The sequence below is a fragment of the Solanum dulcamara genome, chromosome 5 (assembly GCF_947179165.1).
Source record: "Solanum dulcamara chromosome 5, daSolDulc1.2, whole genome shotgun sequence".
NCBI classification, from domain to species: Eukaryota; Viridiplantae; Streptophyta; class Magnoliopsida; order Solanales; family Solanaceae; genus Solanum; species Solanum dulcamara.
Genome location: NC_077241.1, coordinates 70,309,025 through 70,453,203, shown reverse-complemented (window position 1 = coordinate 70,453,203; position 144,179 = coordinate 70,309,025). Strand labels below are relative to the sequence as shown.

At 33.3% G+C, this 144,179-nt stretch overlaps 9 protein-coding genes across 9 annotated transcripts in view; 3 read left to right on the top strand and 6 right to left on the bottom strand.

The window, feature by feature from the left end:
• LOC129890725 (uncharacterized) overlaps positions 1-634 on the bottom strand; it is a 642-nt gene extending 8 nt beyond the window's left edge. Inside the window, exon 1 of the mRNA XM_055966217.1 lies at positions 1-634. This exon is cut by the window's left edge and continues 8 nt beyond it. Within this exon, the coding sequence (XP_055822192.1) occupies positions 1-634 (634 nt within the window).
• An 8,317-nt stretch (positions 635-8,951) lies between these two features.
• LOC129890724 (uncharacterized) lies at positions 8,952-13,787 on the top strand. The gene is made up of 4 exons (XM_055966216.1): positions 8,952-9,270; positions 9,436-9,636; positions 9,741-9,865; positions 13,611-13,787. Exons 1-4 carry the CDS (start codon positions 8,952-8,954, stop codon positions 13,785-13,787), a joined length of 822 nt encoding a protein of 273 aa, XP_055822191.1.
• A 46,357-nt stretch (positions 13,788-60,144) lies between these two features.
• On the top strand, positions 60,145-63,490 carry LOC129888448 (abscisic acid 8'-hydroxylase CYP707A2-like). Its single transcript, XM_055963421.1, has 7 exons — positions 60,145-60,353; positions 60,466-60,784; positions 60,894-61,280; positions 61,392-61,548; positions 61,830-61,936; positions 62,046-62,164; positions 62,917-63,490. The coding sequence occupies exons 1-7, from the start codon at positions 60,154-60,156 to the stop codon at positions 63,014-63,016; spliced, it is 1,389 nt and encodes a 462-aa protein (XP_055819396.1). The 5' UTR covers positions 60,145-60,153; the 3' UTR covers positions 63,017-63,490.
• Positions 63,491-74,369: 10,879 nt separating this feature from the next.
• LOC129889549 (AP-4 complex subunit epsilon) lies at positions 74,370-99,760 on the bottom strand. Its single transcript, XM_055964905.1, has 11 exons — positions 98,895-99,760; positions 97,849-98,034; positions 87,838-88,053; positions 87,632-87,742; positions 86,358-86,555; positions 86,144-86,275; positions 82,096-82,152; positions 81,820-81,936; positions 80,404-80,481; positions 78,162-78,305; positions 74,370-76,039 (listed from the first exon to the last, which is right to left on the bottom strand). The coding sequence occupies exons 1-11, from the start codon at positions 99,459-99,461 to the stop codon at positions 74,939-74,941; spliced, it is 2,907 nt and encodes a 968-aa protein (XP_055820880.1). The 5' UTR covers positions 99,462-99,760; the 3' UTR covers positions 74,370-74,938.
• An 11,576-nt stretch (positions 99,761-111,336) lies between these two features.
• LOC129889547 (protein decapping 5-like) lies at positions 111,337-123,068 on the top strand. The gene is made up of 7 exons (XM_055964904.1): positions 111,337-111,655; positions 116,120-116,220; positions 119,496-119,567; positions 119,729-120,538; positions 121,830-122,027; positions 122,181-122,291; positions 122,398-123,068. The coding sequence occupies exons 1-7, from the start codon at positions 111,472-111,474 to the stop codon at positions 122,587-122,589; spliced, it is 1,668 nt and encodes a 555-aa protein (XP_055820879.1). The 5' UTR covers positions 111,337-111,471; the 3' UTR covers positions 122,590-123,068.
• A 916-nt stretch (positions 123,069-123,984) lies between these two features.
• Positions 123,985-126,660, bottom strand: LOC129888447 (protein MODIFYING WALL LIGNIN-2-like). The gene is made up of 3 exons (XM_055963420.1): positions 126,222-126,660; positions 125,862-126,070; positions 123,985-124,395 (listed from the first exon to the last, which is right to left on the bottom strand). Exons 1-3 carry the CDS (start codon positions 126,327-126,329, stop codon positions 124,161-124,163), a joined length of 552 nt encoding a protein of 183 aa, XP_055819395.1. The 5' UTR covers positions 126,330-126,660; the 3' UTR covers positions 123,985-124,160.
• Positions 126,661-129,158: 2,498 nt separating this feature from the next.
• LOC129890723 (uncharacterized) lies at positions 129,159-136,645 on the bottom strand. The gene is made up of 6 exons (XM_055966215.1): positions 136,622-136,645; positions 132,875-133,255; positions 132,716-132,793; positions 130,768-130,849; positions 130,390-130,532; positions 129,159-129,605 (listed from the first exon to the last, which is right to left on the bottom strand). Exons 1-6 carry the CDS (start codon positions 136,643-136,645, stop codon positions 129,396-129,398), a joined length of 918 nt encoding a protein of 305 aa, XP_055822190.1. The 3' UTR covers positions 129,159-129,395.
• Positions 136,646-137,126: 481 nt separating this feature from the next.
• Positions 137,127-140,011, bottom strand: LOC129890722 (long-chain-alcohol oxidase FAO4A-like). Its single transcript, XM_055966213.1, has 3 exons — positions 139,814-140,011; positions 139,121-139,390; positions 137,127-138,887 (listed from the first exon to the last, which is right to left on the bottom strand). The coding sequence occupies exons 1-3, from the start codon at positions 140,009-140,011 to the stop codon at positions 137,127-137,129; spliced, it is 2,229 nt and encodes a 742-aa protein (XP_055822188.1).
• Positions 140,012-141,921: 1,910 nt separating this feature from the next.
• Positions 141,922-144,179, bottom strand: part of LOC129888446 (long-chain-alcohol oxidase FAO4A-like) — a 4,802-nt gene continuing 2,544 nt past the window's right edge. The window contains exon 3 of the mRNA XM_055963418.1: positions 141,922-143,864. Within this exon, the coding sequence (XP_055819393.1) occupies positions 142,056-143,864 (1,809 nt within the window). The 3' untranslated portion in view covers positions 141,922-142,055. The remainder of the gene's footprint in view (positions 143,865-144,179) is intronic.

The window sequence follows — 144,179 nt, the reverse complement described above, 5'->3', positions numbered from 1 at the left end:
AGAGTAGTACATGTTTGTCGAACAATTGAGGATACTTGTCTCGCATGTCTTTATCTGTCTCCCAAGTAGTTTCATCTACCGAATGATGTTTCCATTGCACTTTAACCATGTTGATCTCCTTAGTCCTCAATTTCCGAACATCACGATCAAGAATGACAACTAGCTCTTCTTCATACTGAAGTTCCTTGCTTAATAACACTGAGTCCCATTTAATGATGTAGTCATCATCCCCATGGTACTTTTTCAGCATAGACACATGGAACACCGAGTGCACCCCAGACAAGTTAGGTGGTAAAGCCAATCTATACGCTATTGGCCTTACACAATCAAGAATTTTAAATTGTCCAATGCAACGAGGACTGAGTTTTCCCTTCTTGCCAAATCTCATCACCCCTTTAATGGGTGATACTTTTAGAAGTGCTTGCTCATCGGCCTCGAATGTCATATCCCTCACCTTGCGATCAACATACTCTTTCTGACGACTTTGGGCCGCTAGAAGCTTAGCTTTGATTCTTCTTACTTTATCTTGAGCATCTCTCACTAAGTCAACCCCCAATGGCTTCACTTTTCCAACTTCAAACCATTCTATGGGAGACCTACATCCCCTCCCATACAGGGCTTCGAATGGTGCCATATCAATAGTAGTGTGGTAGCTATTGTTGTAGGAGAACTCACACAAGGGCAAGAACTTGTCCCAATGTCCCCCAAAGTCTATCACACATGCCCTCAACATATCTTCCAGCACTTGGATAGTCCTTTTTGACTGCCCTTCTGTCTGTGGATAGAAAACTGTATTGAAAGTGAGTTGAGTTCCTAACTCTTCATGCAACTTACCCCAAAATTTAGAAGTGAATTGTGTACCACGGTCTGAAATGATAGAAAGGGGCACCCCATGTAGCCTTACTATCTTCTTCACATAAATTCTGGCCAACTGTTGTGCATTGTAATCCACTCTAACCGGAATAAAGTAAGCTGAATTCTTTAACCTGTCAATCACCACCCAAATAGAGTCATGTTTTCCCAAGGTCTTAGGAAGTCCCACCACGAAATCCATGGCTATTCTCCCACTTCCATTCAGGAATGGGCATTCTTTCCAACAAATCTGTAGGTCTTTGGTGCTCATACTTCACATGTTGGCAGTTCTGACACTTGACTACAGATTCAGCTATGTCTTTCTTCATACCTGGCCACCAATATAGCCATTTCAAGTCTCTATACATCTTAGTCACTCTAGGGTGAATAGAGTATCGTGAACCATGAGATTCAATTAGTACCTACACTCGAGGAACACAAATCCTTCCCCTAAAATGAAGCACCCCACCTGCATCTAGTATTGAGTATGGATCCTTGCCCATCAACACCTTCCCTCTAATTTCATTTAAGTATACATCCTCAAATTGCTTGGTCTTGATCTTTTCTATAAAAATAGACCTTAGATCAACTCCGGCCATTATTCCACCTTTCTCTGAAATGCTTAGCCTCATGAACCTGGCCTCCAAGGCTTGAATTTCTCTAGCTAGGGGCAGCTTAAGGGCCCCTAAACAAGCTAAAATATCGTTGCTCACCGGCTTCCAACTCAATGCATCTGCTACCACATTAGCCTTGTATGGATGGTATTAGATAGTGACATTATAGTCCTTAAGAAATTCCATCCACCTTTGTTATCTCAAATTTAAGTCCTTCTAGGTGAACACATGTTGTAAGCTGCGGTGATTAGTAAAAACCTCACACTTGACATCGTACAAATAATGACTCCAGATTTTTAGTGCAAACACTATCGCTACCAACTCCAAGTCATAAGTCGGATAGTTCCTCTCATGCTCCTTCAATTATCGCGAAGCATATGCCATAACATCCTTATCATGAATCTACACGTCACCCTAACCAGAATGTTAAGTATCACAATAAATAATGAAATCTTTACCTTCGACCGATAGGGTCAAAATTGGTTCTGTGGTCAGGAGATTTTTGAGCTTTTGGAAGCTCTTTTCACACTTTTCAGTTCATTCGAATAGTACTTTCTTTTTAGTCAACCTGGTCAAGTGAGTAGCAATAAAAGCAAAGTTTTTCACGAACCGACGATAATAACTGGCCAGCCCCATAAAACTTCTAACCTCTGTATAGAGCTGGACCTAGCCCAATTCTTAACTACCTCAATCTTTTGTGGGTCCATCATTACCCCTTCTTTTGAAATAACATGGCCCAAAAAAGCAACTGAAGAAAGCCAAAATTCATACTTGGACAATTTCGCACACAGTTTTTATCTTCTTAAAACACCCAATACAATTCGAATGTGATCTGTATGTTCTTGTTCACTCCTTGAATACACCAATATATCATTTATAAATACTATCATAAATAAATCCAGGAACGGTTTGAATACTCCATTCATCAAACTCGTGAATGCTGCAAATGCATTGGTCAACCCAAAGGACATTACTAAAAATTCATAATGCCCAAACCTGGTTCAAACAGCTGTTTTGGGCACATCCTCAAGTCTAATTTTTAACTGATGATACCTATACCTGAGATCAATTTTTGAAAAAATTGAAGCACCTTGTAACTGGTTAAACAGGTCATTAATACGAGGCAAAGGGTATTTATTTCTGATGGTGACCTTATTCAACTATTGGTAGTGAATGCCCATTCTCATAGTACTATTTTTTTTCTTAACAAATAATACCGGAGCACCTCAAGAGGAGGTAGTAGGATGAATGAACCCCTTTTAAAAAGCTCCTGAATCTGAGCCTTAAACTCTCTCAACCCTGTCGGAGCCATACGATAGGGAGGAATGGAAATTGGATGAGTAATTGGCTCTAAATTAATGCAGAAGTCTATGTCTCATTCAGGAGGCATACTAGGCAAGTTTGAAGGGTAAACTTTTGAAAATTAATACACTACTGTTATAAAGTCAATAGAAGGATACTCTACCTCCACATTCCGGATATGGTCCAAATAGGCCAAACAAGCCTACCCCAAGAGAAAGGATATGACCTTAGCTGGCTTAGGCTTGTACACCCCTTCCCACTCTAATCTTTCCCTCCCTGGGATCTCTAGAGCCACAGTCTATAAATTGCAATTAAGTACAACAAAGTAGGGAGACAACCAAGTCATGCCTAAGATCATATCAAAATCTGTCATGTCTAGGATCACTAAGTCACCCCAAGTATGGTATCCCATAAACACAATAGAACAACAACGATACACATGGGTGACTATGACTGACTCTCCAATAGGGGTAGAAACATGAATAGGGGCATCCAACATATCACACAATGTATCAAAACCCAAGGCATATCTTACGGACACATAAGAATAAGTGAAACCCAGATCAAATAAAACAGTAACCATCCTATCACAGACAGGAATAGTACCTATGATAACTGCCTCAGATGCCTCTACCTTGATCTTGCCTAGGAATGTATAAAACTGAGCCTGGTCATCCTGACGGTCTACCTCTCTGCCTGGCTGGACCGATCCCTGATCTGTATTACTACTGCCCAGCCCCCACGGCCTCTCAGATTTCCTCCTCGCCCACTTTGTGGACGTTCTTTGCCATCTTTCCCTCCAGCTGCTGGGATCACTGCTCGGTTCTGCTTGGGTGCTAAAATTGTCCCGTGGGGTAAAAGCACTTCCTTCGTAAATGTCCCAGCTCTTCATAGTTAAAATAATTGCGATTAAAAAATGGGCGACTACTTGGAAATGATGCTCATTGGCCCTTATAGTTCTGATATTGCTACGGAGTACCTAAAAATGGGCTGACTGAATTGGCCGGGCAACAATTACCGGTCTGCCTAACCCTATAAAATAGGATCTTAGAAGTTACCTGCACTTTTGAGCTTTTTAGCCAAACCATTGGCATGCTCATCGTTCCTCACACCTTCAACTTTCTTAGCAAAGTCTGTGACTTCGTTGAAACTCCTGTCAGACGAAGTCATATGAATAGAAAGTACCTACAACTAGGGGTTCAACCCTTTCACGAACAACCTGATCCTTTCATCCTTAATTGTGCATGAAATTTGGCCTCATAAGCAGCCACTAATAACCCTCTCTACTCAAGGGCCATAAGCTTATTCTTCTTCATATCTCTCAAGGTGCGGGGCACATATTTCTCTAAAAATAGAGCATAGAACTGAGCTCAAATGAGTGAGGGCAATACAGGTGAACGACACTCCACATAGTCCATCCACCACTGCTTGGCCTCTCCATGCAGCTGGAAAATCACAAACTCTACTCCATGCTGATACACTATGCCCAGCTTATGTAGCCTCACATAGTAATCACGAATAAACTCGTAGGCATCCTCATTTTCAATACCATGGAAAAATAAAGGTTTGAGCTTGAGGAATTTGGTGTGCATGTCATGCTCAGTACCCATCATCACAGGACCCATTAGTGGCCTGAAGAATACATCTGTATCTACCACTTCATCTGTTGGCAGAACTGCAGCAGCAAATAGATGGTCAACAAGAGCTGGTGCTACTGGCATGGTGGGGATGACGTCTATGCTAGCTAGCCCACTCAGGAATGCCATGATCTGCTGGGACAAGATTGGATCCATAGGGGAATTACCAACAGCCTCAATTTGGGTACACTCCTCTTGTTCTGCCTTCTCCTGTTCCTTTTAAGCTTCTACCTCCCACTCAAACTAATTCTAGGAGTTTGATGGTCCCCACCTGCAGCACCTCTTCCATAGGGACCTCTACTCTGGTAGGTGTTTCCCTCCCTCTGCTTCTACCTCGCCTATCTCTCTTGTCTCTCCCTCTGCTACACACTCGAATGGCTGGCTCTTCTTCGAGCTCAACTGGAGCTACTGGACTGACACCATTATAACGTATGTTAACCATCTGCGAAAAAAAGAGTGAAAGCGATTAGATACCAATTTGGATAACCAGATATCAATTGGAATCAGTTATATTACAAATGAGGGAAGATAGTGAAACTTTTCCTAAAATTTTGTAGCCTCTCAAAGAAAAGTACATACGTCTCTGTACCATTTTGCGAGACTCTACTAGACTCATTTTGGTACAATGAGATTAACGAACCTAGGCTCTAATACCAACTTTGTCATGACTCCAACCCACCATGACTGACACCTACAATACTTATTCCAGTTTGGAGAACCAATTCTATAGTCTAGCTTATCAACTTAAGAAATAAATATTAAAAACCTTGTAGAAGCAGGAATATAACCAGAAAATAATACTGAATTCCCATAAACTCAGCCAACAGTGTTAATAACAATGAAATACGAAAGTAAACACACCCTAGAAACTGAAAATCATCTGTACCTAAACTCTAGCCAGTGTCATTATAAGAAAAGGGGATCACTCCTTAAATAAAAGTCATTATACTCTTTTAGACTTGATTGTGAGATTAGATGTCTTTGATGTGATAATATTTAGGTTTTGGGAATGATATATAATAGACCCTAGTGGATTGTTGTTTCTTACTTCCATAAGTTGGGTTTCCACATTATTATCATATTTTATAAGTTGAATAGCTAATATAAGTTGGGGTTGTATAATTGGTTCTTTCATCTAGGATGTTAAGTATGGATACCACTCATAGCCTATTTTGGGTCGTGACAAACTTTGTATCAGAGCTTTAGGTTCGGTGATCCCATCACACAAGGACAGGTCTAGTAGAGTCTTGCGGAACGATATAGGGACGCCTTTACTTTTCTTCAAGATGCTATAGGATTTTAGAAAAACTCTATTCCTTCTTTTTCTTTCGTGCTATTAAATAAATCCAATTAGTATCTAGGTGATACAAATTGGTATCTGACTTTCTTCACTCTATTTCGCGGATGGTTAGAACTAGAAAAACAACAACAACTGAGCTATTTATTAGATGTGGTACTAAAATGAAGTACTGTAAGGAGTACGTAGGATTTGCTAAATTAAGTATGTGTATGATTGTAATGGGGACTAGGCTGGTTGATTGTGGGTAATTAAAATTCGAAGAGATGGAGTTAGATGAATGGAAATGTTTGATATGAGCACTATGAAAGGAATATATTATGTTATTCGACCTTGGTTTCGTATATTCTTATGTGACCACATACTTTATTTCAAATATGGCTTAGAGTATGACTTGCTATATATGCCCGTGCGTGTTTCCATATCTATATATGATTCCTTAGTGGTGTATCAGGTGTACCGATCTTGTGATACTCATCTTGGTAGGGTGACATCCTTGGGCAGACTTGGGCATTTGAGTTATGACATATTTAGTGTTGTTTGGGATAGTTGAAGTATACCAATGGTTCTACAAGCACCACTTTACTTATGAGAATATATAGAAGAGCTACTATGAATACTTATAGTTGTCCGACAGTCTTAAGATTCATCTAGTCGTCGGTGTCACATCTTGGTTATGTGTGATTGAATGTAGGGACTATTGAGTCTAGCTCTATAGCTCTCAGGGTTATTTACAATCATAGCTACTAATCTAGCATTTTTGATAGTGTTGTTAGAGATTCTGTATGACTTGAGCAATGTCATCTTATTTCTTCATAGAGAAGAATATCCCTCTAACCTTGAGGGACAAGAGGGGAGATGAATTCCTGAATATAGAGTAAGGAAAGATGTTTGTAACAGCATATGAGGTCAGATTTTATGCCTTATCCAAATATGCTATACAACTTTGCTTCAGTCCAGAAGAGCGAATTTCGCCACTTTATAAAAGGATTATAGTCAGAATCTCTACTGCAGTTTTATAGATTTAGTGTATATCAAAAAAGGTCATGATACGATTACTATAACGATATCGATGCTTACTTGGCTGGAGTTATAGATTGTGTTACTTCTTTTAGTGACCTAATCTACAAAAGAATGCATATCGCTTGGTCTAGAGATAGAACGGATCAGGTTTGGTAATATTTTACAACTATTTAATAGGAAGAAATGTGCGGGCCATTTAGGTATGATCTTCTCAATAGGTATAATATGTTCTAGTGGTGGATCTAATGGATTTTCATGATGTGGTACTAGTAGTATGTGGATATGGATACGTCAATTGTTAAATGCAAATACTAACGACTTAAGAAGTTATTAGTTGTATCACATGCTCGTATAATGAGATTCGATGTTGTATTCACAATTGAGAAACCAATTAGTTTGTTACTATGAACGCTTGGTTAAGCATTATTTCTAAGGAAAATTTTAATGGTGGATCTTTGAAATGATTAATGTGTTTAGGTTGTCGATTGTATTCTGTGGATTTTAAATAAGGACCAATGATTTCATCATAAGCTTTAAGGGAGTGGATCGATATAAGAACGACAAGATTAGGGGTAAAGGAAGTCCCAACGAGTAAACTTGGGTAAGGAAATTGAATATTTTAGTACGAAAGTGCATATAAAATTGGGTTAGTCCTTCAGATTTAGTTGGTATAGCTGAGTTTGAGGTTGTCGATGACAAGGTTGACTTCTGGTGATGGAAAGGGCTACTGAGCATGATGGTAACAAGAGTTCGTGATAGATTGTGATTGTTATGCAACTATATGATAAGAATTTTTGGTTAAATAGAGATTCAGTATGGTAAAAACGACTTGCGAGTATCTAAGATTATGGTTTACTACTTTTTGGTGAGTAGCATGGTCGTATGGAAAGTTATAGGATGTGTTGAAATACCATTCGAATTGGATTGAAAGGAGCTAGAGTCATAAATAAAAAGAATTAGTGGGATGTAGTTTAACCTTCGGAAGGAGACGGGAACAAGGAGAGTTACTCTGATTGCAAGGCTAAAGATGTATCTTCAGAGTGAGTGGAGAATTGGATTCAGAGACACTTGGTTCCATCTGCTTTGCTTTTGTTATGGTGATAGTGTTACATGTCATTTATATGGGTTAAAAACTGTTGGATATGATTTGATAAAGAAGTCTGCAGCCATTCGACTCAAGTGTGGTGATAAGTTCCTTTGTCTTTTCATGTTTGGAAACTTGTACAGCTGGATTTTTAATAAAAGATATAGTAAAATCGATGGAGAGCGATCAATGATAAGCTAATATACGTGAATTCATAAAAATCTTCAAGGTATGAGCTAATGTTAATAGATAAAGGAATTAGGTGACATAGTTGGAACCAAAATTCAAGTTTTTCATTGTGAGTCTATGTTCGTGGTAGTATGTTTTTTCAAGATATGGATGGATAAGGTAAGAAATGATCAATTGCATCAGGTATTGAGCATTTAGAAGGACTTGTGCATGGCTTGGATCATAAAATTGGTTACTTTGGATTTTTAAAGGACCTAAGGGAGGGTTTCACTTAAAATTTTAGGTTTAGAGGATGATGTAAAATATCATGGGTTGTTGGTCAAATGATGAAATTGGTAAACGAGTTAGCCAAAAGAACAGGAGTTTGGTATATTATAGATTTTATGGTATTTGGAATTTGCACCATGGGAAGAATCTAAGAAAGTGAAGATTTAAGACATCTCGTATAGACCATTCATTCAAAGTTGAAGGTTGTATAAATTTTTGTCTTTGAATTCGTAAATGACCATGCAATGTGAACTAGTTTGGCAAAAACTTACTAGGGGTTTATCAGTGACTTTTATGAAGTTTGGATTTTAATTTGAGTGACAAACAGTTTGATGATGAGAAGCTGATCAAAATTCGTGATATTGACTTGCAAGGAAAGGCAAAAGAGGTTGTGATTGATGAGGAAGACATTCCGAGGATTAAGGGGTGGGTATGTGTGCCCCGTGATGATAACTTGATTCAGAGTATTCTTACAAAGGCTCATAGTTCGAGGTACTCTATACATCCTAGTACAATCAAGATTATTGTGACCTGAGACAACATTATTGATGGAGTAGAATGAAACGTGACATTTATAATTTTGTTGCCCAGTGTACGAATTGTCAACAGGTAAAGTACGGGCACCAAAGGCCTAGAGGGACACTTCAGAGAATGTCATTTCTGAATGGAAGTGGTAAAGGATTGCAATGGATTTTGTGGTTGTTCTTCCAAAGATATTGGATAAGTTTGATTCGCTTTTGGTGATTATTGACACGTTAACAATGTCTGCACACTTCATTCCAGTTAAGGTGACTTATAATGAAGTAAAGTTATTCAAACTCTATAATTGCGAGATTGTTCGATTGCGTAGAGTTTCAATTTCCACCATATCAGATAGAGCTACAGAATTTATTTCTAACTTTTGGAGGACAATGCAGGTTGAGTTAGGTACTAGATTGGATCTTAGTACCGCATTTCATCCTCAGATCGATAGGCAGTTCGAACGGATAATTCAAGTGCTAAAGGGTATGCTTTATGCGTGCATGATAGATTTTGATGGTCATTGGGATCAGTTCTTATCCTTGGCAGAGTCTTCATACAATAATAACTATCACTCGAGTATTGATATGGCTCCGTTTGAGGCATTTTATGGGAGGAGATGTAGGTCCCCCATTGGTTGGTTTGATACAGTTGAGGTGAGACCTTGGGGTACTAATTTTTTGAAGGAGTTGTTAGAGAAGGTGAAATTTATTCAGGAGAAGTTTTTAGAAGCTTGGAGCAGGCAAAAAGAGTATGCAGATAGAAAGGTTAGGGATATTGAGTTTATAGGGGGAGAGCAAGTGTTGTTGAAGGTTTCACCAATAAAGGGTGTGGTGATATTTGGTAAGCGAGGTAAGCTCAATCCAAGGTATATTGGGTCATTTAAAGTTCTTAAGCATTTGGAGAGGTGGCCTATGAATTGGCTTTACCTCAAGATTTTTCTAGAGTGTATCCAGTGCTTCATGTGTCTATGCTGAAGAAAAGTCATGGTGATGAAAATTACATTTTTAGCTGGGATTTGGTCTTGCTTGATGAGAATTTGTCTTATGAGAAAGAGACTGTACCTATTCTTGATAGGGAGGTCTGTAAGTTGATGTCAAGAGAGATTGCGTCTAAGAAGGTCCAGTGGAGAAATTGTCTTGTTGAGGAACCCACTTGAGAGATTAAGGTTGATATGCGTGGACGATATCCACTTTTGTTCATCTAGTCAGATACCCTTTTCTAACCTCTTTCTTCTTTTGACCGTTCGGGAATGAACGGTGGGTAAATTGATATCTGTTGTAATGATCCATTAGGTCGTTTTGAGTACGAGAGGTTTTTTTATTTATAAAAGACTCTTTCCATAAATTTTGAATGAATTTTGGACTATTAAATAAATATGGTTATTTAGCTAATGGATAAATTTAGACACTAATTTAACTAGTGGACTAAGTTGATAGTTTGTTTAATACTATATACCACTTATCAAAATAAAAAGATAGAGTTTATTAATTTTAGTACATAATTATTTTATAAAATAAAAAAAGAGAACGGGAGAATACAGAAAACTTACCTGCGATGCCGATGAAGAGCACCCGAAACTGCTTTAGATAATGGCTAAACTTCAGTCTTGTTCTACATATTAATTGATATGATAGGCAATATATATATTAGTGTATCACTTGGTCAAATTTGGTGTTGGTTGAAAGGAGCCGTGAATTGAAAAAAGGCTTGGACATGGTATACATTTAATGGCTTGGACTTGGCTACAAGATAGTTATGATTATGTATATATCTGTAATCATTGCAAAATAACTATGTCTAATCATTCAGTAGTCATGATGGCATGATTAGGTGTAGATTATACATTATTTTGCATTAGTTTTAAGCTTCTACATAGTTAGGTTAAATACTGTTTCGTACAATTTGAAAATTATTTTCAGTTATTATCATATTATAATTCAAGTTTTGATATATTGAGATAGGTAATTAAATAATAAGTGTATTGTATTATGTGAATACCATTAGAGTTATGATATTGGAGGAATTGATGCTTAACCCTAGGCTTGAGTTTTAGAAAATTGATTATAGAGTTGGGTGAGTTGTTGGGTCTAGGTTAAATATATATATAATATTGATGTGTACGGATTTGTTTTCTTACGAATATTGTATATTTGATAGATTGGAAGCGTGAGGCTTTGGAAGAAAGGAAAAGCATTGGTGAATTAGCTTGTTTGACTTCAGTTCTTCGGTTGAGGTAGGTTATGGTTATTTTATATCATAGATAGACTCTTAATAGCAATTGATAGTCATTGAGTAATGTGTGAAGTTTACTATGAATTTAATAGTTGTGGTTTAAATGGTTGATACGTTGTTGTGATTGGTCTGCAATTTCAAGACCATGAAATTCATAATCTTGAACTTGCCCTATTAAAATTGATCCCTTGAATAAAGAAGACTTGATGAAATATTGTTAATAAAGTTGAAAGTGATAAGAAAGAATGATAAATTAATTATATTTGGATCGGTTGTCACGTTACAACATGATATTATTGGATCGGGTGGCACATTTCGACATAGTATATTTGGATCGGGTGTCACGAGTCGATATGATATTATTGGATCGGGTGTCACGTTCCAGCACGGTAATATTAAAGAAAAATATATTAAAATGACTTAATTTACTCAATCCCAAAATAACTCATTTCTCAAAAGAGCGTGGAGTGGAAGTCTGAGGCCTCATATATACTTTGGATATTGTTGACTGGTTACGTCACTATTTTATTATGTTGTCACTTGATCTTGATCTTGATCTTGTTGTTTGCCGCATGTTAAAGAGTTGTAGTTGATTTCCTGTTATTACCTTATGCATATTGATTTCTATTTTGAGTCGGCCGATGATACCTACTCAGTACATGTTTCTATATACTGACCCCTACTTTTATTTTTTTATTTTATTTTGTAGAGTGCAGCGTGTATACCATCGACTTCGACTCGACCTCAGCTCTAGTCAGTCTCCGATATATCAGATTCCAGGGAGAGCTATCCTCTTAGTTCGTGTTGGATTCTCTTAGTAATGACATGATATCCTTAGTTTTTGGACATAAACTAATTTATTTATCTATTTTGGTGTTTGATACTAATAGACGTGATATTTTGAGATTAGATGTCCTTGATGTGACGACTTTCAGGTTTTGGAATGATATGTAATAGACTCTAGTGGATTGTTGTTTCTTACTTTCGTAAGTTGGGCTTCCACATTATTATCGTATTTCATAAGCTGAACAACTAATATAAGTTGGGGTTGTATTGTTGGTTCTTCTACCTAGGAGATTAAGTGTGGGTACCACTCATGGCCCATTTTGGTCGTGACAATATAACGTTATGCTAACGTCGGCATCACTGATATGAAATAATTTTTTGTGATACTCCATCAATAAATTGATACCATACTGGTATCTTATAGGATTGAGCTTAATTTTCTGTGATACTTTATCGGTATATTGATACCATATTGGTATTATATAGGATTGAGCTTAATTTTCTATGATACTCTGTCGGTATATTGATACCCTGTCGATATCATATAGGATTGAACTATTTTTTTTAAGAAATAAAAATAAAAAAAATTAAAGAAAACTATTAAAATTACAATTTTATTTATTAAACTCTAAATTAGTAGAAAATATATTTTTTGTGATACTCCATCGGTATATTGATACCATATCAGTATCATATATGACTGAGTTTAATTCTTTGTGATACTCCATCAGTATATTAATATTCTATCTGTATCATATAGGGTGGGCGATAACTTCAGCCTGATGTCAGCGCACGAATTTTAAAATAATTTTAAGTCATTTTAAAATAAAAAGGGGGTATGAAAGTAATGGGCATTCAAGGGTGAATACTTTCCCCTTTTGGGGTAGAAGTGTTATTTTCTCTAAAATCGTATTGGTTTGATTATTGGTTTCGCATATTTAAAAATCGAAAATCGATGATACATAAGACCAAATCCAAACCGACTGATGCACATCCCAGCATTAATGCGACCACTAGTCAACATATTTTAATAAATATCCCAATTTTATCTTTTTAAATTAAATATAGCATAATATTATAAATCTTTCTTTTCTAATTGCATTTAGTTATCGCTAGCTCTAACTTCTCAAAGTCTACTTCCGCCACAAAAATGAGTCTCTAATCAACTTTATAATGAGTCAAGTTTGGACAAGTAATATCATTATCAATTAATTAATGTTTAGTTATATGAGATCAAAGAATTTGCTATGAGGGGGCTATTTTTTTTTCATTTATAAGGAATTTGTCGTTCTAAAAAAACTCAAAATATTTTGACCAATTAAATACAGAAAAATTGAAAAATTCCATACCAAACACACTCTTAAAATATGGGTTTTGTGAAATATTATACATAAATAAATTATATTGCCCTTACAGATTTTTATTCAAAATCTATTAACAAAATTCCTAAAAGAAAATAATTAGTTACATCCTTTTTTCAACCTCATATTTATTACATTATATTAGATTGTTGGGTAACAAATCCATCCCACATCGGATAAATAAGAAAAAATGTACCAATATATATGTGCTCACCCAATTCCATTAGTACGAGGCCTTTTGGGACGTGCCTAAAAATAAATCCGTGAGGGCTTGGCCCAAAGCAGACAATATCATGCTAATGTAGAGTTAGGATGACGGTACGCACGGTCCCAACAAGTGGTATCAGAGACAAGGTTCGGATGTGTCGGAGTAGTGGACTGCGGTTTATGAGAAATTTCCGGTGTGACAACAGGACCAGAGATTTGCAGGGGTGCCTTGTGTAGAAAGTCTTCCTGTCAAGTGGTGGTCCAGGCGGCGTGTCCTATTGGAAGATAACGGCGGTGCAAGATGATCGGCAGATCAGATGGTGTGACCTAGTGATTGGAGATATGCAGTTGATGCCTTGTGTTGAAAGTCTTCTTGACAAACGTGGTGGTCAAGCAGCGTGTCCCACTGGTTGATAGCGGCGGTGCAAGATGGTTAGCAGATCAAATGTATTATCGCTGAAGGAGAGGTTACGAATTGTGTGGTCTTGATTTGAGGGGAGGATTGTTAGATAACAAACCCATTCCACATCGGATGGAGAAGAAGAAATGTACCAATATATATGTGCTCACCCAACTCCATTAGCTCGAGGCCTTTTGGGACGTGCCCAAAAACAAATCCGTGAGGGCTTGGCCCAAAGTGGACAATATTATACTAATATCGGTACGCGCGGTCCCAACATAAATTACTTTAATAATATTCATATATTCCAATATAAAAGCACTCCTCCTATAAAGTGAGGGAAATCTTTTTTTTTTTTGATGAAGTTAAATTCCTCAACATGACTTCAACAACACCAAAATCATACTCTTTGTTTTACTTTTTTCCATCCTAATACAATGACAAATTCATTTACTTTAAATCCCAAATACTTTCTTCGTTTCCTTGATAACCTCCCCGCAAATTCTCCACCATCGCAAGTTTACTATCAATCTAGAAATGACGATCTTGAAATTCAAACCCTTAAATTTGGTGAAGTATTTCATTTCTCATTCCATGCTACAGCAAGTACTCTATTTTATTGCGATTTTCACTGATGTTTAAAAAATTGTACTTTTGATGTATTCAGCAATAAAAGTGATCTTTGTAATATTGATGATTTTAAGAATGAATACTGCAATTATGTAATGATGGGTGATGGTTTTTATTTTGCTACGGGGTCTAATCCTCAGTCTTCTGACTTTAAATATATAGGTCCATGGTATTGAGTCTATTGGGAAAATAAATAAATGTATTGGGTTTTCTCTTTTAATCTTATTAATATTACTATTATAAGAGTTCAATCTTATTAGAGTTTTTGGTCCAAAATATCCCAACATATAACTCTAACTTAGATTACATCCTTAAAATATTTATTTGACTGATTTACACAAATATCCCCTTTTAAAATCATTTTATAAACTTTGTTTTTATTTTTAAAAGTTTTGCAAATATAGTCCTTGACACTGATTAATTATTAGACCGTCACCCAATGAATACAAAATGTAGATCATGGTCTAAAATTTTCTAATCAAATTTTCAATTTGATGAAAAATGATTCATAAATTGTGATCTAAAAAGTCCATAAATTATACACAAAAAAGGACATGTATTTAACAATTATCACAAAAAGGGACAACCATCGAACATTTATGCATTTAGTTGAACATAAAATAGCCATAATGTTTTTAAAAAATGATCAAGTTTCATCTTCAAGTTACTTACTATTATAAAACTAGCGGGAATTTTACGAAATTACACTCAATTTTGTCCTTGCTGCTCATTTAATTAAAAATTTGTGGGTTAAAATATCTTTAATTATGACTTAATTTTGATCGACATAAGTTAAAAAAAAACTTTTACTTCGTCCGGCAAGTTCTGTAAGAATTAAATTATCCGACATAAATTGTATAGTATCTAATTAGTTCGACATAAGTTTAGAGAACTTTTACCTTGCTTGGCAAAAGTTCACTAGCTTGACATAAGTTTAGCGAACTTTTGCCTCGCTCCGCACAAGTTAATTATGCCTTTCACGACTTAACTTGTGAGTTCTGGAATTGAACTTTTGTCTGGCCCTTCATAAGTTTTATAGGAACAAAGTTATGCCTTTTTCAATATAACTTGTAGGTTTTGAACTAATTAAGCTTTTGTCTTGATCAGCACAAGTTATTAGAGGATTAAGCGACATAACTTGTTATGCTTTTTAATGCATAACCTGTGTTATATTATGGTACAAAAATATAAACTTATCGGTGTCAGAGGTATTTTCGACCCATTATTTTTACTTTATAATTGAATAAAAAAAATTAAGTGTAATTTGCATATATCCTATAGTGTAAAGAGCTAATTACATTATTTTCCTACTCTTTTTATAATAACAAAAATCTCTTAAAGTTTATGAATTTCGTTTACATCACCGGACTTTCGGATACATCAACAGACATCCAAATATATAGAGGAGGAATGTATCAGAGAGGGGATAGAGATATATCAGAAAGGAGATAGGACATCCGGATACATAGAAAAGAGATATATCTGAGAGGGGAGTGATGTATCAGAGAGGAGATGAATGTATCCAAGAGGGGGATATAGATGTATCAGTAAGAGGGGAGTGATGTATCCGAGAAGGAATTTTTGAATTTTTTTTAAATGATAGAAAATTTTAGAGATTATGATAAAATAAGATGTGGATTTAGGTAATTTTTCCAAAATTTAAAAACCATCAAATTTGAGAACAAAACTTAAAAACCATCCCAAAATAGAGTCATTTGTGTGAATGTTCTTTGAGTTCTAAGCTATTTTACATAAATGGGCTGACGGATGACCCAAATTTGGTGCTTTTGAGTCCTAAATCTCATTGATAGATAAGGTCCATAACTAAATGTGTCTTTGTAAAGGTGAAATTACTATAGAACTTACAGGAAAAATTACTAAAGAAAAATACTTTTTAATAAATAATTACTGATTTTAGCGATATTTTTTATTTGTTATCATTTATAGTAATATTATGATATATCTACTATGTATTAAAAGTGAATTATGCATGCAATATAAATGTATTATAAGTGTTTTAAAATATATTATACTTGTTTGGTAAGAAATTGACACAATGTATTATAAGTGTATTAAAGTATATGATAAATAAATTATCCATGAATAAAACTTGTATTATATGAGTTTTATAAATTATTTTCGCTAATATGTATTAAAATTGTATTATAATTGTTCAGTAAAAAAAATATATTATAATTATAAATGGTAAATATTTTCTTAATGTAGTACATTTATGTAAATTTCCCGAACTTACAACTATTGAAGCATACATTTGTATGTTTCTAGTATTTTATATGTGCAGAAAAACACACTTAAAGCATATGAAGCTATGATAATTATTTCATATATACATTTTTAATTGCCAAGATTTAATTTGATGTAAAATTGTAAATGTTTATATGCTGTGGTAGAGAGGTAGTTGAGACAATACAAACTTATAAGTTTTAAATCTCCACTTCATTGTTTTTTTTAAAAAAAGTAAAAATCAATTCAATCAAACAATCACTTATAATCATCACCGCTACTAGCTTTCGGAGTGTGTTTCACCAAACAAATTGTTTTTATATATAACAACGTGTATATTAAGATTTTCCTTAATTAATATAATATTTTATTGATTAATTGTTATTTATTTAAATTTTATACTTATCATCTTCAACAAAGATAAATTCATACATTCTCAAATGTTGAGAAAATAAACAATTTTAGTTATATATCTTGTGCTCACATTTAGAATTAACGACCAGAAAGAATTTTTGTCACATAGTAATTTCTTCTTTTCCTTCTTATCTCTCAGAGAAAATAAATGAATAAATTTAACAAAAAAAAACAGATTTTGATATAGCTACAATAATTATATATACAACCTTTTATTCTAGCTAATTAAATGTAAAAATACCTTTATATTCTTTTTCTAAGGTATAATCAAACGTCTCTTTAAAACATCAAATAGCAGTGAATTAATTAATCGAAGTCAACTGCTAAGTCATGCTAATTAGACCCACAAATTAATTATGAGCTAATTAAACGTAGAACTTTTCAACATTTTCAAATGACTTGGTAACATATATTTAGTTAGTAAGCAATGACATTAATGATATCATGAGTCAATAATTCCTTAATATACGATCAAATTTTTCTATAACTCCATAATAACATTTTATAATAACGATCAAGTTTTTTTTAAAATAACTTTTCATATTATGTTATTCTATATATATTTTCTGTTATTATATGTACAAACAACGTTGTTAATCGTTATAAAAAAAAAGTTTGTCATATCCTTGTTTACATATAGCAAAATATTATAATTTTTTCCTTATTAATTGCATTTACTTAACGCTAGCTCTAACCTTAAAGTCTACTCTAGCCACATAAAATTTTAAATTAACTTTATTATGATGAGTCAAATTTTGACAGCTAATAGTATTGTCAATTAATTAATCTTTAGTTATATGAATCAAAGATCTAGAATAGTAACAAAATAAATAAATTAAGTGTTGCTTATTGACTTGTTTAAAATGGTTTAGCGATGCATTTAAGCCAACTGGCATTTGTTTGGATTTGACTTCTCTATTTTATCTATTTAATTTGATTTTGATATGTTTATTTATTATTATTATTATTATTATTATTATTATTATTTATGTTAGTATTATTAGTAAATTGCTCCCCTAAATCATCCTGAATTAAGTTGTAGATAAATGGTTAAATAGTCTCTCACTTGAGTATGTTGTATATATTTTGATTGCGTGTATAGATATTTATTTTGTATATTTTGGTTTACAGGTTCACGTGTATCCAATAATTTGTCTAATCCGTGTATAAATATTAAAAAATTTACTAAATATTTTAATTGTGAATTCAAATATTAATATTGTTGTATTTCAACTTTTGAATTCGCCTATTCACGAATCAATACATAAAATAGTCCTTTAATTGATAGTGCTAAAGCCTAAAGAGTTGACAAACATTGCAAGATATTTAATTTAAAGTCGTTATTATTCAAATTTATGATTAAAAAAACTAGAAATATGTACAAACATTGAGCATGGCTATTAATTAATTAGTTCTTGCTATTATTTTTAGAAAAATTGAGTCAATATAGCCAACTGGCTTGTTGATTTTGACTCATCTGAAGTAAGGTGTTTCCTCGAATATTCAGTATATATGGTAGTGATATAGTATGATATTATTTTTTAATGCTCATTTTATGATAAATTTATTAATTAAAAGGATGCATAATTAGTTTTGATATTAATTGCTCAATAATCTATACATGTACGTAATACGTACATGCATGAGTACTAGACAAAAAGAACGTGTCCACGGCTGCATGATTAGTCGTCTTAATTAAACTAAATCTATCTCCTTTAATCAAAATTAAATAATTAATGATGGAGTACTAGTGTTAGAGGACAAACTTTATAAATTTTATATTTGATTTCAGTCATTGATTTATCATTTTAACTCTTATAAAATTAATTTACATAGTACTTGAAAAATATACTGTAAAACTATTACTTGTATAAAGTTACATATATTGAAAAAAATATGTTGAGAAAATTGTCGTACAAGGAGAATATAATTACACCAATAATAGTAATAATCATGTCATATAAAACATAAATTATGGTGCAGAGATATACTATAACTTACAGGTCCAGTCAAATCCAGTAGCTTTGATCCAAATTCTGTATTTAGAAACAAGAAATCCAAACTAATTAAAATTTCAAATTTCGACTCTGCATTTGAACATAATTATTGTTTATTCTGACATGAAAACCTTCGCATAATCAATGAAAGTCTAATTAAAGAGCCAAACTTTTAATTAACATTCATCCTAACTAACTATTATTTTACACAAAATAAAGTAAAATTAGGAATAGTGGGAGTGCTATATGACACACTACGAAACAGCCATACTAAACCTTATCTGTAAAGTATAAGAATGACTTGTAATGAAAGTGATATATAGCTAGCATAAAAATAACCCCGTATAAGATGTTAAAAAAAATACTCTTAATGATGTGACAATTTTTGCAAAAGATGCATCATCTATGAACAATATCACATCATACCCCTCCTAAATACACATATTATATATCTATTTTATGCTTTCACTACAAATAAAAAATAAAAAAACAAGAATTAGTGATAGAATATGTAGATGAATATATAGTGAAGTCCATGTGTGATCTTATTTAGCGATGAATTAGCGAGGGTAATTAATCAAAAAAAATATTAACTACGAATAATTTAGAGATGAATTGATAACAAAATCCATAGAATTTCATTTTTTTTAGCGTTTGAGAGTCAAAGTTGATTGAAATGAACTCTTGCTTGTCACCTACGGACAAGTATACCCCAACTAACTAAATGATGAAAGAACTTAGGCTAGTTTGGTAGGAGAGATAAAGAGATGACTAATTTCGGAATTGATTATTGAAAGAAATTATTTTATATTTGATTTGGAATAAAATTGCGGGATAAGTTATTTTGAAATTGAACTATTATTTTTATCTAATATTAAAAGTAAAATAATAATTCTGAAATAACTAGTTAATTTCCAGATAAATTTGTTCAATTAAATGAGCCCTTCAAGAAAGAAAATAAATAAATGAACACTGTTTCAGTGGATTTGATAACATCATCCTATAAAAAGGTGGTTTTGGAGTGATTTCCACTCCCACAAGTTGTAAAAAATAATAAAAAGAAAAAAAATACAATAAGAAAAGTATAAAAATAACAATTTGTGGGGCCAAATTAAGAAAGAAGAAAATGCAGTTTGATTTGCTTATTTATTTTTTTTCATTTACTTTCTCTATACAAATTGTGCATGCATGAAATTTTCAAATGCCATCCCATCTTTCATTGTCTTGTTCCCAATTATAAACGAAATAAATCTAGAGAGACCATATGAGTTTCTTTTATTATATAGTATTGTATTAATATTGTTTTAGGGGAGGTTGAATGATTGTTATAATAATGTTCAGTCCAAAAATGCAGATGGATAGTTCAGGGGCAAAATTGATTATTTTTCATGCAACTTTTTGCAATTGTTAGTAAGGAGGATATTTTTAAACCACTTAACTAACAACGAAGAAATTTTGTCCAAAGAATGAAATGAAGGATGGAACAGTCTTATTTCGAATAGTTCAACAAAAATTAGTCAATGGACATATTTGTCTTTTTGCTATCGAAAATAAGTTATATTTATTATTTATTATATTTTTTCTAACAAAATATATTCCTACTCCCTATAGATATACTTCAAGAATATTTTACCCCACATTCGTTAAAACTAGCTATGTTTATCCCTTACCAGTTAAAACTTCATTTCCAGCTTTAATTGAACGAAAAAACAGCCCCTAATTTATATTTAAAATCCTAGACACAATAGCATATAAGATAAGAATAAATAACGAAGTAACTAAAATCATAACTATTTGATCAATTTGCAAATAATCAATATAAAGATTATTTTTTTTCTAGAAAACTTGGTATATAAGTCAGAACTCTGGTTTTGTCAGGCACATAGGAAATTATTTTTTCTTTGTTTTGTATTTTTTGTTTGGGAGTATAATAGTCCACTATTCTTAAATCTTACATGCATGCACAACAGAAATTAAAATCGTGACATGACTTCAACATAAGAATTATATAGCTGTATATTCATGCTTGCCTGTAGAGTTGTATAGTGAAGTGTTTCTGATCAATTATTATCACCATACCATAATGATTGATTTTCTCAAGGGAAAAATGCATGATTTATCCTTAATTTTGCGATTTAAAGCTCATGTATTTTTCGTTATAAAAGTGACTCGCATATACCTCTATTGTTACTCAAATAGTTCAAATATATCATTTTGGTCTAACATGAGTGAAAAATTAATTTTAATTTTTTTAATTATTATTAATTTTTTTAAAAATAATTATATTTGACTTTATTATTTTAATGATCAAATTTATTTTTCACTCATTTTCTAGTAAATTTTATCGTAGTTGGCCTAATTTTTTTTTTTTTAACAGATACAAATAAACTACAATATAGCCGCAAAAAAATTAGTTAAAAAAAATTTCTGCTTACTTTTTTCTCTTTTTCCATTCACACTTATTACTTTTTATTTCTCATATTTTTACACTAAAAATGAAAGAAAAAAAGTTAAATAAGAATAAGAAACTCAAATAATGATAAACAAATAGATCTGTAAAGGAGATATTTAAAAACTCAAATTAATCGTTGAATCAAGAAGTTAAAAAAAAAACGTGTGTGAGAAAAATCAAATATATTCTAAAATTTGCTAGAAAGGTCATACATACCCTTACATGGCTTCTTTTTTTTTTTAAATTAAAAAAATATATATTTTCACTTACATTGGATGAAAGAGTATATAACCACTTTTATAATGAGTAGTATATTAACTCTAAATTGCAAAAATTGAGGAGTATATCAGGTCTTTTTCATTTTCCCAAAAATGATATATATATATTCTTTATGTATAGGAATACCCCTTTTGAATTTTCTTTTAAATTTTATAGCCCAAATCCAGTTCCCTCATATTGTTATGTTGAACCTAATACCTATTATTATCAAGTATATATAAATATACCAAGAATATATATCTATATATATGTGTCTTCTTTATTGTTGCTTTTTCTTTCTTTTATGGAATTGATGATTCACTAGAACGAAATTCAAATTCTTGTATGAACATATAACAATACAACATAAAATATAAGATATTTCATCGGATTATTTTTAATCGAATTTCTCGTACTTGCGGGGTGTGTACCTTTCTACCAAAAGTTGCAAGATGAGGACAATAGATTTATTTTGTTGAGACATAAAAAGTGTGTAAATGTCAATTCTACCAAAAAAAGAAAGGGCATATCACAAAACATTTGTCTCTTTCTTTAGGCAAATATTACATAAAATCACAATTATTTCCAATTGGAAAACCAGAATATCTTTGCCTGATCACTATCCTTTTCCCTAATTAGTTGAAAAGATTACATAATATTATGCCAAAAAAGTAATGTGTCCTTATGCAAAAACACGTCAGATAATAGCTGTAACCAAGTATTTACTTCTTCAAAAATAATAATGGTGCCACTTGTATGTACATATATAACTATAAATTAAAACAAATTTATTGAATTTTACTCCATTAATCCCCACTTAACACTTACTATATTGGCCTCTTATTTTTGTATATAATAAAATCTTTATTGTGGATATATGCTATAGCAACTAAACCAACTTCTTATTGCACAACATATTAATTAATTTCAACTCACCACCAAACTATTTGCTTCATATTGTTTTTTTCTTAATTAAAGATCTCGATTAGCGATATTTAAAATGGTCTTTTGTATTTGAATTATCGAACTCCAACGTAAATATAGAAGATCGATTAGGTAATAAAATACTATTAATTTTAACTTTGCTAATATATCAACTTAGCAACATGCTGAGTAAAATCTATTATATATTATGTAAAATATGTTTTACAAGTTGAACTAGATTTTTTGATTTCATAGGCCATATTATTATTATTATTATAAAGGGGCTGAGTGTGTTCTTTGACGGCTAGTAATTGCATGAAAAAGGAAAAAAATAATTAATTTAAATATCATCTGAATCTATAAGGATATTTGGGAAAGATCAAAATCTAAATAAATCCATATTGAGTGTACAGCTAGTCCATCAAATCTTAAAAGACAGATTCAACATAATTAGCTAGCCTTGTATCATTATTTAAAACAACCAAATCTTGTTCTAAAAAGAATAAAATAATAATTTTATCACTTAATTGTGTTAATTGAAAATGATTTTGTGTTGATTGGGTTATGGATGAACCCATTCAAAAGAGCTGCATGTACGGGAGGCCGCGTAGCAAATGTAAAATTTTCTTCTATATTTAGGGCACTCATTCATCTTTATATATAGACTAGATACAAAATTCCGTGCAAGTATGGATTCAATATATATTATTTTATTTATTTTATTTTGTGTGGATACGAATAGAATTGAGAGAGTTAATCAAATTTTATTTATGTGGACACGAATAGAATCTAATCAACTATACTTATAACGTAATTTTTAAATAATATATGTTACTCACTTTGTCGCAATTTATGTGGCACAAATGAAAAATTGAGAGTCAACCAAATTTTTATATGTTTTTTAAATATTTTAAATTGTTAATTATTTTTATTTATAAACTCTTAATGAACTTAATTTTCAAATAATATATATTCCCCTCTCTCTCGCACACGTGTCACATGTGAAAATTTGAGAGTTAATCAAATATAATATGTTTTTTGTAAAATATTTTTAAGTTGTTAATTAATTATTTTGATTTATAATACTCTTAACGTAATTTTTAAATAATATATGTTATTTCCATGTCCCAATTTATGTGGCTCAGTTGAAATTTCGAAAGTTAATCAAAACGTAATTTTCAAAGAATATATGTTACTATCTCTATCCCAATTTATGTGGCACATATGAAATTTGAGAGTTAATCAAATTTTAAATATGTTTTTCAAATATTTTAAGTTGTTAGTTATTGTGATATATATTACTCTTAACGTAATTATGTAATTTTTAAATAACATATTAAAGTACTATTTTTTCATAATTTTTAAATACATAACATAATATAAAGAAAATTAAGATAAATAAATTAAAATAAAAGAAAATTATATTTATATAAATAGAAGGAATTAAAGGAGAAGGGAAAATCAGTCAAATAACTGACTGACCCTAAGCTCCTCAAATTTGAAATTTTGAAAGTTAATCAAAACATAATTTTCAAATAATATTTGTTACTCCATTTGTTTCAATTTATATGGCACATGTGAAATTTGAGAGTTAATCAAATTTTTAATATGTTTTTCAAATATTCTAAGTTGTTGGTTATTGTGATATATAATACTATTAACGTAATTACGTAATTTTAAATAACATATTATAGTACCATTTTTTGTAATTTTTAAATACACAACATAATATAAAGAAAAGTAAGATAAATAAATTAAAATAACAAAATATATAGTATATAACAAATCGGTCAAATGACCGACTGACCCTAAGCTCCTCAACATTCGTTTCTATATTATAGTTAAAAATGAAGTCAAGATTAGAAACTTATCAAAATCTAATTCTTTTTATTCACATGATCGATTAATTGTGTAAATTTTGTTCCCTTGAACGCGTGATTTAATGCAGCATTTGAAATTTTCAATTGAAGATTGTTCCTTTGATCACGTGATTATTGCTTAATGACATTTCTAAGACACTTGATTAAATAAAATTGAAACAATAAGATGTACAATGACATCTTCAAAACATTGTCTTAAAAAAACATATAAAAAAAACTCACAAAATAAAATAACACATGTCAATTTTTTAAAATTATATTATAAACCCAAATATGAAATAATATATGTAAACATTGAAAGTTATAAACTAATTTAAGAAATACCTACGAAGCATATTATAATTACGTATAAAAGAATTAAAATTATATATGAGATGGGTGTATCTCACACTTGGATAAACCTTGAAATTGAGTCATACTCAAAACACACAATTGCTGAGAATTTTGACTGCAAATTTGTCTTAAGAAATGAAGCTTGGAGCATTGCAAGCTCATCAACAACATTTCTAATCTCACACAAATATTGTCTTGTTGCAATATTTTTTTTAATTGTAGTCAAAAAGTGTAAGAGACTAAAGACCTTTATAATTGAGTAACTCTTATTTTATTGTAGTCAAAGAAATACAGGTATAGAGTAGCCTTTGAGTCTTTTTTTAACTAATTAATACCCCCATTAGAGTAGCCTTTGAGTCTTTTTTTAACTAATTAATACCCCCATTAGAGTAGCCTTTGAGTCATTTTTGCGAAAAAAGACATTTCTAATCATCAATTAAATTCAAATTCCCACTTCTCCCGTTATGTAAAATATACAGTTTAAGCAAAATCGAATTGAAAAATTAACAAAAAATTGCAAGGTTTACCATATGCCTTTGTCTGAATTTACATTGTTAATACGCAAAAGTTAATCTTATTTGATAAATTTTAGATGCATTCGAAAGGGAATAAGATTAAATTAAAAAAATAAAAATTCTTTAATAGTGGAATTTGATTGATGATGATATGCTAAATGAAAAATAAAATAAGGATAACGTTATAAATATTTTTCAACTTTTCTTATAACTACAGTTGCATATATATATATATATACATCCTTGACATGTGTATTTATGACTACCCTAATTAAATTCTGCTAACAGTTATCTTTCTTATCTAACTTTATATCCATTTTATTTCTTTATTCTTTTCTTCCACTCCTTTAGTCCCAAAAAGAAATTTATCTCAAAATCAATATTCTTTTAGAAATTCAAGACAACAATGCTTCTCAATTTTTTGAGACACATTTGAAATTTTGAAAATCAAATCAATTTTTTTATCAGAAACTTTTTATCTTTAAAAATATTTTAACTTATTAATTATTGTGATTTATAATATTTTATATATAATTTTCAGATATATAAATTCTATTTTAAAAACATAAAAATTAAAATTTATATACAAATTCACAATTAAATCTCAAAAGTTTGAATCTCAAAATTTCTGTTGTGTTGCATAATTGAGACAAAGGAGATATGTTCAATTTTTTTCAATTATATATGTATACTTCATATCTTTAATACTGATCAATTTTCAAAAGACATTTATTAAATAAAATAAAATAGTTTAATAAACAATAAATGATATTTATTAATTTTTTAATAAATGTGACTTTTATCGGAATGATACTTATTTTAGGACGGAGGGGCAATATTTTCCGACCACCACGTGGGGGACCTTTGGGGGTGGTGGATCTCTGTACGGCATAAATCCTCATTGAACACTTGTAACATATATATAAGTAGTGACTTTCCTATAAAGTTTCCTTATGAAAATACAGTATTTTTGTTTTTATAATATAATAATTTATAGCACTTTATTTCTTCGATTTTTAACTATTCAAACTGGCACTGTTAGGCAGAAGGCCAAATCAAAATTGATATTCACATCTTATTCCATACACTTTTTTTCAATATAGTATTAAGACTTTTATTTTCTCTGTTGTTTTATTATTGGTAGGTCGGTATTAATTATTTTAAAAAAAGAAAATTTAATTATTTTTGTGGCGCAATTGCTAATGGAAGTCGAAAAGTTAAAACTTTTAACTAGTTTTTCAACCTTTTTTGGAACAAAATGACACGGGTATTATGTGTTTAATTGTATTTAATGGAAAAAAGCACTCAAGGTGAAAATCATTGGACATTGGGATTTTGAAAGCCAGGTATAACAACATATATGAAAATAAATTATTAAAGAATTAACTTTTAGGTTGGTTAGATACTTGGTTTCATATTTTATACTACTATATACATTCCTAAAACTATAGATATATTCTCCTTTTTTTATTTTGGGTGAAATGCAATTATAGTTGAAAAAATAGAAAATAGAAGTAATCATTTCTTCATGTTGAAGTGCGATGCTTTTTCTTTTAAAGGAGATTTAAGTCGATCGCAATATAATTTTCATCGTTTCAATAATAATTTTCTTGATTTATCTTCTTTAGAATATAATAATTCAACAATATCGTGTAATTCGAATAAATTCTGAACAATTTATTTGAGTCCAAATTAAATATAGTAATTCTTCATTAGAATAAATTTGGATAATAAGTTGTAAGTGAATGATGCTTAATAGTTAACAGTCATGACAAAAAATACAATTAATATTATTATTTTAATATTAAAATGTGTAATATTCTCCAACAGTAAAAGTTTGTTTGGTACAAAGAAAATGTTTTTCAATTTTCTCATGTTTGATTGACTTAAATATTTTTGATTTTTTTTTTCAAATAATTTATTTTCCTCAAATTTAAGGAAAATGACTTCCTTCCAAAAACTAAGAAAAACATTTTCCAAAACTTTTCTCCAAACTCAAATTACAATGTTTTCTTCTTACTCCACCCTTACCACGAACCCCCCTCCTCCTAAAAAAAATTAAAAGTTTTTTTATGAAAAATATTTCACATTTTGAAATTTTCATTTTTTACGCCATTTCTATTCCGACTACCCTACCCCCCAAAAAAACTAGAAATTTTCTTTTTTTTTGAAAAATATTTCAAAATTTAAAATTTTCATTTTTTTTACCCCTCCCCCCACTCCTCCCCCCCACCCCACCCACCCCAGACAAAAAAGATTAAAATTTAATTTTTGAAAATTTCATTTTTTTAGCTCACCCCCACCAACATCCCACCAGCCCCCCCCCCCCCTCCACACACACGCACAAAAATATTATTTTTGAAAAATATTTCAAGTTTTTTGAAAATTTCATTGTTTAACCCCAAAAAATTAAAAAATTCTTTTTTTAAAAAATCAAATTAGTTGAAAGTTAGGTCCGGAGTCGAATGTGGTCGGATTTCGCTTCGAAAGTCGTGACCAAGTCAAAATTTGGAAGTCGAATCTTGAGTTGAAAGTTGAGTTGGGTCCCACATCAGGTGTCGAGATCGGATCCCAAGTCAATTTCTAGGGTTGATTTTCATGTCAGAAACTATTTTCCAAAAAAATATTTTTCTACTCTCTAGCCAAAAATAAAATATATTTTCTAAAAAATATTTTCATTCACTAACCAAACAATAATAAATATTTTTCACGCACCAACCCAAACATGAAAAAATAAATTAAAAATCAATTTATTTTCCAAGAAAATATTTTCCATAAAAACATTTTTCTTCCTACCAAACACACCCTAAATTTACATTGTCGAGTTATTGGGAGGACTAAGGTATAATTGCAATAAATCTTATCCTATCTATATAACGATTTTAAATGTTGTCACAATGCATATATAGGAGGTTAGGCATATTGAAGGGTTATGATGAGGTTAACAAATTTGTTGGCTCCTTCCCATTAATTATTGGCCCACAACAAAACCAAGAAGAATATTGATCATATATTATACACATGCAATAATATATTATATAGATTTTCCGTGAATATTTCATCCACTCCTCTCTCCCTCCCGCCCACAATAACCTTATCCTGTCCATGAAGGGGTTGGGGTGAGAGGTTATGTAATACATCATAATAAAATAAGTTTAAAAAATGTTCAGTGGCTATTTTCACATATACTTTGAATTGAATCTGTAGAAAAAGAAAAATTAGTAATATTTTCATATGAAATTTATTTTTCATCATGCAGTTTTCCAATGAGTTGGTTCAATGGATAATGAGTGGAAAAATAATTATCTATTCCACAAATTTATCATTAATTTGCGGTGGAAAAAACAATTGTTTCTAATAATGTACAAGGTCGCAACGGGCCAAATGATCATGCGATCTAGAATTAGGCATTAGATTACAATAAAATGCCGAAATGTTTTCAAGCAAATTATGTAATAATTCATTTCACATGAATGTATAATTTCTTCACGACTATATATATATATAATACATAAAACATGCTTCATATGAATACACACACAAACAAATGTGACAAATTCCTCATATTTCTTTCAAAGATATATAAAAGGAGGTAGATTTGATGATATCTTTATGAGTTTATGTAGTCAATTATTTCAACAACCAAGATAGAGAAAGTAATATCCATACATATATCAAGTCCCAAAATTAAAGGGGTTGGTCATGATACCTTTAAAATGTCCGAAAAGTTGGAGCTCAAAAGCTACTATACTTCAACATACAATGCAACTCAAACAAACAAACATAAATATCAATCCTCTTATAACGTATGGAGATTTAATTTGAAGTTCAAGATAATATATATATGTAGAAGCTAGAAAAATATTACATGAAGTCAAATGCAAATGCACTTAGCTAGCTAGATATTGAAGTCCAAAAAAATTAGAGGTGTGGCAAAATCAAATCGATCGATAAAAGTGTTATTGGTTTATTGCTATTGGGTTATTAAATTAACAGTTATTTAAAAAAAATTATTAGGTTATCGGTTCGGTATTGATTTTTTAATATTGGGTTATTGGGTAAACCGATAACCCATTAAGACTATAATAATTTTCTATTTAAATTTTTACACACACATAAATATCAAAGTATCAAACAAAATATATTAATATAATTACTATATCAGATTATCAGTATCCTACACAATTCACACTACTTCACTGTTCACACTGTATTTACCCTTTAGGCGTTTGTATTACTTTAGGTTCAGTATGTCAAAATCTAAAGAACTAAAAACGGTGACGGCTACGGTTTGCAATGACAATGACAAATGTTAGGTGATATCTAGGGTTGTGAATTGTGAGTATTCATAACAAGAACGTTTAATTTACTTGTTTCGTTGTATGCCTGTATCGCGTCAAGTTGTTGGAGAAGTCGTATATTTATTTTGAAAGCATTTTCTTATTGGTTAAACCGAAAATCAAATCGTTAAAGACCAATAACCGATAAACCGAAAATCAAAAACCGATAACAAATATCTTATTCGTTTGGTTATCGGTTTAGCGTATTTAAAAATCAAAAACCGATAAATCGAATCAATAATATTTAAAACCGAACCGAACCGACCAATACACAACCTACGAAAAGTATATTTGAAAGTCAAAATTACGCTTTGAATATGCTTACATATATTTGAGAGGAAAATAAAAGTCTGAGGTCCGTGAGACGTGAAACTCATTATTTCACTTGAACTAATGTTCAAATTCAAATTCTTTATTTCTAGTTGAAATAATGGATAAAATTTATAACAAATATCGATTTGCAAATGGAGAGACATTATTGAGCAAGTTTTGATAATATGATAAAAACCTATTTTTGATTTTAAAAAAGAAGAAATATATTTATGGTAATAAGTCTATAAAAGGTGGTGTACAAATCAAACAAGAAAACAATGTTCAACTAAGAAAGAACAAACAAGGAATCAACGTCCACCTAGAAAAGAATGAAGAAGAAATCGATGTTCAACTAGGAGAAGAACAAAATATTACATCTATAAAAGCATGAAGGTGTGGGAAAATTGAACTCACATGTTGCATGCGTAAAGAAACAATTCTTAAGCAATAGGAGAGCTCAAGCAAGTTGATCATGAAGGCTTTAGGTCTAGGCTGTTTTCAATATAGTTTTCTGTTTTTGTTTGAGTTAGAGTGTGAAAATTGTGAGGCTTGTAACAATAAGTGAGATTGTCTTGTTGAGAGAGTTTAGAATTTGAAACAATTCGGGTGGATTATTTGGGTTAGGTACTAGAGTTAGTTCATTTGATTATTGAGTTGTAATCATAAAACTTGAAGAATTTAGTGGATTTAAGATCTAATTTTTACGGAAGAGGGTTTTCCACGTTAAAGATTATGTGTTGCTTACTTATTTGAATTAGACTTATTTAAGAACCTGATTCCTAAAATAAGTTGAATGCATCAACTTTCTCCACCAAATAATACTTCACTATCTACAAATAACATCGATTTATATCCGAACGCCTACTAAATCAATTCTTTCCTACTCAAATTAATATGTATTCACATACATATTATAAGATTACACTTATTCGAAACTCACCTACACCTTGTCCAATCGTATTAATTAGTTTGGCTATTTTCAGCCGTTAATAAGTAAAGCATTTTCCCCATGCATACATAGAGCAACCAATTTTTATTTTTTTTGTGATTTCTTAGTTGTCATATTTATCACCTAATTTTATAGTCTTTTCATATAGAAAATTTGAATGTGGTGTTTGTGCGTTAAAACGTGACATCGTTGTGTCACTAATTTCATCCACGAAATAAGATATTTTTTTAAAAATCATTGAAGGGGTGACTAATCTTATCTATCTATATTATATTAAAAACATGATCACCTTTAAAATGTTGATTAAAATTGTTTACCCTGCATTAAAAGACTCCCTTTAAGACAAAATCTTCTTTTCACTATTCATCTTTTCTTTTAATGATATTAACTATTAATTAATAATAATCAAATTCTAAAATAATGCATATATACAATAATAAATATGTGCCTATACAATAATTTAAAAAATATGAATCCTAATCCATATTCGTTAATCCATATATGTGCCTATAAAATAATAAAAAAATATGAATTCTAATCCAATAATAATCAAAATCCTAAAATAATCCATATAAAGTAATAAATATGTGCCCTTTTCACTATTGCCTTTGAAGAGGGAGGATTTAATAATAATTAAAAAAAAATGAATCCTTATCCATATTTGTCTCTAATCGCGCCAAACGTATCCTAAAATAATTATATTATGCCTATAAAAAAAAAACAAAAATAATATATATATATATATATATATATATATATATATATACTATATTAAAAATATAAAGGTCCTTAATAATGTTGTTTGAATTTTTTTCCCTTCATTAAAAGACTGCGCTTTAGACAAAATCGTCTTTTCACTATTTTTCTTAATCATTATACTATTATTTTATTGATATTAAATCTTTATTATAAATAACATAATAAAAATTAAATGGAGAAGATTTTCTTATTATAGTAAAAATTTTACAGGAGAATCTTTTTTCAACTAAAATATACTAGGTTTAAAAAAAAATCCCCAAAATTAGGCAAAAAAATAGTCAAAAAGGGTAATAAAAAAACCGTCCAAAAATTATAGCTAAAAAAGTCCCAAAAATAGCTAATTTTTTTTTTACAAAATTAGTTTTCTTTTACTAGACTTTAAAAATATATGGAAAGAAAAATTAAGCAATTTTCGTTTATTAAATTCCTAAAATATATGAAAATTAAGTAGTTTTCTACTAGGCTCCTAAAATTACCAATTTATATATTACTAAATGTGAAAATTATTGCATATTGAGCTAAAAGTTCTATAGAATTTATTTTTTCTCTCACGTGCCCTTTTTGGGTAAAATTTCTTCACAATTAAATTGATTTATAATTTCTTTAGGTTTAATTATTTCATAATATTTAATACTTCTATTGCCACTAGGATTTATCTCATGTACAAATCCTGTATACAAATTAATAGGATTTAAAATCGTGTGTAGGTAAAGAAAAAAAAATTATACCAGTTTTCTTTTTATCTTTTCATGTGTCCTTTTTGAATAAAACAAATTCTCTTTAAATTTTCTTTCCAACTTTTTAAGGTTTGGTAATCATAATATTTAACACTTTCAAATCAATTAGAATTTTAACTTATATAAAGAGGAATTCTTATAATTCTATTTAAGTAATATTTTGGATCAAAATTTACAATAAACATATGCTTCTTCTATTTCTATTTTTTTTCTTCTTATCTTGTAATGACCTGTTCCCATCGTTAGGGATAGGCCAATGGGGAAGGATTTCGGGCCAGAAAACTTCGGGTAGTAACTTCAAAAAATTTGAGTCTAAGCCAGACTTTGACGAATTCTGAGTCAGGTGAACTCTAGCGTGATCACGTGAATGATGGGAGGTCAAATCTGTAATTTGATTGGACAAGCTGATAGCCAAGACGATACGGAGCATTTATGGCTTCGCGAAATCGTATTCGGGGGAGTAAAACTTTCAGAATTGAATTTGGCGTAAAAGTCATAATTTTAATATATCTTTGGAAGGGATGTGTTGAGAAATAGGGGCTTGGAGCACAAACTTCGAGCTCATTGTCTCCGCCTATTCCGCCAGAGCGGGACACTCGCGACTTAAATCGTGAAAAAGTTTAGAAATGGTCTTTTCTACAATAATTAGTTTCTAAAACCCCAAGAGGCGACCTAGGGCAATTTCCATTGATTTTCCACGAATTTCCACACTTAAGGTAAGGTTTTTAATCCCTAGATTCATACTTTGATTCTTAGAAACTAGAAGTATGGGTGGTAATCATTGGGAGAGGGTTTGAACTGAAAATCTATGGTGAGAAATAGCCCTAGGGTAAGGTTAGGATTATGGGTTTGGCCTAGAGAGTGAAATTGTGTTATATTTCTTGATAGTTAGGCCATTGTATTGATCCTTGATATGTATTTAATTTGTTCTAGACCAAGAACAAGAAGAACGAACCCGGAAAGGGAAGACTCTTGCATTATAATGTTGTGAAAGCTTGAATTTGAGGTAGGTGATGATCTAGTTTTTCGTATGTATTTCATATACTTGTTAAATTGCTTCATTATATACATGTATGTATATGAATAGGGAAACATGCTAAATTATGTGTGAAATGATCACTTGCTGGCCTATTATTGTGATGAACCTGTTCTTGGTGGTATAAATGTTGTAAACATTGGATGTTCTTGTGATTGCGATATCTTGGGATCGGGTGTCACATTCCGACATGTAATTTAGATTGGATGTCACATTCCGACACGTATTTGGATCGGATGTCATGTTCCGACACAAAGTTGACTGTTTGTAGGTCCCTTAAGAGGACCCTTGTGTGAAATTATAGAATGTTTAAGACATTGAGTTGTGATATTGAGAGTGGTCGACTTATTCTGTATATATATGTATATGTCTATTGTGTTGAATTTACTTATCTATGATCCGCTTACCGGCTAACCGCGTGATCCTACTAGTACACTATCGTCTTTGTGTACTGATATTATACTTGCTCTGCCTTTTTATTGAGTACAAGGTTTATTCAGCCGATTGCGGAGAGATCTCTTCTAGAGGAGTGATCGTGTCTTCGAGTTCAAGGGTGAGCTAAACCTTTCGCCTTTCGTGGACTCTATCGTTATTCTAGTCCTTTTTCTTTCCAGGACTTAGGTGTCCAGACAATGTTTATATTTATTACTGATCTCTATTTGAAGTTGTACTCCTGTTCTAGACTTGTTAATTTAGAGTTTTTGTACAATGACTTTCAGTGTTTAGGGGTGTTTAATTCCGCACAATGAAGGTTATAACTAGTTAGTTTTCTGAGTTTATGGGAACTCAACACTTTTTTTTGATTTAAACCTGCTTTCGCATCTTTAAGCTTGGGTACATATTGCGATTATTGTTGTTGAGCGGTTAGAATAGTTCTCCCACTAGAGAGTTAGAGTGGGTGCCAGTCACGGCTGGTTGGGGTCGTGACAAAGTTGGAATTAAAGCCTAGATTTGTTGATCTCGTCGTACCAAAACGAGTCTAGTAGAGTCTCACGAAATGGTACGGAGATGTCTTTACTTTTCTTTGAGAAGGTACAGAATTTTAGGAAAAGTTTCACTGTCTTCCTTCCTTTATGCTATAACTTGAATCCAAATTTGGTATCTGGTGATCCAAATTGGTATCTAATCATTTTCATTCTCTTATCCATCGATGGTTAACACACGCTACAATAATGTCAGGCCAGTAGCTCCAGTTAAGATCGAAGAATAGCCAGCCGTTCGAGGGTGTGGTAGAGGAAGAGGCAGGAGAGGTAGGCGAGGCAAGGGTAGATGAATGGCAGCACCTACCAGAGTAGAGGTCCTTATTGAGGAGGTTTTGGCAGGTGAGACCCCTCCGGCTCCCCAAAATGAGTATGAGTGGGAGGTAAAAGGAGGAAAGAATCAGGCTGTTCGTTAAGGGGTTGGACTCCGAGTTGTAGGTACTTTCTATTCATATGACTTTGTCCAGCGTAGGCGAGGAGAAAATATGAGAGGCCATGGGGGCTGAGGCAGTAGTAGTAAGGAGCAATCCAGCTAGGCAGGTGTCACGACCCAACCCCGTAGGCTATGACTGGTGATCGAGCTGGACACTCATATATACACATATTAGCTATATGATCAATATACAACTAAACATAATATAGAACCTATAAAGACCCAAAACCTAGTCTCAGAACTGTCGCATAAATAAATAAATATATATATATATATATATATATATATATATCAGTTAACCTGTCTCTTGAGGAGTCACAACTATCAACGGGTAACACAGTACATAAGCTGAGGAGGTTGTCATAGTATCTGGGAATGTCTAACTACATATATATACGCAAGCCGATAAAGATGCCACTACACACCACATCCCAAAATATATTTGCATATACACAAGCCGACAAAGCTGCCACTACGAATGGGAACGTCCCAAAACATAAGTCATACTAGCACAGCTGGACAATATCTATATATAACCCACACATATGTCTACAGACCTCTAATAGTATTAACAGTAGCATATGAAGGGACAGGGCCCCGCCGTACCCCTGGATAAACAAATATATACATCAAAAGGATCTGTACCAAAAGTCTAGGCTCTGGGACAATGGAGCACTCCAAAACAGCTAAATAAGAATCCTAAACTGGCAGATCCCCGAAACGAGTATCTGTACCTGCAGGCATAAAACGCAGCCTCCCTCCCCCAAAGGAAGAGGGTCCGTAAGAGAAATGTACTGAGTATATAAAATATGAAATACAGTAAGAAAGATCATAACTGAAGTAGAGAGTCCAGGAGACAATTATGATCGTATCATCATCTACTCATACCATACTCTGCCTCTAGTAAGGAACTCGGTGAATAAAACTGTGTACACGTATACCGTACCCAGCCCATTATGGGACTTGGTGAATGATGTAGTAAAACTGTGCATGAAAGCATACCCGGCCCGTGACTCCGTAAAAGATATAATAACAATATGCACGAGCAGAGTAGTGAGTAACCATATGCATTTAGATCATCATTTGAGACTCAATAGATAAGTAGGATAATTAATACTTGAGTATCAAGGCGATAGTCATGTTCAGTAGTACTATTTGAATGTCATTATGAACTATATTAAATACAGCCTCAGGGATTATAGACACGTATCAAGATAATGCGAACAACTTATGAAAGTTATGGATATTAATCATTATAGAGTCTTTAAGAATAAGGACTTTGACATACCAACTATTGTCCAATGTATAGAAGACTCAAGGGCAGTAGCTCAACTACTTAAAGAGATTTAACATCCCAAAGTGAATAAGAATCATGAATTATACTTGGAACCTATGAATGGAATTACCCCAAAGCTTATATTATATATCACTTATAAGTAAGACATGCCAAAAGAAAGAAGGGATAACTTTACATACCTTTGGCGTTTATTCGCAACACAATACGTATACGCTGCCCAAAGTATCAACCTATATTAAGACGTCAAGAACTATGGTTAAGCTACGGGGAGATTCAAAATGTATTCCAACTTTAGCAACTCTTTTTAGATAATTTAGACGACATTTCCCTTATATTTAAACCAACCATATAACAACCGAGCCAGCATCAATAATGATACATTCAAGTACTAATCCGAGACTATTCAAGACAAGACTCGAGAACACTCTGAACAGCCACGCACAACATATTAAACAACCCCTAACTAACAACTTAAAAGATGCTCGAAAATCTTGTGAATACCTATGAACACACCAAGTAAACCACATATGATTCTTACACATTATTTCATACAGTCTTTTCATCTAATTTTAGTGAAACATAACAGCAGCCACACGATAACTATATCACCTATTCATATGTAAGAAACTACATTATTATCACTATAATTAAATACCTTCATTCTCACCATAAAATTCATAACAACAACAATCAAAATACTAATAAAATTAGTTCACCATTTGCACATAAAACAGCCTCCTACGGCTTGAACACCTTTCCAACATCAACATACATAATTTAATACATCCAATTCACATTTATATACTCTCAACACGTTCAAACTCACCCTAAAACCTATAGAAAATGACCAACTCTTACCTTAATAAACTTAGCTCCTTAACTTGCTGAGATTGATAGCTTCAATTAATGAACACTTTTGCTGCCGTCAAGGATCAATTCACGTTACCATAGACTCTTCAAATGGTTGAACTACCTTAGAAAAATTAACTTTGGATCACAACTAAAAGCTTCAAGTTCATCCAGCCATGGTCGAACTCCCTTTCTCTCTCTGTGATTCAATTTTGAAGGAGAGTCTCTCTCTCTTTACCTCTATGCTATGTTGAAGAAGAATGTATGAATGACTAACTAATTAGTCATCAACTAAGCTCTTATACCTGCAGCTTTTGGAGTTACACGTGCCCCACTCATAGCATGGGCTAATCAAATTTGGCCATGCTATAATGGGGTCCACTTGGCCCACTCATGCTTTAATTAGTATTCGTTTAATCACTAATTCTACTTAAAAATTTAACTATGGTTAATTAATCCCTAATTCCCACTAATATTCTATATCAATTAAAATTTATAAGCAATTCATATACTTAATTAAAATCAGGGATTAAAAGTCTCTATCTCATATCTTAAAATGATCTTGTCCTTAAACTTATCTCGATTAGCATAAAATATTCCAACATTCAAAGGTGGCTCATCAAGATGATCGGGCACAGTTTTATGCATTTTCGGGAAAAACTGAGGCTGAGGCATCTGACGCAGTTATCACAGGTAGTATTCTTGCCTGTGATCGGATGGCTACTATTTTATTTAATTCATGTTCCACTTATTCCAATTTGTCTGTAAGATATGCCTTGGATTTTGATGCATTATGTGATATGTTGGATTCCCCTGTTCATGTTTCTACCCTTGTTGGAGAGTCAGTCATAGTCACCCATGTGTATCATTTTTGTTTTGTTGTGTTTTTGAGAACCCAGACTTGGGGTTGACTTAGTAATCCTAGACATGACATATTTTGATATGATCTTAGGCAGGACTTGGTTGTCCTCCTACTTTGCTGCTCTTAATTGCAATGCAAAGACTGTAGCTCTAGAAATCCCAAAGAGAGAAAAATTAGAGTGGGAATGGGTGTACAAGCCTAAGCCAACTAAGGTCATATCCTTTCTCTAGGCTAGAAAAATGGTAGGACAAGGTTGTTTGGCCTAATTTGCCCACATCCGGAATGTGAAGTAGAATCTCCTTCTATTGAGTCTATTTTAGTAGTGTGTAAATTTCCAGAAGTTTTCCCTTCAGACTTGCCTGGTATGCCTCCTGACCGAGACATAGACTTCTGCATTGATTTAGAGATGGGTACTCGTCCAATTTTCATTCCTCCCTACCGTATAGCTCCGGCAGAGTTGAGAGAGATTAAGGCTCAGATTCAGGAACTTCTTGATGTCACGACCTAACCCCGTGACTAGTGTCCTAATTGGACCCTCATATACACACCTATTATCTATAGTCAATCGGCAATTAAACATGATACAAGATTTATATGGGTAGCACGTCGTCTCAAACTGTTAGTTATATATATACCAAAATCACCTATTTCTTGGAGAGTCTTAATTGTCAAAAATAAGATAACATAATATGTAAGCCGACAAGGCTTCCATTCTGAATGTAAACGTCCAAAAACATAAGTCATACTAGTACACCGGACAACATCTATATACAACCCACTCATATGTCTACAGACCTCTAAGAGGATTAACAATAGCATATGACGGGACAGGGCCCCGTCGTACCCCTAAATACACAAATATATATATTATAAGGATTAGTACCCAAAGTTTGGGCTCCGAGACAATGGAGCACTTCAATCTCGTTGAGTAGAATCCTAAGCTGGCGGCTCTCCAAAATGCGTATCTGTACCTGCGGGCATGAAATGCAGCCCCCCGAAGAAAGGGGGTCAGTACGAACTATGTACCGAGTATATAAAGCATAAAATACCGTAAAGAAGATCACATCTGCAATAAAGATTCAGGAGCTAATCACTGTACCTGTGTCTTATGAAATGAATACATGCATATCATCATCATATATCATACCCGGCCCGTTAGGGAACTCGGTGTCACAATTATATCAATATATCGTTACATGTATATATATACCATACCCAGCCCTCTATCAAGGGACTCGGTGAATAGAGTAGTGTACACTGATACCGTACCCGGCCCATTATGGGACTCGGTGCCATAATCATATCGTCATATCATCATAATATCATATTATCATATCACGTACCCGGCCCTCTAGTAAGGGACTCGGTGAATAATGTAGTGGAATCCATACATGATAACATACCCGGCCTATCGTAGGACTCGGTGAATAATACCATAACAATATGCACGAATAAGGTATCATTAGCAACCTTGTGAAATTTGATCATTATCTGAGACTTAATAGAATAAGCAAAACAGTCCATCATTTGAAAACCAAGACAATAGTCATTATGAATCACACCAATTATGGATTATACTAAAATATGAATTATACCACAACATGAGTTATACCAACTAGGATGGCTGGAATCATACACATGAGTCAAGACATAACAATATAAATTTTGAAAATCAAGAACGGTAGCCATCCGAGTATATCTACGAATAAGAGTTTCTTTGGAATTTAAGCATACGTCATTCGTTCGTTTCATATGGATCATGCCAAAAGAAGAAAATGTTAACTTTACATACCTTTAGCGTTTATACGTATATGTTGTCCAATATTGTATCAACCTATATTAAAACGTTAAGCACTATGGTTAAGCTATGGACAAGAATAAAACGTAGTCTATCGTTAGTAGGTTATTTCTAAAAAAAATTGGACAGCACCTCCCCTATACCGCTCACTTTTCCCACTTTCAAACCAGCCATATAATCATCAATCAACATCAACAATCCAAAATATTGACACAAAATAAGATTTATTATTGACAATAAGCCTAGAATATTTCCACCCGACTCGTGTTACCAAAGCAGTAAATTCGGAAAGTCAAGTACCTCACGTTGTATCTAAATTTTGAAAATAAAATCGGCAACACTGGACTTTATGACCTTCATGAAACATTTAGATCTCTATCTTAAGTTTCCAATGCAAAAGAAATCAACTCAAAAATCATTTTCTACAAAGAGATATCATCAAAATACGAACAGCTATACATGAAGGATTTTTCAATCCAGAATCTGGACAGAATTTGTCTTATGATTCATGCTCAGTTTTCGACCTAATAACAGCAGATATAGACTAATACATAAACATAAGAGTTGTAGGTACGTTTATTAGCTTTCCAAAACATGTTTAATATCTAAAATCGAAGGTCTACACAATGAGATATTCCAGAATTACTACCAGCTACTCAATTCCAAAAACGGGTTTGAACATTCACAATCTTCATATACCTTTTTCCTCCAAATTCAAGAACAACAACTCATCAACAATATCAAAACAATATCAACCATTATTATACATCATCACTAAGATAATTCCATCTATTTAATCTACCTAAAACAACCCCTTAACCCATAACTCTCAACAAATCACCAAACTAGTTTATAATACTATTTTCTCCGTTCTAATCCGCTAAAACTCTAACTAAACGTGTTAACAATGAAAAGGAGACTTTACTATTACCTTAAATTTGCAGCACCACATAAAATCTTCTCCTTATTGGCTGATTTCTAGCTCAAATTGAAGCCAACGCGACGTACAACAATTTTCTCTTCATGAGCTTCGGATTTTGGGACTCGAATTTTGGTCGGATTTGGTTTTTCTCTCAAGAACTTCCCCTCTCTCTCTCTTTAGAAATTTTTCTGGATATTTTCTTAGTCTAAACTATGAAGGAAGACATAGAATTTAGATTAATTTCGTGGATATTGGGCCTGACCCGAATTAGAATTGGGTTGGGCCGAATTCACTATTTAGTTTGGCCTGTCAGACTTAAAACGTCTATATCTTATTACTCCGATATCACATTTCATCCCACGACCTATGGTTGGAAAGATATTTCAATTATCTACAACTTTTATGTTGAGAGTTTTCCCAAATTCTCAAATTATAAAGAGGTTATGGCCTCCCAAAGTCAGCTTACCCGAAACGTAACTTTAAGAAAAACATATTTGATGGCTTCTATTTTGATTTGGCTTAAGGGTCCTTCTTGAGATGTATTTTACTACACATAAATTATTCATATAACTTGACATCTACAACAAATCATGTCCTTTTAAAATTCAAAATTAAAAGTACTTGAATTTATAATCGTTAGCTTATGAATAATCCAAAATGCAAAAATACGGAATGTAACACTTGATAAGGGGTTCATTCATCCTAGCGCCCCTCCTTGGGGTGCGCTGGTATTGTTTGTCAAGAAAAAGAATGATAGTATGAGAATGTATATTGACTACCGCTAGTTAAATAAGGTCACCATCAGAAATAAATACTATTTGCCTTATATTGATGACCTGTTTGACCAGTTACAAGGTGATTCAGTCTTCTCAAAAATTGATCTCAGGTCTAGCTATCATCAGTTGAAAATTAGACCTAAGGATGTGCCCAAAACAGCGTTTAGGACCAGGTATGGACACTATCTGATCTCACTGTCACCGCCTATCCCTCCAGAGCAGGATTTTCTCCGCCAGAGCGGGATCTACCCCGCTAGAGTCCGACAATCGCGCTTTAAATCTTGAAAAAGACCAGAAACGGTCTTTTCTGCAACAATTAGTTTCTAAAACCCCAAGAGGCGACCTAGGGCAATTTCCATTGATTTTCCACGAATTTCCACACTTAAGGTAAGGTTTTTAATCCCTAGATTCATACTTTGATTCTTAGAAACTAGAAGTATGGGTGGTAATCATTGGGAGAGGGTTTGAACTGAAAATCTATGGTGAGAAATAGCCCTAGGGTAAGGTTAGGATTATGGGTTTGGCCTAGAGAGTGAAATTGTGTTATATTTCTTGATAGTTAGGCCATTGTATTGATCCTTGATATGTATTTAATTTTTTCTAGACCAAGAACAAGAAGAACGAACCCGGAAAGGGAAGACTCTTGCATTATAATGTTGTGAAAGCTTGAATTTGAGGTAGGTGATGGTCTAGTTTTCCGTATGTATTTCATATACTTGTTAAATTGCTTCATTATATACATGTATGTATATGAATAGGGAAACATGCTAAATTATGTGTGAAATGATCACTTGCTGGCCTATAAGTGAAACATAAGTGAAAAGTAAAGTAATGAGTAAATTGCTAAAAAAAACCAAAAAAAAAAAAAACCATTTTCATGTAGCATATAAGTGATGAGTCCCAAAATTTGAATTCAAACTTGTACATTACGCACAATGATAATGTATAATTAATTGTTAATTAAAGAATAAAACCTAAAGTGATATTAAACCTAAATCTAATAAAGAATATATACAGTAACAAAAACTAATTAAAAATTTAAAATTGAGTCCACACTAAATAAAAATAATCATTTATTTTTATTAAATATTAAAAATAAATATTTGCTTTTCCCCCTAAAATACAGAAAGTTTAAAAAAAATTCTTTCTACATATATTCAAATGCAAAAACTTGATATTATGTTTGTTTTTTTGAGAATTCTCGACTCAATCATTAGAAGATATTGATATATTTGAGAAAGAAGATTGAGGAAATAACCAAGAATTATATATATATTTTTTACCTACAAGCAATTTAGCAATGGATTGATGGTGAAGTATATATGTATCTAAGTCCAATTTTTTTTCTATAATATTTGTTGTCAATGGAGGTACGCAAAATTAATCACGCGTCATTTACTATTTTCAACAAATTATGATATAATTATTATGTATAAATCATAATATATTTAGGACATTAAAATTAACTAAGACTTTAACTTTTAAATAGAAATAACTACAAACCTACTTAAGTTAGAAAACATATCTATAAAAGAACCTATTAACATGAATTTGCATTAACTTCTAATACTAATTCCCTATTGCTTGAATGTTTCAATGTTTTGGCTAATTGAAATATTGTGTCCACTTATGTTCAAATTACAAAGTCATACTAATCTCACATGAAAAAGAACACTTTCAATCGTTGTCTCTAATATAAAGGGATACTTATGCTGTGTACACAATTTTGTACTCAATAATATTTTGTACACACAAAAACTTTTTATGTATGCATTTATTATTAATTAACACGATACACACATGTAAAACACGTACACTAAACTAGTACACTTAATAATGACAAGTCTTTTCTATATATACAACTGAAGTTATATGCATGATCAACCAATCTGTACGAGTCCTCTTAGTCTAAACTATTTCTACATCCATTTCTGCTCAATGAAACTGATGAAATTCATGACAATCTGAATTTCGAAATCAGCGAAAATAAAAAAATATTACTTTTTTCGTTCACTTTTACATATTCAATGACAAATAAAGAAATTAGCAATAATAATATAATTACAGTTATATTATATTTAGCAATAATAAGAAATATGAATAATTATAATCATCACTCTATAGAAATATCGCTAAAATCTTTAACGACTCTAGATGCATTAACATTAAGTTAATTACTGCTAAATATTTATGCGGTAATTAATATTATCTATAATAAAAAAATCTAGTGTCACTTGATGTCTATTTTGTTACAGTGTTATACTATTCCCTCCGTTCATTCTTACTTGTTCATTTTGGATTTTGCATGTCTCTTATAAAGAAACAATGATTGATATGAAGATTTAACCATAATGCCCAGATTAATTGATGATTAGTATTAGGTCTTGAAAAATAATTTGGGAATTAATAATTAATAATAAGTGTAAAATATGAAACAAAAACAATTTTTTCTTCATATTAAAATTGACAAGTAAAAGTAAAAATCTATTATTGGAATAAGTGGACAAGTAAAAATAAATGGAAAGAGCACTAAAAATATATTTTTATTTTTATTTGTCACTTTTATCATATCAAGAGGAAAAAATAATTTTTTTTACTGTCAATATTATTTATTTATTCCTCAAATCATTTTCTAAAGCCTAAAATTAAATATTACTATAAATATTATGATAAAATAATCTTGTCTATTATTATTTTTTAAGAAGCATATTAAGTTCAAACTGAAAGAGTACGAGCAACGAAGGGAAGTAGCTTATTTCTCTCCAATAGTTTATTGATGGACAATGTTATTCGGTATATATGATAGTAGAAGTAACAAGTACTCAATAGGAGGAACTAGAGGGATGAAAGGGAATTCATTCGATCGTCTTCGTTAGAAAATCACACTATATATATAAGATTAATTTATTTTTATCTATTATGCAAATATTGAACTTTTTTGTGAAAATTTTGTCTTCGATAATCAATACATAAGCTAGCCTCGCAAGAGTGTTATTCCTAAAAAAAAAATTAAAAAAAACTTAAAAGAAATTGAAACAGGGTTTTCTAACATTAATTTGGCATAAATTAAGCGACTGTGAAAAGAAAAAAAGAAGACGTACTCTATAGGAAGGAAAAAAACTTAAAGTAAATCAAAAAATAATTTTGAGAGAAAGTAAAATTCATTACAAATTTAAAAATTATCACAAACTTTTAATTTTTTTTAAAAACAAATAATTTATTAATTCCAACTAATATTTATCTATCAATTTACTTTATTAACGTGACCAACCAACACCATTAAATAATATCTCTATCTACTTCCTCCGAAAAAGAATAGTTTGAGTGATAAGATTGAAGAAAAAAAAACTATTTGTTTTTAATGTGATTGCAAATATTGTTATTTTGTTGTTATTGATTGTTATCAATTATGTTGGAAGTTTTTTTTTACGGAACATGTTCATTATAAAATGACAATACAAACTTATCAGTGTTTTTAATAATTTTTAGAACTTACGGGTATAAAATAATACTTTTAAAATCTTCAAATATTCTTGAGAAAATTTGTGGTCTAACGCATTGAGAAACTTCACCAGAACTTTATTCAAAAATAATTTGCCAAGAATATTTGGGAATTTGAGATGGTAACTAAAAATTGGTGATTCTTTTTTAAAATCGAATGGATTTGTCCTCTCCCCTTCCTCCCCAAAAAATAGAATTTATTGGATCTTTACAAAAGCAATTGGTCAAAAGAGAAAGTATAATACTCCTTAATTCAAGAAAGTGCTTAATTATAAAAGTAATTAACTAGTAATTTTGTGAGACGTGTTATAGCAATATCCGTTGAAATTGTTATATAGTATATACCTATTAGAATTCAACATAGAATCATATTCTAAAATCTAAAGCTATAATGATATTAGACTCTTTTTTTTTAACATTAGAAAATGATGAAATATAGGACAAACTATATACTATATTTATGAATCAGATCCTTTCTCAAACTCCGCGCATAGCGAGAGCATCGGACTGCCCTTTTTTATATACTATCTTTATGGTTGACCATTCCAACAAATAACAAATAAGGAAAAAAGTCTGAAATCGTTTTAAATTTGCCACAAAAGGATATATTCTTCTCTTGTATGAGAATTTTGACAAAGCAAACTAAATACTCCCTCCGTTTCAATATATTTGACATTTTTTTCTTAATCTATGTCAAAAAAAAAAAGCATATCACTTTTTCATATTTAGATAGCTTTGAATTTTATTTTATTTTTAAATTTATACCAAATCAAATGACTACATAAATTAAACAGGGAGAATATATACCATAGAATCTTGAATAAGAAAGCCAATGAAGCTAAAATCCCGGCATTGACAAAAAATATCGATACTTGTGCATATGAAATTAAGCAGACCTGATAGATTAGTAGCAAATTAATTCGAATATCATAATTATAATAATAATAAAATATTACTATAGTTCTTCCCATGCACCACAAAATGCTTTTTGAAAAAAGATTATATAGCCTCAAATTTCAATCAATACTTATATGTATTTATAATAATTATTAGTTGATTAACCATATGAAAAACAACTTTAAATAATAATAATAGCAGCTATAAAAAGTTCATTTGACGAACAATACTCACAGGGGTAGTTTGGTCCACTCCTGCTAGTTATGTCGAAAATGAAAAACAAACCAAACACACACACACATATATATAGCACTATAAATAAGTACCAAATTATATATGTATTTGATTTATTTTTCCTAATCCACCAACCAAATTATAATTAATAACCCAATTATGTTCAAGTACAAAATACTAAAAATATTTTTTTTAAAAAAAATTTGCAAAAATACTCAAAATAAATGAAAAAAATAATATTCCAAATGAAAGATGCATGGATTCTTGTTAGGGAAGTAGTTCATGCTTGTAAGACTGAAAGTTAAAATTTTATGAGAGAAAAGGTGAACTAACACAATAAAGAAGTTGTTTGGTGGTTGGTTAAGAAGTAAGTTATTCATACGTTAAAATTAATATAATTAATGTAATATTTAGTAGCATTTTAGCTATTACGTATAAAATTCAGCACATCAAGCATGATGTCTGATTAACAACTTATAATTTCACATAACTAATACTACAAGAGTTTATATTTTTTTATGCAAAATATAGAAGATGAAATAACTAATACAAAAATAATTTAATCTTACATAACTAAATCATGAATAACTCTAACCAAAACTTCTTTCGTTGTAGTTAAATGATATCACATGTAGATTTATTACATATAAATTTTCGAACAAATAATAATTATATGTAAATTAAATTATGCATAGTTAATATATATATATATATATATATATATATATATATATATATATATATAATGAAATAATTTTATGTGTTATTTTATATGAAATAAAAAAAAATCAATAATATCGACATAATTCTAGGCAGTCACCAAATGCCCCAAATGATTGAAATTTGAGGAAGTAATATTTTTCTATTTGAATTCTAATTTGGGGTCTGAAGACCTTTAGCAGTAAAACCTTTCTTTTTGTAAATAAAATATGCTGAACCTTGAATATTCAAAGTAAAAAATAATAATTAAATATTAAAAAAGTCCATGAATATTTTTGTAATATAATTTTTTATTTATTTTTTGGCGGTAGGCTTTGCGGGAAGTTATGGGAATTGGGATCAAATGCCACGTCCGTTCTTGAATTAATGACTTTCAACCCTTAAAACTCTTTTTTTTCAAAAAATGTTCTGCTGGAAATATTATTTTTCTTTATGATCACAATAATTAATCAGCTATTACTTAACAGTAATTAGTGTAATTCTTCTAATGTAAAAGATTCTAACCATGATTTGATAGTCATTTTTACTTTTTTTTTAGAGCTACTGTTAAAATATAACCAGCATCAAAGTATTTAAATATAATTAATTATAACTTTAAAAGAATGGAGAGACCACTTTTAAATTCAATTCTGACAACAATTCCAACTTCAAGACCACAATTTTGTGATAAATTACGAAAAGTAATGTAATAGTAAGTTATTTTTGTTGATCACAAAGAGACTTGTTTTAATAGCAAGTTATAATCGATTTGAACACAAATCTCGATAGATCATCATAAATATTTTAATATTTTGATCAAATTTTGGCAATTCACTTAGATTTATGGCCAAAATTAACTCTAACGATGAGTGTAATTTGTTGTGTAAAAATTTTAATTACATATTTTTGCTCCAAGGTTGATCCAAAATATTTCAAATGACTCCAAATTTTAATATCCAACCTTATAATGTAAGTTTCAATAATTTTAAATAGTTAGTAAATTCATTTGAAATCTTTAAAAATCAATAAATTCACTTTATCTTTTTTACATACAGACTCAATAGAAACAATAATGTTCTTAGAAAATATCCCGCAAATTCCTGTAGTTATGCCATCAAAAGTCTTCCAATCTATGTAATAATTAAATAAAATAATCAAATTAAGGAAGATATTTCAGCAAAAATGTTGATTACATGATACATCAAATTGGGTCAAGTTATAAATCAACATTTTCAAATTTGTTCTCGAATCCCTATATGTCAACTGGCCACTTGGCAATACCTAAGCAAAAAACAATTTATATAATAATATAATAAGAAGCCTCACATCGTAATATATAGATTACATACGATTCTCAATGCGTGTACTCTCTGTATATATATACCTTTGCAGGTCGTTTGGTACAGGATAAGGGATAATTAATAATTTTAAAATATGATATTAAATTATTTTATTTTACATTTGATTATAGATATTAATTAATTTTAAAACTATTAATTTTATTATTTATACTAATATAATGAAATAAACTATTTCATATAAATTGTAGAATAGCTAATTTCGTGAGATATTATAATTTACGAGATAATTTTGGCTATCTCATTTTGCATAACAAACAACCCTTTAAAGTTTAAAATAATAAGTGTCTATTGAGAAACATTTAATGTATAAGGGAAGACTTTGCCAAAAATATATATTATATATACAACAACAACAACAACAACTCAGTGAAATCCCACAACGTGGGGTCTGGGGAGGGTAGAGTGTACGCAGACCTTACTCCTACCAAGGCAGGACGGCTGTTTCCGAGAGACCCTCGGCTCAAAAAATATATATTATATATATAAAAACTAAAAAGTAAAGGGTATACGACTCTCTGAAAGATCTAATGATTATAACTTATTAAAAATTCTAAAATTGAATTATTTACAAATTAATTGCTTCTTTATTTTTAAAAATTATGTTTAAAAGACAAAGAAGATTATGAGATAATTATTATTATGTTCTTTTCTTCGCCTCAAATTATTTGTTGTGCCTCAGTTTTATATGCATTTTAAAAAATATTAATTAACAAATATATTTTTATACTATTTCAATCTCATTTATATTTTAAGTTATAATTTCCTTCACTAAATATATACACTATTGAAGTGTTTATAGTGTTCAAGAATAATACTATTAAAATAAAATGAAAAATAAATTAACTTTATCATGAATTTATTAAAACAATAAGTAATTTTGAATAATTATTTTAAAAAATTATTACAGATAATTTGAATTGAATAGAGTAGTTAAAATGATATCCAGAAGTAGAAATGACTAAGTAGTATGAAGTTTGCCTTTTATGGAAATAAATGAAAAGGATTTAAATTAAATAAGGACAGAGACAAACAAAATGGTTTACTTCTTTACTTACAGTCCGTCTCTTATTTTGATAAATTTTAATTTTAATATTTGTGATATGACAAGCACATTAATACATAAATAAATATTTAAATTCAATTTCAGTTGTCAAGTAAGTATATTATTCTGAGAGTATATATTTAGACATCATAATTTAGTCTCAATTGATAACTAAATACATTAACTCATTTTTATTGTGTCTCGTTGTAACGACCCATTAGGTCGTTTTGAGTATTAGAAATTTTTAATTCATAAAAGACTCATCCCGTAAATTTTTAATTGGGTATTTTGGACTTTTCGATAATTACGGTTATTTAGTTGAGGGGAAAACTTCGATAATTTATTTAATTAGTGGGTTAAAGTGTTAATTTAATTAATGCTCTATACCAATTATTAAAATAATAGGGTTTATGAATTGTAGTACATAAAAATTAGAAAAGAAAAGAAAAAAAAAAGGAAAACGGAACTCTGCGGCGTGGCCAGAGAACATTTTTGTGTGCTTCAGGTAAGAATTCGTGTAATTCTTTTTATATATATATGGTCTGATTGTTAGTATAGCATGGTGAGAAGGGTGGGGAAAAATTAGTGACAATATATAATGTCATCTTGACATTGAACAGAAAGAAGCAAAAAGAACTTTAATGTGTCCATTTTTGTTTTTAATAGACAATTATATATGATAAATTTTATGAGTAGGTAATGAATAGAATTGATATAAGGATATAGGGAGTAGGATTTTGAGGTTATTGGATTGTGGTTTTTGTGAGAGGTTCGTAATTTAGCTTATATTCTTATTATTGTCACATTATGATTTAAGTTTTGGTATATTGAGATAGATAATTAAGTAATAGGTGTGGGTCTAGGCTAAACATATATATAGTATGGGTGTCTACGAACTCATTTGATTACAATATTGTATAATTGATAGATTGAAAACATAAGGCTTGAAGAAATGAAAGACATTGGTGAATTAGCTTGCTTTACTTCGGTTCTTCGGTTGAGGTAGGTTATGATTTTTATTCTATATCATAGATAGACTCTTAATAGTGATTGATATTCATTGAGTAATGTGTGAAGTTTACTATGCATTTAATTGTCGTGGTTTGGATGATTGATATGTTGTTGTGATTGGTCTGAAATCCCGAGACCGTGAAATTCATAATCTTGAACTTGCCCTATCAAAAATGGTGCCTTGAATAAAGAAGGCTTGATCAAATATTGTTAATGAAGTGGAATGTAATCATGAAGAATGATAAATTAATTATATTTGGATAGGGTGTCACGTTCCGACACGATATATTTAGATCGGGTGTCACGTTCCGACACGATATATTTGGATCGGGTGTCACGTTCCGATACGGTATATTTGGATCGGATGTCACGTTCCGACACGGTAATATTAAAGGAAAACAAATTAAAACGACTTAATACTACCCAATCTCCAATAACTCATTATCCAAAAGAATGTGATGTGAAGGCTTGAGTCCTCAGGTGTGATCTTGATATTGTTGATTGGTTATGAAATTGTTCATTGTGTTGTCACTTGATCTTGTTGGTTGCCACCTGTTAAGTGCTATGGTTGATTTCTCGCTATTATTTATTGCATATTGATTCCTATTTTGAGTCGGCCGATGATACCTACTCAGTACATGTTGCCCTGTACTGACCCCTACGTGTATCTTTCTTGTTTTATTTTGTGGGGTGCAGCGAGTGTTCCATCGACTTCGACTCGACCTCAGCTCTAGTCAGTCTCCAGTTCATAAGATTTCAGGGTGAGCAATCCTTCTAGCTGGAGATGGAATCTCTTTTCATGACATGGTGTCCTTAGTTTTCGGATGTGTTATTGTTATATTTATTATTTGGGGTTTGTATTATTGGTTCTTCCACCTAGAAGGTTAAGTGTGGGTGTCACTCATGACCCATTTTGGATCGTGACAAAACTTGGTATCAGACCCTTAGGTTCAGTGATCTCATCACACAAGGACAGGTCTAGTAGAGTCTTGTGGAACGGTACGGGGACGCATTTACTTTTCTTCGAGAGGCTACGGGACTTTAGGAAAACTCCATTCATTCTTTCTTTCGTGCTATTACTTGAATACAATTGGTATCTAGGTGATACAAATTGGTATCTGACCTCCTTCACTTTACTTTCGTAGATGGTTAGAACTAGAGCAATAAGAGCACCTGAGCAAGTCGTTGGGGCTGTAGGCAGAAGAAGAGTAGCAACGAGAGGCCGCAGTAGAGGTCGTGGGAGAAATCCCACCAGGGGCAGGGTCCAGACCGCTGGGCCAGCTAGGGAGAGAGAAGAGATCCCTCCACCGGCTGATGAGGTAGTTGGAGATGATGTTGAGGTGGAGGAGGAGAAGGTTCCTGAGAGAGAAGAACCACCCCAGCCTACTCCAGAGATGATCCACCAAGTTCTCACCTATCTCAGTGAGTTATCCGATCAGGGATAAGCTCCCCCAGCACCTCATACTCCAGGAGTATAATATGCAGCTATTGTGTCTCCTCGCATGACGGCGCCCTCAGGAACAAGCATGTTTCCTCGATTGACTACAGGTTCGGTAATGACGAGTGACCAGCATGATCTCTTTGTTAAGTTTTTGAAGTTGAAACCCCCAGTCTTTAGGGGTACCGAATCTGAGGATGCTTATGATTTCCTTGTTGATTGTCATGAGCTGCTTCATAAAATGGATATAGTAGAGCGATTTGGTGTTGAGTTTGTGACATACCAGTTTCAAGGAGATGCCAAAATATGGTGGCGGTCTCATATTGAGTGTCAACTAGCAGAGGCACTAGCTATGACCTGGGCAACCTTTTCTGACTGTTTCATGGAGAAGTATATACCCCGGATCTTGAGGGACAAGAGGAGAGACGAGTTCCTGAATATAGAGCAGGGGAGGATGTATGTTGCCACTTATGAGGCCAAGTTTTGTGCCTTATCCAGATATGCTACTCAGCTTTGCTTCAGTCCAGAAGAGAGGATTCGCCACTTTGTGAAGGGATTGAGGTCAGATTTACGGATTCCAGCTTTACAGGTTGCTGCTTCAGCAAAATCTTTTCAGGAAGTGGTTGATTTTGTGATAGAGGTGGAGGGGGTAAAGCCAGATAACTTCGATAAAGAGACAACATTCAAGAAGTTTCGTAAAGGAGGTGAGTTTAGCGATTTTTACTCTAGAGGACAGAGTTCTGGAGATTATTCGACCCGTCTTATTCAGTCTTCATTGCAGGTTTCAGATGGAGGTCCGTTAAAGACTAGTCAGCCCTTTTCTAATTTTGAAGGTTATCTTCAGTCTTCTTCATCTTTACAAAGGCCCACTATTGACCCTAAGACTTGTTACGGATGTGATGAGCCTGGACATATCAGAAAATATTGTCCAAGGCAGAGTCAGGCTTGGTATGATCAGGGTTATAGAGCCCAATGGCTAGAGGTGGAGGCAACGACTATATTAGGGGCCGTCATTCTAGAGGACGTGGTGGCCAAGGTCGTGGTGGTCGCCAGTCCGGCCTGAGTGGCAGGCAGGTTGAAACTACTGGAGTACAGCCCGGCAAGGAAAATGGTCAGACAGGCAATAGAGCCCATTGTTATGCTTTTCTTGGGAGGTTAGAGGCAGAGGCATCCGATGCTGTTATCACAGGTACTTGTTTGATCCTGGATCCTCATTTTCTTATGTATCTTCCGCATTTGCTAATGGACTTGATTTATATTGTGACTTACTTGACATGTCTATTCGTGTTTCTACTCTTGTTGGTGAGTCTGTACTAGTTAAGAAAGTGTATAGATCTTGCCTTGTGACTTTTGTGGGGAGAAGAACTTATGTAGATTTAATTATTCTGGAGATGGTTGACTTTGATGTAATCTTGGGTATGACTTGGCTCTCTCCAAATTTTGCTATCTTAGATTGCAATGCTAAGACTGTGACATTAGCCAAACCTGGGATGGATTAGTTGGTGTGGGAGGGTGACTATCTTCCCACCCCAGTTCGGATTATCTCTTTTCTTCGTGTTAAGAGGTTAGTGAGTAAGGGTTGTTTAGCCTTCCTAGCACATCTTAGGGATGATAATTCTGAAGTGCTATCGATTGAGTCTATCTCGATAGTCCGTGAGTTTATGGATGTTTTTCCTGCAGACTTACCTGGTATGCCACCTGATAGGGATATATATTTTTGTATCGACCTAGAGCCCAACACTCGCCCTATTTCCATTCCATCATATAGAATGGCCCCGACTGAGTTGAGGGAGTTGAAGGCCCAACTTCAGGAGTTGTTGGGTAAAGGTTTTATTAGACCGAGTGCCTCTCCTTGGGGTGCTCCAATTTTATTCGTGAAGAAGAAGGATGGTAGCCTTCGTATGTGCATAGACTACAGGCAGCTGAACAAAGTGACTATTAAAAATAGGTATCCCGTTCCTCGCATTGATGACCTATTTGATCAGTTGGAGGGTGTTTGTGTTTTCTCGAAAATTGATTTGAGGTCCGATTACCATCAACTGAAAATACGGGCAACAGATGTACCAAAGACTGCTTTTCGAACCAGGTATGGGTACTAAGAATTCTTGGTAATGTCTTTTGGGCTTACAAATGCGCCTGCTGCTTTCATGAGTCTGATGAATGGAATATTTAAGCCATATTTGAATCTCTTTGTTATTGTCTTTATTGATGATATATTGATATACTCAAAGAGTAGAAAATAACATGAAGAACATCTGAGAATTGTTCTAGGATTGTTAAGGGAGAGAAGGTTATATGCCAAAGTCTCCAAGTGTGAGTTCTGGCTTGTTTCAGTGTCCTTCTTAGGGCACGTGGTTTCTAAGGATGGAGTGATGGTGGATCCCTGAAGATTAAAGCAGTGAAGAGTTGGGCAAGGCCCACTAATGTCTCACAGCTAAGGAGCTTTGTTGGTTTGGCTAGCTATTACCGCCGGTTCGTCAAGGGATTTGCTTCCATTGCTTCCCAACTTACCAACCTGACCAAGCAGAATATTCCATTTATGTGGTCGGACAGGTGTGAAGAGAGCTTTCTAAAACTCAAGATGTTATTAACTACTTCATCGATTCTTGCCCTGCCAGTAAAAGGTAAGAATTTCATTATTTATTATGATCATATTCTGGTTTAGGTGCAGTGCTAATGCAGGAGAAGAATGTAATTGCCTATGCTTCAAGGCAATTGAAGGTGCATGAACGTAATTACCTCACTCACGATTTAGAGTTGGCTGCGATTGTATTTGCATTAAAGCAGTGGAGACATTATCTATATGGGGTAAAGTGTGAAGTGTATACAGATCATCGCAGCTTACAATATGTGTTCACTCAAAAAGACTTGAATTTGAGGCAGAGGAGGTGGATGGAATTGCTAAAGGACTATGATATCACTATTCTTTATCACCCAGAAAAAGCTAATGTAGTGGCTGATGCCTTGAGCAGAAAAGCAGGGAGCATAAGAAGTTTAGCTCATTTGCAGGTTTCCAGACGTCCATTGGCTAGAGAGGTTCAAACTCTGGCCAATAGCTTTATGAGGCTGGAAGTAATTGAGAAAGGAGGATTCTTGGCCTGTGTGGAGGCAAGATCTTCTTTCCTTGACAAGATTAAAGGAAAGACGTTTGATGATGAAAAGCTGAGCCGAATTCGTGATATGGTCTTACAGGGAGAGGCCAAAAAGGCTGTGATCGATGAGGAATGCGTCTTAAGGATTAAGGGACGGGTATGTATGCCCTGTATTGATAATTTGATTTAGACTATTCTTACAAAGGCTCACAGTTTGAGGTACTCTATACATCCTGGTGCAACTAAGATGTATCGCGATCTGAGACAATATTACTGGTGGAGCAGAATGAAGCGTGACATTATTGATTTTGTTACCCATTGTCCAAATTGTCAACAGGTAAAATATGAGCATCGAAGGCCTAGAGGGACACTTCAAAAAAATGTCCATTCCTGAATGGAAGTGGAAAATGATTGCAATGGATTTTGTGGTCGGCCTTCCAAAGGCCTTTGGTAAGTTTGATTCGATATGGATGATTATTGATAGGTTAACTAAGTCTTCTCACTTCATTCCAGTCAAGGTGACTTATGATGCTGAGAAATTAGCCAAACTCTATATTTGCGAGGTTGTTCGATTACATAGAGTTTCGATTTCTATCATATCAGATAGAGGAACACAATTTACTTCTAAATTTTGAAGGACCTTGCATGCTGAGTTAGGTACTAGATTGGATCTTAGTACTGCATTTCACTCTCAAACCGATAGGCAGTCTGAGAGGACGATTCAAGTGCTGGAGGATATGCCTCGTGCGTGCGTGATAGATTTTGGCGGTCATTGGAATCAGTTCCTACCCTTGGCAGAGTTTTTGTATAATAATAACTATCACTCGAGTATTGATATGGCTCCATTTGAGGCATTGTATGGAAGGAGATGTAGGTCTCCTATTGGTTGGTTTGATGCATTTGAGGCGAGACCTTGGGGAACTAATCTTTTGAGGGAATCATTAGAGAAGGTGAAATTCATTCAGGAGAAACTTCTAGCAGCTCAGAGCAGATAGAAAAAGTATACAGACCGAAAGGTCAGGGACATGGAGTTTATGGAGGGAGAGCAAGTGTTGTTGAAAGTTTCACCCGCGAAGGGTGTGTTGAGATTTGGTAAGCGAGGTAAGCTCAGTCCGAGGTATATTGGGTCGTTTGAAGTTCTTAAGCGTGTTGAAGAGGTGGCCTACGAATTGACTTTACCTTCAGGATTGTCTGGAGTGCACCCAGTGTTTCATGTATGCTAAAGAAATATCATGATGATGGAAACTTTATTATTCGTTGGAATTCGGTCTTGCTTGATGAGAATTTGTCTTACGAGGAGGAACCTGTAGCTATTCTTGATAGGGAGGTCCGCAAGTTGAGGTCAATGTAGATTGCGTCTGTGAAGGTCCAGTGGAGGAATCGCCCTGTTGAGGAGTCCACTTGGGAGATTGAGACTGATATGCGTGAAAGATATCCACATCTTTTCGTCGAGTCAGGTACCCTTTTCAACCCTCGCTCTTCTTTTGACCGTTCGGGAACGAACGGTGGGTAAATTGGTATCTGTTGTAACGACCCATTAGGTCGTTTTGAGTATTAAGAATTTTTAATTCATAAAAGACTCATCCCGTAAATTTTTAATTGGGTATTTTGGACTTTTCGATAATTACGGTTATTTAGTTGAGGGGAAAACTTAGATAATTTATTTAATTAGTGGGTTAAAGTGTTAATTTAATTAATGCTCTATACCAATTATTAAAATAATAGGGTTTATGAATTGTAGTACATAAAAATTAGAAAAGAAAAGAAAAAAAAAGGAAAACGGAACTCTGCGGCGTGGCCAGAGAACATTTTTGTGTGCTTCAGGTAAGAATTCGTGTAATTCTTTTTATATATATATGGTCTGATTGTTAGTATAGCATGGTGAGAAGGGTGGGGAAAAATTAGTGACAATATATAATGTCATCTTGACATTGAACAGAAAGAAGCAAAAAGAACTTTAATGTGTCCATTTTTGTTTTTAATAGACAATTATATATGATAAATTTTATGAGTAGGTAATGAATAGAATTGATATAAGGATATAGGGAGTAGGATTTTGAGGTTATTGGATTGTGGTTTTTGTGAGAGGTTCGTAATTTAGCTTATATTCTTATTATTGTCACATTATGATTTAAGTTTTGGTATATTGAGATAGATAATTAAATAATAGGTGTGGGTTTAGGCTAAACATATATATAGTATGGGTGTCTACGAACTCATTTGATTACAATATTGTATAATTGATAGATTGAAAACATAAGGCTTGAAGAAATGAAAGACATTGGTGAATTAGCTTGCTTTACTTCGGTTCTTCGGTTGAGGTAGGTTATGATTTTTATTCTATATCATAGATAGACTCTTAATAGTGATTGATATTAATTGAGTAATGTGTGAAGTTTACTATGCATTTAATTGTCGTGGTTTGGATGATTGATATGTTGTTGTGATTGGTCTGAAATCCCGAGACCGTGAAATTCATAATCTTGAACTTGCCCTATCAAAAATGGTGCCTTGAATAAAGAAGGCTTGATCAAATATTGTTAATGAAGTGGAATGTAATCATGAAGAATGATAAATTAATTATATTTGGATAGGGTGTCACGTTCCGATACGGTATATTTGGATCGGATGTCACGTTCCGACACGGTAATATTAAAGGAAAACAAATTAAAACGACTTAATACTACCCAATCTCCAATAACTCATTATCCAAAAGAGTGTGATGTGAAGGCTTGAGTCCTCAGGTGTGATCTTGATATTGTTGATTGGTTATGAAATTGTTCATTGTGTTGTCACTTGATCTTGTTGGTTGCCACCTGTTAAGTGCTATGGTTGATTTCCCGCTATTATTTATTGCATATTGATTCCTATTTTGAATCGGCTGATGATACCTACTCAGTACATGTTGCCCTGTACTGACCCCTACGTGTATCTTTCTTATTTTATTTTGTGGGGTGCAGCGAGTGTTCCATCGACTTCGACTCGACCTCAGCTCTAGTCAGTCTCCAGTTCATAAGATTTCAGGGTGAGCAATCCTTCTAGCTGGCGATGGAATCTCTTGTCATGACATGGTGTCCTTAGTTTTCGGATGCGTTATTGTTATATTTATTAGTTGGGGTTTGTAGCATTGGTTCTCCCACCTAGAAGGTTAAGTGTGGGTGTCACTCATGACCCATTTTGGGTCGTGACACTCATGAATCAGATTGATGTGTCACATAAAATTTTAAAATGTCATGATGATTATTCTGCAAATTAGAGTGTTTAATTGATACGATGAAAACTAGTTGAGGTATCTGAATGTACATACTCATTGGTAAAATGATTGCTTATCAACTGGGGTCAAATTTGAGTGTTTTTTATGTATTATACTTATGAAAAATCACAACTTTTTAAAAATATTAACTATTCTAGATTATACTCGAGAGTCATATGTTATCATGAGGTTTCGTGTTTAAATTCCATCAAAATAAAATACTAAGCGATTTTTTTTAATTTGTTCTAGTTTTGATGAACATAATTATCTAGTATCTGTTAGGGAAACTTACATAAATATACAATATTAAGAAAATATTTACCATCTATATCAATAAAAAAACAATTCACTGAACACTTATAATACAGTTTTAATACATATTGCAGAGAACTATTTATAAAACATATATAATACAAGTTTTATAGATAGATAATACATTTATCACATACTTTAATAGATATATAATACATTATGTCAATTTCTTATTACACAAATATAATATATATTTTAAAACACTTATAATACATTTATATTGTATGCATAATTCACTTTTAATACAAGTGTAGATTTATCATAATATTATTATGTATTGCTATAAATTGTAATAAATAAAAAATATCGCTAAAATCAGTAATTAATTTTTAAAAAGCACTCAATTAAGTAATTTTTCCTATCTGTTATTGGTAGGAGATGAGAAATACTCATAAAATTAGTTAAGATGCGGACAATTTAATTCACTTATCACAATTATAATAATATTTTTTTACATAAAGGAATCATTAACATATATTTTAATATAAAAATTAAATATATTGAGTCAAAATTAAAATTTACTTATAACTTAGAGATCAAATCAAAATTAAAATTTACTTATAACTTAGAGATCAAATCAAAATTAAAATTTACTTATAACTTAGAGATCAAAAATATTATCATCCCTTTACTTATTCATTGAAATTTCTTTTTCTGTCAAAGTGGATTGCATTAGATGTTATTTTCAAAAGTTTTGATCCCCTTTTTAGTAAATCTTTAAAATGGAGTATATGATTTCAATGATCGTACAAATTGTACGGATAGCCATGTTCCTCTTCCGTATTTTACTTTTTTCCCACTTTGCCCTTTCCTCTCTCCACATAACCAAAAAATGATACTTTCCTAACCCCTCCCCTCTTTCATGATCACTGAGTTGTCTTCGTCCAGCATGGAATGTACGTAAAATTTATTATTTTTTAATTTTATTTTATATGATATTATTTAATTTGATATGATGTTTAAAAAAAGATTTTTTAAAAAAATTATGGTATATGTAAATTATTTTATTAAGAAAAAATAAAGATTTTAAAGTTAAATTATTTCTAATTATAGTATGATAATATTTTTTGGGGGATGAACTAAAAAAATAGCATCATATAAAATAAAATAAGAAAAATAATATTTCATAAATAAAAAAATTATTTTTGATTGATCTTCGATTCGACCTCTCCCCTTTTCTCAACTCTTAGAGGCTTGTGGTCTTTGAATGATATAGATGTGCATTATCGGTTGTGTTGGCCTTATTATTTTGCCCTTTTAGCACAACAGTCTATTGACATTGATCATATGTTTAGTTTATATATTTCTAGAATCATAATGATCTTGACAGTCCACACAAAGTTTAATTACTGTTATATATGAATTTACAAATTATTTTCGATGAATCTTTAATTCGATCTCTTTTCTCTACTCAACCTTATTTCTATTTAAGTTATTTCGTCATCATCAAAAATTCACAATATAAAATTTTGAATCCGTCACTATTTTCTAATTTGCCGTCTTCTCCCACATGTTCTCAACATAAATAGAGTGACACGTGGCATAAGCCCTCTATTTTTCTCCCGTTTGTCGTTTGATATTTTACTTTTCCATTTTCTCTTTCTCTTCTGTTTTATTTTTTGTCTCCTTTTTCTTCATCTTTCGTTTAGTTTAAAATAGTATGAGCTGGAGGGGGGAGATTCCGTGTGTGGGATTCGAGCTGTAAATGTAAACAGCCCCCAACCACCCCCACCCCCACGCCCACTTATTTACCTATATATACAAACTTGGTTTCATTACAAACATCAAAGGTTTCTTCTTCACAAGAAGTAACATTTTTAGTATTTTGTTTATAGAAAGAGACATGGAGTTTGGTTCTATGTTTTGTTTATTTGCTTTCATTTCTTGCTCACTTCTACTTCTTCATTCTATCTTCAAGCTCTTTGCTTTTGGTATTAAGAAGCTGCCTCTTCCTCCTGGCACTTTGGGTTGGCCTTATATTGGTGAAACTTTCCAACTTTACTCTCAAAACCCAAGTGTCTTTTTTGCCTCAAAAGTCAAGAAGTTAGTGCCCAACTTTTTTAATTTTCTTGATTTCCTTCATGGTTTTCTTGATCTTGAGTTGCTAATGAGCAATGGGTGTGCTTTTGTTTTCTTTTTTGAAAAAAAAAAACAGGTATGGTTCAATATTCAAGACTCACATATTGGGATGTCCATGTGTGATGATATCAAGTCCAGAGGCAGCAAAGCTGGTTTTGGTCACAAAAGCTCATCTATTTAAGCCTACATTTCCTGCTAGCAAAGAGAGGATGTTGGGAAAACAAGCCATTTTCTTTCATCAAGGAGATTATCATGCCAAACTAAGGAAGCTGGTTCTTCGAGCTTTCATGCCCGAAGCCATCAAAAACATCCTCCCAGACATTGAATCCATCGCGATAACCTCTCTTGAATCATGGCAAGGAAGATTAATCAACACTTACCAAGAAATGAAAACAGTATGTTCTAAAAATTCCCTCTTGCAAAAACAGGGGAAAACAGAGTCCCCTGTTTTAATTTCCTCTGTTTCAGTTTTCGTGTTTTCTCAATTTGGTAACATTTTTGCAGTACACATACAACGTTGCATTGCTTTCAATATTTGGGAAGGATGAAATGCTGTATAGAGAGGATCTCAAGAGGTGTTATTACGTACTCGAAATGGGATACAATTCGATGCCAATTAATCTCCCAGGAACACTTTTCCACAAATCAATGAAAGCAAGAAAGGAACTAGCAAAGATCTTGGCTAAAATCATCTCACTTAGGAGGGAAACAAATCAAAATCATACAGATTTGTTAGGATCTTTTATGGGAGATCAGGAAGATCTTACAGATGAACAAATTGCAGATAATATAATTGGTGTCATATTTGCTGCTAGAGACACTACAGCTAGTGTCCTTACATGGATCCTTAAATACCTTGGAGAAAATCCTAGTGTCCTACAAGCTGTCACTGTAAGTATCCATACCTTACTAGCTAGTACCACCATTTTCTCTCGTTACGGATTCAAGATTTAAATTTTATGAATTTTGAGTTTGATTTTTTTTTAATTGTTGTGTTTGTAGGATGAACAAGAGGGGATAATAAGGGAAGGGAAAGTGTTGAGTTGGGCAGACACAAAGAAAATGCATATGACTACAAGGGTGATCCAAGAGACACTTAGAGCTGCTTCAATCTTATCTTTTACCTTCAGAGAAGCTGTTGAGGATGTTGAGTTTGAAGGTCAGCTTTGACCCTTCATATTTTCATTAAATCATAAATTATATAATATAGTTTGAATTTAGCAGAATAAATCGGAATCCTCCTAAACTTATCGAGTCACATAGATAACAAAATTTATATGGCACTGCATGTGTGGCGTTCAGGGATTGTGAAGGTTAGAGAGAGGTAATTAGGCCTAGTTGTACGTCGAATAAAACTCGATAAGTTTAGGATGTGTGTCAATTTTATTTCTTGCTATTTTTGTTATTAATAATAAAGTGTTTTTTCTTGATTTATTTCAGGATATCTAATACCAAAAGGATGGAAAGTATTACCCCTCTTTAGAAACATTCACCATAGCCCTGATAATTTTTCTGAACCAGAGAAGTTTGATCCTTCAAGATTTGAGGTAAATATCCGAGAAAATAAATAAATAAATTTTAATTAATTAACTTTCTTTTATAAAATCCTATGGATATTGAGAATAATCTTTTTGTTCTTGCATGTGTTGGTGCCAGGTTTCTCCAAAGCCCAATACTTTCATGCCATTTGGCAATGGGACCCACTCATGTCCAGGCAATGAGTTAGCCAAGCTGGAAATTTTGATCCTTGTACATCATCTTACCACAAAGTACAGGTCTGTAATAATATAGCAAAATCGAGCCAATATTTTAAGTTTATAAGTTTTGAATTTTAATATTTTGAAGTTAGTGATTTTAAAGTTAAGGAAATCCAAGTTATTGGGTTCAGTCAAATTGGCAATTTACAAAGCGAATTTAGAATTTTTAAAAAAATACATGATATTTGATAAGAATTAATCACAAATCTTTTAGATAAATAATTCAACGTTCAGTCAAATGTATCATTTAATCTTCTTAACGGATAAACTATAGGTTCACATAGCCCATAAAATTGCATATACATTCACCATTAGCAATCGACACAGTTCTGTCCCTTTGAGTAATAGAACTCAAAATCTCTCTGTTAAAAAACAAGTAAATTTTCTATAGTTGTAGCTAAAATTCTTACTCCCTCCGTCCTATTTTACTTATAAAATTTTGCATAACCTTTAAGAAAACATTAATTATGAGCATTATTTCACTAATATATCTCTTATTAATTCTTTATTCTTTATCTATTTTTATTCCTCTTAAGTCTAGAATAATTAATGCTAAAGGTAAAATTAGAAAAATATAAATAATTTTCTCTTGATTATTTAAAGTGATAATTATTTTTAACATACATGACAATTAATATGGAATGAAGAAAATATTCATTTTTCCATTTTAAGTAAAATAAAAGAAAAGAAAAAGAAGTCCTAAAAATAGAAATGGTGTAAAGTGTTACTCATCTCCTAATATTTTGTTCCATTTCCTGTATGTTTGGCAGGTGGTCTATGATGGGCCCACAAAATGGAATTCAGTATGGACCCTTTGCTCTTCCCCAAAATGGCCTGCCCATTATGCTCTCCCACAAGACATCATCATAATATAATAAAAAAATTAAATAAACAAAACATTGAATTGTGAGAAAATCTCTTCAATTCCATCAACAAAAGATTTTCTCTCACAACTTGGAGGAAAATATGAGAAACTAAATTTCCTTTTTGCATGAAGAAAGCTTAAAATGGTCCACAATTATACTATAATTTTGAACTGTGCATCGCTGATCCTACAAGATTTTTCGATTACTAAAAGAAAGGAGAAATTCCAATGTAAGGAAAACAAAAATTTTCTATATACATATATATATATATATATATGTATATTCATTTACGGAACATAAGAAAAGAAAGGAGTTAATGTAAACATAGGGGAATACGTTTTTTTCTTCTTTTTTTTTCATTTTTGTTGCTATGTAATGTTTTGTTTTTTTTAGATTTTATTTGTGGCATGTAAAAAGTCCGCAAGGCAATTAATGAATAGTCTGATTTTCTGCAGCAACATATATGTAGTTGACAATATTATTTATAAATATTTATTTTGTTTTTTATTTGCTTTGCTCTGAGATTCATTCAGTTATTAGATTTAGAGTCCGTTTGGATGGGCTTAAAAAGTAACTTTTATGTATAAAGTGTTTTTAGAATTTTGAAGTGTTCAAAGTTATTTTTATAAATAAGCAGTTGAGTGTTTGGATAAAAATGCTTATGTTAAAAATAAGTGTTTGAATTTTAGGGTTAAAAGAATAAAAAGGATAGTTTGGAAAATATAAGAGATATAAAAATAATTTTCATGGTCAAAGAAAATGACTTTAAGCACTTAGGAAAAAAAATTAGAAATCTTAATTTTTTATTTTTGACTGACTTTAAAAATTTTATGGCTTAAAATTAGTATTAGACAAACAAGTCCAAAAGTTAAAAAGGGGCAATGGGCTCTTACATTCATTCTTATCCCCCACTCTGCCAATTACCGCCCTTCTTCCCCTTTAATATAAAAAAATATGAAATAATTACGGCCTGAATCATTTGGTCATCAAGTTATAATATATATATATATATATATATATATATATATATATATATTATATTTTAAAGGAAAGACTCGAATATACTATTGAATTTTAAGAAAAAACTAATTTGTGTCATTAGTTAAAATTTTGGCTTATCTAAGTCATTATAGTTTGAGAAAAAGTTCATTTAAATCATTATTTTTTTAATTTGATTTTGCAAAATCACCCAAATAACTTTTAACACTTTCAATTGGAGTTTTGAATCAAATATACTCTTTTTGCTTCTAGTTCTTCAAAAACACCAAGAACACCAACAACTTTAAATTTCCAACTTGCTCAATTTTTCACTATATCACCTCATCACCTCAAATTTCAATAGTGGCATCCCTCGAGCTAGATATCAAAACTCAATATTTTTTAAGCTCGCATTCAACCTAACCCAACAAGACACACTTAAAACTTCTTCAAGTTTCAAAACTTTAACCTCCTTAAATGGTAGAATTTTCTCCACAACTCCAAATCATTTGAAATTTTGAACATAGACATAATAAACTTTAACATAGTATTTTTTTGAGTCTATGTTCAAAATTTCAAGTAATTTGGAGTTATGGTGAAAATTCTACCATTAAAGGATTTAAAGTTTTGAAAGTTAGAAGAAATTTTAAGTGTATCTTGTTGGACTATGTTGAATTTGAGCTCAAAAAATATTGAATTTTGATATCTAGCTCGAGGGATGCCACTATTGAAATTTGAGGCGATGAGGTGATATAGTGAAAAATTGAGCAAGTTGGAAATTTAAAGTTATTGGTGTTCTTGGTGTTTTTGAAGAACGAGAAGCAAAAAGAGTGTATTTAATTCAAAACTCCAATAGAAAAGTGTTAAAAATTGTTTGGATGATTTTACAAAATCGAAGTTATTTTTGAGCTGCATATTATTAAGAAAGTGATCAAAATTACTCAAAAAGAAAAAAAAGATATTTTCTTTTTAATTTTTTTTAACCTATAACGACCGCTACCATCTCTGTAGTGAGCATTTTGTGTGCACTGGGTAAAATCTCCAGTGCGTAATATCTTGAAAACCACACTGGTTATGTAAATCGCACTAGACAAGCCCTATATAATAGGCTCGACTCAGAAGATATTGAGGGAGATCGATCCCGGATCATTCGTGTGGATGACCATCCTTTTAAGTTATTTTTTGTTATATTGTTCATGAGATATTCGTGAAAGGAATTAACAATCTCTGTCAATTGGTCATAATTCATGAAACTTATATACAAGTTGTTAGTTACACAAATTCAGTACTGTCAACTGTTGCATTTCTTTGTCATTCACAAAGATGATATTTTTTTATAATGATTTTTCGAGACCAATAAATAAGGGTTTAAAATCCTCACATGCCTGATTCACGACAAGAGAAATTAATCGCGTTTGAATATAAAGATTGTGAAATTTGAAGGAAAAAAAGGTAGTATTTATTTTCAAGTTGAAAATAATATTTGATAATTGAATTGTATTTGGACATGAATATATACTTAGATCGTTTTTGAATTTTTGTGGATAATTTTATTCAAATTTCAATTAAAAAATTATAACAATTTTATGTTCAAATAATTGAAATAATTTTTTTTTAAAAAAGTAAAATTATTCATCGTCAAACGGACACTAAAGTACAACCCGAGGTAAGAACCAAAAATTTAATATGATTGGTTTGATCTAATGTTCTTATTACTGAATAAATAGAATGGTTTGCTCTACATTTTTTTTAAAAAAAATGATGGTGAAGTTAATAATCAAGTACTTAACGTATGAAAAAGTATCCATTAGCTAAATATATTTTTACTGAATTTGTTAAATGGAACTAATTAATTAATCCCTATACAATTTATATAAACACACAAAGTCCTCTATAATTTTCAAATCAATCTACAGTATTTTGTTAATAAATGCACCATTTGTTTAACATAAACCTTGATGGATTTATAACTTTGACCATATATTTTTACGGAACTTTATGCGATACATGAGTTTAATATTTAATTTGTACCACTGATTAATTTATACACACATCATAAGTACATTATTATATAATCTATTAAATCCTCTATAATTTTCAAATGCCTCTTAACATTTTCCTTAACTATATAATAAGGACTTAATTCGGTGATACATATGCAAACCTGCCACCGCCAAGGATTGTTGAATTGGAGTATCTTGAATTCGAGTTTTAAAAATGAAAAAAAAAATTAGTAGGAAATGTTCTCCCATTTAATGGACCTTATATAGAGCAAATTTAGAGCACTAATCATCAAGAATGTCTACATTCAAAAAATGAATATAACGAAGGCCCATTAAAAAAATATGATTAGAAATAAAATTATATGGGATAAGGTGAAAGTAGCCTTCATTGTAGACAAAATGAGGGAAGCAAGACTAAAATAATTCGGGCATATGAAGAGAAAATGTGTGGAGGCATCAATGAGAAGGTGTGAGGTTGGTTGTCATAGGAGTCAGGAGAGGTAGAGGTACGTCGAGGAATAGAACTAGGGGAAGGTAATTACACAGGACATGACACAACTCCAGCTTAATGAGAGGACATGATTCTAGCTATATAGGAAGGTGTGGAAGTCGTGAATTAGGCTAGAAGGTTATAGTAGGTATTCGAGCGTTGTCACACTTTGTTTCTTTTTCTTCTGTGTATTATTTGTTGCTTCATTTGATTTGTATATATCTTGCAATTCTGTTGTCATATTTTCTTGCTACCATACTTCGAATCATTTTCTTTTTTGTCGAGCTGAGGGTCTATCAGGAACAACTTCTTTATCTCTAAAAGCAGTGATAAGATCTGCGTACATTCTATTTTCTTCATACCTCACTTACGGGATTATGCTAAATATATTATTATTGTTGTTGTTATGTCAAATAAATTTAAATTAATCAAAATCCAAAACGAATATCAAATACATGGTGAGATGAAAAATAAAAAGAAAAGTTAGTCATAACTTGTTGAAACACAATAATGCACTTCCAAAAATATTATAGGAGGTTTTGTGTGGTTTGCACGTGGCATTATTCATCACCATTATACTTATTTCTTTTGACTTTTGATGAATTCAATTGCTTAACATTATTGTAGCTGACTTTTGGGGCATTTAATTAGTTTTAATGAACATAGGGAAAACTTGTCTCCTTTTATATCCATTGTTTTGGAATTTAAGCTGGAAAATCATATGAATTCTTAATTTTCCTTATATTAAGTTTTAAGAAATTTAAATTGAAGAATTCTTTTTTTTAATGAAAAATTTAATGTAGGTTTGTTGATAACCAAGTGTTAACACTATATCAAGCTATTAGATACTCACTTAATTATTAATATGTTAAGCTAATAATTAAGCCAAAAAATACTTCAAAATTTATTTGGTCAGCCTTTAAGCTAATTCAACTATCATTTATATTAAATTAAATTAAGAATAGCTTCTTAACACTTTTTATAGGGTGTAAGCAAAGAGTTGTCCACTCATCCTTCATTTTTTTTTTTTTTTAAATTCTTAATTAAAGATTAAGCCTAATTTCCTTGCATATTTTTTTGTTATAAAAAAAACATGGTTTCACCATCAAGATTGTCAATCACAATGGAAATGTCAACGGCAGTTTTATTTTATAAAGAATTTATTTTATTAAAAAAGACATGAAATGAAGTGTTCAATTCCTAATATTCCAAGTGTCCTACTTCAATCATCATCAATTTAACAAACTGATCTCAAATTACGTACGTCTTATGCTTTTTAAAAATTATTGTCTCAAATCATTTATTAATTTAGAAGTTCAAGAAAAATAATTTCATTTTACCCTCAGTAGTTAACTTCTTATTGAAGACTATAAACAACTCAATTATGGATAAAATAATTTTAATCCCCCCTAATTAATAATTTTTGTATTCACTTTGACTTGCTCACTATAAAATAGATGTTCATTTTTATTTTTTTATTTTAAAACATTAGGAGATAATTTATTATTTAGTTCATAATTTATCTTTTTTATATTAACTACGGTACTAGTCATTATGTATATCCCGAAGCACTGAATTTATTATATTTAAAAAGTGATGTAGTAAAATTATCATTTTATTTATTATTTCTTAAAGGGTGTGTCAAGTTAATAATGAAGTAAAGTCTTTCGGAAACAGTCGTTCTATCTTGATAGGAGTAAAATCTGCGTACACTTTATCCTCCCCAGACCCCACGTTGTGGATTTCACTGGGTTGTTGTTGTTGTTGTTGTTGTTGTGTCAAGTTAATAATGAAGAAGTATAAAGATAGATGGAGAAAATATTTTTTAAAGGGCGTGTAAAAGATAATTACGATAGATAATTTGAGAAGGAAGGAATCGGTATGTATTGTTCGATATACTAATTATTTCATCATTCGTTAATCTTCTGGTCTTTAATAAACATATCCTATTAATTTTCCTTTGTGATAACATTATTTTTAACTGCATTGGAGATGTACGTGATCGCTCATGTTGCATGCCATGTAGATTACAATATATAGACACTAAAATGGACTCCTGTTTGTAATTTTATGTCATTTTAGAAGCATGATTTTGCAACCTAAAAGAATGGGAAATAGAAATATTTCTTAACAAAAAGATACATCATATATACAACGACTGCATAGATTTTTTATCTTTCATTTTCTTGGTTCCCTTTTCCACAACCATGACAAGAATAAAATAGAAATGATCTGCTTTTATGTTGCAAAAAAAAACTTTTATAACCTTTTAGTTTTAGAGTAAAAGGTCAAATTTCTGAATTATGCTAAATGAAATAGATTTAACATTCGTTAGTAGTTTGGATTAAATATGTCCTTGGCGTTATTAGTTTGGATCAAATTTGAACTTCAACGGTGTAAAAAGAAATAAATTTGTCCTCAATAATTTTAAATGAACGGTAAATATATTTGAATATTTCACATAATTCAGAAATAAATTTAACCATTTCGCACATAGATATAAAGACATTTCATCCTTCTCCCTAATTTTGAATTTTTTTTGTTCCTTCTTTCTGTCTTTAGTTTCCGCCCTACCTCTACCACCAATCACCCTTTCTTCCTCCTTCCTCCTTGTTTCTCCCTGCCACCATTGTCATCATCATCTCCGCCACATTAAAATTTGGCCCCTATGCGGCTATACATTAATTAAGATAATAGTCCCTTCGTTTCATATTAGCTGATCATTTTTCATCTTTTGCACGGTGTTTAAGAATCATAAATAAGAAGATAATTTTACTAATTCTCCTTTTAAAAAACTTCTTAGGAACTTTACAAACAAATGTGAACACTTTCAAAAAGAATTAATTACAAGGGTACAATTTATGATTTCTTGATTTAGTAAAGTGGACAACTAATACTCCCTCTGTTCATGAATATCTTACTAAAAATATTCGTCCCATATTAGTTGATCATTTAATAAATTAGGATAGAATTAATTAAATTTTTCCTATTTTATCCCTACAATTAATATGCTTTGGAAGTTTAAATAAATTTTGAAGATCCAAAAATTTCCTTTTTCAAGAGGCTAATTAATATGAGCAAGGACAAAATAGTAAAATTGATCAATCAATTAATGATTTCTTAATTACCGTATAAAATAGAAAGTGTCCATCTAATATGGGATAGAGGGAGTATGAAATAACTATTTTTAATATAATGATCAATTAATATGGGACAGAGAGAGTAGTTTATAACGTATCATGAGTAATTTCTTGACATCTTTTGTAGGGCTATTGGGCTAAGCAAGAGCTAATTAACACACGTCCATTAATGAGTTTTTAGATAATTCTTAAATATTAATCCTAATTTCCTTTGTGTAATTAAATGAAAAACCCCACATGGGTTACATAATCAAAATTATCAATAAGATCACGATGGAAATGTCAATGAAAATTTTATTATTTAAGAAAATATTTAAGTCTTCAAGAATGCTTAGCTCATTTAATTAATTTCCAGGTGTTAGTTATTTTAGTACAAACTGTTTTTTTTCTTTTGTCAACGTAACGTCATTTCTAATGTTAAAAATAAATCAATTACTCTTTCATCATTGTTAATCTTCATGATTTAAGCACTAATCTTCTACTTGTTCTTTCATAAGAACCTAATTATTTTCCTTTTATGTAGTGTTTTTGTCTCATTTGATCATGTTGCATGCCGAATAAAGATACCATTTCTTTGTCAGTATATTTATTTCATTTTATAAGCAAGATTTCAGAAAAAGTTTATCCATCAGATTGGATGTATCATCAATATATTATTTTTTAAAAAAGAGAGTAGTACTTAGGATAATAATAAAAAGTAAATTTTACTTAAATTTCATATTGATTCTTCCCAATTACACTTTATTCCTACTCTTTTAAAAATTACCCGAAATCTCTTTTTTTTGGTGGAATCTGGACACATCACGTACGACCTGATACATCACGTAAAGTGATGTATCCGACCAATTCATCGCGTAAAGTGATGTATCCGACGTCCTGATACATAACGTAAATGATGTATCCGACCGATATATCGCGTAAAGTGATGTGACGTCCTGATATATCACGTAAAGTGTTGTATCCGGCCGATACATCCCGTACAGTGATGTATCAGAGAATAGGAAAGAGTAGGGATTTTTGTAATTTTTTCAAATGGTAGAAAATTTTAAAGAATATGGTAAAATAAATTGTGTATTTAGATAATTTGGGTTAAAATGTGGGTCATAACCTAATCTGCTTAATGCTGACTAAGTTTTCATTATTTTATTTGTTCTTCGTAACTTTTTTAGTACCCACTAAAATTATTTTTTCTTCATTACAGCTATGTATAACATTACAACTAAAATATTGTGTTTTAAAAATACTTTGACTAATTTTCCCATGAGTTAATTTCTGCTACATATCAACCCAATTTCTAATGAACTGGCCTAATATATAAGTGGATCAATAACCCGTCCAAACTTGAATGCGTTGAATGAATTAAGCGGATTGAATTTGATTTTGTCACCCCCGCATGTAATCTCATTTAAAACTTAAACGTAATAATCTCACAATCTCCATTTAAGTTATTGCCCAAATCTATACAATTAATTAAGAGCATTTGCCTCACAGTTTAAACAGAGGACATAAAATGTACCATGAATAGTTCAATAGTAAAATTGACTTTTTATTTTATTTTGAAATAACCATTAGCAAGGAGAGCATTTTTGAGCTAATTGACTTATGTCAACGACATTTTTGTGCCAAAAACGAAAAGAATCAAATGACAAATTTATTCTATTTTGAATAGGGAGTATTTTTGAGCTAATTGGCTAATGAAAACGACATTTTTGTCCCAAAATAAAACAGATCGAATGACAAATTTATTTTATTTTGAATAGGGAGTATTATTGGCCCTTTTTTCTCTAAAATCAACAATGGTCGATACATTCATAAGTCTAACATTTGTGAATTTGGAACCGAAAATTGAAGGATAAAATCTTTTAAAAAATAAAAATAAAAAAAGTCAAACCTATATACCTAAACATAATTTTGACCACATTTAGGTCTAAAATTTGTCACCAAACAACCAAAAGGGAGCAAGTTTTTTTTTTCAGTCCAACCAATTGCCAGCCTAACATGTATACATTTGTCTAGGTCCCATGCATCGATCTGTTTGGACCGAGTTCATCTGAATACTTTTGATCCAAAACGTAGTATTATATGTAAAAAATCCATTAAATTAAAATTACAACAAATAGAAATTAAGTTCTGTTATGAACCTTAAAGATTGAATCTATAAAATTTAAATCTTAAATCCGTCTCTATCTGATATACTTTTTTGGTAAAATAAAATATGTAGAGTTGTGGATATTTGTTCATAGACAAGGCAAGGGGAACCAAGTTTCAAGCTCTGTGAATTTCAGCTTCACATAAATATGATGCATGTGATACCAATTAATAATGTGACAGATAGATAGAACTAAAACTAGTTAGCATTTGGTTGGAACCAAAGTTGCGCAGACTTTTCAATTTTGATGTCGTGTCGAATTCTCCAAAAATACAGACATAAATTTGTTGATATTATTGAAGAATCCAAGTAACATAGGTCGGAACGCAGGTTTCTGAATTGGTATCAAATTTTGGGTATACAGAAAACTAAGTAGCAATAAAGACTCTGGTCCCTGTATATATGTTGCAACTATCTATACTTTCTTATAAAGTCAGATGTAGTATTCAATAATAATTAAATCCTACCAATTATAATTCTGTGGGCAGAGCTAGGATCTTGTTCTTTGAATCCCCTTGATTATTATGGTGGAAAAACTAGGAAGTACGGTAAGAATATTCAAAGTTTTAATATAAAAAGTAATTTTTGATCTATACACATAATATGATTTTTTATATTATTGGGTTTTTTTTGAAAAAAAAATGATGGTGAGGCAACAAAAAGTTTTAAAATTATTGAAATTGTTTCTCAATATGAACAAGATAGATGTAAGACAGAAATAAGTCGATTGGAGGTCTCCTATGCATTTCAATTTTACCTTAAGGGAAAAAAGGGTGAGAGCTTTCCGTTAATTACACCCTTTTAAGTGTTGGTTCTTCCATATTTAGATATATATGGAGATAGATACATATAGGGATCTATATTTTTTTTATCGATAAATAGATCTATTGAGAAATGGGTGTTGATCTGGTTTCAAGATCTATGAACAAAAGAGATAGGTTTCATTAGGGTAGACTAAAGACCAAGCCAATCTCGAAACAAAAAAGAAAACTTGTTGCAACTACGAACGTGAACATATGCTTTCTCATTAGACTATTTTAACCAATTGTTTATGTCGACCAGGAGGGTTTTAAATAGCCAACTTACATTAAAACAAATCTACATAATTCAAAAAAAAATTAAAACATCTCAACAACTAAACAAGACCTAACAGAAATTTTAAAATTTAAATTATCTTAAAACTTGCAACTTATTTTGCTAAAAAGAAAAAGTATTATTGCAATAACTGAAAGCAATTTTCAACTTATATGACTAGGCTAAATAGTGTGGAATTTTAGACCTAATCTTTGCCGTTTTGAGAAAAAGAGGAACTCGAGGATGATGATCTACGAAAGGGTTTTGATCTGTAATTCTAATAAAAGGTGTTCAATTGACCGCTCTTTGATAGGTGTGTTTAACTAATAGAAACCACCTTTGAGATATTTTGAAGTATTTGACTTTGAATTCACTGTGGATTTCTCAATCCTATTAAAGCATGACTATGACATTATTGACTTGTAGCTTTAAGATTTCCAAATTCATGGATAATATTAAACCATGTGGAATTTCAACTCATCCCTTAGCAAATTAACATTAATTTCAAGTTATGCATGTGCACTCTGAAGAAAACTATACCACCGTCTAAAAATAGCAATGACAAGTCTCAATCCGGAATAAGTTGGGATATATTTTCTTATTGATCGTATTTTTTCATTTAAATTTCAGCTATTTTGTATTGTGAGGATTTTTCAAAAATTGACTAATTTTATGGCAACTGTCAGTCTATAATAACTTTTCTTTTTTATCCAAACTTTGAGATCAGCAATATGTGGGCAAGTGCATAGCCTTATCGCAGTGTATAATAATTTGCAAGTTTAGTTACTTCAATATTAACTTCAAATATATGTAATCCAAGTTGCAAAAATTCGCGTTTAAAGTCGATGAGTAGGCTTCCAACATTTTTGCCTAAAGCTTAGCTACCCAACACCAAACTTACTACATTTTTCATGGAGGTTCAATCACCAATGCAACAAACATCTGAGGGACCAAAACTTTCATGTTCTACTAACTTGGCACAAAATTACCAATTAGTGTAAAATTTTACATTTTGTTTCTAACAATATGATACTCTTGTAATTTTCCAGTTCTAATAGTAAAGGTTTTCCTTCATAATTATTAGTCGTAATATTACTCATGTAGATTCTTATTCATCAATTTCTATTATTGTTATTTGCAGTAGTTATTATTCATAATGCTACTTTGATTTGGAGGGGGTAAGATCCATGTACACCTACCCTCCGCAAACCTTACTTAGTGGGATTGCATGGGATATGCTGTAATAGTAAAGGTTTATAGTTTCACTTATTGTACAACACTACTTGCAAACGACTAACACAAAACTAACAAATAATATGCATGACTTAATGTGCTTACAAGATATCAACCTACAAATTAACATCTACTGATCTAGGAATTGAATGCAATCAGTACTAGAAATCTAGAACCAATGAGATTCTTATTCTTCTTATAAGCCAATACATATAAAGGCAGCACGATGAACATACAACTGAAGAGCAGTAGATAAAACATAATTGAGCTCATTCATGAAACTACAAGACTTGTATAGTCATATGCAGATTATTTAAAGATAAAAAGGTTTCTGCAAAACTAGCTGCCTTTACATGGTATCCAGATTCCACTGATACAGCCAGTATCGATTTAACCTGAAAAATGATTATTACTTTACATTCACACAAGGGTACAATACCTCTCCAAATAGCACAGTTTGCCTCCAAAATAAAAACATATTGAATGGTCTTCAATAAGATAAAAAAGAAAATTCACATAAAACACAACTCTTGACAAACTTGAAGCGCATGGAAATCCATGGTCGTGACTGCGCCAAACTTGACAAGCTCTTACTCTGTAAACCTCAAGGTGAAAAGCTAAAGAGGCCTCACATATTCCTACCAGTTGAAACCATTTAAACTTAGAACTCCCCACCTGCAACTGCTATAAAATATACCACAGGCTCATACAACAATTAGTTCCCTTGCAAATTGTATTCGGTTGTAAGCTTTGCCATCAAACATACTTGTACCTTTCCAGCAACAAAAATCTAATTCAACCATCATACACTCTCCAAAAGGGCTTCAATAGACTTCAAAATGCAGTCATTCCATGTACCTTACCCAAGTAAATCCTTGAATAAGTTGGGATTCTGACTTGTTGGGTTCACACCCATTTGCCTCACAAGTGCATCTTTTTCCAAAGCCTCTTTAGTATTTGGTCCCTTACTTAATTGGGTTGACAGAGTAACTGCACTTCCTGTCCCATGGCCATTCTTGTCGGGTGCATGTGAAATTCCAGAGATAAGATTTGCATCACCATTACCAGTTGAAAGGAGATCTGCCGTTCCCATATTCTGCACACTTAAGGAAGTGTCACCATAAAGAGACATAAAATCAGGTGCTTTAGTAGCACCACTGGAACCTGGAGCTGTAGTTCCTTCGTTTAAATCAAGCAAGCCTTCCAATTGCTTGAAAGGATCCACAAAAGTTGCATTACTAATGCTAGTTGGTTCGCCCATGTCGAGCAAGTCTGGAGGTGGATGGGGACTTGCTTTTACAGCACCTCCATCAGAAGGTCCACTCTTTTCTGCATGAGACTTGTCTACAGTATGGCTGTTTGGCCTTGATGCCTTTTGGCCAAAAGCTGATCTTTTTTCAGTTTTTGATCCACCGCCAAAGAGGGATGCAGCAAGTTTTTGCTTTTCCGGATTAATATCCTCCTGTTGCCTTCTTGAATCATAAGATACATCACGTGTTTTTGAGCTTAAGCTGCTTGGTACATCACGCTGGGTCGCTCCATTCTGAGTCTTATGGATATCGGAGTCTGAAGTAGATGGTGAAGAAGAGGAATAAGTTTGCTTACCCCACTTCTTTTGAACACCGTCAAGTCGTAGCTTGATTTCAGATGAGCCTGTACCAGACACGGACATCTTTGGAGCAACAGCTTCATGAAACTCTCTGTGATAAGTTGGTTCTGGTACAGGAAAAAGTTCGGTTGAGGATACTGGTGGGACTGGGGGTCTTGATGGTACAGAAGGTTTTGGAAGCTCGTAGGCTTCAAATCTAAGAGAATGTCCCGAGGACCCATGTTGTTCTTCAATTCTAAAATTGCTGATACTTGAAGCTCCTGATCGCTCATTCTCAGGAATATAGGGTTGAGCCCCCTTATTCAGTGACTCTTCAACATAACCATTGAGAAACGATAGTTCTCTATCAACCTGCAGAAAAATTTTCAAAATAGTTGCACTATTGAGAAACAAAACAAAAATTGAAAAACAAAAAAAATGAGCCTTGTGACAGAGTAGACTTAATCATATCTTTACAGTAACGAAAATAAGTGGAAACAGCAAATCTATAACAAGGTCATATCATCACCTTAACCTCTTTCACTCTCATCCACAAAGAAAATAAGTTGGTAATATGAAACCCACAACACGGAAATAACAGCACCCTAACATTTTTCAATCTCATCCCAGAGAAAGTTAAGTATTTGTTGCTTGAGAAAAGATGCTACAACCTGTTTGGATGGGCTTATTTTAAGTGTTTTTAAGCCAAAATAGCTTTCAAGCAATTTTATAGTGTTTGGGTAAAATCAAAAAGTGTTTTTAAGCACCCTTGTTTTCAAGCCAAAACGACAAAAATAAGCTAAAAGACATAAGTTAGAATTCCTAACTTATGGATAATCCCAACTAAACAGGCTCTAAGGGATAAATTTGAAACACCAACATGAAGAAGACAATTTCAAACAATATATCCTACGCGGGATAGCAAGAGCGGACAGAACCATCTCCAGGAATCCTCCAAAAAATAAGCATGCCAACTTTTTCCAAAAGTTCCACACACATTAGTGATATAAAGCCTTCTATGAGAAGATAGACCCATGGTTTGTTGCTCATTTAAGGTAGAAGACCTACATTTTACCCAGAAATTGTACGCTGGCAGGTTGAGGACATATTCTAAAAACAGTTAAATAAGTTCCTATATTTTTTTATTGGCTGAATACATACAGGGCCCCTTAAACTTGTCGGAATTTTCCATTTAAATACTTGAACTAATAGCTATACCTATTGAACACTTGATCTTAATTTTAAGTGTACCTCATTGACATATGTTGCTGACATGGCATAGCATGTGCAATGCACTCTCCACTGGGAGAGTGGAAAGCCATAATCTATATTATTTTCATTTATTTTTTCTCTCATGAATTTATGATGCATCTCCACCACTCTTGCCACCAAAACAATAGCCACCACCTATCTCGCCGCTGCACATCACTGAACCACAATAATAAAACAAAATATAAATTTGATTCTAAAATTATCCTTCCTTCTTCAAATAAGTCTGTAGCCTAGTGAATTGCATAAAGGTATCCCAAGCAAGTTCCATTTGGTTTAATGCAATACCAAAAGTTGCAGACGACTTCTCCCCAATTTCCCAACTTTGAGGGGCTAACCCAGGTCTCTCCTCATTGCATCCTACCTTGCAGCCATTTTGTCTAAGATTTTCTTGTCCGTTGTTTATCTATGGAGCAATTGTACCAGGTAAAATAAAGGCTAGGCAAACATTTGAAGTTCATCCCAGAAACTGAAAAATGTATGATTTCTCTCTGAAAACTATGCTTGAGGAGTGAGTGAAAAGTCGGAAGGGACTATATGAATAGGACGAATGTAGGGGGAAGGTAGGGTGATAATGAAATAATAATAAGGAGAAAGAAGAAAGTCAATATCTGGTATTAGCTCTTGGTGCTTCAGTGGTGGAAAGAGATGAAGGCTTCTCACTGGGGAAGAAGAATGCCATAAGCCGCAAAAGTTTTTTTTTCGTTCTTTTAGTTTTGATTTTTTCTTCTTTGATGATGTGTATTTTTATTATTGGCTCTATTTTTCATGTCATGGCAAGTGGCTTTCACGCTCTGAACCTAATCTAGAATTGTGCAATATGTGTTCAATTGACACAGTTTGAATATAGTTGAGGTGTTCAATAGGTATAACCCTTACTTCAGGTGTTTTAAGTGAAAAATTTGGAAAAGTTTAAGGGGCCGCATATGTATCCTTTTTTTATCTTTTATTTTGCAGGGATGTGGGGGATAATACCAAATGCGGTGATACAAGAACAACGAAACCAGATATATTCAACAAAGCTATCTGCCAATTGATAATGAATTCATAACAGAACTGATCAGTAACATCCTTCCATAAGGTGGATGCATGTACTTTAATGCTCGTAAAATGGACATGTGGTAAAAACTTGAATTTCTGACAACCCCATCAATGTCTTAACCCTGTTAATAACTTGAAAATAACCTTCATTAAGAAACATGAAAAATTCCAAGAAAGTCCTTACCACGATGTCTTTACAGCTAGCATCCATTGGCATAATATTTTCAAGAGCACGAGCATCTAAGCCAACAACCGATTGAAGTTCATATGCTCGTTGTTGTAAATCTGTTGAGTTTGATGCTAACAACTCTTCAATGAATGATTGACACTGCATTGAGCCAATACTTCAGCACTCTGGAATTTTTATTGAGGTTAGGAAGAAAATCGAGCATTGAACAAGAAATTCCAATACATTGTATTTTTTCCTTTCCCCTGTTTTTAGACATACAACAACAACATACCCAGTGAAATCCCACAAAGTGGAATCGGGGTAGGGGAGAGTGTATGCAAACCTTCTACCTCTTGGAGGTAGACAAGCTTCCGAAAGACCCTTGGCTCAAGTGAAGCAAATCAAAGTACTAATGGAAAAGAAAAACGACAGCGAAAAACATAACTAATAGAAAAGCAGTGTGAAAGTTATACAAGGAACCATCACATCAACAACAAGGTGCGATCACCTAAACATAGTAAATGATAACAGGTATCATAAGCCAAAGACTACATGAATAGGCTAATACTAAGACAACGCTCAGCTACCTATTAACCTTCTAACCTTATCCGCAATCTCCACGGCCTCCTATCTAAGGTGATGTCCTAGGTAAGCTGAAGATGTGTCATATCCTGTCTAATCATCTCTCCCCAATACTTCTTTGGCTTAGCTCTGCCTTTCCTCGTCCCCAATAGAAAAGGCCCATTATTCCTGAGTTTTGAAGGTTACAGTTCGTCCTAAGGGTTGGCCCCAAACAAATTTCTCGACATGAAAAAACTCCCTAGTCCATCCTTTATTATTAAATCTGATTCTTTTTACTTGCACATCTGTTGCATATAACCGAGAGAGAAGTTTGAAGGTATGTTTTCCCTTCCCTAACTTCATGTTATTTCCAGAGACATTCAAAACATAGATAATCTCACAAATTCTTTTCTGATGAAACCTAAAATTCGCCTTCATTATCTTTTAAAGCTAATATACCCCCAGGTTAGTGGTTTTCTTTTGGTTGTTGATAAAGTTGGTGGCTCATTTTATTAATAACAGCAAAAAACTCAAAAAGAAGATACAAGTAAAGGGAGTTGGGTCTTGGTGCCTTACATTACTAATCCTTCTATTTACTGTATGATGTCAAGGTTTTTCCACCATCACATCCTCTCTCACAGTAAATGAGGTGGGAAAAATGAACAAATAATTTTTATCCCGTCCCCTGTCCATTGATTTACAGACTTTAGTGAAGTGATACTTAAGACATTTACTCTCCTTGTTAGATAGTATGGAGATGTTCTTCAATCTTCCTTTCTAAAGTATATATCTTTTTTTTTCCCAGACTGTGTCAGGTACCCACTATGGGACCCCGACTTACCCGGATTCCCCATTTAAGGCCTATTAAAGGGGGAAAAGCTCCTAACAAAAAAAAATCTCAGGGATTGAACCCGAGTCCTTTGGCTAAGGGTGGAGGCATCCTATCTTATCCCATCATAACCATTGGTGGTAGCAGTTTCATTTTAAATAAGAAAGCAATCAATCAATATGCCTCAATTCCATAAGAGGTTGAGATTGGCTGTATGAATCCTCTGTCCATCCCACTCTAGTCTGGCACATTTCATTCCAATATTAAAATGATCTGTTATGGAAGGCAATACGATTCTTTAATTCCATGGGAGAAAGACAAAGATAAATCATAAAAACGGTTCATTCTCACTTTCTTGCCCACACGAAACTCATTTGATTAAGATATAACTTTGAAGTGTTAAGCTCCTCATCAGCAATAGAACATTTGGCGGGTGGTTCTACCAGAAAGAAGAAATAACTAAAGAATTTGCTTTATGATTCTAAGAATTTATATTTAATGGTAATCTGAACTTCCTACCGCCATTAAACTAAATTAAATCAGATGGTTATTCTCCCCAACTTGTTTGGGACTGAGGTGTATTTTTTGTTGGTAGTGATTATTCTGCATCTGTAGAAACGGATATATTTTTTTCTCCCTTGCTAAGAACTTTTTATTCTTTGGCAGGAAACATGGGAATTTATTCAAAATGGAACCAAAAGGTGCAGATACATCACATACCAAAAGGTACAATATGGGGAGTCGGGAAAATAAACAAAAACCTATCAACCTAACTGATGGGATAGACACGAGTATCTCTAAATCAATCTTGTCTAAAGGGGGAAAAAAAAGGCTAACTGACCTGGCTCGAAAGGTAAATTTACTTACCTCAGGCAACATGTCCACTTTCCTCCCAGCTGCTATTTCAAATGAATATACTTTCATAAGTGCTGATACTGCATATGCCTAAGACAGAGGAAAAGACAATCCATAAGGAGTTCAAATTTGAAGAACTCAGCAGAGAAGATTTTGTATAGACTTTTAACACTCTACATAAAGATTACAAACAACCTGGCAAATAATTTGACTGTAACAAATAGGTTTTCCTAAATGTGGAAGAACCTGATGCAAAAAATGCTACTTGCCAAGAATAATTTCACTTGTTAACCAAGAATATAAGTTGTAGAAGTTTATCAAAACTCTATCCGTCTTCACACATATTCTCCTGTATTTGAGCAAATATAAGAATTTCCTAGTTCCATAAAAGTAAAGATTTAACTTCTTAGCACCAACTTTACACATGCTTTGTCTGCTACAAGTCTTTTCTTCACAATGGCCCCCAAGGCTTTAGTCTAGTGGTCAAAGTGCAATGCATGATGTTCAGGTTAGGTGCATGTCATAGGTTCGAACCTTCCTGCCGATTAAAGATTGGTATTTAAGTGGAGACGGATAGAAGGGCAAGGCCATTAATCCGATTTTCAAACCATGTGCCAAAAGTTTCTGAGGAGTTTCTTGGTTATATATATATAATGTAGGACCAGGATATAGCTCAAAGGGTTTCTTGTTTGCTTACCATCTTTACCCAACAAAATAACCTAATCTCTTGCAGTTGTAGAAATGAATAGTTGCCAGCATTTCAGCTTCAACGAAATTCAGTATGCGGTTGAAACAAGGAAAAATAGAGAAGAAAATTGATCCACCTTCAGAGGAAATTACTTGTACTGTTGTGCAATTTCCTTTTGCTTGTCTCGACAAATGACCAAAGAACACATAGTAATGGATAAAAAAATCCATCAAATCACTTACGTATATGCAATAAATTACTCATATTTTAACCTGACGTTATGGAACCAACTTGCAGCGTTAACAAGTACCTACAAGGCTCTTTAGGAAAGTCAATTTAGCCTTCATGCTAGTTACAATAATTGATAAAATATGGTATTTATCGTAATGATATCAAAAATCAATTACAAAGAGCGGATTCGTACTATCCTGTTAAACAGCCGAGTTGCCGACCACCTGAGTACCTTCTGATACAAAAGGTACAAGACAGCAGGTCTTCAGATACACCATTATGAAAGAAAATAACTTTTAAAACACGCACTATTGTGAAAGAACATCACTTTCGGATATCTAAACACATAATTCTACAACCTGATGTCCTGGACAATCATACCAAAACATGGGAGCTATCCTCCCATGTTGCTCAGATCAAATCCTCTCAAGTGTGTCTAAATGGCAAAGAGGGTTCACAACTCTGAAAACCAGAACGTTGAGGAAGCTTTGCAATTGAACCTCACATACCTTGACCGTGTCATCAGTAGAATGTGCCTCAGCAATATCACTTATTTTCCCTGTGATATAAGAGGCAGAATACTTCCCATCAGCAGTACCATACTCCCCCAAGACCCAGCAAATAACCTGCGCTTCACAAAGTTATGAGTTAAGCACCAGAAGAGGTAAACTGAGAATGTTATATACACATGACATGAGCCCTGATCAGAACATCATTTTGTAACTGCAAGTAGGAAGAGAAAGATGGAGGGAGGGGGAGAGAGGGAGACGACTGGTATTGGAAACCTGAAGAAATGCAGAGGGAAGTTTTGGCTCTCCCATGATACTCAAATATGACTCCACCTGCAACCAGTCAATGTGTTATCTGTTAGAAGTGCAAAAACAGGATAAACGAAAACAATATCTGCTGCGCAATTATTTACAACACGAGCAAGATGAAGAGAAAACATAATCTTATCCAGAATCTGCAACAAGAATATTTCAAATTTTCATCTTGCCACGACGGAGAAACAAGGAAGTAATCACACAATTTAAGTTACTCACAAATCAGAATAACAAAACAACCACTATCTATCTTATTCTCAGGCTACCAGAACAGGAAAAAAAACTAACAAAGTAACCGATGATTCCTTCTAATGCTGATAGAATAAAACCCCAAAAAAGTTCCACTAAAACAATCGTAGAAACTAATTTACATCAGGCCCCTCAACAACCAAAAACCACCTTTTGGTAAAGAATAAACTATACCACTTACATGAAAATACGAAGACAAGCCACCAGTTTCTAGCATAATAGCTATTTAAGCATATCTTCTCCTTATTTCTTTTCCTTTTTTATTTTGACAAGTTAATACTAATCAGAACGTTTCTTTTCTATCAGTTTGTTTACTTAGTTTTGAGAAGATTCTATGAAAGTTATGCCAGCTCTTAGCCTTCTAAAAGTTTCCATCTGTGAGAAATAAAATATATTTAAGACATTAAACAGGCTCAGGATAGTAATGTTTTTTTACAGATAAAGCAAGGTAATCATGAATGCATGGGGAAAAAGCATATGCAAGAAGTATTCCAAAAGGTAGGCACAGGACAGCAATGTTTGTCATAATGATCAGTATCCCTTAAAGCCAAAAGTAACCCCGTATCAATAGGGGGATATTCTAGTCCTTTGGGATGAAACAATATGGAAATGCAATGACTCAGTCCCAGGAAGCTTCGCAATCACTTGCTTCTTTGAGAACCTACAAGAAGAATTCAGTTGGTCATATACAGTAACGGTGTATCTGGGCCTCGTTCAAATGCAGAAAGGACTGAGTTCTGGCAGGAATTGGGATCAGTCAGAGGCACGGGGAGTGGTCAATGGGTGATTGGAGGAGACTTCAATGCCTGTAGATTTGAAAATGAGAGGACCAACTGCACAAACAGATCCATAGCTATGCGGGAATTTTCTGATACTATAATGGACCTGTAGTTCATAGACCTACCTCTTCAAGGAGCTCTTTTCATCTGGGCAAGGGGGGAAGACACTCTCAAGCTTCCAGGATTGACAGATTTCTCATTTCAACTGAATGGAATGAAAGCTTTTAAGCAAACAGACCTCTCTGGAGCACTCTCTGATCACAAACCTATCCTTTTAGAGAGCGGTAATGGGACACAAATCCTTCTTACTTTGAATTTGAAATATGTGGCTGAAGCATGAAAGTTTCCTAGACATGATAAAGAATTGGTAGCAGAACTATGTGATCAATGGTAGCCCAAATTTTGTTCTGGTTCAAAAACTGAGAAACCTCAAGAAGGAAATTAGCAACTGGAATACTGAAGTCTTTGGGAAGTTGGATGTAAAGAGAGACAAGGCCTTGGAGGAGCTTTCCATGCTAGATAAGGCTGCTGAAAACAGACCCCTATCCCAACCTGAGAAGCAGAAGGCTGTCAGCTTGAAAGTGGAATTTACGGAGCTGGCCAAAGCTGAAGAAATATCTTGGGAGGCAAAAATTAAGAGGTTTATGGATGAAAGAAGGGGACAGGAACACAAGATTTTCCAAACTATTGCTAGCTCATACGGAAGGAATAATGGCATTGACAAAGTCAGACTGGACACTGGTCTAACGGAGGATAAAGCGGTGATCAAAGAAGAGATTCTGAATTTTTATCAGAACCTTTATACTGAGAATGAGGCATGGAGACCCAATGCTGGCTTTGATGATGTTGCCAGAATCTCAAGAGAACAGAGTGAGCTACGAGAGAGTTTTTGAGGAAGATGAGGTACATGTGATTCAGTCGTGTGCACCAGACAAAGCGCCTGGCCCAAACGGATTTACTATGGTTTTCTAGCAAAAGTCATGTGACTTTATTAAGCCAGAGGTAATGAGAGCCATCGATCATTTTCACCAGCAATGTTATATGGATAAATCTTGCTATGCCTCTTTCATTGCTCCAATTGCCAAAGAAAGGGGGTTGTTGAGATTAGAGATTTTAGACCTAAAAGTTTGATTGGTAGTGTATAAGATCCTAGCCAACCTACTAGCAGAAAGGCTGAAGCTGGTAATGGGGAAACTAGTCTCTAATCATCAGAAGGCCTCCATCAAGCATAGGCAAATTACTGATGCAACTGTCAATGAGGCCTAGATTGGAGGTACAAAAGTGGTGAGCCTGGTATCATGTGCAAAGTGGATACAGAAAAGGCTTTTGATCAGCTCAATTGGACTTGTTTATTATCTATCCAAATGAAGATGGGGTTTGGGTAGATAGATAAAATGGGTAGAGTTCGGTAGCACAACAGTGAAATACTCAGTAATTGTTAATAGAGGGCCTGAGAAATTCTTCTCCCCACATAAGGGATCAAAGAGCATGATCCACTCTCACCATTCCTATTTATTCTAGCCATGGAAGGTCTCAGTAATAAGCTAGAAAGGGCTAGACAAATGGACTGGATTCAGGGTTTCAGGGTTGGTTCTAATGCTGGGACCACAGTCAATGTCTCCCACCTGGACTCCCACTTGTTGTATGCTGATGATACTTTAATTTTCTGTGAGGCAGACAGATCACGAATGTTCTATTTGAACCTGACCCTGCTACTTTTTGAGGCTCCATCAAGGCTACATGTCAACAAGCTGAAAAGTATCATTTATCCAGTAAACAATGTGCCTATATGCTGGGACCACAGTCAATGTCTCCCAACTGGACTCCCACATGTTGTATGCTGATGATACCTTAATTTTCTGTGAGGCAGACAGATCATTCTATTTGAACCTGACCCCGCTGCTCTTTGAGGCTCTATCAAGGTTACATGTCAACAAGCTGAAAAGTATCATTTATCCAGTAAACAATGTGCCTAACTTAGAAGAGGTATCCGGTATTTTGGCATGCTCCATTGGCTCTCTCCCTACAACCTATTTATGTCTTCCACTGGGAGTCAAATACAAGAACTGTGAGATGTATGCAATATCTGTCTATGTGGAGGGGTAGGCTAACCCTCATCGACAGCTTTCTTGGTAGCATACATATTTCATGACTCTATTTCCCATTCCTAAGCAGGTGGAGGATGAGTTAGACAGAATCAGAAGGAAATTCTTATGGGGAGGAAACAACAGCTCTCACAAGTTTCATCAGCATCAGAGATTAGGGCATGCATAAAAAGAGTATGCTAATTAAATGGTTATGGAGGTATGCTACTACTGACTCAAGCTCTGGAAAACATGGGTGTTGGATAACTGGTGCTCCAAAAATGCACATGGGGTAGGACCATGGAAATACATCAGCAATTTATCACTCATAGTGGAATTCCCCACAATTTTCCAGATTTCTCATGCCAAAGACTCCTCCATAATGACAACAGAAGAGGCAACAATTGGGACATTCACCTCAGAAGAGCTGTACAAGATTGGAAACTGGGAAGTCCACTGGACCTACTAGCTAGGGTCGAGGAATATACCATTGTGGAGAATCCACCTGACATTTTGAGGGGGGGAACAGAAACAACTTCACAGTTAAAGAGTGTTACAAGCAGTTTAGTTTGCAGAATCAAGATTCTGATATCTGGTCGTGGAAGTTGATCTGGAAGACCAAGCTCCCAAACAAGGTTACCTGCTTCAACTGGTCTTTTTGAATTGAGCTTGCCTAACACTAGATAACTTAATAGAAGAGGCTTTCAATTGGTTAACAGATGTTACATGTGTAAGGAAAGCTCAGAAAATATTAATCATTTCTTTTTGCATTGCCTAGTAGCTACTTATCTTTAGAACATGTTTTTTTGCCTCCTAGGCAAAATTGGATGCTTTTTGTAAATGAAACACATTACTTCATCAATAAAAAAAAGAAACAAAAATGTTGAAAAGACATACAGCTGATGATCTCAGCTGGCTATCTGCAGTGTCATCTTCTTCTCCAAATCCCTCAGCAATCAGCCGCATCAAGTTGTGGGCAACCTTTATATTCACTAGATCTCCTGCGTGCTCAAACACTTTATTCATGGTCTGTAAGCACATCAAAAGCATTGTAGTTGGTACAACAATAAAGGAAATGCTATGGAAAATTAATTTGCAAAACTAAATTGACCTGGATAAACCATTGATTGCTCGGTGCAAACTGCTCAGCAAGTTCGACACATCTGGATGCTATCTCAGTTTTAGAATGGTTATCATTTATACTCATCATGTAATCAATCATACGGTCGACAATAACTTCTACATTCGATGGCTTTGTCATTTTATACAGCAGTTCAAAAGTCTTCCGCTTCAGTGTGTCATCTGGGTCCTGTAGTAAAATACTCAGCATCATAAACAGAAACACCAAAGAAAGCATCTCCATCTCCAAAGCGTATTGATTAATAGCTACTTCTGTACAATTAAAGGGAGGAAATTTTTCCTTCTTGGGAAATGGAGCTAATTTCCGTTTTCCTCTCAGTGTTATAGATGAATAAAGTAATACCCAGATATACCATAAAACAAACTAGATAACTAACTAGCCATAATTTAAAGAAATAACCGGACTTGTGGAAGACAAAAGCTACTTAGAAGTTGGCTAAAAGAAAAGCCCATAACCTTGTTCTATTTTGTCTCAAAATGTGGACTTTAAAGACTGCAATATACCCGTGTCATGATCACTAAGTTGAATAATTAACTTATTCAAAACCTAAAGTTCCAGCAGTTGTCGCTAAGAGTTTCTTGTTCTGGCTTTGCAGGTGTTAATAAACAGACGGTCCAAAATTTAGACCTTAAGAAGAAAATTTAGTTTCTACTGCATAAGAAAGGAAAGAACCAACGTACCAATCAAAAAGAAAAAAGCAAAGAAGCGAAGTCTACATGATTTCATGTCTGTCTTTTGCATTCACCTTCGGAAGTAAGCCCATACTAGTAAGCAACGAAATTGAGTACTCTATAAAGATGATCAAAAGTACTCCAGATTTTACGTCAATTTGAAGTAATAGAAGAAATCAGGGGGTACCTAGAGGCTCCATTCTATTTACACGTTGTAACATAGGTCTATTGTTTCTTTTGGTGGCACCACCTTGGTCTTCTTTGAATTAACGCATATGTCAAAAAAGGGGGAAAAAATGAAGTAAAAGAGACTAATTATTGCTCTTACCCGCATTTGTTGATTGAAAAGCACCGAAATGCTATAACTTATATTATGTTTGACATGATACAGTTCAAAAGAAAGAAAAAAAGGCATGCAATCGCAAATAAAGGTGTTGCAATGCTGAATCGAATACCTGAACGGTCTAGCAATATATTGCAGGCATAAACAGGAAGGACAAGCCAACATTGTCGTGGCTCCATAAATTGAAATATTCTTTGTTTAGAGCAAACCTGAGAAAGAACATTTCTTACCTCTAAACAATCAATCACGGCCAGTTGGTGCTGCTCAGCAATTTCTGAACTTATCTTTATTAATCTACCAAGCGCATCAATCCCCAAGTACTTTAGATTATGGCTATCATTCTGTGCACCAGGTAACTTTGAACAAAATTAGCTTCTAACAAAGAGGCAACCCCACTGCAACAAAAAGTACGCACAGCAGGATGAAGAAGACGAACCTTCAAAAATTTGGCAACTGCTTCTGCCGCAGTTTCTAAAACCTTGGGGTTAGGATGTATTGAGGAAACACAGCATATGCACTCATATAGAATAGCATTTCCTATATTACTTGACGAATCACTCTTTCTCATAATGTCACCAACAATTGTATACATTTGTTCACTGGCTTTTTTGTCACCGCTTCCAAGTAATGCCAGAATTTTCAATAATTTGATCTGCATGTAAAAGAACAAAAAATGAGCTTACATGTCAAAAAATGGAACAGAAATAGACAATGGAACAGTTCAAAAATCTCTACAATCAGATAATTAAGAAGATCAATGGATAAACACTGATCAAATCTGATGGTTACATTCCCCATCAGATTGCTTGCACTACTTTATTCAGTAAGCTACTGGTCTTTCCTATACAAGTTAGACACTGTATTAAGCCAACAAATTGACAACTTTTCATGTGATGATGTGAATATCAAAGCCTTTTACTTTTCCTCTCAATTGTTCTTTGTATCAGACTAGTATTACATTTGATTAAAGAAATAAGCAGCATGTTTTTTTCCCTCTCAATCCATGACAAATGAAGAAACTAACATTAGGTTTGGCATAAAAAAGGTAAAGGAAAGAAAAAATGATTGGTCCTAGTTCCAGAGGGGGAAGAAACTGTGAAAGCTGACTTAGAGGGGTCCTAGCCTCCTAGTTTATCTTTCTCAATAACTCGTAATCCTCCCTTTTTCCATTTCCTCAATGTCAACACTTCTATTTCCACCCAAAAGAAAGCATAATGTAATTGCATTTTTATAATGACATACAACAACATACCCCGTGTAATCCCACAACTGAGATCTAGAGGAGAAATGCTATGATTACTAGTCTGGAAGGATAAGCGAGACAACCTTCTACTGCCTACCAATCCTCTACCCTAATCTGTGTCCTCCACAACCTACTAACTAAGATCATATCCTCGGTAAGCTACAACTCCTTCATGTCTTACCTAATCACTCTCCCTAATACTTCTTCGCTCTACCACTACCTTGCCTGAAACCATGCATAGTCAACCTCTCACACCTCCACAATGGGGCATCATGCATCTCCTCTTCACATGCTCGAACCATCTTGGTATCGTTTCCCTCATCTTGTCCTGCATCGAGGTCACTCCCACCTTGTCCAGGATATCTTCATTTCTAATTCCATCTCTCCTAGTATGCCCACACATCCACCCTACCATTCTCATTTCCGCAATTTTCATCTTCTAAACATGAGAGTTTTTGATTGGCCAACGCTCCATCTCATACAACATAGTTGATCAAACCACCACGTAGAACAGGCCTTTTATAGTTTTTTTTTTGAAACTAGTAAATGTAGAACTTGCCTTTTAAGTCATTTTGACCTTAAAGTCAATGTATTGCCAGCAAATGGACACGGGTTTACTTGTTGACAGGCAGAATTGGTTAGTTCTTCATCACCTTTATACGGGACCAAGTTCTATTTGTCAAAAATTAGATACTCTGCAAGGCTAGAAAATCATAACTGTGCAAAACATTTTTGCTGGAAACATACATATAATCAAATTATTCATTCAGTTGATCAATTTAATAATCAATTGTGCCTTAGGTACAAAATTAGATGGTGTCAGCTATATTCTCTTCTTTCTTTTTTTTTCTTTTTTTTTTTTTTGGGGGGGGGGGTTTAAAATTGGCTTCAGGTATATTCTTAGATTTGGTGATCTCTACAATTTGATATAAGCCAATATTTTATTCTCAAATATTACATTGAAACATTATTTCACTATTTTAGAGACATACTAAGAAAATTAGAGAACACTTTACATATTTTGAGATTTTGTCTCATTCAACTATAAAGATACTTTTACAATGTAGTAGAGGCTTGTAGAAAGGTGAATTAATTCAAGAGGTAATAGAAAACTGGAAAGCGAAGAAAAGACAATCACTAGTAATAAAATCAAAGAGATTAAGATTCACAAGGAACAAACTATAGCACAAACTGATCTCAAGTAACTCACCAAAATTGAAATACAACAACATACCGAGTGAGTATAATCCCACAGGTGATTGATAAATTTTAGGAATAATTTCAACGACCTTCCTCTTGGATTACCTTTATACAATAACCTCCCTTGTGGTTTAGAATATTACATTCACCTCCCTCAATGTGACTTTTAAACAATAATAGTGGATTCATATGAATCTAGTAGAAAAAAATGCTCTCGGGCATTTTTCCCAAAAACTCTCTCCTACTTTCAAGGAGAGAGAGAACCCTCAGTAGGTTGCCTGAGAACTACCACCCTAGTTTTCTTCTTCCCTCTCTCTCCGGTGGTCATTCCGATCACTGGAACACCTCCTCGCTTCTTTCTCTCTCTCCTCTTCTTTTTTCAACCTCTGCCAAAAAATTCGATGGACGACACCATTTATTTCGCGGTAGGATTCAAATCCTACGATATCGCAAAAACCTCAGGAACAACAGGAGATTGGTATGACTGGACAGAAAGAAACAAAAATTGCATAACGAGAACAACTTTCAATGGCAAGGCTATGGAATGGATTTCTTTGATCTTGCGAGAAGCTTCCAAATCAAAGGGGAACTCAGTTAGAAGATGGAAAAAAAAGATGCCTTTTCAAAAATCTATTGTGCTAGGAATTTCAACAAGTTTGGCAGATACATAAGCTTGATAAACGTCAGAGGTAGAAGAAGGGCAGTGATCATTATACCGGAGTTAACCTTTAAGTCAGGCGGGACAGAAATTGCAGAGAAAATTGGGATATACATTAATAGTCACAAATGTGGGAGGAACTTAGAGAAACATAGACTAGTTGACAACAACATTCCTTATGCGGATATGCTAAGAAGCAATAAATGGGCGAATGAGAGGAGGAAAAGCATATCAATAGAGAACACATTTAAGAGGGGGGACAAAATTTACATTTACGAGGACATAAATTCCCAGATTGAGGTACTAAAGAAGAGTTTGGTGGGAAAATTTATGGTCAGTAAAGGTGAGACTCCAACTCTTACAGAGATTAGGAAATAGGCAAATAATCTTTGGAAGCAGACTCACGGTCTAAATATTTACGAAATGGGGATGGGGATTTTCCTCTTCAAATTTGCATCCAAGACCACAGCAGAACAAGTGGTAGAAGGTGACAGGGTGTGGAAGAATTTTCTAATCAAAATGGTGGAGTCCAACAATAGGCACATCGGCGGATTGTGGCAGACCAAATCCATTTGGGTTAAGAGTGGTGGGTCTGCCAATGCATCTCTGGGCTCAAAAAACCTTCAAAGCCATTGGTGATTTTGTGGAGGTTGGGTTGAAACGGAAGAGGAGACTCACCTACGAAACCACCTCAAATGAACGAGAATCAAAATTAATGGTGATGGCTCTAGCGTGCCGAAGGAAGTGACAATTGACAACGGCTATCTCCAATACACGATGCAATTATGGTCTGAAGCTCTGGTAAAAGTGGCCGCCGGAGAAGATGAAACTCAAATTAAGCCTCAGAGGGTCCTTACCCAACAATCAACCAGCTTCGGACCAAAGGTTTTTGCAGAGAACTCGATTTTATTAAGAGAGGGGTCAGCCACGTGGGGAAGCTTTCAAAACCCTAGAGCCGAACTTGGGCCTGAAAGCATTGTGCAATGCAAACCTAGGCCCAAAACCTAATATGGGTCAGTTAATAAATGGCCCATCTAGCCTAATTAATTCAGCAAAAGAAAAAGAAGTGGAACATGAAGGGCACATGGGAATTAATGAAGGCCTAAGTGGTCTTAAAGAACTAGCTATGCAATTCTTAAAAGCCTATAACACCTGGGAAGCTTCATCGATGGGAAAAGTCGGCGAACCCAATGCAAAGAACCTTCAAGGAGAAGCCGCAGATATGCAACAAAAAAAATTGAACAAAACAGGGCACATGAAAGCGAGGGTATGCATTTGCAAGAAAAAAGAGTGTTTGAAGACTTTGGAAAGCAATGGTGATGAACAAAACATGCAAATACAAAAATTCATGATGTTGAGCCAGTAGCATTGAATATGTCTGGGAACCACAATGAACTGATGAAGAGGAGATCGGGGCATCCAACTGTGTTAACCAACATATCCTGGATCTAAGTACCACTTATGGAGTTGCTTTAGAAGGCTTCAGAGAAGAAATACATGCATTACTGATGAGGTTGGATGAAAGAAAGACTACTATGGAAAACAGGGAAATGGAAAATACAATTGCAACACCCAGAACTCGAGGAATTGGAAAAAACGAACTAAAAAACTTGCAATCTAGTTTAAACCAGCAGGTGGAGGGTTCCAGAACCAAAGGGAGAGTCCTTAGGTTTGCCTGTAAATGAAGGTAAAACTACTTTCATGGAATGTAAGGGGGATTAACAATAGTTCTACTAGAAATATTGTTAAGAATGCACTGTTGAAGTGGAAAGCAGATATATATTACTTTCAAGAAACAAAGATAAGCAGGGAGGTAGAGAGTATTGCCAGGTAATTATGGGCTAGCAGATGGATGAGGTGTGGCTACTTAGAAGTTGATGGTAGTAATGGTGGAATCCTACTCATGTGGGATTGCAAAGTATGGGAAGAAAGCCCAGTAGAGACGGGGCATTTTTCAACCACCTATAGATTTGATGCAGTCCAGACTACTTTTAGTTGGTATCTCACTAGTGTGTATGCTCCTCACACTAGGAATGAGAAACTAGAGTGTTGGGAAGAGGTGGCAGCAGTCAAAGAATTATGTGAAGAACCATGGGTCACATGCGGAGATTTTAACACAGTTAGAATCATGGCAGAGAGAAGAGGGTGCAATAGGATCACAAATGTTATGAATGATTTTTCCAACTGGATTGAGGAGATGGAATTACATGACCCTTAATTAAATGGTGGGAATTTTACATGGTTCAGAGGGGAAAACCATCACAATGCAGCTAGGTTAGACAAATTCTTATATTCAATGGAGTGGGAAGAAACCTTCAAAAATATAAGGCAGGTAATCATGCCTAGAGTGACATTTGATCATAGCCCTATTATGCTACAATGTGAGGACTGGGGTCAGAATAAGTCCTACTTCAAGTTTCAGAATTGGTGGCTCAAAGTGAATGGTTCTGAGGGGCTAGTTCAGAGTTGGTGGAGTGAGTTTGAAGTGGAAGGTTGCCCCGACTACAAGCTCAGTGTGAAACTAAAGTTGCTGAAACAGAAACTCAAAGAATGGAGTAAACAAATGTGTGGAGATCTAGGCAACAAGAAAAATAGTTTGTTATCTGAATTAGCTGATATTGATCTAGCACAAGATTCAAGACATTTGACTAAGGATGAGTTGATGGTGAGGACTACGGTCTTGGTAGAGTTGGAGGAACTGGCAAAAATTGAGGAGTCTAGGTGGAGACAGAAATCCAGGATCTTATGGTTAAAACAGGGAGAGGGAGATAAAAATACCAAGTTTTTCCCGAGGATGGCTACTGCTCATAAAAGATATAACAATATAGACAGACTGATAAACAGAGAGGAAATCAAAGAGCCAGAAGCCATTAAGGTGAACATGATTGACTTCTGTAAAAAAACTCTATACTGAAACAGAGCCATAGAGGCCCTCTTTTGAATATGTGAACTGTCCTAGAATCTCCCAGGAGGAACAAGAGTGGTTGCAAAGGCCTTTCACTCAAGATGAAGTGCTAAATATAATTAAACCATGTGATGGTGATAAGGCACCTGGGCCTGATGGTTTCACCATGAGTTTCTTCGAAGTCCGCTGGGAGACTTTGAAGGAGGACTTAATGCACACAATCCATAATTTCTACTAGAAGGAAACTTTTGAGGAATCATTTAATGCTACTTTTGTAGCTTTAATTCCTAAAAAGCATGGAGCAGAAGAGTTGAAGGATTTCAGACCAATAAGTCTGATTGGTGGAGTATACAAAATCATAGCCAAGCTTCTCACAGAAAGAATGAAGAAGGTCATGGGGATTTTGGTAGAAGAGCACCAAATGGCCTTTCTGAAAGGAAGGCAGATAATTGATGCATCATTGTTGGCAAATGAATTAGTGGACAGTAGAGTGAGGCAAAATCTACTAGGAGTCTTGTGCAAGCTGGACATTGAGAAGGCCTACGACCATGTAAATTGGTCTTTCCTCCTGAAGATTTTGAGGGATATGGGCTTTGGAAACAAATGGATCAGCTGGATTAATGTCTGCATATCTACGATGAAGTTTTCCCTTATCATTAATGGCAATCCTAAAGGTTTCTTTCAGTCACAAAGAGGTTTGAGACAGGTGACCCTATGTCACCATTCTTGTTTATCTTAGCCATAGAAGGTCTCAACTGCATGATCAGGAAAGCAAGTGAGAATGGGTGGTTGCAAGGCTTCTGTGCAAATGTAAATAGGGGAGATGCTATGGAGATCTCACACTTGCTATATGCAGATGACTCCTTGGCTTTCTGTGGAGCAAAAGTTAATCAATTAAGACACTTGAGGACCATTTTAACCATATTTGAGGGCATATCAGGACTTCATGTCAATTGGCACAAAAGTTGTTTATACCCAGTTAACCAGGTTGTTAATATGCGGGTGCTTGCTGTGAACCTAGGATGTCAGGTGGCCTCCCTACCAACAAAATACCTTGGGATGCCTCTTGGTGCTAAGAACAAAGAGGTGGAAGTTTGGAGTGAAGTACTGAAAAGATGTGAGAGGAAGCTGACAAGATGGAAAAGCCAGTATCTATAGTTAGGAGGCAGATTAACTCTTATCAAATCAGTAATGGATTCCCTCCCTACCTATATGGTGAGCTTATTCCCAATACCAAGAAATATAGAGAAGAAAATCAACAAATCAAGAAGAGTCTTCCTGTGGCAGGGAAATAAAGAGAAGCTTGGATATAATCTTATTAAATGGGATGTAGTGACACTCAGCAAAGTTCAGGGTGGTTTGGGTATAAAGAAGTTGAGTATACAGAATGCCAGCTTGCTGAAGAAGTGGTTATGGAGATTTTGTAGTCAAGATTTGGCTTTGTGAAGGAGATTCATATCACAAAAATATGGTCTCCAGAACAATTGGATCACTGAAGAAGTAAACGGTACCTTTGGATGCTCTGTCAGGAAGACAATCAGAAGACTCTGGCCATCCTTTATCCCTAATCTATCCTTTAGGATTGGTGATGGGATAAAAAGCAGTTTCTGGAATGAACTATGGTTAGGGGAAGAAAATTTGAAGAACATGTTCCCAAACCTTTATATTTTGAGCCTACAACAGATGGCCACAGTGGCAAAGGTGTGGAGCCCTCAAGGTTGGGATTTGATTTTTAGGAGGGCTTTAAATGACTGGGAGATTGATAGAGTAGCAGGATTACTACAGACACTAAATGTTTGTCAAGGTGTCACTGAAGGTCTTGATACTCCAATCTGGAAAATGCAAAAGAAAGGAATTTTTTCTGTGAAATCTTGTTACTGGAGCTTAAATTCTAATCAGACAATGGAAATGGAATGGCCTTGGAAACTAATTTGGAAAATCAAGATTCCACACAAGGTCTCAGGTTTCACTTGGTTGGCAATTAGGAAAGAATGTTTAACCTATGAAGTGATACAAAGAAGAGGTATACAAATTTGCTCAAGTTGTCACATGTGTGGGAAAGAGGCAGAAGTTAACAATCACCTGTTCTTACACTGCAGTACAACTGTAAATCTGTGGGACATGTTCTTATGTATACTTGGAGTTAACTGGGTAATGCCCAAGACTACTTTAGACATGCTGAGACAGTGGGAAGGAGTGGGCAGAAGAAGAAGTTCCAAAGAGGACTGGTGGAAATGCATCCCAACCTGCATTTGGTGGACATTGTGTTAGGAAAGAAATGAAAGATTACATGATGGGAAACCCAGCAGTATTCAGAAAATGAAGACGAATAGCTTGAGTCTGCTGTATTTTTGGTGTAGACAGGATTTGGTGGGGGAGGTAGAAAGTTTAGTGGACTTTATGGCTCAATTGTAAAGTTTTGCCCAGATTTTGGCTTTTGAAATTACCCCCTGGGGGCTGTAAATCCTACCTCATCTGGACATTGTGTTAGGAAAGAAATGAAAGATTACATGATGGGAAACCCAGCAGTATTCAGAAAATGAAGACGAATAGCTTGAGTCTGCTGTATTTTTGGTGTAGACAGGATTTGGTGGGGGGAGGTAGAAAGTTTAGTGGACTTTATGGCTCAATTGTAAAGTTTTGCCCAGATTTTGGCTTTTGAAATTACCCCCTAGGGGCTGTAAATCCTACCTCATCAGGTTTTCCAGTTGAGTTTTGATGTGAATATAAAGTTACCTTAATCAAAAAAATAATAGTTGATTCATATGAAAAGAATGTATAATATTCCAAAACTAACCTTCCTAGCCTTATTTATAAGATGTTAAGTTTAATATTGCAAACTCCCTTTGAAAACTCTTTATGCATATTGTGTATATACATAATATACACAATATGACCAGGAGGTCACGGGTTGCCACCATGTGACCAGAAGGTCATAGGTTCAAGCGGAAACAGCCTCTGGCAGAAATGCAAGGTAAGGCTGCGTACAATAGACCCTTGTGGTCGGGCCCTTCCCCGGACCCTGCGCATAAAAAGAGCTTTAGTGCACCGGGCTGCCCTTTTGCCCTGTATATACATTTTCAATCTCTTTAAAAGAAGAAGAAATATGAGACTTTTTTGGGAGCCTAACGTATATAAGAAACATAGGGTTTTCAGTACAATTGTGATTTTCTCTTTATATTTAAGTTCCATGACAATTAAAAGAATTTGTAATGATTTGTTCCAATTTTTCCTTACATACTTAGGCCTCATTTGTTTCCACCAAAATGGTTCAGACCTTAGGTTATTAAGTGCATTTGTTTGCATTATGATTTAAGCACTGATTCATCTAAATAGATTTAAATCATTAAGATCTAGAACAATCACTAGCCACCACCACTCTATCCACAATTACTAGCCATCACCTTAGTCACCACCACCATTTTTGCCGCCAACCACCAGCCACCACCACTAACCACCGTTGTCAATCACTATTGTTAGTTGATACCACACCTACCTACATTATCATTATATTTATATCCACTGCCATCACATCCACCACCATTATGGTCAATCCCTACTACCAATCACCTCCACCATCACAACTAGCACCGCTGCCAACTACCACCCAGGCATCGTCAACCATCACACCTCATACGGCCGCCACCATCAAGACAAGACTATTGTCCAACTTCTTAACTTTTTATCTTTTCATTCATATTTAAATAATGGGTTAGGAAGATAACGAAATAAAAAAAATAAGTTTGGAAAGAAGAATTAGAATTAATTTTTTTATTATATAGTAGCTTAGTTCGAATGAGGTCAAATATGGAGATGCTAACTACTCACTTCTATTGTTTTTGGTAGATAGAGAATATATCAACTTTTGATTTTCTAAAATTTTATTGGGCAATCAACTCTTGGGATTGTTGTTGGTTGATGTTAGTAGACAATCTGTCTTAATCATTCCATGTTCGACAACAACTTAATCATTCAGATGTTGAGGTCTTAATCTTAATGAAAACAAATGAGTCGTTGGTTATAGATAGGGCATAATGGAAGAAAAAGATCCATATAGGTGATAGGCTGATAGCGACTCGATAGGTTTTATATTTAACTTAATTTTTCACTTTTATTTTATTTAGTATGATGGTGATATAAAATGAGCTTAAATGACAATGAGGATTCATATAGCCGACCCAACTGATTTGGATCTGAGGAGCAGTAATTGTTAGATTTTTTATTGGGATGAAAGGACTTGAACCTCAATAGCTCAGCCAAATCAGAGGCCCAGCCCTCAAAAAGTAAGATGGTAGCATGGACTTGAATGGCCACTCCAGAATTTAAGAGAAACTTCGCATCAAGACAAGACACATAAGAATACAATCTTTCCAGCTTCGAACTTTCAAAAAGAAAATTCATGTACATAGCAAGAGATCAAACAAGAACTTTGATTGCATACCTGAATGAATGGAGCAGGCATCTGATGATAATCATAACTCTTGGGCAATCTCCGTTCCGCTACTTGTTTTAGAATGCTTACAAAGCTGACCACCAAATCCTTATAAGAATTAACATCTTCTGAGATAAGATCATAGAGAGGACATAGCGTAGAGCCCATAACACCAGGGTCATTGTCGCATAGCCTCTGCAAACCAAAATAATTGTTAAAAAACAACTAGGATCAGTTACGCCATAGAACGACTATTTTCTCTTCAAATGCATCTAAACAATATTTGCATGCCTTTCAATGTGCACGTGCTTCAGTTCATTATCAACCATGATATCAATTATATCCTTATCACTGGCAAATTTCACATTCTTCTCATAATTTTGCCCAGCACCTCAATCCTCTCTTTTCTGATACAACACCATACTAAGGTCATTAATATCCTCTGGACATTCACAAAATCATTGGAAATATAATTTCAAAAATATCAATATCCTATTTTCTCTTCATGGTGCAGCTTAAAAAAGTGTTAGAAAATCAAACGATATCTACCTATCTGCCTAAGCCTTGGTCGGCATAGTTACCTAGTACTTGTACTAATAGTCAAGGTGTATGCAAGCTGGCTAGGGCATCATCATTATCAAAAGAACATAAAGTGTTCGTAGAAAGAAAACTTGCACTATTTCGGATCATGTCCTACTGCATCCTCCTATGTCCCAATCTTGAACTCAAACACTAGTAATTTTTCATAACTTTTTTCCAGTAGGATAAATTTAGAGAAGGGAAAACCTGTGCTAAATTAATAACTTTAAGTGCATCTTTTTTCTCTAAATACTCCTAACCAACTATTTCTTGGGCATGTATTGTTATAAAACATTTTATCTCACTTAAAATTATAGTACACGAATTTCTGTATAACTTATGCTGAATTGCATCTAATTACCTCAATAATACATTTATTCCACATCCTCGTCACAATAGACGCAAGGCAAACAAAAAGTGACAATGTATTCTCGACAACCAATTCAACTATTACTATAAAACACAAAAGAATGCACCTTTCTGAAATTGGAGACAAGATGGTTAACAGATGATGGTGATTTCTGGTGAAACCGGTGAAGTGCCATAACAGCCTTTTTCCTAACAGCTTCTTTAGAATGTCCCAATAAATCCACCACCTGAGGCAACACAGCTGGAATAGTCTCCTCATTAATCAACTTACAAACAGCATTCAATGCAGCGCAAACAACCAAATAATTATCCGATTTCAAGTCTTTCTGAATAGTATTCACAATCAAGATTATCAAATCATGATCCTCATTCAAAAAAAGTGTCACAGCTAAATACCCAGTACGCTTAAGATGCAAATTATCATCGTGTGTCATTTTCACAGCATGTATATACCCAAATGATGCATCGTGTCCTAACATTTCAACATACACTAGTCGCATTATATACTCTTTCATCTTCCTTTTAGGTATATCAGGCTCTATGATTCGTTTCTTGAGGATTTCGATCTCGCTAATCACGATTCGATCTTCTTCAGCTTTAGATCGGGCTTCTCCAATTGATTTAATTAGGTCAAGAAACTCTTTAGACTGTCCAAATCCTCCTTGGGAGCCCATTGCGAGCTCCCTACCTATTGTCTTCAACTGCTCCAGCTTGGATTCTCGGATCAAAAACCTGGATCGGTGATGAATCAAACGGCGTCGTTTGAGGGGTTTAGGGTTTGAATTTTAAGTGGATCTATGGGTAAAGTAGAAGGAAAACAGAGAGAGTGAGTAGTAGGTGAAAGGATATTGATACGGGGGGAGGGGGCCGGGGCGTGTATCGGAAGGAATATGCAGAAGACAAGTGTGTTGGGGACTCGGCAGTGCAAGAAGAAGAACAAAAGACGACGATGAGAAGGTAGAATAAAGAGATACTACTAGTAGATGGTTTGATTGAATAACTAGCACGTGGTAAGCATGTGTGTTTTTTTTTTGTTTTTTTTTTGCATAAGAACCTTTAAGTTGGATTCATAACTTGAATTATGTCCTATACTAAGGGTGGTAAGCATGTGTTTGGTATTTGATATTGGATCTCTAAATTTTGAATTTGGTAATTCCATAATTAGTAGTTAAACATAGATATTTAATATTGAAATTTTAAATTTTGGTTCAATAATTGATATTTAAACTTGTATGATATTCGGTAAAATCATATTGAAGTTAGAGCCGACTATATTGTAAAAATACCATTGCTCTAGTTATTTCTGCTTTCAATGTGGAAGTACGATATAATAGAAGATCAACGAGTAAAGAGTAGCAGACATAAAAAAAATGACACAACTAAAAAGACATATGTGCTACGGAATTAGAAATCGATGCATTCCCAAACAAAAATGGACATCCAAGACAAATTATTACTGAAATATTTGTACCTAATTTGTTCAGATTCTAATATTTTTTCATCAAATGCAATATTGTGTAATAGTAACTAGAAACACCACCTACCACAATATTATCAATAATTTATCATTTTGTACCGTTGATCAAAAGTCAACATCATGAAAAGAGTAAAATCAAATAACCGTTTTTGATAACACCTGTAGATACATATGTATTTGAGTTGTTTATGTTTAGTCTCTAAATTTTATTTTGGGCTTGTATAAATGAACCTATTGATATATGGCATTTATTAAGTAAATAATTCGATAATCAAGAAATATCGAACATCAAATGCTACCAAACTCAAATTTGAATACCATAATTTTAAAAGTTCGCTCCTGAATACCATAGCGAACACTAAATTACTGAATATCAAACTATCAAAATTCTCAATTTGATTTTTGATATTTTATGTTTAGCCCTAATTATGACATTGCTTATGCTAAATGAATGTATTCGTAGTTGCCTAATTAATAAGCATTTCTTTTTTTATTGAACTTTATTTTGTTGAATCAAAATCTTTTTTATGAATAATCACAAAAAATTAATTACACAAATTCATATAAAATCAACTCACACCACAATTACATTGCCTTGAGAATTTGCGTCTCCTGAAGAAATATCAGTCTCTTACAAGATATGTGATAACGATATTTATATGATCATGAATTCTAAGAATAGTTAATTGAATATATTTTTATTTTTTTAAATATGCTGGTATGGACTCACTTTCTTTATAACACATTAAGAGTTGTAGAAAGAGAATAATGAGATGTTTTGGTGCATAATTGGGACACCATTCATAATGAAATTTCATCATATTTATAGTTTTGTAGTCACGCCCCGAGTCTACATTCTAGGCGCGATCGACACTTGAAAATCATTGTTGGTCTCAAGCGAACTCTTGACCTGACTATTAAGCGGAAGACTAAACATAAGTGCGGAAGCTTAAAAGAATGAGCATTCAAGATACTTTAGATAAAACTCATGCTTCTATCTTAAATATAACTTAATTAGGAAATAAATAATATTTTAATCATTAATCTGAAATGACTGAATTGACCTCTGACTTTGTTCATGAAGTCTCTAATAACTAAAGATATATGCTGGAATAAACCAACATTTGCTTCAAAAGAAACTGTTAATACTGAAAGAAATAATTATAAAGGAGTCATCTGAAAGCAAATAAGTCTCATCAAAATCTGACAAAGTGAAGTGTGTTCTCAACTGAGCGCATGTTGATGATCTCAAATACCTGCGTTTGCATCATAAAACGATGCAGAGTCGAAAGACGTTGGTATATGAAATGTACGGTATGTAATACAGATGAATGAAACAAATAAGTGAACTGAAATACTCATGAAAGAAACACTGAAAATAACTCAACTAAAGTAAAGCATGCATGTGTAATGAAACATCAAACTTTACCAATGAAATAAGGCAATGAATGCAATTCTTTAAAATAATAACTTTTCTTTTCTTAGAGAGTTTCTGTAACCGACAAACATCACTATGAACCTCGGGATGATACAATGTTTAGCCCACGTTGTCAGGGCCATCCTATATCTTGTCCTAGAGTATAGGACATAATTCAACTTATGAATCCAACTAAAAGGTTCTTATCAGAAACTGAGGTGAGGAGTCGCCCGAAGCAATGGCACTATCATATCCTACGCTGGATACGTAATTTATGAATTTGAGTTATCTGAACTCTTATCAAAATAAGTGTTCGATACTATTCCCAAAATAATGCAATAATGTTCATAATAGCAATACTATCTATGACGAATCAATGCTCAAAACACCTCTTTAAAGATATATTGAACTTTGCTTTAACTAATAGAGCTTCTCTTCTAAAACTGATATGCTTTCTTTAAAAATAGTCATGTGTAATACCCTATTCTTAAGAAATTGCTTTTCTGGGAGAAATGATCATTTTGCCCTTCTCTGTAATATTTTCATATTTTGTTTGTGATATGAGGATGATTGACATGGTTTTCGATGCCAACGGATGTGATTTTGGCGATTTGAAGGCTTGAGTGGGAAGTTCCATTTAGATGATTGATTTTGGTAAACATGTTGAGATTAGAGCATCAGATGGGAATTCTATCGGTTCCGTTGCATTCGAAAACATCGAGTTTGGTCTAGTTGAATGATGATTTAGAGCTCTGGGACCTTAGTTTTCATTTTGAAAAAATAGGCTAAAAGTTAAGTTTTAGGCCTAAAAGGGGTCTGGAAGGGTAATTTCATCATAATGAACTTTTTTTAGAAATCGAACAATTTCATTGAGTCTAAAATATTGAATTCAGTGTGGTAGCATATCCAGTTTATTTTTATCGAACCCCGAATGAATTTTGAAGGTTTGATCGGAGACTTTGAATTTGAGAGATTACTGGTTTCTGGAACAGGCGTCTTAACCTTTCGTGTACACGACTCTGAGTCCCCCGTTCGCGAAGAGGTGTCCCCTGCTGAGTCTTTCGCAATCGCGATGGATTATCCCATGATCGCGATGTATATATTTCCTATGCCTCGCATTCGCAGTTGTTGTCCCGCGTTCGCGATGAACACTTTTCTTGTGCTTCGCGATCACAGAGGTAAGTGGCCCGCGATCGCAAAGAGCAAATTGTAGTTGAGCAGTGTTAATTTGGGAGAACCCCATTTTCTTCATATTCCACCATTTTCACTCATTTTGGAGCTTAGGAGAAGGGATTTTTGTAGGGATTCTTGAAGATTTTCGTTTGGGTAAGTTCCCTCTTCATTAATAAATCAATTTTATCCATTTTTATCTTTCAATTCATCTTGAAAATCAAGATTTCAAATCAATTTTTGGGGGGGTTCTTCCCAATTTCAAATTTAAGAATTTATTGCTTTCTAACTCGATTCTTGATCAAATTTAATGGGGTTTTCAACCACGAACTCCCCTTGATAGGTAGAACATGATTTTAAAATAAAATTCCAAATTTGTCGTTTTTGTTTTTGAAGTGGTTTTTGAATGATTTTGACCTCGTTTCTAAAATCTTGCAATATAAGTATCGTTAGATTCCTTTTGATAAAAAAAAATCATTCTTGATAGTGGGTAATTATTTCGGGATTGGTGTTCGTGATTTGAGCTCTGGTTAGAGCGTTTGTGCGAAGTTTTGGCCTTCGAGGTAGGTTTGATTATCCTTCCTTGAGACAGAATTGGGTAATTAGTCATTCGTATATTATAGACTTTGGGATGTGATCGTAGTATGAGTTGGGACTATTAATTTTATTGTGATGTCAGTGTAGGGGCCTTATTTGCTATCCTATTTGCTTTGAGAGCACGTAATTCATGATTTGCCCGTGAGAGAGGCTCGAGGAGACTATTTGACTTGTAATACCCTCCCGAGGGGTTGAGTTGGGATTTTTTAGCATACTTGAGTACTGAAACGTTTTCAAAAAAGGTGAAATTGCTTTATTTCATTGCATTGCTATTTGGACTACTTGACTTATCTGATTAATTGTGATATTGAATTGTCCTTATGTGCTTACTTTATTCGCTCTATTCTATATAAATTGGCGGCATCGTTGTCGGAATGTAATTTTTGTGCATGCAGATGAAAGCATTCCTTAGTTTATTGCACGAGTTTGATTAATTCCTTATAATCAGTCAGTCAAACATATTGAGTACACGTGGATTGTACTTACTTCTACTTTCGTGTTCCTTTTTGATGTAGATCCTTGTCGGGGTGTTTCGCGCGACAACTGATCTCTTTAGCAAACTTTGCACTTTCAAATTAGTGGTAAAATCCTGTGATATGGATATCTTTTAGTTCTATCTTTTATTTTTCAGTCTTTATTATTATTCAGAGACTTATGATGTATATCAGATTCGACCTTTGTATTAGATGTTCTTGATACTTATGACACCAGGTTTTGAGATAATTTCTTCGTGTCCTTCTTTTCATTTAATTTGTGGCCTGACTTCCCCTTTGAGAGTCCCGTATGAGTTTTACTTTTAGGATTACACATCAGGTTGGGTGTTGAGATATGTGTTATCATGACCTCGATTTTTGAATTATGACCCCATGCTTTTTTCAAAACAAAGTAATGCATTTGAAAACACTCAAGTTCCCTTTAAACTCATTGTTGCTAATAGTTTAAAAATACTTTTACTTTAACTAAAAGCAATGCATAATATATATATATATATATATGTGTGTGTGTGTGTGTGTGTGTGTAAAATCTTCGAACAACTTAGATACGATTCATATGAAAAATAAGCATGAACAACAATTTAAAACTAGAATTATGTAAAAAATCATAAGTTCAACGATAGAGATTCGCATTCAATACATAAAGAATAATAGAAGCTCAAAATTTAAGAAAAAATAAATTAAAATCCTAGGCTTAAATCTTACTAACTGAATTTAGATGTATGGCGTGAGAATGAATTAGTCCAACACTTTGAATAGCCTTTTATACTTGGAAAAACTATATTCTTTGAAGAACACGGTTGAACCCTAACTTTTCTCCTCTCGAAACCTTGCTCTAAGTCTTGAGAGTGATTATGAGAAGGAAAGGGTTGAATGACACTGCTAATGAACTTAATTGTATCCCAAAATGTCGAGGCTTGTACTTAAAAAGGATGGAAATAGACACAACTAACCCTCGTTAAAATTTATTGGGATCGTCTATGGACTGTAGGACTTCTACGGGCCATATAAGACCCCCCGTAGAAAGCGGACTGACTTTTCTGAGTTTCTGAAATTGGGGTCTATAGACCGCTCTACGGCCTGTCATGTTGAGTCATAGAAAAAGTATTGAGGAAGGGTTCTCTGAAGTTGGTTCTACGGGACGGGACCTTCTACGATCCGTAGATCCTTTTACGAATTGTATAAAGGCTCATCTTGTACACTTGAAATTTCTCGTGGTTCTCGACTTTAACAGTAATTTTCTAACTTTTTCTAGGCTTTTCTACTTTGGTCAGAGTTAGATTTTGTTTTCCTCATATACGCTTTTAGGATATATTCACATGATGTTATTAGAAGTTATATAGTTAACTATGAGCTCGTTTGGATTGACTTATAAGTTACTTATAAGCTATTTTCAGCATTTTTAAGTGTTTGACAGGCTAACTTAAAGTCATTTTTTTGCTTAAAATAAGCCCCAATAAATAATTGGAATTGTTTGGATGAATTTATTTTAAGTAGTTTATAAGTTGAAAACAACTTATGAGTCAAAAAAAAAATAAGTTGGGTTGCACCTACTTATTTTTTATAACTTATAAGTATTTTTCAACTTATAAGTTATTTAAAATAAGTCCATCCAAACAGGCTCGTAACGTCACTCACTAAATAGGATAATGAAGATTTTAATAATATTTGTTATTTGTCAAATCACACTAAAAACATCATATTTTGGGTTGTGTTTTCATAAATATTTACTTAAAAATAAACTCAATTATTTTTTATGACTTTAGACAATTCTACCACTCGACCACACTTGCTCTTTAATAAAATATTTTTCATCATTTTTATTTACCTCTTAAGTTTCACAATTTTGCACTTCTAAAATTGATGGAGTCTCTTATTTTTTATATATATAACAATAATAAACGAGGAACTACGTTGATTTTTTTTTAAAAAAAATATATATAATTTCTGTGCATTTTTTTGGCAAATAAATGATGGACATCTGTCAATTTTTTATTATTTTTTTAAAATAATTATTTGAATCAATTTTTTTTCTCAATTTTTTGAACCGATCCTATTTATCAGCTTTTCATTATTTTTAATAGTGAATGAATTTGAAAATTGATAATAATTTAAATGATATATACAATAAGATTTTACTAGTTTTTGAGATGAGTAGAACTAATCTCACATTATCTCCGATTGTTGTTTTTGACACTCAAAATAGTTGCGTAAGCTCAATATAAAATAAAAAATATAAAAAAAAAATAATAGACTCATATAAATTACTATCCACTCTAATGCTTGAATTAGTAAAATTCATTGTGTAGATAAATTAAAATAATTGCAAAAATATCAATAAAAGAATAAATTCTGATCAAATATTTTGTTTTTAAGTGCAAGTCGATCTTTCATGAAAATTTATGTTGCAATTTGTAATTAATAACTCATTCAATATTGACGTTTGATTTTATGTAAGGTGGAATGTATCATGTGGAGGTGCATATATAGAGTTGAGGATAATTAGATGTTTTACTTTTTGGAATTAAAATATAATTATTGTCTATTGATTGTGAATTGTTTTGGAATTAAAATATAATTATTGTCTATTGATTGTGAATTGTATAAATCATTTCTCGTTTGCTCTCTGAATTGTTTAAGTGATACCTCACTTAGAATAATCAAAGACAAAATATATTAGTACTGTTGGACCCTAATTTGTTGAAGTGAATTGAATCTTTCTGTATACCAAGTTAGTACAAGTTATAAAAAAATAGCCAAACTTTTTAAAAGAAAAATACAATTCTTTTCAAAAAGTGCAAATGAGAGTCCCGAGAAAATATAAACATCTTATCATATAAAATGAAAGATTAATCAAAAACCACACCATCAATTCATTGATTACTTTTAATGTGCAAAAAAAAATTATATGAATCTTTAGATTTTGTGTTATTTGTATTTATAAAAAGCCATCATCTGTTATGATTTTTAATGATTATTGTCTTTTCATTTTTTATTTTCTTTGATATATTTTTGCTCCTTCTATATTTGTATGTATACTTATATAGATATTCAAGTTGTGTTGTGTTGTTGCTCTTTATATGGTGATTCAAATTGCTTTTTTTAATCTATTTTAGAGTTTCTGGGTTTCATGATGAAATCCGCTTTTAATAAAAAAAAATTAATTTATAAGAAATCTTTTATATTGATCAAATAAGAAGGTTCTTCATTTTTGAGTTATCAATAAAAATCTTATTTCAAAGAAGTAGTCGTATTTATTGTAATAACAAAAGAGTATCACGATTTGTTTGGGTGTAATTCATAAAAGAGGTTATAATATTATATTTTTATGTCATATCTTAGCTTTTTTGACCCATCAATTATAAAAATTTGATGAAGATGAATAATATCGCACCTTAATTGTTAATGCTTGAACTTAGACCTTCTTATCATAGAATCATCATGTCAGAGACGAACTATCGCAAGAGGTGTATATAATAACATTAATAAATATTAAAAATTGAGAAATCAACAAGTGAGTTCGAGTATAGTTCTTTTTTAAAATTATTTTCTTTTGTAAATTTATTTTATATTGTTTCTTCCACACCTTACCTCTCTTTTCCTTTTTATCACACACATTCGTTTTTATATATGTGTTGTTAGATTGAGAATGCTTACTTCAAACTATTGGGCATCACGATTACAGACATAAGTTAGTAAATTAGACCTTGCTGGACCATTTTTTGAAGACGCAAAAGCTCTTATCACGATCACAAAAGACACTTGCGAGTATAAATTGAACATATTTAAAATGTTGAGTTGTTTCATTATTTTTGAATGTTGATAATCCAAATTAGGACGGTTCATAAGGAGATTTTGACCTTCAAAATTTGGGTTAATGATTTAAACTTGATTTTGATTATATGCTATGACTGTCCATTAAAGTTAACGCTTAAAACATATCAAAAAGTTGAAATTAGAGAATTTTGACCTAGATTTAAAATAGAATAAATTGTGATTTTGTATATCAAGTTAAGATCATATTTGAACTCTAATAGTAGATTTGGAGTCGTCGTGGTTTGGTAACTTGGAGACACACTTTATGGTTTAGCAAATTTGGAGTCGTAGTGGTTTGGTAACTTGGAGACACACTTTATTGATTGACCATGAGGTTCATAATTAGCTTTTGACTTCGAACTAGTCAAAAAATTTGAAATGATATTGATGAATTTATCTAACCTCATATGATATTGTTTTGAATAGATCGAGTTTGTGTTGTTGGCTTGGAGTGAGGAAAGACATGGTTGGGGTTACTTCATATCGAGATAATTAAATAAATACATTGACTTCAATGAAGATTTCTTAAGAAAATTTAATATTATTGTCATATATTGTGTGTTTACAAAGGTACCATATATATATATGGTGACGAACATATATGCATTATAATTTTGGTACGAGGTATAGATTGTTATAGACATGCATGACTGTAATTTCTTGTGCCGTGGTTAGTTAAAACATTCTATCATTCCAGAATAATGATATATGCATTGTGTTTCATGCTAGCTTGACATTGTGAATTATGTGCATGTTAAATTATAGGCCGAATCGATGCCCCTAAAGTTGGCACCAACTTTCACTTAGACACCTCAACTAAGCTTTGTTCATTTTAGACACCTTATGTCAGGCCCAAATGTGTCATTTTGACACTTTTCGCTGATTTGGCACACGGTTTGTATAGCACGGACATCTCAGCGCGTGAAAAGTTTTTTTTTGTATAATATATATTTTTTTCCTTCTTCTTCTTCTTCTTCACTTTTTCTCTCTTCCATCAACTACACCTTCCACCACCACACATCCACCATTTATCGTCATCCACCCCTCTTTATTACCACCGGAATCATCCATCTCCTTCATTTACTTTTTTCTCCACCAAGAACCACCAAATTTCCACTCTTCTAATTCATCTGTAACAATAATTCAAAAAAATTAAATCTGGATCTAAAATAATTTTCAATGAAACCTCATTTTCATATATCCACAACTTGAAAATTCTTATTGAATAAAAGTTATGTAATTAATTTTATTAAGTATGGATCGGGAGAGTGTGACGTTGACTGGAAAAAAAGTTGAAAGATTGTGAATGAGTTGTGCTTCGAATCTGCGAAGAAAGGAGCATTTTTGTTAAGATCCGGAGAATTCTCATCTTCAAGAAGACGTTTCTATGCCTGTTTTTCGTCTTTGCCCTTGAATCTTTTCAAAAGTAAAGTTTCTCAAAAAAAAATCCCCCCAAAAAGTTGGAAAAAATATTGAGTGCTAAATTTTGTTTGTAATGAACAATAATAGTATTCGTATTGCAATGCTTGATTTAAACATTGTTACATCACTTTGGATTGAAGTATTTGAGATAGAAATTAGAAGACTCCATTAAAGCTCATTTGAAGCTTCTTGCAAAATAAGCCCAGAAATGGTTTTAATAAAATATTTTTTACTTTTCTTTTTATTAAAAAATTGTTATTTAAAAATTATTGGAACACAAATGACAAATGTCATCATTTCATTTGACATTTTACACGTTATTTCGCGAGTGTAAAACACACACACGTTATATTTTGTTGACTGTGAAAAAAGTGTCAAAATGACACATTTGGATCTGACATAAGGTGTCTAAAATGAACAAAGCTTAATTGAGGTGTCTAAGTAAAAATTGGTGCCAACTTTAAGGGGTCACCGATAGGTTCGCCCTAAATTGTATGTTTAGCTGTTAGTCATGCACAAATGCTTTATAATTGCATGCTTAATTTCACACACATATCTTGTTCTGACATATGAGTTATGATACATATGATATGAGTTTTCCCTAGATTGTATGGATGTGGCTTTGTCACTCATGTGTATTGTATAACCTCGAGAGTACACATAGAATTATTGCCACGAGAGCACCAACATGGAGTAAAGGTCTAGTCGTAATCATACACCTTTGATTTAAAACTTGTACTTGTTGCTAGGGGTGTTCATGGTTCGGTTTGGATCGGTTATTGATTAAAATCATAATTAAACCAATTTAATCGATTTTTAAATGTCTAAAACCATAACCAAATCAAGTAAAATAATAACCACCGGTTTGGTTATTGTCGGTTTGATTCGGTTTTTCGATTTATGACTAGCTGAGATAATTCAAATATTCTCTCTCCACATTCTTCAAATTTCTTATGAAACTCTTTTTTCCTCATGGTCCACAAGGGCGAACTTTGCTACATATAGAGGGAAAGACATGCTGATGGCAAATCAAGTGGACCAAAATTGCAACGCAGTTTAGATTTAAAAGAACAAGTCAAACAGAGGTTTCAAAATACAAACAACTTTGTCCATTTAAATAAAAAAATTACATATTTAAACTAAACTAACTAGAGAATCCATAATATAATCAATTTTATCTTTAATTAAATTATGAAAATTAATAATTAAAAGGTATAAAATATCTTTAATTATTTATGAAAAACTAATATTATACATATAAATAGTTATAAATTTTATGTATATAATTATCGGTTTGGTTCAATTATTTATTCGGTTATTTTTTACTATAACCATAACCAAATCAAATATTATCGTTTTTTCAAATTTAAAACCAAACCAAACCAAATATCGATTTTTTTTATTCGGTTTAATTTTAATTTTAACCAGAACTGTGAACAACCCTACTTGTTGCATATCTTACTTATGTTCAAATTGTATGATTGATTGCACAAGTTGTCTAAGTAAGTATTTGCTAATTAATTCTTGTCACTACTTTGTAGGGGGCGTTTGATGAACTCACTAAGCATTTATTGATACACTAGTTGTATTTGTGCAAATTCTGATCCTTGTACTGATTGAACTTGAGAGTAAGCGCTAATTAAGTGATTAAGACGAATGTATTGAACTACTAAATTTCATCCACAATAGCTTGAAGTTTTTCTTTGATTTTATGTTGTTCTTATTATTTGGATAATATGTTTTGTTGAGACATTTCTACTCAACAAATCTTAGAAGCTCATGACTTACATTATCAGATTTTGAGGGTATTTTAATCTTTTTGCACTTTATCTGTTTCAAACTGTATTTCTTAGTAATAACTGTTTTTAGACTCAAGCTTTTCTCTAAACTTTATGTTGTGATTTGAAATATTATTGAAATTCGCACAATAAATTGGAGTTATATGCTATCGCAACTTAGACAAATTTGATCAATTGGTAGTCCTTTGCCTAAAAAGCCCACTAGGTATAACAAGGGCAAAAACGTCTTTTAATGTACGAAAATGGAATTAAAATCATTTTTTTTTAAAAATAAATTTAAAAATGGACCCAAAACTCTCAAGACTATTTGTGCATTTGCCCCCATTATAGTTGTTGAGTTGATGATTTAACCCATTAAGTTTTAAAAGAACCTTCGAGAAAATATCCCTCTTTGCAAGCCAAAATAGAAACCGCCCTCTCTTCTAACAAAAGCAAAACCATAACAACAAACTGCCAAAAATCTGATTCGCAGTTTCACACACATACCACGCAATGGCGAATGATTCCAGTAACAATCAACCGCCGTCGACAGCGTTGGCGGTGTCACCATCGCCGTCATCTACGGCTGATTCGTATATCGGAAGTTTCATTAGTCTGACATCGAAGTCAGAGATTCGTTACGAAGGAGTACTGGACTATCTTAATCCTCAAGACTCTTCTCTTGGCTTGAAGAACGGTTAGATTTTAACACTGCGTTTGTCTCATGAATTTTTTTCGTATTAATTATATGCATTGTTATATCTGTTTATTTTGTTGATGGGAAACTGGAAATGGATTATCGTTTTGTTTGAAAGATTATTGGCTTTCTTCTATGAAGACATGGTTCTGTTGCACCTTCGATAACAAAGAGAAGGAACGCCAGGAAAAAGTTCACAACTAGTTAAAATCTGGTCTCGGAAATGTATGTAGGTATGAGTTTGTAAGTTGGTACATGGTTTCATGTTGCTGTGGATTTTGAAGTGAAGCAGAGGGTGGACACCAATTCTGCACTCTGCAGGGCCATAGTAGTTTTCTAATAATGTTAGTGAATAGAGAGAACTTCTTGGAATTTCGGTTACCTTTTCATTTAAAAGCTTACTGAAATTTACTAAAATCAATTAATCAGGCTTGCTGTCTAGTAAACTAGTCAGAAATGGAATGGATGATTAAATGAATTCCTCCAACTCTTTCATTTCTTATGGCAAAGTTACGTGAAACATTTGAGTTAGGATTTATGCATATTTCACATATGTTCTTTTTGGTTTTGCTGGGCTGCTGCTTCCAATTATATGAGAACAGCTGTTCTGGACGCATACGCACTATTTATATTAATGTGTCCTATGTGGTTTGCCTATTTTAAAACTGGACAGAGGTTGAATGGAAAAATTGAGCAGCTGAAGAGCCATTTATGTAATTTTTGATCAACTGAAATTGACATGTGACAATTAAATATCTAGAAAATGTGCATTGAGTCAGAACACAAGGCAATGACTCATGACTAGGTTATTTTTTGTTGGCTAAAAATCTATTTAACGCAAGCCAACATATTATCTATAAATTGGAGAATTGAAGCGTTAACCTTGGAAATTTTGGTGCATAGAAGCTGAACTTTGAAAGTTCGTCATTTGTTATCTATTTTCAATTATCGAAATCAAACTTTGGAAATACTGGACCGAATACCGCATGACCACCCCCAGTGTTGATAGACCTAAATACTCACTAAAAGTTGATTGATCTTTTCACCTAGTGTTGTCAAAGGTGCACTTAAATCTTGAAGCGAGGTGCAAAATATGTTAGTGCTTCGCCTCGCTTAATAGACACTTCAATATCGTCATCAAGACTCTAAGGTATACTTTCCTTACTAATGAGCATAATCCCTAAAGAGGTGATACTTCACACTTTATCGTAATTGTTTTTCAATTACCCTGTCCATATATTTTATTTTTAGAAGGTACCCTGTCCATATATTTGTTATTTTTGTTTGTAATTATTAGTCTTAGACTACACATACGTATTTGTATTTTTTCTCCATTTAATGCTTTCTTCATTAAAACTCAAGCTTTATTTGGACTAAAGCATGGCATACTTTTTTAGATCTTTCTTGCGCTATTTGCTATTCATAACACTGTCACCATCTAGTCATAATAAAATATTTCTTTACTATTATTATACAAAAATGTGAATATATTTCGTAAGTTCTACAGTAGATTAATATTCAATTGGAAGTGACAAATAGAAAAACAAGCAAGAGCTCCCGAATATATATATATATATATATATTGTACAATGAATTAGCCAAAAGGTAATGGCTCAAGCAACATGTGTGTACCTTACTACCTTTTCCTTAGTACTGAAGCTGTGTGTCGTAGCTTCTAGTACTAATTACGGACGTAGAACTTAATAGTTGAGAATTGAAGCGTTTCTAATGTACCAAGTATGTGTTCTTTGTGACATATAAGAAGAAAACCAACAAAGACATTTTGAAAACCTTTCTACAATTTGACTTTTAGGATTTCTACATAGTTTTAGACGAAATGCTTGCCTTACAAATACAGTTACTTTACAATTTTTTTTTTTTTTGAGTAGCAGTATGATCTCTATAGATTTCTCAAAAATAAGTACAATGAAGTTCAGGGGTGGAATATGACTATCCACCCTCCTACTATTTACTGACACTCTCTCTAAGCCTACCAACTGATATGCTGCATTTTCTGGAGAGCGTAACTCCTGGTTATATATATATATATATATATATATATATATATATATATATATATATATATATGTTTTCTCCATTTGCGCCTTTTCTCAATAAATTCCACACTTTATTTGCGCGTTGTGCTTAAAGCCTCAATGAACCTTGGAGCTTTTTTGTGCTTTTCGCTTTTGATAACACTGTGGTGGTCATGACATGAATGAATTATCATCATCTTCATTATCAAGAGGCGGGGTAGTGGAAATTTGAGAGCCTTAATCATTGCTATACTCCGGCATGTTGGCACTAGAGGTTCCCCTAGAGCTAGCTAATATATCATTATTGTATGCCATCTCATATTTGTTTAGATGCTGCTTCACCTTTCTCCTCCTACTGTCTTATCCTCGTATTTAATATGTCTTGATAACATATAGAAAGGTTTTTCCAAAGTCTACCTTATAGTATCATCTTACATGTATTCTCGTGTAACGAGCACCCAAAAGCTTCACCCCTTTTGTAAATTTTGATCATTGCCACTGTTTATTTCTAGACCTCATTGTTCATAGAGTTCTGAAATTTCTTAAAACATAAAACTAGATTCTTTACTATCTTATGATCAAGCAAAGATTAAATTAGAGAAGCCAATTTAGATTAGAAAAAGCTTACTTTTGACAAGCACTTTGTTAGCATGTGAAAACAAAATTTTAAGTGTCTTATCATCAAACAAATCAGTGTCTCACTATTAGTTGAGAGAGTCGATTATTAAAATCAATCGAAAGGTAGAAATTGGTAAAGTCCGTATCATTTTTGAATTATAGATAAAAAGGTTTGGATGAAGTCTTTGTTTTGATTAAATGGCATTGTTATAGCTATTGTCGATAAAATGTTATAACTATTTGTATGTATTAAAAACAAATGTGTAAGATTCTTACAAATTGGTATCCGGGGTTTTTCCATTTCTTTGACTACTTTATTCATTGTTATCTCTAATCTTATGTTATTTTCAATCTTCTCTCATAAGCTATTAAGATCCTGCATGAGTTGTTGACCTATTCTTTATTTAATTTAATGTAAATACAAATAGTTTTCTTTTATTTCTCTGAGAAGAACCGAGGTCCAATTTTTTGAGGTAAAGGTAAACTATATTCATAAAGACAGTCAAGCTGCCATTTTGCTGAATGTCTTGAAGTATTACAGTTCACAGTGTTGACAAATTTGAGAGGCGTAAAGACGCCTCAAGGTCCATAGAGGCTGTAAACTCAAAAGTGCAGTTAAAGCTCGTCTCTAGTGAAAAAAAGTTGCTGATGAAGTAGTATATGCGTTTGCTTGCATTTACATACAATGCAAGAAGATTTTACTACAAACACAGACAACGATCGTATGGACAAAGGAAATGAAAAAATTGCAATTCTGTGAATTATGAATGAAAAACAATGTTAATTGAGTTTGCGAGCTATTTTAAAATTCTGAATAGAAGCAATGCTGTAATTTTAAGCTTCTATTTTAAATTTATGGGCAGTGACATTAAATTTTTAATTTCCTGCTCTTATATACTAATATACTCATCCACTGTGTATCCTTAAGTCCTCAACATACTCTCATCCATAGTGTTTCCTGCTATGTTATAATTTAGTATCATCCTCTTCGCCCCATTTGTGGGGAGTTACATTGGGTATGTTGTCGCCGCCTTCTTCGAGACGGAGCCCATTGATGCTTAGGAACACACTTCATGGTGTGTTTCTTTCACTATAGTGCGTCTTAAGCGAGTGCAATCCCAAGCTTGCACTATTTGGAGCCTCAAGTGCAGCTCATCTCTTGTCCATTCTAAGTATCTAGCTGACCATTGGGTAAATTGGTGAGGTTGGAAAATTACTGTTTCTAAATTTATCTTCTGATTGATTCTTTTATAATGGCTTTGACCCATTTATATGTCACACTTGCATCATGGAATATTTGAAATCTTTGGCACACTTGTGTAACCAATAACTGGCTTTACACCATTGGGTTTTAAATCGTGTTTATTTTTGGTCCAACTCAATATGAAATATAAGTTCTGCAATTCAGATTACCCTGAGAATGTTTTTCTTTCCCTAGAAAATAAAGTTTAATATGATGTGTAAATAAGTTTACTTTTATCGTTACTGGAATCTAATCATGCGTGGTTGAACTGAGTTGCCTCAAACTGGGGCAAATAGTGAAGTGTCTTCCTCCACCCTTGTGTGAAACACTGTCTTTTTTTTATGGAATGAAGCTTAGTTTTCCTATAGCTCTGCTTTAGTGCGTTTCTTTGTCAACCATATGGGTTTCTACAGAACTTATGCATTAAAACTGTGATTCCCGAGATAGAGGGTTAGAAATATTAGTTTCAGAATGGGATGCTGGCTGCATGCTTATGATTAGTTCCATTTCGGATTTCTCATCAATTGTGGACAGAATGCCTTATTTTAACAAGTGCTCTATTTGCAGTGAGATCATATGGAACTGAGGGGCGTAAGAAAGACGGTCCGCAGATTCCTCCAAATGATAAAGTTTTTGTATTCATTTTGTTTCGTGGGAGTGACATTAAGGTACATTCATATATTTTGATTGCTATAGAAATCTCACTTTTACATTTTGTAAAGACACTCAATGCAGTCTGTTTAACGTGGTGCTACTACTTTTGACTGTATATGCTCATTCCAAAATATCTGTGCCTAAATTTCGTAATTTCTCTTTCATATTAAGCTAAGTGTGCATCCTGTTACATATCATTACTCAGATGGAAAACCAATTTCATGTTTCTACAGGGAGTTTATTGTGCCATGTTGTGCTGACTATGCCTTTTTTTTCCAATAACCGCGGTGTCCGGGCTGGGCCAGGCCAGGCCAGCTTGCGCGCACCTTGACTTTGTCTCTTATGATTCACTTCATTTGATTTGACTAGTTAGACTAGTGAAGATATCTCCACACTGGACAACCTAGAGGGGATTTAGTGCAGAATTTGTGAATATATATTCAATCAGTTGTAAAAGTTTGCATCAAAATGGTGCCAGAAGTACATATTTGCACACAACTTTAGGCTTCCAAAAGATTAATGCAACTGTCTATGCACACAGTTTCCTCTTTACAAGTAACATAAATAAAGCAAGAGGGCCTTTTATCTCCAGTGTTGTTTATTCTGGTTTGGAAGCTTTGAATTGGATGGTGGATCGAACTGTTTTGGAGGGTTACTTGAAGAGCTTTGATATTTTGGTTGGGAGTGTAGGGACAATATTGGTGTCTCACTTGTTGTTCGCAGATGATACTTTGATCCTTTGTGATGCAGTTGAGACCCAGTTGGATGATTTAGGCCAAGTTCTCACTTGGTTTCAGGCTGGCCCCGGACTTAAAATTAATTTGAGGAAGTGTGAGATTAATACTGTTGCAAATACACTTTTTTTTTATTTTATTGAAATCACCTGTGAAAGCTTCATTTCGTTTGATAAGATAATACCTTCGTTCGCCGTTGAAACCATTTAGACTTTCTTCCACCATTGAAGCAATGATTTAGTAGATAAAAACTTTGTTCGCCGTTGATACAAGGGTGTATATAGGGGGTACATAGCCACTAAAATACAATCAAATAAGAACACCTCATAAAATACAGTCAAACAAAGATACACTAAAAAAAAACAAAAAAAAACAAAGATACACATGACAAAAAAATACATAACCACAAAAAAATACAGTCAAACAAGAACACACCAACAAAACTACACGAATGACATTGAATCGCTTGTTCAAGTTTTGAAGTGTAGGGTTGAGGTTCTTCCAACAACATACTTTCGAGTACCATTAGGTGCATCGAACAAGGATCACATAGTGTGGAATTCGGTTATTCAGAGGGTTGAGAAGACATTAGCCGGGTGGCAGAAGAGATATTTGTCGGAGGGCCGGAAAGAAGTGCTCAATAAGAGCACAATATCGAGCATCCCCACTTAATACATGTGTTTGTTTCATGCTCCAACTTTGGTCACAGAAAAGTTGGAAAAAATTTAGAGAATTTTTCTGTGGGATGCGGCAGACGAGACAAGGAAACTTCACTTGGTGTGGGGGGACACTCACATCTCCTAAAAAATAGACGAGACAAGGAAATCTAGGCTTTAGATATCTAGGAACGCCAGTTGGTGCAAAGAGCAAATCTAAGGAGATTAGATTTGGAATAAGGTCATTGAAAGGTGTGAAAAAAATTAGCAAGATTGAAAAGACACTACTTGTCATTAGGGGGCAGATTAACTCTAATCAATTCAGTAAGAGATGCTCTTCCAACTTATATGATGGGTTTATTTCCTATTCCCGGGAGTGTGGAAGAAAAGATTGATAAGTTGAGAAGAGATTCGTTTGACAAGGCAACAAAGAAAGAAGAAGCTGGAACCTGGTGAAATGGGAGAAACTAACTCTCAATAAGAAACAAGGAGGTTTGGGCATTAGGAACCTCAGTTCCACAATAAGAGTCTGCTCCAAAAATGGCTATGGAGATTCAATTTTGAAGACAACACAAGCTGGAGAAAATTCATCTCCCAAAAGTATGTTATGCCAAGCCAATAGACAACAGAAGCAAGTAGATCCAGTGATCCACTTATGGTACCAGACTACCAGTTTATGGTAAATTATCAGGAATCAATGACCAGCTTTTAATAAACACATGTGTCAAGGTTGGGAATGGCCTAAAAACTGATCTTTGGAATGATATTTGGACAGGTCAAAGCCCTCTATAGAACCTCTTCTCTGAACTATACTCTATCAGCATGCAACAACAACCAAAGGTTAATCAGGTATGGGTAACACAGATGAAACCTGATTTTTAGGAGAGCTTTCATGACGGGGAACTTGACAAAGTAGCAAACTTGCTACAAATTCTGGAAGCTTTCAAGATGACCCTGAAGTTCTAGACAAGCCAAGTTGGAAGCTGAATAGCCTACTGAAAACTAAACTATAATACCTCTATAACATTGTTTTGGCCCTGAGTTGAAAGTCAAGATCCCTCCCAAGCTTTCTTGTTTTACCTGGCTGGTGAACACACGAGAAATTACAAAGAAGTGGTTTCAGATTTGCTCAAAGTGTTCTCTATGTGGACTGAATGGGGAGACTAATGAGCACCTATTTATCCATCACAAGATAACAACAAATTTGTGGCACATGTTCTTTTGTATCCTAGGCATCATCTGGTCATGCCCAGAACCACTTTTGATCTACCTAGTAAGTGGAAGGAGATCGGAAAAAGATATAGAGGTGAGAATTGGTGGCAATTGATACCAGCTTGCATATGGTGGATAGTCGGGATAGAGAAAAACTCAAGAATTTTTGAAGATATAAACAGCTCCATCACAATTAGGATGAAGCGTCTTAGTCTCTTCCACTTTTGGTGTAAACACAATCTTTTTGGGGATAACAGGGGATTTGATAGATCGAAATAAGCAAATTGTAATATTGCAGTTCTATAGTTCTGGACAGTCTCCTTTTGGCTCTTATATGAGCTTGTAACTACTCATTTCAGCACTACCTTAGTGCTGCCTTTTGCTATATATGCAAGTTGTTACCTTTATCAAAAAAAAGATTAGAAAAATTATTTCCTGTTCTTAAAATAACTCTCAGCCCCTAAAAGGTGGTGGTGGTGGTGGGCATTAACGGAAAGAGGTTACGTACAAGAAGTCTACCTGGTTGTTGTCCTTGCACTGACCAATTGAAGTGAATTCATTGCTTCAATTTATTTATTTTGTGCTTCACTGATTTTGTGGTAATCGGTTTTCTTTTAGTCAGAAGATCATCATTTTCTCTCTTTGCCCTTGAGGCTTGATTTCTAAGAAAGATATCTTCTCTTTCAGGATTTGCAAGTAAAATCCTCGCCATCTCTTCAAGTGGAAGAATCATTGGATAATGACCCTGCAATTATTCAGGTGCTTAATCTCCTTAATTCACAATAGATGACGCCTTAAACTATCTATTGTAAAATTTGCATGGGAACTTATGCTGATAATATGTACCCAAAAAATCTGATAGTAGTTGCTAGATTTTATTTTTCCTCCACAGTAATGTAATGCCATTTTTATTTCTGTAGTCACGCTGTGCTGGAGTCTCCCCAAGCTCTTCAAATCCGGTGTCACTTAATGGTGGATCTTTTACAGAATATGGCTCTTACCAGGGACCTGCTTCCTTGAACAGTGTGCCACCTTCACATCAATCTGTAAACCAGTTTGAATATGGCGCTTCTCAGGCAACTCAATCTAACATGGGTTCTTATGCAGCTCCCTCTTACCAGCAGAGATACAGTGAACCCACTAGCAGCCACCATGCTCCACAACATTCTATTCCACCTTCTGCTTCACATGTGATGATGCAGGATTTGCCGCAGGCTTACCCACTTCAAGGCCCTGAACATTTCACTTCAGCTGTTCTACCAAAAAGCTTAGCTCCAGTGCCTGTGGTTACCACTGCAAATTCTTTATCTTTAACTAGCAGACAAAGTCTTGCACCACAGCAACTTCCTATGGCTCCTAGTACTAACATTATATCTCCCTTATTATCTGTAACCTCTTCCATGCCCTCTTACGCATATACTCCTGCATTTCCCCAATCTAGTCAAAATGTGAGTAACTCTGGTGCTCCAATCTTTGGTAGAGTAGGTTCTAATGCTTCACCCTTATATCCTGTATCCCAAGTTGTGGATTCCTCATCAGGTATCTTTCCACAACAACTCCCCAGATTGCTAACTCCGGATCAGTTATCCCTTCCTAGTTTTTCTGGGCAATTATATTTAGATCAGAAGGACCTTGGTGTTCTCAGCTCAGAACCTCGGAATCCCCCGTCATCATTTACTACTTCAGCAGTCCAAGCGCCATTGTTGCCACTGCCACCTGCTGCAAAGAAGGTTATTTGCTCTTCCTTTTTTGAAGAGAGTGTGGTTAAATTTTTACTATAATTATTGATATAGAACGATTTCTGCCCTTATGTAGTTCAATTGCCTTATTCTAATATCTTTAGCGGCAAGTCTATTGGATGTCAGTATTAAAGTGCTTGAATTACTGTGAAACTGGTTCTGCTTATCATTCATTTAATTGCTTCGACAAGGGACCATGTACATATGATGCTTGCTTGCTTTCCTTTTTTATATGGGGTTGAGTGCTACTAGACCCTTGCTTGTCAAAGTGTGACGTGTTTGATAGTTTGATCTATCACTGTTTCCTCCTTTACCTTTAAATTTCAAACTTTACATTCATGTTCTATATTGATCTGGACATAGTATGTTGCATATACTCTTCTAAGGGTAAATCTGATTGGATGACATGACACAATAATGCATATTTTCTGTAATCTTGTAACAATCAATGGGCATACATTTATTTACTGTTTTCTGGAAAATGAAAAAATCTAGAAGCAATAGAGAACTATAACTCGGTAAATCTAGATGCAGCTTTCTTGTCACAGTGTGGATTTAAGATGCAAAATCTAATACCTGCTTACCACCTGTCTGAAGCTCAAGTAAGTTTCTTTTTTCTAGAAGGTGTGTCTGTATAGGCATCTGGTGGGTATGAATATGCTGGGCTGAAAGCCTAGCAAATTGATGTAGGATGACATATAAGGCCTCTGACGGAAGAGGATGGTGGAAGGGATGCATTTTCTGTAGAGAAAGAGAGATGTAATGTATAGCATTATTAAAGTAAGAGTGTTGTGAGAATTAACTTTGTACCATTTAGGTTTTATTACTGGCAACTCAAGCTGAAAATATGGAACAAAAGGATGAAGAAGGAGAAGAGCTTTAGTGGTATTCGTTTTGGGCCAAAAAAAGAATGTAAGAGATTGAATAAGGGGGGTTAGGTGGTTGGAGTTTATTAAATGACTGGTCTAACAAGTTAAATGAGAATAAGGGTTTATGAAATGACTGGTCTAACAAGTTAAATGAGAATAATTAACCTATTGTAACATTCCTGCATTCCTTGGGCATAGCTTCTGTAAGATTCTCCGTTATCAAGAAGTTTAGGGACTTGAAGATCCATACCATTTCCAAAAGTGTTTCAAAACGAATGATGCTTGCTTAACAATGCCGATTACCTTTGCTTTATAAATGTTTCTTCCTCCCTTGTCAAAATATGTTTCTGCCTCAGGAAGCAATTTCGTAATTATCTAGCTTATGAATTTATTTTTGTGTTAAACTTTTGCAGTTGCAATCATCTTCAGAGTTTACCGAAGAGTTCGATTTTGTTGCAATGAATGAGAAGTTCAATAAGGATGAGGTATGGGGTTATCTTGGAAAAGCAAAACAAACGGCTAAAAAGATGGACGGCGTGGATATTGCTTTGGTCAATGAGGACAAGGGGAATGAAGTAGGTCATGGCTTGGATTCTAGTGCTGATCCCAAAGTAGGTGGCAAGCATTTTTAACACGTATAATCGAATTCTCGACATGTTATTTTGCATTATATTCCTCTTTACCAGCCTTTGAGTCGTATTAATATAATATGATTGCCATGAGCATTTAAGTTTTATCATTTAATTCTCCTGATTTCTGCGCAGCCTGCCTATAATAAGGATGATTTCTTTGATAATATATCCCGCAATACAGTTGCTCGTGGAGGTAGGAATGGGCAAAATCGCTTTTCTCAGAGGATGAGGCAGGATAGTGAGGTTCGTCTACCCCTCAAATAAAAATTCACTTGATTTTGATCAATTACTATTACACACTAGTGACGGTAACTAACAAGTCCGCACCTTTTTTTGTTTTTGCCTCCAGACTTTCGGTAACAATCAACAAAGACCTTATGCTGGGTATGGTGGCTATGGGCCTGGACATGGTGGGCACCGTGGTGCATATGGCTATGGGCCTGGACAAGGTGGGCACCATGGTGCATATGGCTATGGTTGGGGAAGGGGGTATAATAACTATGGCAGTAGGGGCAGTGGAGGAGGGCACATGAGGATGTAACATATTCATTGGAGTTTCACATGGTGTCTGGTTATGTCGTTTTCTGCAGTACTCAACCCAAATGACAGTAAATCTCCCGCTAATTTATGACATTTGCTGAGGAGTTCAATACCCAATGTTACCGAACTTCCAATTACTACAGTTGCAGGTGTATTAGGAATTGTTATTCATAGCTGGTTCATGTGTTTTTTTGGTCCAGTGAGCCAGATTTTTCTATATGCTTCTTTTCACGATATGTATGCCCTGGTGGGGATTTGAGTTTTTCAATCAGTTCACGTGTTCTCTCCTCTGATCTACGTCGTTAGATCAAGGAGATTTGAGGTGTAAGTTGTTTGTTACTTTCTTTAGCTCAAATTAGACTTGAGGAAATGAACTTCGTCTTCTCATCATTCTCCAGTTTAAAAATTCTGTACTAACCTTAAACTTATAATTGAAGGTACTAGGCTACTAGCAGGTTAATATATCTCTGTATTTTCTCTTGCATTGTAATGCTCTTTTGTTGCTATCGTTATATGTTCGCCGGTGCTCCTTTTGTGCTTATATTGCCCTCTTGGCAAAAGGATGGTGGGGGAATGCTTTTGCCTCTTGGCACAAGTTTATTCTTAGGCTGAAACCATCAATCGACACACACTTAAGGTTGACATCATTTTTCATTTAGACACTTCAATTATAAACACTTGTATTATGTTATTTTGATACTTTTTATATCAGCAAAAGAAGAAGAAGAAGAAGAGTGTAATATACTTGCTACTGAAGTGGCAAACCTGCGAATTAATTGATTACATGTGACAATTTGAGTTTAAAAAAAATAAAATTTCACAAGTGGGGTTTAGAGAAGATAGAGGGTATGTAGACCTTATATTTATGGGAGGTGGTAGAGAGACTGTTTTTAATTTATTTTTTTTTTGCTTAAATGCAACAAATTAAAGTAATTATGAAAAGAGAAAACATAGTGAAGAAAATACTTAGACAAGTTATATTGACAAATGTCTATGCAAACTTTCCTGAGACGGAGGAGGATTTTTCTGCTGGCCACGTGCATTTGCTGACTCGTTGAAATATTAATTATACATCTCATGATCTCAATGTACTAATTTTCAATTTCACAACACATCACCACCATGTGTGGAGAAGAAAAAAAGTTTGTGCATTTACAATCTTTTTCTTGTATTAGAAAGGGACCACATAAAACATACGTCTTCACTTTTTTCTCCTTCCATCCCCTCAACCCCCACCGCCTTGCCAAACAAAAAAAGGAAAGAATTCAAAAAATAAAGTTTTTTTTTCCTACATTAATTCAAGTATTGATGAATAGAGTAATCTAATATATGTGTTGGCGGAAGATAGTAGATATTTCATAAAATCAATTTAGATATGCGCAATTCAACTCGAAGAAACCAGAAAACAAAGAGACACTAATAGTTGGACATTTGTATTTGGAAGTTGGATCTTAAGAGAGCATTTGATTCTCTACCTCTATCATATATATAAAGGAATAAAAAAAGATTGTTGCTAAATAAGTATATGTATTTTGTATTTCACTTCTCATCTAATTATATCTTTCTATACATTCAACTTGTAGAGGTATGTTGCCATCTTGTTTGTACTTGGTTCTTCTTCTTTATTTTGAAGATGAGGGAACCAAGTGTTGTGCTCAAAGTTATAAAGACCAAAATAGCTGAAATAATATAGACCTCATCTTTGACTATATAACATTCACCATCTAGCCACCCTTCACCAAGAGGTTGGGTTTTGCTCATGCTAATGCTAGTTCCTATCAAAATTATTGCCATCACAAAGCTCATCCTGCAAATATGTCATCACCAATATTCCATTTATTACTAACTAGTCAAAATTTCAGAGCTCAACATAAAATTATACAACAAATGAGCATACATCATGAAAAGACAATATTCTATATATAGAAATTACACTCTTAGTTTATTTTTATTTGTCCACTATACTATAAATAAATATCAATTTTTACTTATCCAATTTAAAAAATCAAAAGATAATTTATTACTTAGATTCTAATTCACCCTTATTATTAACTAGAGACATTTCCCAAAACATTGAATTTATTACATTCAAAGGGCACCCATGAGTGTGACCTAGTGATCAATGAAATAGTTGAGAATCATGAGGTCTCATATTCAAATTCCAGCAAAAACAAAAACACTAGGTGATTCTTTTCATCTGTCCTAGCCTTGGTGGACACATGTACCTGTAGTTGGTGGGAGGTGGGACGTATCACGTGAAATTAAATAAGGTGTACGAAAACTGGTCCGAACACCATGATAAAAAAAATGATATAGTAAAATTGTCATTCTATTTATTACTCCTTAAGAGTGTCAAGTTAATACTGAACAAACAAAAATGGACAGAAGGGAGTATTTTGATAGGAAAATTATACAAATGTACATCAAGAAAAGATAGGAGTAATTTTTATACATTGATTTGCTTTATAAAAAATAGATATAAATAAACTTCTACGAAACTAATATTAAAACTTATAGGATAGTAATTCTTTTATTGGTGGGTAACTATAGCCCACATGCAATATTATTTCTCATCAGAAAAATATAGAAACCTGATATGACTTAATATAAGAAAAAAAAATTCTTGAATTTATTTCACTACAAAAATTCATGAGCATATGTTGCACATCCTGCTTCAACACTCGGTACCCACGGGCGGAGCAACCTTATGTTTAAGGGTTCAGTCAAATTCTCTTCGCCAGAAAATTATACTATTTATATATGGTTAAAATAATTTTTTATGTATATACAATAAATGTCGAACCCGCTTCAGCTAGATCGTGTGTCTACTTCTTCAAATTTTGAATCCTTGCCAGTTCGTCACGTATATCTATCCAATGATTCAATATAAAAGTTTTTCTATTAAAGTTTCATAATTTTCTCTTATTTAAACATGATAAAAATAATTTTATAAAATCGAATCATTTTGACTTAAGAGTAGAGAAAGTAAAGATTTAAAGTTATTTACCCTTTTATATCCATGAGATAATAGTAAGATCTGTATACATCTTATCCTTCCCAGATTCCATTTGTGGAATTTCATTGGATATGTTGTTGTTGTATATCGCTAATATATATATATATTTTTTTTTTACATCATCAAATAAATATTTTATCTTATTTTCAAGATTATAATTATTACCTTTCAAGAAAACTTATATGCTCGTATAATTTTCTTTCAACACTGACATTATATATAACTTAAACTGGAAAAGAGATGGATGGAGTACCTACCATGAGATAACACAAATGAGGCTATTAATTGTAGGCTTCTTGTAAGGCTTTGAATTGTTTTGATGTTCCTTTGAGAAGACAATTCTACATATCAACAAGTTCCCAATCACTTGAGCCATAATTAAACAAATTAAAGCTCCAATTCCCAATTCAAAAGCTACACTTCCTGGCAAGTAACACAATTTCCCATCAAACCTCAGATCTTCCTTCTACAAATCCAAAATAACCAATCAAACAAAATTGATCAAACCAAAAAATTCCAATTGGAAATAATAATAATATGAAAAAAAAACAATAACAACATAATCAACGAAAGAATAGAATGTACTCACATGTTATAAAAAAAATAAAAAAACTTACCTTTGCTTTCTTGAATTCAGCAGCTATGCATAGAGAGATGGAAAAAAGGCCAAGGGAAGTGATAATAAAGGAGATGAAAATTGGGTAAATGAATTGGTGATTTTCCATAATACTTTTTTTTTTCTTTTTTTCTTTTTATGGGGTTGTGTTTTTTCAATGAGAAAAGAAGAATAAAGAGAGAGATTGAGAAAAAGGGGGAAAACAGAGGTTTTCAAAGAAAGCTTGAAGATTACTCAAAGGATAGTTTGGTGGTAGAAATATAGGACAATTTAGTGTTTTTGATTTTCTTGAAAATATAGGCATCAGTTCTTGATTTGTAATTAATTAACTCCTTTTTTGGGATTAATCTAATCCCATCAATTGGTCAACTCTTAAATTGTTCTAATGGATTTTCAAAGTTGTTGAAGGAGAGGGACATTTAGGGGTGGGGTGGAGTGATTTATAGTTAACTGAGGAAATGTTTATTTCTTTTGATTTTGAAGAGGTTTTATGTGGGGATGGGGAAATTTGAGGTTAATGATACATTTCTATAATTGGATTATATTATTGTAAATAGATCTTTTGATATTCTTTTTGTTATAAAATAGTTGTCACATTTTATTTTTCGAGAAATAATTTTACTAATTTTTAAAGTTAAATCAGATTAAATTTTAATATTTCAAAATTAAAATTTAAATATTTAAAAATTATACTGCAGTTTATTTTATTTGACTCTCAAAAAAAGAAAATTGTGATTAAGTAAAAAGAAACTAAGGGAGTAATAAATAAGGTACTTTTTGAAATTAAGGAATTCTTAATTTTTTTAATCACCTTTCTTCAATGTTATAAAAGAAGTTTCTATTTTGTTAAACAACATATGCATAATTAGGTGTTATACTACGATGGTTAAAATTTTGTACTCTTTTGATGGATTTATTTTCTCTTTCTAACCCCTCAAACACGTTACTACCAAGATAATTCAACAAATAAACGTATACTTTTTGTAATAACTTAAATTTTTAAATGAGATAATTATACATACATTTAATATGATATTAAAAGAGATAAAAGTTTTGAGTTTGAATTTTATTACTACTCATTATAAAAAATAAAATACTATATACTTGATCATAAAAAAAGAATCAAGCCATTCACAAAAAAACGTATGAAGATAATAATTAATTAAATATAAATATATTATCTTTAACAACTTAGACTAAAATAATCATTCAACTTATAACCATTATAATTTATAACTATCAAGTTTTAATTATCTTCTACAAACAAAATATATTACTAAATTACAGATCAGATTAGGAATTAGATGAATTGCACAAAGACAGAAAATAATTTAATGTATTTTGACCTGCTGAGCTGTATTTACCACTGAATGATGCAATTTTGCAAAATGATCTGGAAAGCAAAGAGACAAAATAAGAAAGAAACCAAAAAAAATAATTAAAAAATTGTGGAATTTGGAGCCCGTTTGAATTGGCTTAAAAAAAGTAACTTTTAGGTATGAAGTGCTTTTAAAATTTTGAAGTGTTAAAAGTTATTTTTATAAATAAGCAGTTGAGTGTTTGGATAAAAGTGCTTATGATGTGAATTTTAGGATTAAAAAAATAAAAAAAAGTAGTTTGGAAATTTAGTTAAAATACAAGGAATATAAAAGTAATTTCCATGGTCAAAGAAAATGACTTTAAGCACTTTGGAAAAAAAAAGTTAGGAATCCTAACTTTTCTTTTTTAACTGACTTTAAGAACTTTATGGCTTAAAGTCAGCATTAGGCAAACACGTCCAAAAGCTAAAAATAAACTTTAAATTGGTTTTAACCAACTTAAAGCCAATCCAAACGGGCTCTTCGTATTTTAGTAGTGGAAGACTCTTTTAAGTGAAATTTCCACAAAGACCAATTTATGGTGGACCCCCAGTTTAGATGCTTACAATTAGTTTGTTACAATAATTTTGGACCCATTAAAAAAATATGACATAAGTGGAATGAGTAAGTTACTTATAATTCTTTTTAGCCTTTTTTTTTTAAGTATTTGAATAACCAATTTAAAGTCATTTTATAATTAAAATAAATTTTAATAAATAATTGATTTTATTTGAATGGACTTATTTTAAACAGTTAATAAGTTGAAAATAGCTTATAAGTCAAAAAAATAAGTTGGGCTGCATGTACTTATTTTTGTTTAAAACTTATAAGCAATTTTCAACTTATAAGTTACTTAAAATAAGTCCATCCAAGCCGACTCTAATTTACACATATGTTGATAATTAAATGAGATTTTAAGACTACAAAGCTAATATGATACCAACAATACTTTGCCTCTTTTCAAATACAAGGATTATATGATTTTTGTATGAAAAAAATTGTTCTGTTTGATCTTTCTGGAACCTATAGAGAGATACAAGAATGAAGGGGGAATTATACTTTGTTTGCTATTTTCGCTGAGCATATTAAATCTTCAATTAATTAAATTTTCACATTTAATATTGTTGCGTGTGAAAGTAATCTTTTAACACAAATACAAAACATATATTAAAACTATTGAATTCTACGGACCAATAAATAGAATGGTAACTCCACTCTGACATAAGACACAGCAACAAATAACTATTCTTAGTAAAGATTGTTGTTGGCATGACATATTGTCTTAGCCTTACTATCCGATCCTCACATGACATATACACAAACATCTAAAATTAACACGAAATTTCACTTAACGTCTCAATTAATAGCAAGACCCAATTAAGCCATTTTGACACTTTTTGCGTTATTTACACGAAACAGGTGCTTAAAAGGCCAATTTTTTTCTTTTGAAAAGTTGCTGATTGTCGAAATACTGAAATCGTGTCTAATAGAGAGAGTATTTAAAAGGGTTGAGGTGTCATTTTTTCTTATTGAATAGAAAGCTGAATGTTATAAATCTTGCAAAAAATTATACCAAAAAGAAAATAAAAGAGAGCTTTAATTTTCAGACAAAATATGTTTATATTATACAATGCATTTGTGTAATATTACATAGGAACAATAGATCCTTGTGGTCTGATCCTTCCTCGGACTTCATGCATAGCGGGAGCTGCTCCTTTTTACATAGAAATATGTACGTGTGCAAGAACTTGTAGTAATTCATACCACAGCATTCCATTAGGAATTGTAGACTGCAAAATATCTATAAAATAAAATACTTAGTTCTCATCGGTGAGTCTTGAAAGCAGATAGAGGCAGCCAGAGCAAAGAAGCACAGAAGCTGCAAAGCAAAGTAGATCAAATGGTGAATGTATAACAGCCCTCTTGCTCTTGTCAAACAAACCGATGAGAAGAAGCATCACGATAACATGCCCGATTTTGGTTTTCAGCCCGCTCACAGTAGTTATTTCCAACCATCTCGGTCGTTCCTAGCAATTTAGTAACATATAGAAAACAAGAATCATATTATGTGGAAAAAATGATTCAAGCAAGAATGTACCTGTATGTATAGACTACTTGTTGGAAATATCTCAGTTTCTATTTATGCATTATACATAAACAAACACTTAAACTTGACCTCAATGACAAGTAAGCATTCCAACTTTGACTACGCATATCTAGACACCTCAATTCACTTTCACTGTGTCAGTTAAGCATTGAAACTTACAAAACGATCGTCTAGACACCTTCAAAATTTATGCGTCATGTCAAGTTGAGTTTCTATGAGACAAAGTGAGGATGATTTCAAGTATTTAGTTGTTAGTTGAGAAAGTTGAAGTGTCTAGATGTGCACTCTCAAAGTTGGAGTGTTTACTTGCCATCTGAGGCCAAGTTTGAGTGTCTGCTTATGTATTATGCCTTCTATTTACTTTTCCATCATTTATGACTGCTACTTGAGTTCATCCCTTCAAAGGTTTTTCTCTCCAAAATGCTACTGCATCCGTGTCGGACACTAAAATCCCACTACTTTTAGAGTATCTGACACACCAAAATTTTTGAAGAGTCCGAACAACATAACATGAGATTCATTGAAAAGTAGGTAACTCTATGAATTGCATCAGCACGGAGCAAGAAATTCTCAGGAGCACCAAGGGACTATTGGATGGAAGAGACTACATCATATAAAACCAGAAAACAAAGCTGCGCATGTGCTACTCAGTATTGACACAAGTATATAGCTCATAAAACACTTTTCAAATTACTGAGACTAACCTTCAGAGTGAACATGCCGAAGAGATTTGATCTATTTGGAAATGTCTCCCCTGAAAATGATTTTCCTTTGTCAAGGTTGCTGATGAAGAGCTCATAGAGACCCATACCGAAGACTAACATAACTGTTCCCAACAGGTATGTATCTAGAGGAAATATAATACATCAGGAACTTCTTAAGCTATTGAAATTGAAACAGAGATCGTGCTATGGTAGAAGTCACAAAACATATTAGAGCAAAGGATGAACATTCAAGGAGGATGACAATATAAAACTATAACATGCATCGGGAGCTACTCTGCATAGTAAATTATCAGATAGAAAGGAAGATACATAGACTACATTTACGAGAAGGAACAAAAATAATAGTTAATAACACACCTATAGCTTCGACAAGATGCACAATAACGTTAGCTCGGCTTGCAAAGTACCCTTGGAATGATGTTATCACACATGAGCAACCCTGTTTATGGAGAAACGAGTTAATTTAATCATTTACTAGTATGTTCTGGACATTAACATAACATTAGAAGGTTATATTTTATTACAAACAAATATCAAAGCTTAGAGGACCTGGGAAATCTTCCAGAAATGTACTTTACAACCACTGGATTACATATTCTCTTTTTTGTCTCAGCACAGGCTTGCACGAGCACGGCGGATTAAAAAATGTGCACTGACTACTAAAACCTACAGTCCATGCGGATAAGAATCGTTTACTGTGACAATTTAGGAATTCGAAAGTGCTTTTGAAGAATCTCTGCTACACATTGTTCTCTTAGGTTTTGTTACATTATATACAGCATAAGCGTTGATATAAAGGTAAGGAGAACATTATAGCCTGGATGACAAGATCTAAAGAAGAGTCTATATGTATTGAAAATCAATGTTCCATAGCTCTATCCCTCTTTGAACATAAAACTCTCCTTGATTTGTCACATAATGTTCCGGTATTACATATAAATGGTTTACAAAGTTAAAATTTTCTTTCATCGGAGTCCAATGAAAAAAGAGGAGATGGAAAACAAAAGAATCCATGCGCTAAGACAACATGAACTTTATCTGATGTATAAGACATGAATATTGAAGAAGGCAAATGAAGCATACACAGAAAAAAAATCTTATTCTCAAACGGCCAATCACTCATACAACATGAGGGCCATATTGACACAAATTAGTTTTTATTGTTCTGTATCAATCTTTGAATCAAATCGGGACTAAAGAAGTATATTTACTATACCACCATGCAATAAATTAACCACATCTTCCCCACCCATGCAATTTACTTACACATTAACTAAAATTTTGAAGGTAGAACCTCTACACTTTCTCATTTGTAAGACCATAAGAGATGGGGTTGAAAGATTACCAACTAAAAGACTTACAGACTGAAGTCTAACTTATCTTTTTAGACTAAATGTTCTACCTTCTTGTCCTGATTAATTGATTGACCAAAATCAATAATCATAGAGGATTTGTGAGTCTCCATCCTTGTGCCCCTCTACGAAATTGCAAGCCATCATTCAAATGTTGCTACACTAGCTAATGAAAACTTTCAGAAAGTGCCAAACCTGCAGTCTCAAAACTCTAAAAGTTCTTGGTTCGAATTCATGGATAACGTTTAATTTGTATCTAATCTCGTCTGCCTTACATGTGCAATTCTTGATTCGTTGTTGCTACCTATCATTGTAACTCTCCATCTCTAGTGGGTAATTATACTGTTATTTGCTTGAAACAATAATAATCCATAAAAGGAGTATATTTAGACAACAGAAGATAAGCATTTCATCAATCACAGCAATACTCCCAGATTACAATACTTTCCAAAATAATATAGTTCTAAAACTCATCAATAAGCTAAGATCTTCCAAAAAGAGTAAATGACTATACTTTTTTACTGATCCTTCTAGATAATTCAGACAAAGTTCAAAAAACATTTAAAAGAAAAGGGATAAACAATACCACAAATTTAATCTAATTCACTCCTCCAATCAAAATAAAGGAATCTCTAGCTAAACTATCAGTTCTTTCAAACTTAACGACTTGAAGGGAACTTGGCCTTACTGATAAAGTTAATGTCATGTGACCAAGAGGTCATGTGTTCGAGTTGTGAAAACAACCCGTAGCAGAAATGTCGATAAGGCGGCATATAATTAGACCCTTGCCAGCCCTTCCCCGGACCCACATATAACGGGAGCACATATAACGGGAGCTTAGTGAACCGAGATGCTCATCATCTTTTAAACTTAACGACAAGAAATGAAACTCAATAGTAGTGCATAATTAAGTAAAAACAAAGATCAAAATACAAAGGGGTTGAAGACTAAACCTTTATAAAACAAAGAAAAGATCCAATCAAGGAACCCCACACTGCAAGAATTGCAAAAAACCTACAGCTATAAATCACCTGCAAGAAATCAACCCAAAAATTTCTAGAAAGTCACAACAGTGAAAAATTTACAAATTAAAAAAAAGCAAAAAATGTCACCTTTTCTAGGTTTTCTTCTACCCCTTTAAATTTTTCTTCAGTAATATGAAGCACACTTGTATTAGAATCCGATTGAATAACTGGTGATGATGGAGCATGTACCGTAGAATGACTACATCGAGCAGTAGATAAAGCAACAACTGGAAGATTAAAACCAGAAAGCTTAAACAAAGGTGCCCATTTCACAAATGAAGCTGTTTTTGAGTTGTTGAAAATCAAGATTGGAGCTTTAAGATTTGTAGATAAACCTCTAGTACAAGGTTTCATGGTGGAAGAACAAAAATACATAAGAGTAATTGTGAATGAATAAGGTAAAGTACAGAAATATCTTTTTACAAGTAGGAGTCCTATAAAAAATGGACTTACTTTTTTGTCCCTTTTCTAAGTGGAAGAGTATTGGCCGCACAAGTAAGCTCAAGTCTTTTTCATTATGCGTAAGAGCAACACATGTAACACTAACAAGTAAGAAAATTGTCAAACTTTTGATGCGGAGATGCTATGTTGGAGAAGGTAGATTTTTTAGACCATTTTGGTTACGGGTTGGAGTATTGGTTAATCAAAAATTTATATATTCAAAAGATGCATATTGCGAAGAAGGAGATTTCGTGGGAAAACTTTGGGTAAGTGATTTTAACTTTCAATCTTGATTATTCATTGATTATTTGAGAGTTTTAGCACGAAATTGAGGTATTTAAATTAGAGAGATTGGGGTTTTCAAGAAATTGAATTAGTTTTAATATTTTGAGGATTGTGAGTTCGTTTTAAGTCCAAATCCACTTTCGTTTTCATTACTAAACTCCAAATACCTTGAGGATATTGTTTATGTAAAAATTTCTGAAATTTTCTGATCATTTCAGAATTGGATTTTTTGGACATTTCGGGTCAATTTCGGCCCGATTTCCATAATATGATATGAATATCATTGGTTTCATATTTTGATTGAGAACTTGAATTTGTATAAATTGTGGTGAATTGGAGTGCATTCAGAAGGGGAAAACTCACGTGGAGTGACCGATCACATATTAGCTAAGGCAAGTGGACTCTTAAAACTCTGTGAATCTCTTAGAATTTCCAAATATACCATTGTATATGTGTTGGGGCGTAATGGGAATGAGGTTACGGATTTAATTGTTATATGAAGTAATCTAAAATGAAACGATGGGGTTAATATAAGACTACGTGTGAGATTGTTGAGTATTGAAACTTGCATGGCATAAACTAATTGTGATTGTGGTTTGTCTGAATTGATTATTCCTCATTACTTGTGTTAACATGCTATTGTATTGGTTGTGAAACACTATGATGTGAGGTATATGATTGTGAAATTAAGGTCATTTTCGGTCAGAGATATGATATGTCCAAGGTCATTTCCAGGGAGAAATTGATAGGCCGAGGTTATTTTTGGTTGGATTATTACCAAAGTCATTTTCAGCGGGATTATAAGACCGAGGTTTTTTCCGATCAGAGATTATAAGATCGAGGTCATTTTTGGTCAGATATTATGAGACCTAGGTCATTTTTGGTCAGAGATTATGAGACCAAGGTGATTTCCAGTCAAAGATTATGAGACCGAGGTCATTTCCAGTCAAAGATTATGTGGCCGAGGTCATTTCTGATCAGAGCTTATTGTGCCGAGGTTTTTACCGGCAATTGCACACATGCATGATCATTGAGTGTGCATATACATATTCTGCATATTTGTGTTGACAATTTGAAGTCTATTTGTGACATTTTGAGTATTTGTATGATATATCTGTGATATTGAGCTGCGATCTGAACCTTATTGAATCGTGTAGTAAGAACTGTTAGGTTGGGCTGATTTCTGTGCAGGTTGTATTCTGGAGGTTCGGTTGAGTTGAAAACTGAGTTCGTGTATTCTTTTAGATTTACTTAGTTCTTCTAGTTAGCTTGTTGGGTACCGTATTGTTTGGTACTCACCCTTGCTTCTACACTTGTGTAGGTTCTAAGTTTGGACTTTGATCACCGTCTCTTTTCTTGATCATTCGAGGTTCCTGGGAGTTGATAGAGGTAGCCATTGATATCCAGCGAGCTCTCGTACTTTCTGTATTTTTAAGATTTACTCTGATTGAGAGTTGAAGACATATTAAGACTTGTACTTTCATTTCAGTTTCGTTATTTTAGCAGCTTGTACATGTGACAACCAATTTTTGGGGGTATTTAAGTTTGCTTTTTGTTTATTATTTATTTATTTACATTGTTTCCGCTATATTTATCGAAATGTTGGATTTTATATTGATTTGTCCAGTGGAAAAGGACATGTGTCATCACACCCAGAATCGGATCACGATAGAAGAGCAAATGATCAAGATGGTCATAATAATGAGGCAAGTGCTATAAAAACAGCACCATGACATAAACTTCATAAAACCTTGATAAAGGTTCATGTACCTAAAAATGATAAAAAAATAAAGAGATCACAACAAGTTATGTCATATCAGAATCGATATGAAATAACCGTTGACAATATCTTTAATATAATGTAGCGCTCAAAATTATAAATGATGACGGGGATATTGAATTCAAATCTATCAAATAGTATCAATAGATCAATGATTGGCCAAAGAAAATACGCAATTCAAGTATATTATATTTCACTTGAAAAAATGATGTTTTGGGCTTATAGTTCATCTACCAAGATATTATGTCAGTGAGTACAAATGGATGATTATGATAAAAATAAAATGAAAATCGTAAAATATAAAGTATGATTGCGCCTTGGAGCATACATATTTTTCATAAAAATCCTGACATTATTGTATGGAGATGTGCTCTCCGGTGGTGGATGCAATAAGGCTTCTTTTAGTTTGACAATATATGAAGAACTTGAATACATATAATAAATGATAATCATGTCTAGCTAGACAGTAAATATTATATGAAAATTTATGAATGATTAAAATATATTAAAGTGATTCTATTGAGTACGCCAATAGTCGTAAGATCACTTTCGATCTCATTTAAAATGGTAAAAAAATACCATGTCATAGTGCATTTGGTGCCCCCGTGTATTCTGTTATTACCATTCATGATATTATAATTTTATTTATGTGCATGCAAAATATAATATGACTCTTATCAATAGAAATGTTAAAGTGAATCAAATAATGATTTATAAATTTGTATATTCTAACCAATCGTGTCAAGGTTTATAGGTTATGAAATTGCAGAAAATTATTTGATTAATATGAAGTCTAATCTCAAAAATATTATCTGCTTTCAAGTCGAATGAGCAATTCGTCCACGTCGACGAGCTCATAAACTAAGTGATTGTCAAGAATGCATTTGACTGAACTCAAAGACTCAACACATCTAAGAGACAAGAAAAATGATATATCATGATATGTTCAGGGATGCAACATATTCATGAATATGATTTGGTCACAAAGAAACATTCTATATCAACATTTGGAAAACTAAGTATTGAGGAGCATCCTTCACGAGAATTAAGTGATGCTTTAATCAGGGGGAGTATAATGCGCGCTGCATTCTTTTCTCCTTAGTCGAGGTTTTGTCCCACTAAGTTTTCTTGGTAAGGTTTTTAATGAGGCAGCTATCAATGCGTATTAATATGTGTACTCTTTTTCCTTCATTAGGACTTTTTCCCTAGTAAGGTTTTAACAAAGCACATTATCTATTGATAAACTCCAATGAGCATTAAATACATCGGATTGTTGATGCCTATTATACAGTTTTCGGGATAAGTTTGAAATCAAGCAGACAACTTACATGCATCTCCGCAAGCAGGTCCATATAAACAACTCTTACAAATATGTTCCTATAATCAGCTTTACAAGCAAGTTCCCGCAAGCAGCTTACAAAGTAGCTTTCTTCAAATAATTTTTAATGACGCAGCAACCAATGCGTATTACAAATAATTATGTACATATTTTTCTTTTGTACATGAACATCCAAGGGGAAGTGTTACAAAACAAGTGGATGTCCATGAGACCCACTTTCACTGTAGATAAATAGGATTTTTACTGTAGATGAATAGTATTTTCACTGTAACTTACGCGTTTTGTTACTGTAGATCAATCATTTTCAACCAAATTTTGCCTATACAAGGCAATAGATTCTGCGCTATAAAAGCATACACACTAATAATATTTTCTACTCTAATTTTCTCTCTCTATCATATTATTTCTCTCTCTCTTTCTCTTTCTTTATTATACTTTCTTTTCTTTGCTATCTATATATTATTACTATTATATCATAATAATAAACAGGTTTTTCAATATTTGGAAAAACAATTCTTCATGCTGAAGTTGAAGTTGTAAAAACAATATTTGTAAAAACAATATTTACACCAACTTTTAATTTGAAGCACAGATTGTGCAGTGCAATAAGAAATGGCCTGAATTGTGACCATTGGATTCACTCCAATAGCAGTTGGAATGACACTTGAATCACCAAGAAACATACCTTCTACTTCCCACGCTTCGCCTTTGGAATTAACCACTGAAGTTGTTGGATCAATTCCCATTCTACAACTTCCCATTTGATGTGCTGAACATATAGGAACTGAATGCTTTTCAATTCTTCTTGAACTTTCTTCTTTCACAAACCTCTCAAACTCCTCCAAATTTGCTTCTTTAACCTTCAAACTCCTCCCTTTTCCATGCTGAGTTCCAATCTCTTCTGCACCAGCAGCTGCCAAGATTCTTAGTGTCTTCTCTAGGCCTACTTTTAGATTTTCTTCATCAATTTGATCCAACTTGTAAGTTATTGAATATGGTGAAAATGCTTCCCCTGATCCCATGTCTCTTGCCAACGTGAAGATATATGCCGTTCTTGAATATTTGCTCATCCTCATCTTGATATCTAGCCCTGAAACCCATGGCATTAGTGCTGAAAACATGCCAGGGTGCAATCCCGGTGTCTGTATGATTGCACCATATCCTGATCCTTCGAAATTGGCCACGACTTTAGACATTGCTGTCATTATTCCTCCTTCATAACTTTTCTTCTCTGCCTCTGGCCATATTTCATTAGATATTGGTTGAAAATCTGGAAAGTATCCCCAGGCGATAACGACTGGATGGAGGTGTAAGTTTCTGCCAATATTTGGATTCTTTAAGCCACTCCTCTTGAGCAATGAAGGGGTGCTAAGAGCACCACAAGCTACTATTGTGACTTTTGATTTCACCATACAAATTTCTCTCATCCCTTTAATATTTTGAAATGCAAAAGCAACTCCAATGGCTCTACGTTTTCCTGAATTGTCATTTTTTTCTTCATGGATCACTTCCAAGGCTTCACATTCAGGAAGTATTGCACCATTACCTGATTTCACCAAATCGACTAGCCATGTCTCAGCTGTGCCTTTTTTCCTCCCATCTTTGCAACCCAAGCTGCACCATCCACAGTAATGATCTGAGGGCGCGTTCGTAGGGATTGTTTCCACAGGATACCCTAATTCTTGACACCCTTTTCTCAAAATCATGTTTTGGAACCCTTCATCTTCAATTTCACACTGAACTCCCATTTTTGCACACACAATCTTCATAGCCCCTTTGTAGAATTCACTTTGAAACAATTTGAGTTTGTAGCTTTCGGACCATTCTTTAAGTACATGTTGTGGAGTTTGATCCATTGAAGGCCATTCAAGAAGTGAAAGATTTGTTCTTGCAAGATAACTTCCTTTTTCTAGAACAAGCACTTTGTGTCCAGCATTTGCAAGAATACCAGCTATAACTCCACCACCAGAACCTGAACCAACCACCACAGCATCACATTCAATTATGAAGGCAGGGCACTCTGTCGTGTTATTGAAATTATGAGGTTTAGACACAAAAAATCCTAGTTTTTGTAACCTCTCAAATGTTATTTTCTGTGAATTTTTTAGATTAATGATTCCTTCATAAAGTGGTCCAAATGGTTGATCATCCGTTTTCTTAGAGTCCATGTTTTCTTGTTTTTGCTTCTTAATATCTGGATCAGGTCCAGAGTAACCAATTGCTTTCCATGATGGATTCTGACTTTCCTCATTCACCTAAAAAAGAATTAAGATTTTCACTTTCAAGAAAGAAGAAAAAAGAACATTTCTAAATTGTGCTTGAATGATTTTATGTTCATTGTATCGTTATCTATCACAAATCATGCTATATATTCTTTATTTATCAACTAAGCTTGTAAACCATATTGTTTAAAATTTATGATTGAATGATTTAGATTCAATCAACTAACGTCTGCATAGCTTGCCATACGTAAAAAAATTAATAGTACCTGAGTGAAGAATACTAGGAGACCCAGTATTTTCATGGCAAAAAAGAGAATCCTTAGGAGTTTGAAACAGCTTGTTGCCCATGATTTTACAATTTCTTCTCTTTTGTTTGGTGAAATCTTTGAAAAACTTTGTAAATATGGAAATTGGCTTGACAAACTTGCTTTACCACAAAGTATAAATGTTCCAATCCTTGTTGATAATAGCCATAGTGCTAATTTGCACAAGTGCAGCCTAGGATATTGCAATCTATTGCTTATCATCCATGCCATCTGAAAACATAAATAACAAATAAAAAGAAACAAAAATAACAAAAAGTTTTATCATATTCAAGGCCAGCAATAGTGTCATTGATGAGATGATTAATACTCCTAATAGGTCGTTTAGTAATACTGAGACTATTTCTTATCCACGATTTGATTTGGTGTATTAAGAGTAATTCTGTCTATAGCCATACTTATCCATGTATTAATAGCCCATGTATTGGTAACCATTATTTATTATACTACATAGGGCCCAAAATCCTATCAAACAAAAGATTAAATAATTTCATGATTAATACGTGTATTAGATTTTTCTAATACATCATATCAAACGACCCCTTTTTCAACTGTGGAGATAGAATTTTTCACTAAAAAAGTTTATCATATACGTGCTATACATACGAAAAAAAAGAATACCTTACATATACTTACATGTAGAGGAGTTTCATTCATGGAGGCTGAAGTTTGGAGGAACTTAATGAAAGAATCATCATCAATATTGCCTTCTTCATATGAATTAATATGATGAATTGAAGGTAAAAAAGCATCACAAATAGAAGTAAGAGAGTCCAACTGGTTAGAGGAAAGTGTCCCGAACTCAACATTTTTTTCTGTGATTTTTGGATCCATTTTCTTTCTTCTCAATGTTATTAAGTTCTTTTTTTTTTAAGGAAAGTTAATTTAATTAACGTGGAATTTATAGGCAAGGGGATAATGAACAAATTAAATGTGACTCATAGAAATTGGTTTCGTCCAATTTTGAGTACATTTGATATAATTCAGACAATTAAAAGTGCAAGGGGCAGATTTTTCTGATGTAACAATTATAAAAATATCAAATTCGTCCTAACTTTGTTATAAAAGTTATCTAGTGCAAACTCTGCATGAATCTAACACCAAAATAACAAATATTGGCAGTTTTCGTGTCTTAAGACTGTAAAAATGATCAATTGATCGTCAATTTTCAATCAAAATCAGATTTTGATTATCGTTTTAGAATTCTTGAGTCGTAAACTTTGTGAGAATATAATGATTTTACTCAGTACTGGAAAATAAGTCAAACTTACAAATTAATATATACAAAAGGGGAAAAATACCAGAAGTGCCTAATGAAAAGATCTAATTGCATCTTTTATAAAAGGAACACTAACCTAATACTACATTGTTTTAATTAATGCTCTTTAATGCCACAAGCCAAACATTTCTAAATTTGTGCTTGTATGAGTGATATAACAAAAGGAGAATTAATTTTCGATGGACTAAACAAGAAACACTATAGCATTCAAATGACTTATGTTCGTTGTATTTGTTATCTATCATATATCACGCTTTGTTAGGATGCGTAAGAAATTAAGAATAGTCCTCAGTATGTCGTATTAGTAATGTTTGTATTAATTATATTGGTCGAAAATGTTTTGAGGGGTAATATTGTCTTTAAAATCCTTTGCATTATCAATACTAGGGGTGTACATGGACCGGGTTGGTTTGAATTTTTTACAAACTAAACCAAACCATTTGTGTCGGGTTATAAAATCTATAAACCAAACCAAACCAATAAAAGTCGGGTTTTTCGAAATCAATTTTTCTCGGTTTTTTTTTGGATTTTTCGGGTTTTTTTCGAGTTTCTCGTATTTTTTCATAATATCTAATAAAAAGCACAGAGCATTGCTTCTTAAAAAGAGTTCTAGTACAAAATATCAACGAGACAGAACACTATTTGAAGTTTTAACTTTTTAATATAACTTTATAAGATGAGTTTTTTTGTATATTATTTAGATGAGCTTCTCAAGTCCAAATCTAAATGTAAGAAAGAAAACAAAAAAAATGAAAAATTTTAAAAAAATATTTATAAATTACATTTTAATAAATATTTTTATGTATAACATAATTTAAAAGTAGTATATCTATAATCGGGTCGGTTTGGGTTCGGTTTGACTTTTTTTAGTTAAAACCAAACCAACCCTATAATGGTCGGGTTTTTTTTCCAAACACCAAATCAAGTCAAACCAAACCACTAGTCGGTTTTTTTTTCCGGTTTGGTTCGGTTTGTCGGTTTGGTGCGGTTTATCGATTTGCCCTGTACAGCCCTAATCAATACCATGGATTTCCAAGTATTAATAATACATACCTCAATACACAAAAACATTAATTATACATAGATTGAAAAAATGTACCAGATAAGGTACTAGTAAAATACACAAAGCTAATATTCATGCATTATTTTTTCTAATATACTTTACCAAACGACCGCTAATAGTGTAAACCATAAATAATAGAAGTACAAATACTTGTTTCTTTTAAAGTTGTCAAAATATGTCATTCGTTAATAGTTTAACTCATGTATGTCCTTACCTTTTAGTAGCTGGTCCAAATATACCGTTCATTTAATCGATTGATTAATATGCAAAAAAGGGTCAAATATGACATTAGTATGTTCTCCAATTCTCTCTCAAGTTTCAACTGTGGTGATGGATTAAGATTATAAAGTTTTAGAAAAGAATTTGATTCAAGGGATCATATAAAGTTTTTAGATAAAGAATAAGACCCAAAGGGTAACAGAAAGAATGCTTTGAAAAATATTACTGACTCATAAGTTGAAGGTAGGGATATTACACAAACTTAAATAACATAAACAATTTTTCATGCTTTCATCTATGGTGCCTTTTAAACCCAACTATTGATTGTTAAGAAGTTGAAGCACAGATTGTGCAGTGCAATAAGAAATGGCCTGAATTGTGACCATTGGATTCACTCCAATAGCAGTGGGAATGACACTTGAATCACCAAGAAACAAACCTTCTACTTCCCACGTTTCGCCTTTGGAATTAACCACTGAAGTTGTTGGATCAACTCCCATTCTACAACTTCCCATTTGATGTGCTGAACATATAGGAACTGAATGTTTTCCAATTTTTATTGAACTTTCTTCTTTCACAAACCTCTCAAACTCCTCCAAGTTTGCTTCTTTAACCTTCAAACTCCTCCCTTTTACGTGCTGAGTTCCAATCTCTTCTGCACCAGCAGCTGCCAAGATTCTTAGTGTCTTCTCTAGGCCTACTTTTAGATTTTCTTCATCAATTTGATCCAACTTGTAACTTATTGAATATGGTGAAAATGCTTCCCCTGATCCCATGTCTCTTGCCAACGTGAAGATATGTGCCGTTCTTGAATATTTGCTCATCCTCATCTTGATATCTAGCCCTGAAACCCATGGCATTAGTGCTGAAAACATGCCAGGGTGCAATCCCGGTGTCTGTATGATTGCACCATATCCTGATCCTTCGAAATTGGCCACGACTTTAGACATTGCTGTCATTATTCCTCCTTCATAACATTTCTTCTCTGCCTCTGGCCATATTTCATTAGATATTGGTTGAAAATCTGGAAAGTATCCCCAGGTGATAACGACTGGATGGAGGTGTAAGTTTCTGCCAATATTTGGATTCTTTAAGCCACTCCTCTTGAGCAATGAAGGGGTGCTAAGAGCACCACAAGCTACTATTGTGACTTTTGATTTCACCATACAAATTTCTCTCATCCCTTTAATATTTTGAAATGCAAAAGCAACTCCAATGGCTTTACGTTTTCCTGAATTGTCATTTTTTTCTTCATGGATCACTTCCAAGGCTTCACATTCAGGAAGTATTGCACCATTGCCTGATTTCACCAAATCGACTAGCCATGTCTCAGCTGTGCCTTTTTTCCTCCCATCTTTGCAACCCAAGCTGCACCATCCACAGTAGTGATCTGAGGGCGCGTTCGTAGGGATTGTTTCCACAGGATACCCTAATTCTTGACACCCTTTTCTCAAAATCATGTTTTGGAACCCTTCATCTTCAATTTCACACTGAACTCCCATTTTTGCACACACAATCTTCATAGCCCCTTTATAGAATTCACTTTGAAACAATTCGAGTTTGTAGCTTTCGGACCATTCTTTAAGTACATGTTGTGGAGTTCGAATTGAAGCTGACCAATTTATGGTCGAGCCACCACCAACAGTGGATCCAGCAAGTAGAATAATATCCATGTCCTTGGTTGTTAGTAGTCCACTTCCAAGGTACATTTGATCCATTGTAGGCCCTTCAAGAAGTGAAAGATTTGTTCTTGCAATATAACTTCCTTTTTCTAGAACAAGCACTTTGTGTCCAGCATTTGCAAGAATACCAGCTATAACTCCACCACCAGAACCTGAACCAACCACCACAGCATCACATTCAATTACAAAAGCAGGGCACTCTGTACTTCTCCTCCCGTTGTTTAAATTGTGCGGTTTTGACACAATAAATCCTAGTTCTTGCAGCCTATGGAATATTATTTTCTGTGAATTTTTTAGACTTATGATTCCTTCATATAGTGGTCCAAATGGTTGATCATCCCTTTCCTTACAGTCCATGTTTTCTTGTTTTTGCTTCTTGAAATCTGGATCAGGTCCAGAGTAGCCAAGTGCTTTCCATGATGAATTCTGGCCTTTCTCATTCACCTAAATCAAAAGAAATTAAGAGTTTAATTTTCAACAAAGAATAAAGAAGAAGAAAATAAACATTACATTAATCATTTTAAAAGGATGAGCTAGGTGGAGGAATTTATTCTACTGCTGAAAAATTTGCACTACTCCCCTCGTTAGTTGCTATATTTTCTTATTCTTCATACTTGGATTTGTTATATTTGACCCGAAGGTCTTTCAGAAATAGTCTTTCTATCTCTACGATGTAATCGTAAAGTCTGTATACACTCTACCCTTCCTAAACCTCACTTAAAGGATTCTACGGGATATGCTATTGTTGTTGTATGGGGT

What these genes read in the sequence shown, in the direction of transcription:
- LOC129890724 (XM_055966216.1), top strand. Translation starts at nt 8,952, where the DNA reads ATGGATTTTGTGGTTGTTCTTCCAAAGATATTGGATAAGTTTGATTCG. An exon ending in GATAATTCAAGTGCTAAAGG is followed by an intron (nt 9,271 to 9,435) that starts GTATGCTTTATG and finishes GGTTTGATACAG; the next exon opens with TTGAGGTGAGACCTTGGGGT. An exon ending in GGTGATATTTGGTAAGCGAG is followed by an intron (nt 9,637 to 9,740) that starts GTAAGCTCAATC and finishes GAGTGTATCCAG; the next exon opens with TGCTTCATGTGTCTATGCTG.
- LOC129888448 (XM_055963421.1), top strand. Translation starts at nt 60,154, where the DNA reads ATGGAGTTTGGTTCTATGTTTTGTTTATTTGCTTTCATTTCTTGCTCA. An exon ending in CTTACCAAGAAATGAAAACA is followed by an intron (nt 60,785 to 60,893) that starts GTATGTTCTAAA and finishes ACATTTTTGCAG; the next exon opens with TACACATACAACGTTGCATT. An exon ending in GTGTCCTACAAGCTGTCACT is followed by an intron (nt 61,281 to 61,391) that starts GTAAGTATCCAT and finishes TTGTGTTTGTAG; the next exon opens with GATGAACAAGAGGGGATAAT.
- LOC129889549 (XM_055964905.1), bottom strand. Translation starts at nt 99,461, where the DNA reads ATGGGCTCCCAAGGAGGATTTGGACAGTCTAAAGAGTTTCTTGACCTA. An exon ending in TTGTCTCCAATTTCAGAAAG is followed by an intron (nt 98,035 to 98,894) that starts GTGCATTCTTTT and finishes TTTGGTTTGCAG; the next exon opens with AGGCTATGCGACAATGACCC. An exon ending in CTAGCTGTAAAGACATCGTG is followed by an intron (nt 76,040 to 78,161) that starts GTAAGGACTTTC and finishes ATTTTTCTGCAG; the next exon opens with GTTGATAGAGAACTATCGTT.
- LOC129889547 (XM_055964904.1), top strand. Translation starts at nt 111,472, where the DNA reads ATGGCGAATGATTCCAGTAACAATCAACCGCCGTCGACAGCGTTGGCG. An exon ending in TTCTCTTGGCTTGAAGAACG is followed by an intron (nt 111,656 to 116,119) that starts GTTAGATTTTAA and finishes CTCTATTTGCAG; the next exon opens with TGAGATCATATGGAACTGAG. An exon ending in ATGACCCTGCAATTATTCAG is followed by an intron (nt 119,568 to 119,728) that starts GTGCTTAATCTC and finishes TTATTTCTGTAG; the next exon opens with TCACGCTGTGCTGGAGTCTC.
- LOC129888447 (XM_055963420.1), bottom strand. Translation starts at nt 126,329, where the DNA reads ATGGAAAATCACCAATTCATTTACCCAATTTTCATCTCCTTTATTATC. An exon ending in CTGAATTCAAGAAAGCAAAG is followed by an intron (nt 126,071 to 126,221) that starts GTAAGTTTTTTT and finishes TTGGATTTGTAG; the next exon opens with AAGGAAGATCTGAGGTTTGA. An exon ending in CTCATTTGTGTTATCTCATG is followed by an intron (nt 124,396 to 125,861) that starts GTAGGTACTCCA and finishes ACATATTTGCAG; the next exon opens with GATGAGCTTTGTGATGGCAA.
- LOC129890723 (XM_055966215.1), bottom strand. Translation starts at nt 136,645, where the DNA reads ATGGACCTGCTTGCGGAGATGCAT. An exon ending in GCATCTTGTCGAAGCTATAG is followed by an intron (nt 130,533 to 130,767) that starts GTGTGTTATTAA and finishes TATTTCCTCTAG; the next exon opens with ATACATACCTGTTGGGAACA. An exon ending in TCGGCATGTTCACTCTGAAG is followed by an intron (nt 129,606 to 130,389) that starts GTTAGTCTCAGT and finishes CTAAATTGCTAG; the next exon opens with GAACGACCGAGATGGTTGGA.
- LOC129890722 (XM_055966213.1), bottom strand. Translation starts at nt 140,011, where the DNA reads ATGGATCCAAAAATCACAGAAAAAAATGTTGAGTTCGGGACACTTTCC. An exon ending in TGAATGAAACTCCTCTACAT is followed by an intron (nt 139,391 to 139,813) that starts GTAAGTATATGT and finishes TTATGTTTTCAG; the next exon opens with ATGGCATGGATGATAAGCAA. An exon ending in TCCTAGTATTCTTCACTCAG is followed by an intron (nt 138,888 to 139,120) that starts GTACTATTAATT and finishes ATTCTTTTTTAG; the next exon opens with GTGAATGAGGAAAGTCAGAA.